Source organism: Ranitomeya imitator, chromosome 5 (assembly GCF_032444005.1).
Source record: "Ranitomeya imitator isolate aRanImi1 chromosome 5, aRanImi1.pri, whole genome shotgun sequence".
Classification (NCBI taxonomy): domain Eukaryota; kingdom Metazoa; phylum Chordata; class Amphibia; order Anura; family Dendrobatidae; genus Ranitomeya; species Ranitomeya imitator.
This window is the reverse complement of record NC_091286.1, coordinates 364,451,757-364,595,935: the sequence shown is the minus strand read 5'-3', so window position 1 is coordinate 364,595,935 and position 144,179 is coordinate 364,451,757. Positions and strand designations below refer to the sequence as shown.

General features: G+C 43.2%; 1 protein-coding gene across 1 annotated transcript; it reads left to right on the top strand.

Moving 5' to 3' along the window:
* Positions 1-37,182: 37,182 nt before the first annotated feature.
* On the top strand, positions 37,183-141,389 carry OGFRL1 (opioid growth factor receptor like 1). The gene is made up of 9 exons (XM_069726619.1): positions 37,183-37,643; positions 55,436-55,525; positions 61,239-61,320; positions 93,206-93,284; positions 98,441-98,507; positions 113,715-113,860; positions 132,356-133,057; positions 134,530-134,744; positions 135,146-141,389. The coding sequence occupies exons 1-9, from the start codon at positions 37,269-37,271 to the stop codon at positions 136,789-136,791; spliced, it is 3,402 nt and encodes a 1,133-aa protein (XP_069582720.1). The 5' UTR covers positions 37,183-37,268; the 3' UTR covers positions 136,792-141,389.
* Positions 141,390-144,179: the final 2,790 nt, after the last annotated feature.

Below are 144,179 nucleotides of genomic sequence, written 5' to 3'. Positions count from 1 at the left end.
GTAGCCTACTAAATTTTATACCACGTGAGTGTGACTCATCATAAAAGCAGATTGAGCTGTTGCACGTGATATCAGGGCTCCCAGCACAGCATGTCTACACCGATCCCTAACCCACCTCGTCTTACTTTGACGTTCAATTGAAAGCTGTAAATGCTGGCATAGACCACGATAACTCATGCATGGCTGATTGCTGCATAGCTATCCTACAATTTGCACTATGGGTGAATTGTGGCCACTTTCCTGGTGTCTGTAACTCATTTGATGTGTTTTGGCTGCTTTTGGGGCCATTAAAAGGTGTTGTGCATGCTTTTGCCTCTCATTGATTTGAATGGCGTTCGGATATATTCGGCGAATATTCGACGAATAAATTGGAGAATATTGCAAATTCGACAATCATAATCTGAACCAAACATTGAAATATTCGCTCATCTCTAATTTTCACCAATTCTGCCCCTTATCACTTGGTTTTAGGAGAGCTTTGATGTTTACTTAATTAATAATAATAATAATAATAATAATTTTTATTTATATAGCGCCAACATATTCCGCAGCACTTTACATTATAGAGGGGACTTGTAAACACAATAGACATTACAGCATAACAATAAACACAGATCAAAACAGATACCAAGAGGAATGAGGGCCCTGCTCGCAAGCTTACAAACTATGAGTAATAAGGGGAGACACAAGAGGTGGATGGTAACAATTGCTTTCGTTGTTTGGGCCAGCCATAGCGTAAGAATCGGGTATTCATGTAAAGCTGCATGAACCAGTTAACAGCCTAAATATGTAACAGTACAGACACAGAGGGCTATTAAATGCATAAAGCGTATGAGAACATGATGCGAGGAACCTGATTATGGTTTAAGTTTTTTGAATGGGCCACACAGGGATAGTTAGGTTAATGCGTTGAGGCGATAGGCCAGTCTTAACAAATGAGTTTTTAGTGCACGCTTAAAACTGTAGGGATTGGGGGTTAATCGTATCAACCTGGGTAGTGCATTCCAAAGAATTGGCGCAGCACATGAAAAGTCTTGGAGACGGGAGTGGGAGGTTCTGATTATTGAGGATGCTAACCTCAGGTCATTAGCAGAACGGAGAGCACTGGTAGGGTGGTAGACTGAGACCAGGGAGGAGATATAGGGAGGTGCTGAGCCATGGAGTGCTTTGTGGATGAGGGTAATAAGTTTGCTGGATTGTGGAGTGGATGGGTAACCAGTATAATGACTGGCACAAGGTAGAGGCATCGGTATAACAATTGATGAGGAATATGATCCTGGCTGCAGCATTCAGGACAGATTAGAGAGGGGAGAGTTTGGCAAGAGGGAGGCGGATTAGTAGAGAGTTACAATAGTCCAGACGAGAATGAATAAGAGAAACAGTAAGAATCGAAAGTAAGAAAAGGTCGAATTCCAGAAATGTTTTTGAGGTGCAGATAACAAGAGCGAGCCAGTAATCAGATGTTGGGGGTGAATGAAAGCTTGAAATCAAGTATGACCCCAAGGCAGCAGGCATGTTGCTTTTGAGTAATGGTGGAACCACATACAGAGATGGCAATGTCAGGCAAAGGTAGGTTAGTAGAGGGAGAAAACACGAGTTCAGTTTTTGACAGGTTCCGTTTCAGATAGAGGGAGGACATGATGTTAGAGACAGCAGTAACACAATCACTGGTGTTTTCTAAAAAGTCAGGCATGATATCAGGCGAAGACGTGTATAATTGGGTGTCATCAGCATAGAGATGGTACTAGAACCTAAATCTACTGATTGTTTATCCAATAGGGGCGGTATACAAACAGAAGAGGAGGGGGCCTAGGACTGATCCTTGAGGAACCCCAACAGAAAGGGGAAGATGAGAGGAGGAAGAACCAGCAAAAGATACAGAGAAAGAGTGGTCAGAGAGATAGGAGGAGAACCAGGAGAAAACTATGTCCTTGAGGCCGATGGAGTGTAGCATAGTGAGGAGGAGCTGATGATCCACAGTGTCGAATGCTGTGGAGAGATCCAAGAGAATTAGCATGGAGTAGTGACTATTAGGCTGCCGTCACACTAGCAGTATTTGGTCAGTATTTTACATCAGTATTTGTAAGCCAAAACCAGGAGTGGGTGATAAATGCAGAAGTGGTGTTTTTCAAGGACCTGTATACTTTTATATGCAGCGAGTCCTGTGCTTTCAGTTTTAGAGCAATGTTGCTGACCATAGTACAAACATTCACAGGACGCAGAGGAGCTACAACTATTCACATTTTGAGAGGACCTAGCTGGATTATATATCAGAACTTCCACTCTCTACATCTGTACAAACAACACAGCCAGGACTGCAGTTGGGCACATTTAATGTCCTATATCCATTATACTATGCTGACTGTACTAACAGCACAATAAATAAATATTGTTGCCAGTTTATTTAAGAGTCAATTTTCAATTTTGGGAAGTATAGGCTGATTTTTGGGCTTTACATATATAACCTATTTTATGTACCTTCATGCCTTTCTGCAGCTGCTACAGATGTGTTAATAACACCGATAGCTCCAATTTTTGTATATAACATCATTAGTGTTTCTTTAGAAGAAAAGCAGATTGGAATTTTCTGAAAAGTACACAACATATTTTCTGTCCTTGGTACTGCTATTTCCTTAGTTTCTGGTGATACTAGTCTGCATTTCCAAATATAGAAACTTCCCTTTTATTGTCTTTCTATTACGGTTTATCATAAGTGAGTATAACAAAGTGGAATTTCCATACAGTTTTCAGAATGCAAAGTCCATTTAATAATTCAATTTTCAGATAACGCTCTTTGTACTTCTATTTATTACAATATAACTAGCTGTGCTGGGTCCTCGTATGTTCGTTGGTTTTCTTTTTTATTTTGTGGCAAATACTCAACAGATTTTAAAAGGAATACATATTAGTCCATAAATCAATAAGGGGAACACATTTAAGATATCATAAACACACAAAAGCCTACCAGAAAATCAGACAGGCCACATTAATGTAAAGTTCAGAAATAATTAATTTTATTGGTATCAAAAAAGATTAAAAAATCTCAAACAATTATATACAGACCAATCAAATTGTTAAAAAGTACCTCCGATCAAAAATTAACATGTCACATGTGAGCACCACCTTATACCTAAAAATGTCAATTTTCGGCAAGCCACTAAGTGGTTAATTTCCGTAGCACAACGTAACGGTAGTGGAAAGAATGTATGGGGAGATCTAAGTAAAAACTACAATGCAGAATGCTATGTAGTGCGTACCTAATAATCACGCCAAAAGGTAAGTGGACTAAACATGGCTGAACGTATAGTACCAAGGAAGGCACCTAAACAGTGGTACCATGTGCCAAGCAAAACCTACCACTAAAAGCGCACCTTGAGTTGGCGGGTACTATGTGGCTATAAAAGAAAACCTCAAGACATAATTACCACGATGGTAGCGCACCGGACCTGCTGAATCCCCTACGCGCGTTTTAATTGAATTCTTCTTCCGGCTGCGCGTAGGGGATTCAGCAGGTCCGGTGCGCTACCATCGTGGTAATTATGTCTTGAGGTTTTCAACTCCTCCTGTCCTGTATATATACACTGCACAGTACCACTCCTCCTGTATAAATACACTGCACAGTACCACTCCTCCTGTCCTGTATATATACACTGCACAGCACCACTCCTCCTGTCCTGTATATCTACACTGCACAGCACCACTCCTCCTGTATATATACACTGCACAGTACCACTCCTCCTGTCCTGTATATATACACTGCACAGCACCACTCCTCCTGTCCTGTATATCTACACTGCACAGCACCACTCCTCCTGTATATATACACTGCACAGTACCACTCCTCCTGTCCTGTATATATACACTGCACAGTACCACTCCTCCAGTATATATACACTGCACAGTACCACTCCTCCTGTCCTGTATATATATACTGCACAGTACCACTCCTCCTGTCCTGTATATATACACTGCACAGTACCACTCCTCCTGTCCTGTATATATACACTGCACAGTACCACTCCTCCTGTATATATACACTGCACAGTACCACTCCTCCTGTCCTGTATATATACACTGCACAGCACCACTCCTCCTGTCCTGTATATCTACACTGCACAGCACCACTCCTCCTGTATATATACACTGCACAGTACCACTCCTCCTGTCCTGTATATATACACTGCACAGTACCACTCCTCCAGTATATATATACTGCACAGTACCACTCCTCCTGTCCTGTATATACTGCACAGTACCACTCCTCCTGTCCTGTATATATACACTGCACAGTACCACTCCTCCTGTATATATACACTGCACAGTACCACTTCTCCTGTCTTGTATCTATACACTGCACAGTACCACTCCTCCTGTCCTGTATATATACACTGCACAGTACCACTCCTCCTGTCCTGTATATATACACTGCACAGTACCACTCCTCCTGTCCTGCATACACTGCACAGTACCACTCCTCCTGTCTTGTATATATACACTGCACAGTACCACTCCTCCTGTCCTGTATATCTACACTGCACAGCACCACTCCTCCTGTATATATACACTGCACAGTACCACTCCTCCTGTCCTGTATATATAAACTGCACAGTACCAATCCTCCTGTATATATACACTGCACAGTACCACTCCTCCTGTCCTGTATATATATACTGCACAGTACCACTCCTCCTGTCCTGTATATATACACTGCACAGTACCACTCCTCCTGTTCTGTATATATACACTGCACAGTACCACTCCTCCTGTATATATACACTGCACAGTACCACTTCTCCTGTCCTGTATATATACACTGCACAGTACCACTCCTCCTGTCCTGTATATATACACTGTACAGTACCACTCCTCCTGTCCTGTATATATACACTGCACAGTACCACTCCTCCTGTCCTGTATATATATACACTGCACAGTACCACTTCTCCTGTCCTGTATATATACACTGCACAGTACCACTCTTCCTGTATATATACACTGCATATTACCACTCCTCCTGTATATACACTGCACAGTACCACTCCTCCTGTCCTGTATATATACACTGCACAGTACCACTCCTCCTGTCCTGTATATATACAATGCACAGTACCACTCCTCCTGTATATATACACTGCACAGTACCACTCCTCCTGTCCTGTATATATACACTGCACAGTACCACTTCTCCTGTCCTGTATATATACACTGCACAGTACCACTCCTCCTGTATATATACACTGCACAGTACCACTCCTCCTGTATATACACTGCACAGTACCACTCCTCCTGTATATATACACTGCACAGTACCACTCCTCCTGTCCTGTATATATACACTGCACAGCACCACTCCTCCTGTCTTGTATATATACACTGCACAGTACCACTCCTCCTGTCCTGTATATATACACTGCACAGCACCACTCCTCCTGTCCTGTATATATACACTGCACAGCACCACTCCTCCTGTCTTGTATATATACACTGCACAGTACCACTCCTCCTGTCCTGTATATATACACTGCACAGCACCACTCCTCCTGTCTTGTATATATACACTGCACAGTACCACTCCTCCTGTCCTGTATATATACACTGCACAGCACCACTCCTCCTGTCCTGTATATATACACTGCACAGCACCACTCCTCCTGTATATATACACTGCACAGTACCACTCCTCCTGTCCTGTATATATACACTGCACAGCACCACTCCTCCTGTCCTGTATATATACACTGCACAGCACCACTCCTCCTGTCTTGTATATATACACTGCACAGTACCACTCCTCCTGTCCTGTATATATATACACTGCACAGTACCACTCCTCCTGTCCTGTATATATATACACTGCACAGTACCACTTCTCCTGTCCTGTATATATACACTGCACAGTACCACTCTTCCTGTATATATATACACTGCATATTACCACTCCTCCTGTATATACACTGCACAGTACCACTCCTCCTGTCCTGTATATATACACTGCACAGTACCACTCCTCCTGTCCTGTATATATACAATGCACAGTACCACTCCTCCTGTATATATACACTGCACAGTACCACTCCTCCTGTCCTGTATATATACACTGCACAGTACCACTTCTCCTGTCCTGTATATATACACTGCACAGTACCACTCCTCCTGTATATATACACTGCACAGTACCACTCCTCCTGTATATACACTGCACAGTACCACTCCTCCTGTATATATACACTGCACAGTACCACTCCTCCTGTCCTGTATATATACACTGCACAGCACCACTCCTCCTGTCTTGTATATATACACTGCACAGTACCACTCCTCCTGTCCTGTATATATACACTGCACAGCACCACTCCTCCTGTCCTGTATATATACACTGCACAGCACCACTCCTCCTGTCTTGTATATATACACTGCACAGTACCACTCCTCCTGTCCTGTATATATACACTGCACAGCACCACTCCTCCTGTCTTGTATATATACACTGCACAGTACCACTCCTCCTGTCCTGTATATATACACTGCACAGCACCACTCCTCCTGTCCTGTATATATACACTGCACAGCACCACTCCTCCTGTATATATACACTGCACAGTACCACTCCTCCTGTCCTGTATATATACACTGCACAGCACCACTCCTCCTGTCCTGTATATATACACTGCACAGCACCACTCCTCCTGTCTTGTATATATACACTGCACAGTACCACTCCTCCTGTCCTGTATATATACACTGCACAGCACCACTCCTCCTGTCCTGTATATATACACTGCACAGCACCACTCCTCCTGTCCTGTATATATACACTGCACAGCATAACTCCTCCTGTCTTGTATATATACACTGCACAGCACCACTCCTCCTGTCCTGTATATATACACTGCACAGTACCACTACTCCTGTCCTGTATATATACACTGCACAGTACCACTCCTCCTGTCCTGTATATATACACTGCACAGCACCACTCCTCCTGTCCTGTATATATACACTGCACAGCACCACTTCTCCTGTCCTGTATATATACACTGCACAGCACCACTCCTCCTGTCTTGTATATATACACTGCACAGTACCACTCCTCCTGTCCTGTATATATACACTGCACAGTACCACTCCTCCTGTCCTGTATATATACACCGCACAGCACCACTCCTCCTGTCCTGTATATATACACTGCACAGCACCACTCCTCCTGTCTTGTATATATACACTGCACAGTACCACTCCTCCTGTCCTGTATATATACACTGCACAGCACCACTCCTCCTGTCCTGTATATCTACACTGCACAGCACCACTCCTCCTGTATATATACACTGCACAGTACCACTCCTCCTGTCCTGTATATATACACTGCACAGTACCACTCCTCCAGTATATATACACTGCACAGTACTACTCCTCCTGTATATATACACTGCACAGTACCACTTCTCCTGTCCTGTATCTATACACTGCACAGTACCTCTCCTCCTGTCCTGTATATATACACTGCACAGTACCACTCCTCCTGTCCTGTATATATACACTGCACAGTACCACTCCTCCTGTCCTGCATACACTGCACAGTACCACTCCTCCTGTCCTGTATATATACACTGCACAGTACCACTCCTCCTGTCCTGTATAGCTACACTGCACAGCACCACTCCTCCTGTATATATACACTGCACAGTACCACTCCTCCTGTCCTGTATATATACACTGCACAGTACCAATCCTCCTGTATATATACACTGCACAGTACCACTCCTCCTGTCCTGTATATATATACCGCACAGTACCACTCCTCCTGTCCTGTATATATACACTGCACAGTACCACTCCTCCTGTTCTTTATATATACACTGCACAGTACCACTCCTCCTGTATATATACACTGCACAGTACCACTTCTCCTGTCCTGTATATATACACTGCACAGTACCACTCCTCCTGTCCTGTATATATACACTGCACAGTACCACTTCTCCTGTCCTGTATATGTACACTGCACAGTACCACTTCTCCTGTCCTGTATATATACACTGCACAGTACCACTCCTCCTGTCTTGTATATATACACTGCACAGTACCACTCCTCCTGTCTTGTATATATACACTGCACAGTACCACTCCTCCTGTCCTGTATATATACACTGCACAGTACCACTCCTCCTGTATATATACACTGCACAGTACCACTCCTCCTGTCCTGTATATATACACTGCACAGTACCACTTCTCCTGTCCTGTATATATACACTGCACAGTACCACTCCTCCTGTATATATACACTGCACAGTACCACTCCTCCTGTATATACACTGCACAGTACCACTCCTCCTGTATATATACACTGCACAGTACCACTCCTCCTGTCCTGTATATATACACTGCACAGCACCACTCCTCCTGTCTTGTATATATACACTGCACAGTACCACTCCTCCTGTCCTGTATATATACACTGCACAGCACCACTCCTCCTGTCTTGTATATATACACTGCACAGTACCACTCCTCCTGTCCTGTATATATACACTGCACAGCATCACTCCTCCTGTCTTGTATATATACACTGCACAGTACCACTCCTCCTGTCCTGTATATATACACTGCACAGCACCACTCCTCCTGTCCTGTATATATACACTGCACAGCACCACTCCTCCTGTATATATACACTGCACAGTACCACTCCTCCTGTCCTGTATATATACACTGCACAGCACCACTCCTCCTGTCCAGTATATATACACTGCACAGCACCACTCCTCCTGTCTTGTATATATACACTGCACAGTACCACTCCTCCTGTCCTGTATATATACACTGCACAGCACCACTCCTCCTGTCTTGTATATATACACTGCACAGCACCACTCCTCCTGTCCTGTATATATACACTGCACAGCACCACTCCTCCTGTCTTGTATATATACACTGCACAGTACCACTCCTCCTGTCCTGTATATATACACTGCACAGTACCACTCCTCCTGTCCTGTATATACTGCACAGTACCACTCCTCCTGTCCTGTATATATACACTGCACAGTACCACTCCTCCTGTATATATACACTGCACAGTACCACTTCTCCTGTCTTGTATCTATACACTGCACAGTACCACTCCTCCTGTCCTGTATATATACACTGCACAGTACCACTCCTCCTGTCCTGTATATATACACTGCACAGTACCACTCCTCCTGTCCTGCATACACTGCACAGTACCACTCCTCCTGTCTTGTATATATACACTGCACAGTACCACTCCTCCTGTCCTGTATATCTACACTGCACAGCACCACTCCTCCTGTATATATACACTGCACAGTACCACTCCTCCTGTCCTGTATATATAAACTGCACAGTACCAATCCTCCTGTATATATACACTGCACAGTACCACTCCTCCTGTCCTGTATATATATACTGCACAGTACCACTCCTCCTGTCCTGTATATATACACTGCACAGTACCACTCCTCCTGTTCTGTATATATACACTGCACAGTACCACTCCTCCTGTATATATACACTGCACAGTACCACTTCTCCTGTCCTGTATATATACACTGCACAGTACCACTCCTCCTGTCCTGTATATATACACTGTACAGTACCACTCCTCCTGTCCTGTATATATACACTGCACAGTACCACTCCTCCTGTCCTGTATATATATACACTGCACAGTACCACTTCTCCTGTCCTGTATATATACACTGCACAGTACCACTCTTCCTGTATATATACACTGCATATTACCACTCCTCCTGTATATACACTGCACAGTACCACTCCTCCTGTCCTGTATATATACACTGCACAGTACCACTCCTCCTGTCCTGTATATATACAATGCACAGTACCACTCCTCCTGTATATATACACTGCACAGTACCACTCCTCCTGTCCTGTATATATACACTGCACAGTACCACTTCTCCTGTCCTGTATATATACACTGCACAGTACCACTCCTCCTGTATATATACACTGCACAGTACCACTCCTCCTGTATATACACTGCACAGTACCACTCCTCCTGTATATATACACTGCACAGTACCACTCCTCCTGTCCTGTATATATACACTGCACAGCACCACTCCTCCTGTCTTGTATATATACACTGCACAGTACCACTCCTCCTGTCCTGTATATATACACTGCACAGCACCACTCCTCCTGTCCTGTATATATACACTGCACAGCACCACTCCTCCTGTCTTGTATATATACACTGCACAGTACCACTCCTCCTGTCCTGTATATATACACTGCACAGCACCACTCCTCCTGTCTTGTATATATACACTGCACAGTACCACTCCTCCTGTCCTGTATATATACACTGCACAGCACCACTCCTCCTGTCCTGTATATATACACTGCACAGCACCACTCCTCCTGTATATATACACTGCACAGTACCACTCCTCCTGTCCTGTATATATACACTGCACAGCACCACTCCTCCTGTCCTGTATATATACACTGCACAGCACCACTCCTCCTGTCTTGTATATATACACTGCACAGTACCACTCCTCCTGTCCTGTATATATATACACTGCACAGTACCACTCCTCCTGTCCTGTATATATATACACTGCACAGTACCACTTCTCCTGTCCTGTATATATACACTGCACAGTACCACTCTTCCTGTATATATATACACTGCATATTACCACTCCTCCTGTATATACACTGCACAGTACCACTCCTCCTGTCCTGTATATATACACTGCACAGTACCACTCCTCCTGTCCTGTATATATACAATGCACAGTACCACTCCTCCTGTATATATACACTGCACAGTACCACTCCTCCTGTCCTGTATATATACACTGCACAGTACCACTTCTCCTGTCCTGTATATATACACTGCACAGTACCACTCCTCCTGTATATATACACTGCACAGTACCACTCCTCCTGTATATACACTGCACAGTACCACTCCTCCTGTATATATACACTGCACAGTACCACTCCTCCTGTCCTGTATATATACACTGCACAGCACCACTCCTCCTGTCTTGTATATATACACTGCACAGTACCACTCCTCCTGTCCTGTATATATACACTGCACAGCACCACTCCTCCTGTCCTGTATATATACACTGCACAGCACCACTCCTCCTGTCTTGTATATATACACTGCACAGTACCACTCCTCCTGTCCTGTATATATACACTGCACAGCACCACTCCTCCTGTCTTGTATATATACACTGCACAGTACCACTCCTCCTGTCCTGTATATATACACTGCACAGCACCACTCCTCCTGTCCTGTATATATACACTGCACAGCACCACTCCTCCTGTATATATACACTGCACAGTACCACTCCTCCTGTCCTGTATATATACACTGCACAGCACCACTCCTCCTGTCCTGTATATATACACTGCACAGCACCACTCCTCCTGTCTTGTATATATACACTGCACAGTACCACTCCTCCTGTCCTGTATATATACACTGCACAGCACCACTCCTCCTGTCCTGTATATATACACTGCACAGCACCACTCCTCCTGTCCTGTATATATACACTGCACAGCATAACTCCTCCTGTCTTGTATATATACACTGCACAGCACCACTCCTCCTGTCCTGTATATATACACTGCACAGTACCACTACTCCTGTCCTGTATATATACACTGCACAGTACCACTCCTCCTGTCCTGTATATATACACTGCACAGCACCACTCCTCCTGTCCTGTATATATACACTGCACAGCACCACTTCTCCTGTCCTGTATATATACACTGCACAGCACCACTCCTCCTGTCTTGTATATATACACTGCACAGTACCACTCCTCCTGTCCTGTATATATACACTGCACAGTACCACTCCTCCTGTCCTGTATATATACACCGCACAGCACCACTCCTCCTGTCCTGTATATATACACTGCACAGCACCACTCCTCCTGTCTTGTATATATACACTGCACAGTACCACTCCTCCTGTCCTGTATATATACACTGCACAGCACCACTCCTCCTGTCCTGTATATCTACACTGCACAGCACCACTCCTCCTGTATATATACACTGCACAGTACCACTCCTCCTGTCCTGTATATATACACTGCACAGTACCACTCCTCCAGTATATATACACTGCACAGTACTACTCCTCCTGTATATATACACTGCACAGTACCACTTCTCCTGTCCTGTATCTATACACTGCACAGTACCTCTCCTCCTGTCCTGTATATATACACTGCACAGTACCACTCCTCCTGTCCTGTATATATACACTGCACAGTACCACTCCTCCTGTCCTGCATACACTGCACAGTACCACTCCTCCTGTCCTGTATATATACACTGCACAGTACCACTCCTCCTGTCCTGTATAGCTACACTGCACAGCACCACTCCTCCTGTATATATACACTGCACAGTACCACTCCTCCTGTCCTGTATATATACACTGCACAGTACCAATCCTCCTGTATATATACACTGCACAGTACCACTCCTCCTGTCCTGTATATATATACCGCACAGTACCACTCCTCCTGTCCTGTATATATACACTGCACAGTACCACTCCTCCTGTTCTTTATATATACACTGCACAGTACCACTCCTCCTGTATATATACACTGCACAGTACCACTTCTCCTGTCCTGTATATATACACTGCACAGTACCACTCCTCCTGTCCTGTATATATACACTGCACAGTACCACTTCTCCTGTCCTGTATATGTACACTGCACAGTACCACTTCTCCTGTCCTGTATATATACACTGCACAGTACCACTCCTCCTGTCTTGTATATATACACTGCACAGTACCACTCCTCCTGTCTTGTATATATACACTGCACAGTACCACTCCTCCTGTCCTGTATATATACACTGCACAGTACCACTCCTCCTGTATATATACACTGCACAGTACCACTCCTCCTGTCCTGTATATATACACTGCACAGTACCACTTCTCCTGTCCTGTATATATACACTGCACAGTACCACTCCTCCTGTATATATACACTGCACAGTACCACTCCTCCTGTATATACACTGCACAGTACCACTCCTCCTGTATATATACACTGCACAGTACCACTCCTCCTGTCCTGTATATATACACTGCACAGCACCACTCCTCCTGTCTTGTATATATACACTGCACAGTACCACTCCTCCTGTCCTGTATATATACACTGCACAGCACCACTCCTCCTGTCTTGTATATATACACTGCACAGTACCACTCCTCCTGTCCTGTATATATACACTGCACAGCATCACTCCTCCTGTCTTGTATATATACACTGCACAGTACCACTCCTCCTGTCCTGTATATATACACTGCACAGCACCACTCCTCCTGTCCTGTATATATACACTGCACAGCACCACTCCTCCTGTATATATACACTGCACAGTACCACTCCTCCTGTCCTGTATATATACACTGCACAGCACCACTCCTCCTGTCCAGTATATATACACTGCACAGCACCACTCCTCCTGTCTTGTATATATACACTGCACAGTACCACTCCTCCTGTCCTGTATATATACACTGCACAGCACCACTCCTCCTGTCTTGTATATATACACTGCACAGCACCACTCCTCCTGTCCTGTATATATACACTGCACAGCACCACTCCTCCTGTCTTGTATATATACACTGCACAGTACCACTCCTCCTGTCCTGTATATATACACTGCACAGTACCACTCCTCCTGTCCTGTATATACACTACACAGCATCACTCCTCCTGTCCTGTATATATACACTGCACAGCACCACTCCTCCTGTCCTGTATATATACACTGCACAGCACCACTCCTCCTGTCCTGTATATATACACTGCACAGCACCACTCCTCCTGTCTTGTATATATACACTGCACAGCACCACTCCTCCTGTCTTGTATATATACACTGCACAGTACCACTCCTCCTGTCCTGTATATATACACTGCACAGTACCACTCCTCCTGTCCTGTATATACACACTGCACAGCACCACTCCTCCTGTCCTGTATATATACACTGCACAGCACCACTTCTCCTGTCCTGTATATATACACTGCACAGCACCACTCCTCCTGTCTTGTATATATACACTGCACAGTACCACTCCTCCTGTCCTGTATATATACACCGCACAGTACTACTCCTCCTGTCTTGTATATATACACCGCACAGTACCACTCCTCCTATCCTGTATATATACACTGCACAGCACCACTCCTCCTGTCATGTATATATACACTGCACAGTACCACTCCTCCTGTATATATACACTGCACAGCACCACTCCTCCTGTCTTGTATATATACACTGCACAGTACCACTTCTCCTGTATATATACACTGCACAGCACCACTCCTCCTGTCCTGTATATATACACTGCACAGTACTACTCCTCCTGTATATATACACTGCACAGCACCACTCCTCCTGTCTTGTATATATACACTGCACAGTACCACTCCTCCTGTCCTGTATTTATACACTACACAGTACCTCTCCTCCTGTCCTGTATATATACACTGCACAGTACCACTCCTCCTGTCCTGTATATATACACTGCACAGTACCACTCCTCGTGTCCTGTATACAGTGGGGCAAAAAAGTATTTAGTCAGTCAGCAATAGTGCAAGTTCCACCACTTAAAAAGATGTGAGGCGTCTGTAATTTACATTATAGGTAGACCTCAACTATGGGAGACAAACTGAGAAAAAAAAATCCAGAAAATCACATTGTCTGTTTTTTTAACCCTCCGTCACATACAACTGATCTGACAGGCGCTTCTCTTTTACTTTCATTTCTCCTTCCTCACCAGATTGTGAGGAAACCCCCTCCCTCCAGGTAGTCTCCTGTCTCTTGAAGGTCTGTGAAACCTGATATCACAGTTGGATTTCAGAGCTTCAGGGGAGAGGATATAGCTGCACAGATCTCTCAGGCTCATTGTATGTGAATACGTCACATTCAGTAAGGTTGGTATTTTATGTTTTTATTCATCACAATAGTTTATTTAGCTTGTTTTATGAATGTATAGCACAAAATGTGAGGATATTTCATAGAAATAAGGGAGATTTTATAAAAGAAAGTGTGCTGCTCAGGCATATACAGTAGTTCCCTAACATATTCCTTCTCTTGCTTCAGATTATCTGCTGAAATGGAGAGGAAAATGTACAATTTATCCAAACAACTTGATGTTGAGGAAGTAACAAACATGCTGTTAGATGATAGAGACCTCACACAGAAGGAGGATTTAGGAGAGGAAAGTGAGATTGATTCTCATGATGAGGTGGAAGAATGTGTCCTGGATTCTGAAACAGAGCAAGATGGTGACAGTGGTGAGGATGAAGAAGTTGGATCATATTATATTGGAAAAGATAAAAATACTAAATGGAACAAGAAGCCATTCCAGAAAAAACGTACTACTTCTATCAACACTTCATGATGATGCTGCCATCAATCCTGGGACTGGGGCAGAAAAAACCCCGGAGATAATTACATTTTACAATGCCACCAAAGGGGGTGTGGATACAGCAGATCAGATGTGCTCCACTTTCAACATCAGCAGAAACATCAAACGCTGGCCAATGGTCATATTTTTTGCTATGTTGAATTTGGGAGGTATAAATTCACAAGTAATTTATCTTGAAAACAAGCTTGAACCACTCCGTAGACGATTGTATCTGAAAAAATTGGCCCATGAACTAGTACTTGGAGAGCTACGCAGGAGAAGCGTGAAAACAATCGGTATCCCCTCTCGCCTTCAAGTTCAGCTCAAAAGGTTCCGCCCAGAAGATGATGGTGAAAAGTCACCATCTGCACCACCTCACAAAAGAAGGAGATGCACCACCTGTCAAACGGAAAGCGGAACCAGAAGGCTTTCAAATTATGAATGTCTCAAATGTCATAAAGCAATTTGCCTGACACATGCAAAAATGGTGTGTAATTCTTGCTATTTGCTCTGCAAGTGTGACTTTTCTGGGGAAACCTCAGCATCTACTTCTGATTGAATATGTTTTTAATAGTACTTAAGGTATCTTAAAATTAAGTTTGTGTTCAAAAATTTTCTTTGTACATTTTTTTGAGAGAGTCGAACTGGGGACTATTTGGCGGGAGTTTTGAAAAGTTTGTATTTCATAGTTATTAGTTTTATGTTAAGTAAATGTTTTTTTTTGCAACTGATTATGTGTAGTCTCTTTTATTACATCCCTATGAAGGTCACTGATCACTTTTAGAGCACTGAAATTGCAAACATTAGATATTATAGGTATTTTTCCAGCAGGCGCCTGACAGGCACATTGTATGTGAACTCGTTAGTCCGAATATTGTATGTGACGGAGGGTTAACATGTTATTTGCATATTATGGTGGAAAATAAGTATTTGGTCAGAAACAAAATTTCATCTCAATACTTTGTAATATATCCTTTGTTGGCAATGACAGAGGTCAAACGTTTTCTGTAAGTCTTCACAAGGTTGCCACACACTGTTGTTGGTATGTTGGCCCATTCCTCCATGCAGATCTCCTCTAGAGCAGTGATGTTTTTGGCTTTTCGCTTGGCAACACGGACTTTCAACTCCCTCCAAAGGTTTTCTATAGGGTTGAGATCTGGAAACTGGCTAGGCCACTCCAGGACCTTGAAATGCTTCTTACGAAGCCACTCCTTCGTTGCCCTGGCGGTGTGCTTTGGATCATTGTCATGTTGAAAGACCCAGCCACGTTTCATCTTCAATGCCCTTGCTGATGGAAGGAGGTTTGCACTAAAAATCTCACGATACATGGCCCCATTCATTCTTTCATGTACCCGGATCAGTCGTCCTGGCCCCTTTGCAGAGAAACAGCCCCAAAGCATGATGTTTCCACCACCATGCTTTACAGTAGGTATGGTGTTTGATGGATGCAACTCAGTATTCTTTTTCCTCCAAACACGACAAGTTGTGTTTCTACCAAACAGTTCCAGTTTGGTTTCATCAGACCATAGGACATTCTCCCAAAACTCCTCTGGATCATCCAAATGCTCTCTAGCAAACTTCAGACGGGCCCGGACATGTACTGGCTTAAGCAGTGGGACACGTCTGGCACTGCAGGATCTGAGTCCATGGTGGTGTAGTGTGTTACTTATGGTAGGCCTTGTTACATTGGTCCCAGCTCTCTGCAGTTCATTCACTAGGTCCCCCCGCGTGGTTCTGGGATTTTTGCTCACCGTTCTTGTGATCATTCTGACCCCACAGGGTGGGATTTTGCGTGGAGCCCCAGATCGAGGGAGATTATCAGTGGTCTTGTATGTCTTCCATTTTCTAATTATTGCTCCCACTGTTGATTTCTTCACTCCAAGCTGGTTGGCTATTGCAGATTCAGTCTTCCCAGCCTGGTGCAGGGCTACAATTTTGTTTCTGGTGTCCTTTGACAGCTCTTTGGTCTTCACCATAGTGGAGTTTGGAGTCAGACTGTTTGAGGGTGTGCACAGGTGTCTTTTTATACTGATAACAAGTTTAAACAGGTGCCATTACTACAGGTAATGAGTGGAGGAAAGAGGAGACTCTTAAAGAAGAAGTTACAGGTCTGTGAGAGCCAGAAATCTTGATTGTTTGTTTCTGACCAAATACTTATTTTCCACCATAATATGCAAATAAAATGTTAAAAAAACAGACAATGTGATTTTCTGGATTTTTTTTTCTCAGTTTGTCTCCCATAGTTGAGGTCTACCTATGATGTAAATTACAGACGCCTCTCATCTTTTTAAGTGGTGGAACTTGCACTATTGCTGACTGACTAAATACTTTTTTGCCCCACTGTATATACACTACACAGTACCACTCCTCCTGTCCTGTATATATACACTGCACAGCACCACTCCTACTGTCCTGTATATATACACTGCACAGTACCACTCCTCCTGTCCTGTATATATACACTGCACAGTACCACTCCTCCTGTATATATACACTGCACAGCACCACTCCTCCTGTCTTGTATATATACACTGCACAGTACCACTCCTCCTGTATATATACACTGCACAGCACCACTCCTCCTGTCCTGTATATATACACTGTACAGTACCACTCCTCGTGTCCTGTATATATACACTGCACAGTACCACTCCTCCTGTCCTGTATATATACACTGCACAGCACCACTCCTCCTGTCTTGTGTATATACACTGCACAGTACCACTCCTCCTGTCCTGTATATATACACTGCACAGCACCACTCCTCCTGTCTTGTATATATACACTGCACAGTACCACTCCTCCTGTCCTGTATATATACACTGTACAGTACCGCTCCTCCTGTCCTGTATATATATACTGCACAGCACCACTCCTCCTGTCTTGTATATATACACTGCACAGTACCACTCCTCATATCCTGTATATATACACTGCACAGCACCACTTCTCCTGTCTTGTATATATACACTGCACAGTACCACTCCTCCTGTCCTGTATATATACACTGCACAGTACCACTCCTCCTGTCCTGTATATATACACTGCACAGCACCACTCCTCCTGTCCTGTATATATACACTGCACCACTCCTCCTGTCCTGTATATATACACTGCACAGCACCACTCCTCCTGTCTTGTATATATACACTGCACAGCACCACTCCTCCTGTCCTGTATATATACACTGCACAGCACCACTCCTCCTGTCCTGTATATATACACTGCACAGTACCACTTCTCCTGTCCTGTATATACACACTGCACAGTACCTCTTCTCCTGTCCTGTATATATACACTGCACAGTACCACTCCTCATATCCTGTATATATACACTGCACAGCACCACTTCTCCTGTCTTGTATATATACACTGCACAGTACCACTCCTCCTGTCCTGTATATATACACTGCACAGTACCACTCCTCCTGTCCTGTATATATACACTGCACAGCACCACTCCTCCTGTCCTGTATATATACACTGCACCACTCCTCCTGTCCTGTATATATACACTGCACAGCACCACTCCTCCTGTCTTGTATATATACACTGCACAGCACCACTCCTCCTGTCCTGTATATATACACTGCACAGCACCACTCCTCCTGTCCTGTATATATACACTGCACAGTACCACTCCTCCTGTCCTGTATATATACACTGCACAGTACCACTTCTCCTGTCCTGTATATATACACCGCACAGTACCACTTCTCCTGTCCTGTATATTTACACCGCACAGTACCACTCCTCCTGTCCTGTATATATACACTGCACAGCACCACTCCTCCTGTCCTGTATATATACACTGCACAGCACCACTCCTCCTGTCCTGTATATATACACTGCACAGCACCACTCCTCCTGTCCTGTATATATACACTGCACAGCACCACTCCTCCTGTCCTGTATATATACACTGCACAGCACCACTCCTCCTGTCCTGTATATATACACTGCACAGTACCACTTCTCCTGTCCTGTATATATACACTGCACAGTACCACACCTCCTGTCCTGTACATATACACTGCACAGTACCACTCCTCCTGTATATATACACTGCACAGTACCACTCCTCCTGTCCTGTATATATACACTGCACAGTACCACTCCTCCTGTCCTGTATATATACACTGCACAGTACCACTCCTCCTGTCCTGTATATATACACTGCACAGTACCACTCCTCCTGTCCTGTATATATACACTGCACAGTACCACTCCTCCTGTCCTGTATATATATACACCGCACAGTACAACTTCTCCTGTCCTGTATATATACACTGCACAGCACCACTCCTCCTGTATATATACACTGCACAGTACCACTCCTCCTGTCCTGTATATATACACTGCACAGTACCACTCCTCCTGTCCTGTATATATACACCGCACAGTACCACTTCTCCTGTCCTGTATATATACACCGCACAGTACCACTTCTCCTGTCCTGTATATATACACTGCACAGTACCACTCCTCCTGTATATATACACTGCACAGTACCACTCCTCCTGTCCTGTATATATACACTGCACAGTACCACTCCTCCTGTCCTGTATATATACACTGCACAGTACCACTCCTCCTGTATATATACACTGCACAGTACCACTCCTCCTGTCCTGTATATATACACTGCACAGTACCACTCCTCCTGTCCTGTATATATACACCACACAGTACCACTTCTCCTGTCCTGTATATATACATTGCACAGCACCACTCCTCCTGTATATATACACTGCACAGTACTACTCCTCCTGTCCTGTATATATACACTGCACAGTACCACTCCTCCTGTCCTGTATATATACACCGCACAGTACTTCTCCTGTCCTGTATATATACACTGCACAGTACCACTCCTCCTGTCCTGTATATATACACCGCACAGTACCACTCCTCCTGTATATATACACTGCACAGTACCACTCCTCCTGTCCTGTATATATACACCGCACAGTACCACTCCACCTGTATATATACACTGCAGAGTACCACTCCTCCTGTATATATACACTGCACAGTACCACTCCTCCTGTATATATACACTGCACAGTACCACTCCTCCTGTATATATACACTGCACAGTACCACTCCTCCTGTCCTGTATATATACACTGCACAGTACCACTCCTCCTGTCCTGTATATATATACCGCACAGTACCACTTCTCCTGTCCTGTATATATACACTGCACAGCACCACTCCTCCTGTATATATACACTGCACAGTACCACTCCTCCTGTCCTGTATATATACACTGCACAGTACCACTCCTCCTGTCCTGTATATATACACCGCACAGTACCACTTCTCCTGTCCTGTATATATACACCGCACAGTACCACTTCTCCTGTCCTGTATACATACACTGCACAGTACCACTCCTCCTGTATATATACACTGCACAGTACCACTCCTCCTGTCCTGAATATATACACTGCACAGTACCACTCCTCCTGTCCTGTATATATACACTGCACAGTACCACTCCTCCTGTATATATACACTGCACAGTACCACTCCTCCTGTCCTGTATATATACACTGCACAGTACCACTCCTCCTGTCCTGTATATATACACCACACAGTACCACTTCTCCTGTCCTGTATATATACACTGCACAGCACCACTCCTCCTGTATATATACACTGCACAGTACTACTCCTCCTGTCCTGTATATATACACTGCACAGTACCACTCCTCCTGTCCTGTATATATACACCGCACAGTACTTCTCCTGTCCTGTATATATACACTGCACAGTACCACTCCTCCTGTATATATACACTGCACAGTACCACTCCTCCTGTCCTGTATATATACACTGCACAGTACCACTCCTCCTGTCCTGTATATATACACCGCACAGTACACTCCTCCTGTATATATACACTGCACAGTACCACTCCTCCTTTCCTGTATATATACAAAGCACAGTACCACTCCACCTGTATATATACACTGCACAGTACCACTCCTCCTGTATATATACACTGCACAGTACCACTCCTCCTGTCCTGTATATATACACTGCACGGCACCACTCCTCCTGTCCTGTATATATACACTGCACAGTACCACGTCTCCTGTCCTGTATATATACACTGCACAGCACCACTCCTCCTGTCCTGTATATATACACTGCACAGTACCACTCCTCCTGTCCTGTATATATACACTGCACAGTACCACTCCTCCTGTCCTGTATATATACACCGCACAGTACCACTTCTCCTGTCCTGTATATATACACTGCACAGTACCACTCCTCCTGTCCTGTATATATACACTGCACAGTACCACTCCTCCTGTCCTGTATATATACACTGCACAGTACCACTCCTCCTGTCCTGTATATATACACTGCACAGCACCACTCCTCCTGTCCTTTATATATACACTGCACAGTACCACGTCTCCTGTCCTGTATATATACACTGCACCACTCCTAGTGTCCTGTATATATATACTGCACAGTACCACTCCTCCTGTATATATACACTGCACAGTACCGCTCCTCCTATCCTGTATATATACAATGCACAGTACCACTCCTCCTGTCCTATATATATACACTGCACAGTACCACTCCTCCTGTATATATACAATGCACAGTACCACTCCTCCTGTCCTGTATATATACACTGCACCACTCCTAGTGTCCTGTATATATACACTGCACAGTACCACTCCTCCTGTCCTGTATATATACACTGCACCACTCCTAGTGTCCTGTATATATACACTGCACAGTACCACTCCTCCTATCCTGTATATATACACTGCACAGTACCACTCCTCCTGTATATATACACTGCACAGTACCGCTCCTCCTATCCTGTATATATACAATGCACAGTACCACTCCTCCTGTCCTGTATATATACACTGCACAGCACCACTCCTCCTGTATATATACACTGCACAGTACCACTCCTCCTGTCTTGTATATATACACTGCACAGCACCACTCCTCCTGTACTGTATATATACAATGCACAGTACCACTCCTCCTGTCCTGTATATATACACTGCACAGTACCACTCCTCCTGTATATATACAATGCACAGTACCACTCCTCCTGTCCTGTATATATACACTGCACAGCACCACTCCTCCTGTATATATACACTGCACAGTACCACTCCTCCTGTCCTGTATATATACACTGCACAGTACCACTCCTCCTGTATATATACACTGCACAGTACCACTCCTCCTGTCCTGTATATGTACACTGCACAGTACCACTTCTCCTGTCCTGTATATATACACTGCACAGTACCACTCCTCCTGTCCTGTATATATACACTGCACAGTACCACTCCTCCTATCCTGTATATATACACTGCACAGTACCACTCCTCCTATCCTGTATATATACACTGCACAGTACCACTCCTCCTATCCTGTATATACACTGCACAGTACCGCTCCTCCTGTCCTGTATATATACAATGCACACCACTCCTCCTGTATATATACACTGCACAGTACCACTCCTCCTGTATATATACACTGCACAGTACCACTCCTCCTGTCCTGTATATATACACTGCACAGTACCGCTCCTCCTATCCTGTATATATACAATGCACAGTACCACTCCTCCTGTCCTGTATATATACACTGCACAGTACCACTCCTCCTGTATATATACACTGCACAGTACCGCTCCTCCTATCCTGTATATATACAATGCACAGTACCACTCCTCCTGTCCTGTATATATACACTGCACAGCACCACTCCTCCTGTATATATACACTGCACAGTACCACTCCTCCTGTCTTGTATATATACACTGCACAGCACCACTCCTCCTGTCCTGTATATATACAATGCACAGTACCACTCCTCCTGTCCTTTATATATACACTGCACAGTACCACTCCTCCTGTATATATACACTGCACAGTACCACTCCTCCTGTCCTGTATATATACACTGCACAGCACCACTCCTCCTGTCTTGTATATATACACTGCACAGCACCACTCCTCCTGTCCTGTATATATACAATGCACAGTACCACTCCTCCTGTCTTGTATATATACACTGCACAGTACCGCTCCTCCTGTCCTGTATATATACACCACACAGTACCACTTCTCCTGTCCTGTATATATACACTGCACAGCACCACTCCTCCTGTATATATACACTGCACAGTACTACTCCTCCTGTCCTGTATATATACACTGCACAGTACCACTCCTCCTGTCCTGTATATATACACCGCACAGTACTTCTCCTGTCCTGTATATATACACTGCACAGTACCACTCCTCCTGTATATATACACTGCACAGTACCACTCATCCTGTCCTGTATATATACACTGCACAGTACCACTCCTCCTGTCCTGTATATATACACCGCACAGTACACTCCTCCTGTATATATACACTGCACAGTACCACTCCTCCTTTCCTGTATATATACAAAGCACAGTACCACTCCACCTGTATATATACACTGCACAGTACCACTCCTCCTGTATATATACACTGCACAGTACCACTCCTCCTGTCCTGTATATATACACTGCACGGCACCACTCCTCCTGTCCTGTATATATACACTGCACAGTACCACGTCTCCTGTCCTGTATATATACACTGCACAGCACCACTCCTCCTGTCCTGTATATATACACTGCACAGTACCACTCCTCCTGTCCTGTATATATACACTGCACAGTACCACTCCTCCTGTCCTGTATATATACACCGCACAGTACCACTTCTCCTGTCCTGTATATATACACTGCACAGTACCACTCCTCCTGTCCTGTATATATACACTGCACAGTACCACTCCTCCTGTCCTGTATATATACACTGCACAGTACCACTCCTCCTGTCCTGTATATATACACTGCACAGCACCACTCCTCCTGTCCTTTATATATACACTGCACAGTACCACGTCTCCTGTCCTGTATATATACACTGCACCACTCCTAGTGTCCTGTATATATATACTGCACAGTACCACTCCTCCTGTATATATACACTGCACAGTACCGCTCCTCCTATCCTGTATATATACAATGCACAGTACCACTCCTCCTGTCCTATATATATACACTGCACAGTACCACTCCTCCTGTATATATACAATGCACAGTACCACTCCTCCTGTCCTGTATATATACACTGCACCACTCCTAGTGTCCTGTATATATACACTGCACAGTACCACTCCTCCTGTCCTGTATATATACACTGCACCACTCCTAGTGTCCTGTATATATACACTGCACAGTACCACTCCTCCTATCCTGTATATATACACTGCACAGTACCACTCCTCCTGTATATATACACTGCACAGTACCGCTCCTCCTATCCTGTATATATACAATGCACAGTACCACTCCTCCTGTCCTGTATATATACACTGCACAGCACCACTCCTCCTGTATATATACACTGCACAGTACCACTCCTCCTGTCTTGTATATATACACTGCACAGCACCACTCCTCCTGTACTGTATATATACAATGCACAGTACCACTCCTCCTGTCCTGTATATATACACTGCACAGTACCACTCCTCCTGTATATATACAATGCACAGTACCACTCCTCCTGTCCTGTATATATACACTGCACAGCACCACTCCTCCTGTATATATACACTGCACAGTACCACTCCTCCTGTCCTGTATATATACACTGCACAGTACCACTCCTCCTGTATATATACACTGCACAGTACCACTCCTCCTGTCCTGTATATGTACACTGCACAGTACCACTTCTCCTGTCCTGTATATATACACTGCACAGTACCACTCCTCCTGTCCTGTATATATACACTGCACAGTACCACTCCTCCTATCCTGTATATATACACTGCACAGTACCACTCCTCCTATCCTGTATATATACACTGCACAGTACCACTCCTCCTATCCTGTATATACACTGCACAGTACCGCTCCTCCTGTCCTGTATATATACAATGCACACCACTCCTCCTGTATATATACACTGCACAGTACCACTCCTCCTGTATATATACACTGCACAGTACCACTCCTCCTGTCCTGTATATATACACTGCACAGTACCGCTCCTCCTATCCTGTATATATACAATGCACAGTACCACTCCTCCTGTCCTGTATATATACACTGCACAGTACCACTCCTCCTGTATATATACACTGCACAGTACCGCTCCTCCTATCCTGTATATATACAATGCACAGTACCACTCCTCCTGTCCTGTATATATACACTGCACAGCACCACTCCTCCTGTATATATACACTGCACAGTACCACTCCTCCTGTCTTGTATATATACACTGCACAGCACCACTCCTCCTGTCCTGTATATATACAATGCACAGTACCACTCCTCCTGTCCTTTATATATACACTGCACAGTACCACTCCTCCTGTATATATACACTGCACAGTACCACTCCTCCTGTCCTGTATATATACACTGCACAGCACCACTCCTCCTGTCTTGTATATATACACTGCACAGCACCACTCCTCCTGTCCTGTATATATACAATGCACAGTACCACTCCTCCTGTCTTGTATATATACACTGCACAGCACCACTCCTCCTGTCCTGTATATATACAATGCACAGTACCACTCCTCCTGTCTTGTATATATACACTGCACAGTACCGCTCCTCCTGTCCTGTATATATACACTGCACAGCACCACTTCTCCTGTCTTGTATATATACACTGCACAGTACCACTCCTCCTGTCCTGTATATATACACTGCAGAGCACCACTCCTCCTGTCCTGTATATATACACAGCACAGTACCACTCCTCCTGTATACATACACTGCACAGTACCACTCCTCCTGTATATATACACTGCACAGTACCACTCCTCCTGTCCTGTATATATACACTGCACAGTACCGCTCCTCCTGTCCTGTATATATACACTGCACAGTAACGCTCCTCCTGTCCTGTATATATACACTGCACAGTACCACTCCTCCTGTATACATACACTGCACAGTACCACTCCTCCTGTATATATACACTGCACAGTACCACTCCTCCTGTCCTGTATATATACACTGCACAGTACCACTCCTCCTGTCCTGTATATATACACTGCACAGTACCACTCCTCCTGTCCTGTATATATACACTGCACAGTACCACTCCTCCTGTCCTGTATATATACACTGCACAGTACCACTCCTCCTGTCCTGTATATATACACTGCACAGTACCACTCCTCCTGTCCTGTATATATACACTGCACAGCACCACTCCTCCTGTATATATACACTGCACAGTACCACTCCTCCTGTATATATACACTGCACAGCACCACTCCTCCTGTATACATACACTGCACAGTACCACTCCTCCTGTATATATACACCGCACAGTACCACTCCTCCTGTCCTGTATATATACACTGCACCACTCCTCCTGTCCTGTATATATACACTGCACAGTACCACTCCTCCTGTCCTGTATATATACACTGCACAGTACCACTCCTCCTGTCCTGTATATATACACTGCACAGTACCACTCCTCCTGTCCTGTATATATACAGGCACAGTACCACTCCTCCTGTATACATACACTGCACAGTACCACTCCTCCTGTCCTGTATATATACACTGCATAGCACCACTCCTCCTGTCCTGTATATCTACACTGCACAGCACCACTCCTACTGTCCTGTATATATACACTGCACAGTACCACTCCTCCTGTCCTGTATATATACACTGCACAGCACCACTCCTACTGTCCTGTATATATACACTGCACAGTACCACTCCTCCTGTCCTGTATAAACACTGCACAGTACCACTCCTCCTGTCCTGTATATATACACTGCACAGTACCACTCCTCCTGTTCTGTATATTTACACTGCACAGTACCACTCCTCCTGTCCTGTATATTTACACTGCACAGTACCACTCCTCCTGTCCTGTATATATACACTGCACAGTACCACTCCTCCTATCCTGTATATATACACTGCACAGTACCACTCCTCCTATCCTGTATATATACACTGCACAGTACCACTCCTCCTATCCTGTATATACACTGCACAGTACCGCTCCTCCTGTCCTGTATATATACAATGCACAGCACCACTCCTCCTGTCCTGTATATATACACTGCACAGTACCACTCCTCCTATCCTGTATATATACACTGCACAGTACCACTCCTCCTGTCCTGTATATATACACCGCACAGTACCACTCCTCCTGTATATATACACTGCACAGTACCACTCCTCCTGTCCTGTATATATACACCGCACAGTACCACTCCACCTGTATATATACACTGCACAGTACCACTCCTCCTGTATATATACACTGCACAGTACCACTCCTCCTGTATATATACACTGCACAGTACCACAAATATCTCGCTGAGGATCTGTTTATACCAAGGAAGGTGACGGGCACAAGGGGGCATTCTTTGCGTCTGGAGGAGAGAAGGTTTTTCCACCAACATAGAAGAGGATTCTTTACTGTTAGGGCAGTGAGAATCTGGAATTGCTTGCCTGAGGAGGTGGTGATGGCGAACTCAGTCGAGGGGTTCAAGAGAGGCCTGGATGTCTTCCTGGAGCAGAACAATATTGTATCATACAATTATTAGGTTCTGTAGAAGGACGTAGATCTGGATATTTATTATGATGGAATATAGGCTGAACTGGATGGACAAATGTCTTTTTTCGGCCTTACTAACTATGTTACTATGTTACTCCTCCTGTGTATATATACACTGCACAGTACCACTCCTCCTGTCCTGTATATATACACTGCACAGTACCACTCCTCCTGTCCTGTATATATACACCGCACAGTACCACTTCTCCTGTCCTGTATATATACACTGCACAGCACCACTCCTCCTGTATATATACACTGCACAGTACCACTCCTCCTGTCCTGTATGTCCTGTATATATACACACTGCACAGTACCACTCCTCCTGTCCTGTATATATACACCGCACAGTACCACTTCTCCTGTCCTGTATATATACACCGCACAGTACCACTTCTCCTGTCCTGTATATATACACTGCACAGTACCACTCCTCCTGTATATATACACTGCACAGTACCACTCCTCCTGTCCTGAATATATACACTGCACAGTACCACTCCTCCTGTCCTGTATATATACACTGCACAGTACCACTCCTCCTGTGTATATACACTGCACAGTACCACTCCTCCTGTCCTGTATATATACACTGCACAGTACCACTCCTCCTGTCCTGTATATATACACCACACAGTACCACTTCTCCTGTCCTGTATATATACACTGCACAGCACCACTCCTCCTGTATATATACACTGCACAGTACTACTCCTCCTGTCCTGTATATATACACTGCACAGTACCACTCCTCCTGTCCTGTATATATACACCGCACAGTACTTCTCCTGTCCTGTATATATACACTGCACAGTACCACTCCTCCTGTATATATACACTGCACAGTACCACTCCTCCTGTCCTGTATATATACACTGCACAGTACCACTCCTCCTGTCCTGTATATATACACCGCACAGTACCACTCCTCCTGTATATATACACTGCACAGTACCACTCCACCTGTATATATACACTGCACAGTACCACTCCTCCTGTATATATACACTGCACAGTACCACTCCTCCTGTCCTGTATATATACACTGCACAGCACCACTCCTCCTGTCCTGTATATATACACTGCACAGTACCACGTCTCCTGTCCTGTATATATACACTGCACAGCACCACTTCTCCTGTATATATACACTGCACAGCACCACTTCTCCTGTATATATACACTGCACAGTACCACGTCTCCTGTCCTGTATATATACACTGCACAGCACCACTCCTCCTGTCCTGTATATATACACTGCACAGTACCACTCCTCCTGTCCTGTATATATACACTGCACAGTACCACTCTGTTGTGAATTCTGTGGCTGAATTCACTCCTGTGGTCACAAGTGGTACTGCAGCTTCTGAGCTTCCTCCCTCAGGTGTTCTGGTGAGCTCGTTAACTGCTTCATTCATAGGTTCTGTAGAAGGACGTAGATCTGGGGATTTATTATGATGGAATATAGGCTGAACTGGATGGACAAATGTCTTTTTTCGGCCTTACTAACTATGTTACTATGTTACTATTACTTAACTCCGCCTGATGCTGCTATCCTTGCTCCTTGTCAATGTTTCAGTGTTGGATCTGAGCTTCTCCTGATTGTTCCTGTGACCTGCTGCTCTGTATAGCTAAGTGCTTTTTGCTTTTTTGTTGCTTTTTTTCTGTCCAGCTTGTCTTTTGTTTTGCTGGAAGCTCTGAGACGCAAAGGGTGTACCGCCGTGCCGTTAGTTCGGCACGGTGGTTTTTTTTTGCCCCCTTTGCGTGGTTTTGCTTTAGGGTTTTTTGTAGACTGCAAAGTTCGCTTTACTGTCCTCGCTCTGTCCTAGAATATCGGGCCCCACTTTGCTGAATCTATTTCATCCCTACGTTTTGTCTTTTCATCTTACTCACAGTCATTATATGTGGGGGGCTGCCCTTTCCTTTGGGGAATTTCTCTGGGGCAAGTCAGGCCTATTTTTCTATCTTCAGGCTAGCTAGTTTCTTAGGCTGTGCCGAGTTGCCTAGGTAGTTGTTAGGCGCAATCCACAGCCGCTTTTAGTTGTGTTTAGGATAGGATCAAGTGTGCAGGCTACAGAGTTTCCACGTCTCAGAGCTCGTTCTTGTATTTTTGGGTATTTGTCAGATCACTGTGTGCGCTCTGATCGCTAAGCACACTGTGTTTCTGGATTGCCTTCATTACACCTGTCATTAGCAAACATAACACCACTCCTCCTGTCCTGTATATATACACCGCACAGTACCACTTCTCCTGTCCTGTATATATACACTGCACAGCACCACTCCTCCTGTATATATACACTGCACAGTACCACTCCTCCTATCCTGTATATATACACTGCACAGTACCACTCCTCCTGTATATATACACTGCACAGTACCACTCCTCCTGTATATATACACTGCACAGTACCACTCCTCCTGTCCTGTATATATACACCGCACAGTACCACTTCTCCTGTCCTGTATATATACACTGCACAGCACCACTCCTCCTGTCCTGTATATATACACTGCACAGTACCACTCCTCCTATCCTGTATATATACACTGCACAGTACCACTCCTCCTGTCCTGTATATATACACTGCACCACTCCTAGTGTCCTGTATATATACACTGCACAGTACCACTCCTCCTATCCTGTATATATACACTGCACAGTACCACTCCTCCTATCCTGTATATATACACTGCACAGTACCACTCCTCCTGTATATATACACTGCACAGTACCACTCCTCCTGTCCTGTATATATACACTGCACAGTACCACTCCTCCTGTATATATACACTGCACAGTACCACTCCTCCTGTCCTGTATATGTACACTGCACAGTACCACTTCTCCTGTCCTGTATATATACACTGCACAGTACCACTCCTCCTGTCCTGTATATATACACTGCACAGTACCACTCCTCCTATCCTGTATATATACACTGCACAGTACCACTCCTCCTATCCTGTATATATACACTGCACAGTACCACTCCTCCTATCCTGTATATACACTGCACAGTACCGCTCCTCCTGTCCTGTATATATACAATGCACAGCACCACTCCTCCTGTATATATACACTGCACGGTACCACTCCTCCTGTATATATACACTGCACAGTACCACTCCTCCTGTCCTGTATATATACACTGCACAGTACCGCTCCTCCTATCCTGTATATATACAATGCACAGTACCACTCCTCCTGTCCTGTATATATACACTGCACAGTACCACTCCTCCTGTATATATACACTGCACAGTACCGCTCCTCCTGTCCTGTATATATACACTGCACAGTACCACTCCTCCTGTATATATACACTGCACAGCACCGCTCCTCCTGTATATATACACTGCATGTGTGTATGGGTCGAAATTCATGGAGGGAAAAATGGTAACAAAATTCTCATTGGGGTCTGTTACAAACCCCCAAATATAACAGAAACCATGGAAAGTCTACTTCTAAAGCAGATAGATGAAGCTGCAACCCATAATGAGGTCCTGGTTATGGGGGACTTTAACTACCCGGATATTAACTGGGAAACAGAAACCTGTGAAACCCATAAAGGCAACAGGTTTCTGCTAATAACCAAGAAAAATTATCTTTCACAATTGGTGCAGAATCCAACCAGAGGAGCAGCACTTTTAGACCTAATACTATCTAATAGACCTGACAGATTAACAAATCTGCAGGTGGTCGGGCATCTAGGAAATAGCGACCACAATATTGTGCAGTTTCACCTGTCTTTCACTAGGGGGACTTGTCAGGGAGTCACAAAAACACTGAACTTTAGGAAGGCAAAGTTTGACCAGCTTAGAGATGCCCTTAATCTGGTAGACTGGGACAATATCCTCAGAAATAAGAATACAGATAATAAATGGGAAATGTTTAAGAACATCCTAAATAGGCAGTGTAAGCGGTTTATACCTTGTGGGAATAAAAGGACTAGAAATAGGAAAAACCCAATGTGGCTAAACAAAGAAGTAAGACAGGCAATTAACAGTAAAAAGAAAGCATTTGCACTACTAAAGCAGGATGGCACCATTGAAGCTCTAAAAAACTATAAGGAGAAAAATACTTTATCTAAAAAACTGATTAAAGCTGCCAAAAAGGAAACAGAGAAGCACATTGCTAAGGAGAGTAAAACTAATCCCAAACTGTTCTTCAACTATATCAATAGTAAAAGAATAAAAACTGAAAATGTAGGCCCCTTAAAAAATAGTGAGGAAAGAATGGTTGTAGATGACGAGGAAAAAGCTAACATATTAAACACCTTCTTCTCCACGGTATTCACGGTGGAAAATGAAATGCTAGGTGAAATCCCAAGAAACAATGAAAACCCTATATTAAGGGTCACCAATCTAACCCAAGAAGAGGTGCGAAACCGGCTAAATAAGATTAAAATAGATAAATCTCCGGGTCCGGATGGCATACACCCACGAGTACTAAGAGAACTATGTAATGTAATAGATAAACCATTATTTCTTATTTTTAGGGACTCTATAGCGACAGGGTCTGTTCCGCAGGATTGGCGCATAGCAAATGTGGTGCCAATATTCAAAAAGGGCTCCAAAAGTGAACCTGGAAATTATAGGCCAGTAAGTCTAACCTCTATTGTTGGTAAAATATTTGAAGGGTTTCTGAGGGATGTTATTCTGGATTATCTCAATGAGAATAACTGTTTAACTCCATATCAGCATGGGTTTATGAGAAATCGCTCCTGTCAAACCAATCTAATCAGTTTTTATGAAGAGGTAAGCTATAGGCTGGACCACGGTGAGATATTGGACGTGGTATATCTCGATTTTTCCAAAGCGTTTGATACCGTGCCGCACAAGAGGTTGGTACACAAAATGAGAATGCTTGGTCTGGGGGAAAATGTGTGTAAATGGGTTAGTAACTGGCTTAGTGATAGAAAGCAGAGGGTGGTTATAAATGGTATAGTCTCTAACTGGGTCGCTGTGAGCAGTGGGGTACCGCAGGGGTCAGTATTGGGACCTGTTCTCTTCAACATATTCATTAATGATCTGGTAGAAGGTTTACACAGTAAAATATCGATATTTGCAGATGATACAAAACTATGTAAAGCAGTTAATACAAGAGAAGATAGTATTCTGCTACAGATGGATCTGGATAAGTTGGAAACTTGGGCTGAAAGGTGGCAGATGAGGTTTAACAATGATAAATGTAAGGTTATACACATGGGAAGAAGGAATCAATATCACCATTACACACTGAATGGGAAACCACTGGGTAAATCTGACAGGGAGAAGGACTTGGGGATCCTAGTTAATGATAAACTTACCTGGAGCAGCCAGTGCCAGGCAGCAGCTGCCAAGGCAAACAGGATTATGGGGTGCATTAAAAGAGGTCTGGATACACATGATGAGAGCATTATACTACCATACTACTATACTACATACTACTATACTACCCGGATATTAACTGGGAAACAGAAACCTGTGAAACCCATAAAGGCAACAGGTTTCTGCTAATAACCAAGAAAAATTATCTTTCACAATTGGTGCAGAATCCAACCAGAGGAGCAGCACTTTTAGACCTAATACTATCTAATAGACCTGACAGAATAACAAATCTGCAGGTGGTTGGGCATTTAGGAAATAGCGACCACAATATTGTGCAGTTTCACCTGTCTTTCACTAGGGGGACTTGTCAGGGAGTCACAAAAACATTGAACTTTAGGAAGGCAAAGTTTGAACAGCTTAGAGATGCCCTTAATCTGGTAGACTGGGACAATATCCTCAGAAATGAGAATACAGATAATAAATGGGAAATGTTTAAGAACATCCTAAATAGGCAGTGTAAGCGGTTTATACCTTGTGGGAATAAAAGGACTAGAAATAGGAAAAACCCAATGTGGCTAAACAAAGAAGTAAGACAGGCAATTAACAGTAAAAAGAAAGCATTTGCACTACTAAAGCAGGATGGCACCATTGAAGCTCTAAAAAACTATAGGGAGAAAAATACTTTATCTAAAAAACTAATTAAAGCTGCCAAAAAGGAAACAGAGAAGCACATTGCTAAGGAGAGTAAAACTAATCCCAAACTGTTCTTCAACTATATCAATAGTAAAAGAATAAAAACTGAAAATGTAGGCCCCTTAAAAAATAGTGAGGAAAGAATGGTTGTAGATGACGAGGAAAAAGCTAACATATTAAACACCTTCTTCTCCACGGTATTCACGGTGGAAAATGAAATGCTAGGTGAAATCCCAAGAAACAATGAAAACCCTATATTAAGAGTCACCAATCTAACCCAAGAAGAGGTGCGAAACCGGCTAAATAAGATTAAAATAGATAAATCTCCGGGTCCGGATGGCATACACCCACGAGTACTAAGAGAACTAAGTAATGTAATAGATAAACCATTATTTCTTATTTTTAGTGACTCTATAGCGACAGGGTCTGTTCCGCAGGACTGGCGCATAGCAAATGTGGTGCCAATATTCAAAAAGGGCTCTAAAAGTGAACCTGGAAATTATAGGCCAGTAAGTCTAACCTCTATTGTTGGTAAAATATTTGAAGGGTTTCTGAGGGATGTTATTCTGGATTATCTCAATGAGAATAACTGTTTAACTCCATATCAGCATGGGTTTATGAGAAATCGCTCCTGTCAAACCAATCTAATCAGTTTTTATGAAGAGGTAAGCTATAGACTGGACCACGGTGAGTCATTGGACGTGGTATATCTCGATTTTTCCAAAGCGTTTGATACCGTGCCGCACAAGAGGTTGGTACACAAAATGAGAATGCTTGGTCTGGGGGAAAATGTGTGTAAATGGGTTAGTAACTGGCTTAGTGATAGAAAGCAGAGGGTGGTTATAAATGGTATAGTCTCTAACTGGGTCGCTGTGACCAGTGGGGTACCGCAGGGGTCAGTATTGGGACCTGTTCTCTTCAACATATTCATTAATGATCTGGTAGAAGGTTTACACAGTAAAATATCGATATTTGCAGATGATACAAAACTATGTAAAGCAGTTAATACAAGAGAAGATAGTATTCTGCTACAGATGGATCTGGATAAGTTGGAAACTTGGGCTGAAAGGTGGCAGATGAGGTTTAACAATGATAAATGTAAGGTTATACACATGGGAAGAGGGAATCAATATCACCATTACACACTGAACGGGAAACCACTGGGTAAATCTGACAGGGAGAAGGACTTGGGGATCCTAGTTAATGATAAACTTACCTGGAGCAGCCAGTGCCAGGCAGCAGCTGCCAAGGCAAACAGGATCATGGGGTGCATTAAAAGAGGTCTGGATACACATGATGAGAGCATTATACTGCCTCTGTACAAATCCCTAGTTAGACCGCACATGGAGTACTGTGTCCAGTTTTGGGCACCGGTGCTCAGGAAGGATATAATGGAACTAGAGAGAGTACAAAGGAGGGCAACAAAATTAATAAAGGGGATGGGAGAACTACAATACCCAGATAGATTAGCGAAATTAGGATTATTTAGTCTAGAAAAAAGACGACTGAGGGGCGATCTAATAACCATGTATAAGTATATAAGGGGACAATACAAATATCTCGCTGAGGATCTGTTTATACCAAGGAAGGTGACGGGCACAAGGGGGCATTCTTTGCGTCTGGAGGAGAGAAGGTTTTTCCACCAACATAGAAGAGGATTCTTTACTGTTAGGGCAGTGAGAATCTGGAATTGCTTGCCTGAGGAGGTGGTGATGGCGAACTCAGTCGAGGGGTTCAAGAGAGGCCTGGATGTCTTCCTGGAGCAGAACAATATTGTATCATACAATTATTAGGTTCTGTAGAAGGACGTAGATCTGGGGATTTATTATGATGGAATATAGGCTGAACTGGATGGACAAATGTCTTTTTTCGGCCTTACTAACTATGTTACTATGTTACTGCCTCTGTACAAATCCCTAGTTAGACCGCACATGGAGTACTGTGTCCAGTTTTGGGCACCGGTGCTCAGGAAGGATATAATGGAACTAGAGAGAGTACAAAGGAGGGCAACAAAATTAATAAAGGGGATGGGAGAACTACAATACCCAGATAGATTAGCGAAATTAGGATTATTTAGTCTAGAAAAAAGACGACTGAGGGGCGATCTAATAACCATGTATAAGTATATAAGGGGACAATACAAATATCTCGCTGAGGATCTGTTTATACCAAGGAAGGTGACGGGCACAAGGGGGCATTCTTTGCGTCTGGAGGAGAGAAGGTTTTTCCACCAACATAGAAGAGGATTCTTTACTGTTAGGGCAGTGAGAATCTGGAATTGCTTGCCTGAGGAGGTGGTGATGGCGAACTCAGTCGAGGGGTTCAAGAGAGGCCTGGATGTCTTCCTGGAGCAGAACAATATTGTATCATACAATTATTAGGTTCTGTAGAAGGACGTAGATCTGGGGATTTATTATGATGGAATATAGGCTGAACTGGATGGACAAATGTCTTTTTTCGGCCTTACTATGTTACAGTACCATTCCTAGTGTCCTAAGTTGCCAGCATTGGAGATTGGTGACAGAGGCCAAAGCCTTATTTTTATAAAGTTTAGGCTTTATTTCCGCCACTTATATACGTAACTTGGTATCGCTGTGCTCGTACGGACCTGGAGAATCGCATGACCAGCTGATTATTGCTGCATAAATTATGAACACTGAAAAAACCCACAAACCCAACAAGTAATGGTGGAATTTGGGTTATTACCGCACTTGGAATCGTTTCCCTGGTTTTCAGGACATTATATGGTAAATGAATGGCGCCATCGGAAATTACAACTCACCTACCCCCCCCCCCCCCAAAAAAAAAAAAATGAGAAAACCAAGTGCTCCTCCAACAACGTCAACAGAAAACAAACTTCTGACCATTGAAAGAAGCGGAAGTAAAAACTAAAATGTAAAACTGAAAACAATGTACCCAGCAGGAAGGGGCTAAGCTCATGCCATGACCACATGCCCCCTCCGTGCCCATCGCTGAGCCCCCGTTCCTTCCCGCCATCCTCCACTCCACAGAGACCGCTCCTCACAACTGGGGTCCGTGCTACCCCTCGGGAAGAAGCAGCACCACGTGACTGTAGAAGTGCTGGGTCACATGACGTGATGACGTCGGGTGTGCCTCACGGGGAAGGGGAACTAGCCGCTACCCCGGCAATAAAGGAGGGGTCACCTGTCTCCTCCGCTGTCCGAGCGCAGCAGCAGAGAGAGCGGCGCTCCGAGCTCATCCTCCCGGGACATGCCAGCCTCCGCTGCTGGGCGCTGCTAGCACCCGCCGGGCCGATGGGCAATCTCCTGACTGGGGTCAGCTTCAGAGAGCCCACCACTGTAGAGGAGTGCGATTCCACCTGGGACACCGACTCCGGAGGAGAAGACGAGGGCGACGATGAAGAAGGAGCGGAGGAGAAGAAGCAGTGTGGCATGGAGGACGAGCCTGGCACTGATGTGATGGCAGGCGGCAGAGAGGACACCAGCAGCCAGGTACATGTGCCACTTCTGCCATTGTCAGCACGGGCAGCTCGTCGGGTCCTGGCTATGGCAAACACTGCCAACTTTATGGGACTACTATACCGAAACCGGGAACATGGGCACAGATGTGCAGAGTGGGCATGGCTGCTGTTCCACAACTCTCTAGCTGCTATTAATCAGCAGTATGGGCTCACTGGGTGCTATGTGGGCATGCTGATGTAGGTACAGTGGGATTGGCATGGCTGGGAATCCTTACTGTACTATGATGCCTACTGTACCCTAACAATCACTGCAGCAGTATTGGCTCTCATTGGGTGCTATGTTGGCATGCTTATATAGGTACAGCAGGGTTGGCATGGCTGGGAATCCTTACTGTACTATGATTATTGGGGTACAGTAGGCATCGCTGTGCAGCAGTATGGGCTCTCATTGGGTGCTATGTGGGCATGCTTATATAGGTACAGCGGGGTTGGCATGGCTGGGAATCCTTACTGTACTATGATGCCTACTGTACCCTAACAATCACTGTGCAGCAGTATGGGCTCTCACTGGGTGCTATGTGGGCATGCTGATCTACAGCGGGGTTGGCATGCCTGGGAATCCTTACTGTACTATGATGCCTGCTGTGCCCCAACAATCACTGTGCAGCAGTATGGGCTCTCATTGGGTGTATGTGGGCATGCTGATCTACAGCGGGGTTGGCATGCCTGGGAATCCTTACTGTACTATGATTGTTGGGGTACAGTAGGCATCGCTGTGCAGCAGTATGGGCTCTCACTGGGTGCTATGTGGGCATGCTGCTATAGGTACAGCGGAGTTGGCATGGCTTGGGAATCCTTACTGTACTATGATGCCTACTGTACCCTAACAATCACTGTGCAGCAGTATGGGCTCTCACTGGGTGCTATGTGGGCATGCTGCTATAGGTACAGTGGGGTTGGCATGGCTGGGAATCCTTACTGTACTATGATTATTGGGGTACAGTAGGCATCGCTGTGCAGCAGTATGGGCTCTCACTGGGTGCTATGTGGGCATGCTGATGTAGGTACAGTGGGATTGGCATGGCTGGGAATCCTTACTGTACTATGATGCCTACTGTACCCTAACAATCACTGCAGCAGTATTGGCTCTCATTGGGTGCTATGTGGGCATGCTTATATAGGTACAGCGGGGTTGGCATGGCTGGGAATCCTTACTGTACTATGATTATTGGGGTACAGTAGGCATCGCTGTGCAGCAGTATGGGCTCTCATTGGGTGCTATGTGGGCATGCTTATATAGGTACAGCGGGGTTGGCATGGCTGGGAATCCTTACTGTACTATGATGCCTACTGTACCCTAACAATCACTGTGCAGCAGTATGGGCTCTCACTGGGTGCTATGTGGGCATGCTGATCTACAGCGGGGTTGGCATGCCTGGGAATCCTTACTGTACTATGATTGTTGGGGTACAGTAGGCATCGCTGTGCAGCAGTATGGGCTCTCACTGGGTGCTATGTGGGCATGCTGCTATAGGTACAGCGGAGTTGGCATGGCTTGGGAATCCTTACTGTACTATGATGCCTACTGTACCCTAACAATCACTGTGCAGCAGTATGGGCTTTCACTGGGTGTATTTGGGCATGCTGATGTAGGTACAGTGGGGTTGGCATGGCTGGGAATCCTTACTGTACTATGATTATTGGGGTACAGTAGGCATCGCTGTGCAGCAGTATGGGCTCTCACTGGATGCTATGTGGGCATGCTGATTTAGGTACAGTGGGATTGGCATGGCTGGGAATCCTTACTGTACTATGATGCCTGCTGTGCCCCAACAATCACTGTGCAGCAGTATGGGCTCTCACTGGGTGCTATGTGGGCATGCTGCTATAGGTACAGTGGGGTTGGCATGGCTGGGAATCCTTACTGTACTATGATGCCTGCTGTACCCCCCCAACAGTCACTGTACAGCAGTATGGGCTCTCACTGGGTGTATGTGGGCATGCTGATATAGGTACAGCGGGGTTGGCATGGCTTACTGTACTGTGATGCCCTAACAATCGCTGTGTAGACACATGGGTAGTGTGGACATATCTGGGTAAGATACTGATGGAGCAATCCGTTCAGGACCACCTTATATTCGGAGTCTTGTATCTGCCATTATTTGCTTTGTATATAGAGGATGTGGTTTATTTGATCTCGTCTTCACATTCTGGAGGATTGTATCTAATAGCTATAGATAAGTGGTCCTCACTTCTTCCCCCTTCCTGCAAGTGTCTATCTGTGTCTTCTTACCTTAGCTACAGTGAGGGAGATTTCTCCATCCAATCTCTGAAAATAGCACAAAAGTGGATCAAATACAATAAAAGTGTCTGCATATGAGCTCTCCATGCCCTCCGCTCTCGTGTGCCAGAACTCTAGGGCATATTGCTTTCTGCTGCCAGGAATCATTACTAATGACAGGTGCCTGATACCACTTCCTGGCCAGTATCTGCTGATGCATCATCATGCCATACGTTCACCACCGAAACATAAGTGAGCCATAACGGAGACCTCTTTTATAAACTATACAGCAATTATACATTGTAGCCAGATATTGATGAATCACAATGCACAGAATACCCGAGATTCATAGGGAATAGCAGGACCAATTTATTGGTAACTATATTAGAAAGTTTTTATTGGCTATAACTCCCTAATCTCTATCATTTAATTTAGTAGTCACCCTCTGGCTATAGGATGACTTAATTTATAGTGATGAGTGAATATACTCGTTACTTGAGATTTCCCGAGCACGCTCGTGGGTCCTCAGAGCATTTTTTTTAGTGCTCGGAGATTTAGTTTTCATCGCCGCAGCTGAATGATTTACATCTGTTAGCCAGCTTGATTACATGTGGGGATTCCCTAGCAACCAGGCAACCCCCACATGTACTTATGCTGGCTAGTAGCTGTAAATCATTCAGCTGCAGCGATAAAAACGAAATCTCCTAGCACTAAAAAATACTCAGAGGACCACCGAGCATGCTCGGGAAGTCTCGAGTAATGAGTATATTCGCTCATCACTACTTAATTACCTTGTAAACTGGTCACACTGCATAGTAGCACGTGATGAATTATGAAGCGAGCACCAATTCTAATTGTGGGTTGTCCCAGCTCCTGTCTTCTGCTTTAGTTACTTAGCATGAAAATTAGCAGCTTTGCAGTTTAATCGCTTTTTTTTTTTTATATATCTGCTGTCAGTTTTTATGTTGCATAGTGTAAATATGGTTTCCCAGACCCTGGCAACCTGGTGGCTAAGTAATTACATTCCAGAACAGGAGTTAACTCTTAACATACTAGTCAGCTCTTTCCAGCCCATTGATTTCTATACAGCAGTTAGCTACTCATCTCACTCACCCTCCCTCTCAGCTCCTGGCAGTTCTTCTATCAATCCTGTATAATCACAATCCCCCAGCACCCAACATTGATAGTCTGTACTGCAGTTCTCTGAATCAAAGCTCTCACTTTCCTGAGTTGTGTGCTTGTTCAAAGTCTCTGTTATCTTGATATGTAAATATAAAGATAATAGTGTAGACTCTAAATAAGCGCTCACAGATTGTTAATATGTATTAGATGATTGAAACTGCTCAGCAGAACTGTCACTCAAAGAGGAGCACTCACCACACAGCAAGTAGAAAGTAAGGAATACCCCTTTTAGGAGCTCCCAATATTTGTTCTAGTGATTGGACACAACTAATTGTTAAGTTATGGCACATCATAGCTAAGCGAAGTTCAGAAATAAGTGCGATACGATTGATTATTTTGATATAAACTACCCTTTTTTAATACATTGTAACGTTAAAATCAAATCTAGGTAGCTGGTAACCACACTGCTATGATTCTATCTCCTTACTTAAAAAGTACCTATCACCAATATGGGTCTGCCTTTTTTATTTACCGTATTTGTTAATATTCTAAATATTATCCAGTATCAAAATCGTTTATTAATGTCCCCCAACGCTGTGAGACCCTCACGTGTAGATCAGGACCCCACAAGCCACCGCATCTTCTTTTAGTGAAAAATTGTGATTTGTGCTCTTTGCATTAGCCTGTTCGGTAACTGCTTAGTAGCGTACATGGCAGCGCTTATTTAGTACAAAGAGTGAGATCTCACTTTTATACATTGCTGGAGCAGCCGTGAAGGGTCTTGGGATCACACTTTGCTTGTATGGATCCCACAACTGTGTCACAGCTGTTACTCGCATGTGTGCCGCTGCTGTGCTACTCACTGCAGCACAGGAATCCTACAGGAATTTAACCCTGATGTGCCCTGCAGGGTTAGGGTTCCCCCAGCCAAACACCAGCCAGCAGGAGTTGTATCAGGCATCGCTGCCCTCCACAACTTGCCTGAGGTTAGGTTCCAATTGCTGTTAGCAGTGAATTCCGGTCAGTGTGTTTTATTGTTTATCCCTCCTGTTACTGACCCGGCTTGTCTTCTGATCCTGTCTGTTCTCTCTGCTCCTGAACATGTGCTGCCTAACCCGACCCCCAAACCATCTGACTACACTTCTGTTTCGCCTCTTCTGGACCTTTCACACTGGTTATGACCCATGGGTTTGCTGTTGCAGTTCTGTATACTGCCCTGGAATTGCACCTGGTGGCTATTCTGCTTCCGAAACCTATCCATCATAGGCTCCAGTGTAGATCAGGCAGCCACTTACAGTGGCTTGCGAAAGTACTTACCACGGTGGCATTTTTCGTGTTTTACTACCTCCCAACCTGTACTGTACACAAATCAGTACTTTGTAGAACCTCCTTTTGCAGCAACTGCAGCTTCAAGTCGATTTGGCAAAGTCTCTATGAGCTTTCCACATCTTGCCACTGGGATTTTTGCCCAATTTTCCAGTCAAAACTGCCCTAGCTACTTCAAGTTAGATGTTCCTCTGGTGAACAGCAATCTTCAAGTGTGACAGATTCTCAATTGTATTAATTTCTGTGCTTTGACTAGGCCAAAACATTTACACATATCCCCTTAAACCAGTTCAGAGTTGCTTTGGGTCATTGTCTTTTTTGAAGGTGAACCTACATCCCAGTCTCAAATCACTGACAGACTGAAATAGGTTTTGCTCAAGAATATCCCTGTATTTCACATCATCCATCTTCTCCCTGACTCGGACCATTGTCCCTGTTGCTGCTGCCGAAAAACCATCGCCTCAGTGAGACATTATAGTGGCAGCATCATGCTGTGGGGATGTGTTTATTGTGCTGTGTTGGTTTGGCGCCTGACATAGTGTTTGCCCTGATGGCGAAAAAGTTCAATTTTGATCTCCTCTGACCACAGCACCTTCCTCTATACATTTGGGTAGTCTCTCATGTCTATTGGCAAATTCAAAACGAGCCCTACACACAAAGTGTAAGTAAAGACTTTTCCATAAAGGCCACCTCCGTGGAGTGTATGGAGTATCTGTCCATAAGACCATAATAAGCCAGTCTCTGCTTGGGAACTCTGCAGCTCCTTCAGGTCTCTGTGCTGCCTCTCTGATTAAATAGCCCTCCTTACCTGGGCTGAGAGTTTTGGTGGCCGGCCCTCTCTTGGCAGGTTTGTTGTGGTATGATGTTCTTTCCATTTGATGATAATGGATTTGATGGTGCTCCAGGGGATCAGCAGAGATTGGGATATTGTTTTATAACCCAACCCTGACTTGTACTTATCAACAACTTTGTCCCTGACTTATTTGAGATCTCCTTGGTCTTCATGGTTTTGTTTGGCTAGTGGTGCCTCTTGCTTAATGGTGTTGCAGCCTCTGTGGCCTCTCGGAAAATGTAGTATATACTGAGAGACCATGTGACACTTAAATTTGACACAGGTGGACTTCCTTTCACTAAGCATGTGACTTGTAAGGCTATGTGCACACGTTCAGGATTTCTCGCAGAAAATTCTGAGGAAAAACCTGAAATTTTCTGCAAGAAATCTGCATGCATTTTTTATGCGTTTTTCTTTTTCCGGACATTTCCCAATGCATTTTGTAGTGGGAAATCCACAAAAAAACTGCAAAATTAATGAACATGCTGCGTTTTTTACCGAGATGCGTTTTTTTTCTGCAAAAAAAACGCATCATGTGCACAAAACATGCGAAATTCATTCGAAATGATGGGATGCTTATTGTATGCTGTTTTTTTGCGATTTTATCGGGAAAAAACGCAAAAAAATGCAAAAAAACAGCAACGTGTGCACACAGCCTAAAGGTAATTGCTTGCACCAGAAATTTTTGTGGTCTTCATCGCAGAAGGGATGAATACGTATGCACATACCAATTTCTAGTTATTTGATCACATGAATTTAATTTGTCTATATTTATCTCATTTCAATTCACCAACTTAGACAATTATTTAGTGCTGTTGTATCAAACCCAAATCGGATTACAAAAGTAGGTTGTCACGTAATAAAGTGATTAAAAAGCCAAGAGAGTTTATTATTATTATTATTATTATTTATTGTTATAGCGCCATTTATTCCATGGCGCTTTACATGTGAGGAGGGGTATACATAATAAAAACAAGTACAATAATCTTGAACAATACAAGTCATAACTGTTACAGGAGGAGAGAGGACCCTGCCCGCGAGGGCTCACAATCTACAAGGGATGGGTGAGGATACAGTAGGTAGGGTAGAGCTGGCCATGCAGCGGTTTGGTCGATCGGTGGTTACTACAGGTTGTAGGCTTGCCGGAAGAGGTGGGTCTTCAGGTTCTTTTTGAAGGTTTTGATGGCAGGTGAGAGTCTGATATGTTGTGGTAGAGGGTTCCAGAGTAGGGGGGAAGCACGGGAGAAATCTTGTATGCGATTGTGGGAAGAGGAGATAAGAGGGGAGTAGAGAAGGAGATCTTGTGAGGATCGGAGGTTGCGTGTAGGTAAGTGAATACTTTCGCAAGCCACTGTAAGTTATGGCCCTCCAGGATAATTCTGGCATTGGCACAATGGATCCACATCTATTAGCATTGCACTCGGAAGTTTGGGTCTGACTTCTGCTAGGGATTAAGGATGCTTATAAACGGGTTTTCTTGTATATATGTTGAAAAATCACCAATCTTGGGCTGCCCACTCTTATTAAATAATAATGGCAGCCCCAGATTGATAGTCTTTTGAGCTCACTTTAAAAAAAAATCTTTAAAGATTACCGTGCTTAACACCTGGATTAAAGCAGATCTGTCACCAGTTTCACAGTACCAACTGCATATATTATAAATTGATCTTTTAGACCTGATAGGGCTGCTGTATTAACTTTGAAAATTAAGTGTTTATTTTGTTTTTTTTAACAACTTTAGATTTGTAAAATAGACTAATTACCAGAAACTGCTAATGCAGACAGAATAAAAGACCTCATCAACATAGTCTTGCGTCCTGAGAATTCATGTAAAGGTACCTTCACACATAACGATATTGTTAACGATATCGTTGCTATTTGTGACGTAGCAACGATATCGTTAATGAAATAGTTATGTGTGACAGCGACCAACGATCAGGCCCCTGCTGGGAGATCGTTGGTCGCTGAATAAAGTCCAGAACTTTATTTCGTCGCTGGACTCCCTGAAGACATCGCTGGATCGGCGTGTGTGACACCGATCCAGCGATGTCTTCACTGGTAACCAGGGTAAACATCGGGTAACTAAGCGCAGGGCCGCGCTTAGTAACCCGATGTTTACCCTGGTTACCATGCTAAAAGTAAAAAAAAACAAACACTAGATACTTACCTACAGCTGTCTGTCCTCCAGCGCTGTGCTCTGCACTCCTCCTGTACTGTCTGTGAGCCGGAAAGCAGAGCGGTGACGTCACCGCTCTGCTTTCCGGCTCACAGACAGTACAGGAGGAGTGCAGAGAAGCAGAGCGCAGCGCTGGAGGACAGACGGCTGTAGGTAAGTATCTAGTGTGTTTTTTTTTTTTTTTTTTTTTTTTTTTTTTTTTTTTTTTTTACTTTTAGCATGGTAACCAGGGTAAACATCGGGTTACTAAGCGCGGCCCTGCGCTTAGTTACCCGATGTTTACCCTGGTTACCGGCATCGTTGGTCGCTGGAGAGCGGTCTGTGTGACAGCTCTCCAGCGACCAAACAGCGACGCTGCAGCGATCCGGATCGTTGTCGGTATCGCTGCAGCGTCGCTTAATGTGAAGGGGCCTTAACAATCTGCTTGATCCTATAGATTAGGTAAGGGAATATGTGAATCACTTACCCTATTAAACACAAAATTACTTGTACAGTGCAAAGGAATCCAAATCCCTTTGTCATATATTATGCTTAAAACCCAGGACTATGATTCCAAATTAATGTTTCATACAGTTTTCATTCTTTTTTTATGCCAACAATAAATGTTTAGACATGGGCATCATGGCAACATTTGGACACCAATACACAGTAAAGTTGCAGCATCACAGCAACCTTGTTATCAGAAGATGAGCTATTGTTTAAATAATCATGTTAAATGTGTATATGTGTGTGTATATGTGTGTATATATATATATATATATATATATATATATATATATATATATATATATATATATATATATATACACACAGACCAAAAGTTTGGACACACCTATGAAAATTGTAAATTCACACTGAAGGCATCAAAACTATGAATTAACACATGTGGAGTTATATACTTATTTCAGTTGTTTCACACTATTTTGTTATGTCTTATATTGTAGGTTCTTCAAAGTAGCCACTTTTTGCTTTGATTACTGCTTTGCACACTTTTGGCATTCTCTTGATGAGCTTCAAGAGGTACTCACCGGGAACAATCTTCCAACAATCTTGAAGGAGTTCCCAGAGATGCTTAGCGCTTGTTGGCCCTTTTGCCTTCACTCTCCGGTCCAGCTCACCCCAAACCATCTCGATTGGGTTCAGGTCTGGTGGTCATCTGGCGTAGCACCCTATCACTCTCCTTCTTGGTCAAATAGCCCTTACTCAGCCTGGAGGTGTGTTTGGGGTCATTGTCCTGTTGAAAAATAAATGATGGTCCAACTAAATGCAAACCGGATGGAATAGCATGCCGCTGCAAGATGCTGTGGTAGCCATGCTGGTTCAGTATGCCTTCAATTTTGATTAAATCCCCAACAGTGTCACCAGCAAAGCACCCCCACACCATCACACCTCCTCCTCCATGTTTCATGGTGGGAACCAGGCATGTAGAGTCCATCTGTTCACCTTTTCTGCGTCCCACAAAGACACGGTGGTTGGAAGCATAGATCTCAAATTTGGACTCATCAGACCAAAGCACAGATTTCCACTGGTCTAATGTCCATTCCTTGTGTTCGTTAGCCCAAACAAGTCTCTTCTGCTTGTTGCCTGTCTTTAGCAGTGGTTTCCTAGCAGCTACTTTACCATAAAGGCCTGCTGCAGAAAGTCTCCTCTTAACAGTTGTTGTAGAGATGTGTCTGCTGCTAGAACTCTGTGTGGCATTGACATGGTCTTTAATCTGAGCTGCTGTTAACCTGCGGTTTCTGAGGCTGGTGACTCGGATAAACTTATCCTCAGAAGCAGAGGTGACTCTTGGTCTTCCTTTCCTGGGGCAGTCCTCATGTGAGCCAGTTTCTTTGTAGCGCTTGATGGTGTTTGCCACTGCACTTGGGGACACTTTCAAAGTTTGCCCAATTTTTCGGACTGACTGTACTTCATTTCTTAAAGTAATGATGGACACTCGTTTTTCTTTACTTAGCTGCTTTTTTCTTGCCATAATACAAATTCTAACAGTCTATCCAGTAGGACTATCATCTTTGTATCCACCAGACTTCTGCACAACACAACTGATGGTCCCAACCCCATTTATAAGGCAAGAAATCCCACTTATTAAACCTGACAGGGCACACCTGTGAATTGAAAACCATTCCCAGGGACTACCACTTGAACTTCATCAAGAGCATGACAAGAGTTTGTAAAGCAGTCATCAAAGCAAAAGGTGGCTACTCTGAAGAACCTAGAATATGACATAATTTCAGTTGTTTCACAATTTTGTGTTAAGTATAGAATTCCACATGTGTTAATTCATAGTTTTGATGCCTTCAGTGTGAATGTACAATTTTCATAGTCATGAAAATACAGAAGAATCTTTAAATGAGATGTGTCCAAACTTTTGGTCTGTACTGTGTATGTATATGTATATGTGTGTGTGTGTGTATATATATATATTATATATATATATATATATTCACAATGTTTATTAACCCCTCTGTGACCTTAGACGTACTATCCCGTCGAGGTGCCCTGGGCTTATCTGACCCTGGACGGGATAGTACGTCATAGCCGATCGGCCGCGCTCACGCGGGGAGCGCGGCCGATCGCGGCCGGGTGTCAGCTGCTTATCGCAGCTGACATCCGGCACTATGTGCCAGGAGCGGTCACGGACCGCCCCCGGCACATTAACCCCTGGCACACCGCGATCAAAGATGATCGCGATGTGCCGGCGGTGCAGGGAAGCACCGCGCAGGGAGGGGGCTCCCTGCGGGCTTCCCTGAGCCCCCCGCAGCAACGCGATGTGATCGCGTTGCTGCGAGGGTCTCCTCACCTCCCTCCCTGCTCGAGCCCCGGATCCAAGATGGCCGCGGATCTGGGTCCTGCAGGGAGGGAGGTGGCTTCACAGAGCCTGCTTAGAGCAGGCACTGTGAAGGCTGCAGCGCTGCATGTCAGATCAGTGATCTGACAGAGTGCTGTGCAAACTGTCAGATCACTGATCTGTGATGTCCCCCCCTGGGACAAAGTAAAAAAGTAAAAAAAAAATTTTCCAAATGTGTAAAAAAAAAATAAAAAAAAATATTCCAAAATAATGAAGAAAAAAAAAAAATATTATTCCCATAAATACATTTCTTCATCTAAATAAAAAAAAAAAAACAATAAAAGTACACATATTTAGTATCGCCGCGTCCGTAACGACCCGACCTATAAAACTGTCCCACTAGTTAACCCCTTCAGTAAACACCGTAAGAAAAAAAAAAAAAAAAACGAGGCAAAAAACAACGCTTTATTATCATACCGCCGAACAAAAAGTGGAATAACACGCGATCAAAAGGACAGATATAAATAACCATGGTACCGCTGAAAGCGTCATATTGTCCCGCAAAAAAAGAGCCGCCATACAGCATCATCAGCAAAAAAATAAAAAAGTTATAGTCCTGAGAATAAAGCGATGCAAAAATAATTATTTTTTCTGTAAAATAGTTTTTATCGTATAAAAGCACCAAACCATAAAAAAATGATATAAATGAGGTATCGCTGTAATCGTACTGACCCGAAGAATAAAACTGATTTATCAATTTTTTTTTACGGTATAAACGCCTCCCCCAATAGAAATTCATGAATAGCTGGCTTTTGGTCATTCTTCCTCACAAAAATCGGAATAAAAAGCGATAAAAAAATGTCACGTGCCCAAAAATGTTTTCAATAAAAACGTCAACTCGTCCCGCAAAAAACAAGACCTCACATGACTCTGTGGACCAAAATATGGAAAAATTATAGCTCTCAAAATGTGGTATTGCAAAAAATATTTTTTGCAATAAAAAGGGTCTTTCAGTGTGTGACGGCTGCCAATCATAAAAATCCGCTAAAAAACTCGCTATAAAAGTAAATCAAACCCCCCTTCATCACCCCCTTAGTTAGGGAAAAATAAAAAAAAATGTATTTATTTCCATTTTCCCATTAGGGCTAGGGTTAGGGCTAGGGCTAGGGTTAGGGCTAGGGTTAGGGCTAGGGTTAGGGCTAGGGTTAGGGCTAGGGTTAGGGTTAGGGCTAGGGTTAGGGCTAGGGTTAGGGTTAGGGCTAGGGTTAGGGTTAGGGCTAGGGTTAGGGCTAGGGTTAGGGTTAGGGTTGGGGCTACAGTTAGGGTTGGGGCTAAAGTTAGGGTTAGGGTTTAGATTACATTTACAGTTGGGAATAGGGTTGGGATTAGGGTTAGGGGTGTGTCAGGGTTAGAGGTGTGGTTAGGGTTACCGTTGGAATTAGGGTTAGGGGTGTGTTTAGATTAGGGTTTCAGTTATAATTGGGGGGTTTCCACTGTTTCGGCACATCAGGGGCTCTCCAAACACGACATGGCGTCCGATCTCAATTCCAGCCAATTCTGCGTTGAAAAAGTAAAACAGTGCTCCTTCCCTTCCGAGCTCTCCTGTGTGCCCAAACAGGGGTTTACCCCAACATATGGGGTATCAGCGTACTCAGGACAAATTGGACAACAACTTTTGTGGACCAATTTCTCCTGTTACCCTTGGGAAAATACAAAACTGGGGGCTAAAAAATAATTTTTGTGGGAAAACAAAAAGATATTTTATTTTCACGGCTCTGCGTTATAAACTGTAGTGAAATACTTGGGGGTTCAAAGCTCTCACAACACATCAAGATGAGTTCCTTAGGGGGTCTACTTTCCAAAATGGTGTCACTTGTGGGGGGTTTCTACTGTTTAGGTACATTAGGGGCTCTGCAAACGCAATGTGACGCCTGCAGACCATTCCATCTAAGTCTGCATTCCAAATGGCGCTCCTTCCCTTCCGAACCCTCCCATGCGCCCAAACGGTGGTTCCCCCCCACATATGGGGTATCAGCGTACTCAGGACAAATTGGACAACAACTTTTGGGGTCCAATTTCTCCTGTTACCCTAGGGAAAATACAAAACTGGGGGCTAAAAAATAATTTTTGTGGGAAAAAAATTTTGTTTTATTTTTATGGCTCTGCATTATAAACTTCTGTGAAGCCCTTGGTGGGTCAAAGTGCTCACCACACATCCAGATAAGTTCCTTAGGGGGTCTACTTTCCAAAATGGTGTCACTTGTGGGGGGTTTCAATGTTTAGGCACATCAGTGGCTCTCCAAACGCAACATGGCGTCCCATCTCAATTCCTGTCAATTTTGCATTGAAAAGTCAAACTGCGCTCCTTCCCTTCCGAGCTCTCCCATGCGCCCAAACAGTGGTTTACTGCCACATATGAGGTATCAGCGTACTCAGGACAAATTGGACAACAACTTTTGAGGTCCAATTTCTTCTCTTACCCTTGGAAAAATAAAAAATTGGGGGCAAAAATATAATTTTTGTGAAAAAATATGATTTTTTATTTTTACGGTTCTGCATTATAAACTTCTGTGAAGCACTTGGTGGGTCAAAGTGCTCACCACACATCCAGATAAGTTCCTTAGGGGGTCTACTTTCCAAAATGGTGTCACTTGTGGGGGGTTTCAATGTTTAGGCACATCAGTGGCTCTCCAAACGCAACATGGCGTCCCATCTCAATTCCTGTCAATTTTGCATTGAAAAGTCAAATAGCGCTCCTTCCCTTCCGAGCTCTCCCATGCGCCCAAACAGTGGTTTACTGCCACATATGGGGTATCAGCGTACTCAGGACAAATTGGACAACAACTTTTTGGGTCCAATTTCTCCTGTTACCCTTGGTAAAATAAAACAAATTGGAGCTGAAGTAAATTTTTTGTGTAAAAAAGTTAAATGTTCATTTTTATTTAAACATTCCAAAAATTCCTATTAAACACCTGAAGGGTTAATAAACTTCTTGAATGTGGTTTTGAGCACCTTGAGGCGTGCAGTTTTTAGAATGGTGTCACACTTGGGAATTTTCTATCATATAGACCCCTCAAAATGACTTCAAATGAGACGTGGTCCCTAAAAAAAAAATGGTGTTGTAAAAATGAGAAATTGCTGGTCAACTTTTAACCCTTATAACTCCCTAACAAAAAAAAAATTGGTTCCAAAATTATGCTGATGTAAAGGAGACATGTGGGAAATGTTACTTATTAAGTATTTTGTGTGACATATCTCTGTGATTTAATTGCATAAAAATTCAAAGTTTGAAAATTGCGAAATTTTCAAAATTTTCGCCAAAATTCCGTTTTTTTTACAAATAAACGCAGGTACTATCAAAGAAATTTTACCACTATCATGAAGTACAATATGTCACGAGAAAACAGTGTCAGAATCACCAGGATCCGTTGAAGCGTTTCGGAGTTATAACCTCATAAAGGGACAGTGGTCAGAATTGTAAAAATTGGCCTGGTCATTAACGTGCAAACCACCCTTGGGGGTAAAGGGGTTAAAGATAAAATTAAAAACATTGAAATTCCACGGTGGCGACTAGGGCTTTTTTAGACTTGAACTTCCTGTTTTGGGAAATCTGCTTGTACATTACCAGCAATGAAAAGGCTCTGGCCCTATGTTTCTTTTGTTATTGAACCATCTAATGAGCATGTGCAAAGATAACAAGGTTGGTGTAGCTGGTGTGACATCTCCTATTGGGATTGGTGTAACCTGTGTTGTTAGCTGTGTACAGAATTGTTTCAGAGCTGTTATGTCTCACTGTAATCTTGACTCCGATGATAAAAGTCAGCTGAAACTCTTCCTGAAATAACATGAAGTATGAAGTCTAAAATCGCAAGATTTCTGATTTGGTTTTTTACTACTTCAAGACTCCCTGTAGAATTTAACCATCTGGCAGTCCACTCTTATCTTTGCACTGATGTTGTAAAAACGTTAATGCAGTCTAAGCAGCTTTCTCAAGATCATGAAGCTGTGGGAGATGGAGTTTCGCTGTCAAATACAGCCAAATTTCCCATAGAGAAGATAAGCATGAGTTATTACCATGTTTACCTTCTTGATCTCTGTATACATAGTGCTGAACTAGCTTCTGTGTATATAAATGAGGTAGCACTTACCCTACTTTCTCCTCCGAACCCAGTGAACATGTGATTACTAGTAGGCATGAGTGCATATGTTTGTCTCCCTTCTTATTCAGCAACCTATAGCGCTTACCGAAGAAGCTGCAGTGGGGAATCCAGATGCCTGGAGCGCTCTGAACACATGCATGGAGAGCCTGTATGTTGTGACTGTCACACAGCCACGACCCAAGATGCCTGGAGCGCTCTGATCATCAAGTGTTCAGAGCCGCAACTTCTTGGGTCGTGGCTGTGTGACAGTCACAACATACAGGCTCTCCATGCATGTGTTGTCAGTCACACATCCGCAACACATGCAGCTGATCAGCAGGAGTGCTCCAGGTATCCGGGTTCCTGCTGCGGCTTCTTCGGTAAGCGCTATAACTTGCTGAATAAAGAGGGAGATAATAATAATAATAATAATTTTTATTTATATAGCGCCAACATATTCCGCAGCACTTTACAAATTATAGAGGGGACTTGTACAGACAATAGACATTACAGCATAACAGAAATACAGTTCAAAACAGATACCAGGAGGAATGAGGGCCCTGCTCGCAAGCTTACAGACTATGAGGAAAAGGGGAGACACGAGAGGTGGATGGTAACAATTGCTTTAGTTATTCGGACCGGCCATAGTGTAAGGCTCAGGTGTTCATGTAAAGCTGCATGAACCAGTTAACTGCCTAAGTATGTAGCAGTACAGACACAGAGGGCTATTAACTGCATAAAGTGAATGAGAACATGATGCGAGGAACCTGATTTTTTTTTTTTTTTTTTTTTTTTTTTTTTTTTTTATAAATAGGCCACACAGGGATCGTTAGGTTAATGCATTGAGGCGGTAGGCCAGTCTGAACAAATGAGTTTTTAGGGTACACTTAAAACTGTGGGGATTGGGGATTAATCGTATTAACCTAGGTAGTGCATTCCAAAGAATCGGCGCAGCACGTGTAAAGTCTTGGAGACGGGAGTGGGAGGTTCTGATTATTGAGGATGCTAACCTGAGGTCATTAGCGGAGCGGAGGGCACGGGTAGGGTGGTAGACTGATACCAGGGAGGAGATGTAGGGTGGTGCTGAGCCATGGAGTGCTTTGTGGATGAGGGTAATAGTTTTGTACTGGATTCTGGAGTGGATGGGTAGCCAGTGTAATGACTGGCACAGGGTAGAGGCATCGGTGTAACGGTTGGTGAGGAATATGATCCTGGCAGCAGCATTCAGGACAGATTGGAGCGGGGAAAGTTTGGTAAGAGGGAGGCCGATTAGTAGAGAGTTACAATAGTCCAGACGAGAATGAATAAGTGAAACAGTAAGAGTTTTTGCAGAGTCGAAAGTAAGAAAAGGGCGAATTCTAGAAATGTTTTTGAGATGCAGGTAAGAAGAGCGAGCCAGTGATCGGATGTGGGGGGTGAATGAAAGGTCAGAATCAAGGATGACCCCAAGGCAGCGGGCATGTTGCTTTGGAGTAATGGTGGAACCGCACACTGAGATGGCAATGTCAGGCAAAGGTAGGTTAGTAGAGGGAGAGAACACGAGGAGTTCAGTTTTTGACAGGTTAAGTTTCAGATAGAGGGAGGACATGATGTTAGAGACAGCGGTAAGACAATCACTGGCGTTTTCTAAAAAGGTCGGTGTGATATCAGGAGAAGAAGTGTATAATTGGGTGTCGTCAGCATAGAGATGGTACTGGAAACCAAATCTACTGATTGTTTGTCCAATAGGGGCAGTATACAACGAGAAGAGGAGGGGGCCTAGGACTGATCCTTGAGGAACCCCAACAGTAAGGGGAAGGTGGGAGGAGGAACCAGCAAAACATACAGTGAAGGATCGGTCAGAGAGATAGGAGGAGAACCAGGAGAGAACGGTGTCCTTGAGGCCGATGGAGCGGAGCATAGTGAGGAGGAGCTGATGATCCACAGTATCGAATGCTGCGGAGAGATCCAAGAGAATTATCATGGAGTACTATGCGCTCATCATTAATTACTAGGTGTGGTAGTGAGAGAAGAGGAGCTGCTGGGTCCTAGGAAACAGACAGCTCTGCTATGCAGTCAGGAGGCTGATATTTTTCTGTAGCTAATCTGTCCCCACCCCTAGTACAAGGGAAATTGGTGAATTAAGAATACATTGAAGTGTTTAAGTGACACCCCCCCCCCTCCAAAGGTATTTTAAGATACTCTTAGCAGTGTATAAAATAAGAGAGGGTAAAAAAAATACCTAAAATAAAAAGTGAAAATTATACACATCCACTATATCTCTTTAGATTTTCCCCTCATGTCGGCACAAAGGTAAAATTAAGCCCGGTGTGTTGCAAAAAAGAGGTAAAATTAATTTGCATATCTGAATGAGAGAATTTTTTTAAGGTGCATGTACAAAAAAAGTTGACAATGTTCGAGGGGTAGTGGCCTGGTCATGAACTGGTTAATAAAGAAAAGGTGGGGGGATCACAATCTATTTTAATTTAAATTTTTTACAGAAATACATATCACAGTAAACTGATTTAAATCCGGTGGAAAGGGTTGCCAGGTCTTTGCGTTCAAATCTGCAGTTGTGTAAGTTTGTGGTTTGTATACTTCGAGCCACATTCCAACTAGACATGTTGAGCGAAGCTGTGCTTGTCTAGTCTGCATGAGGCCACATGTATGCAAATTGCACAGTTGTGCTCACCGCTCTTGGCACCAGAGAATCCTTGCTGTGCACAAAGTCCGCCGTCACATAAGGGACTTGGATCATCAATATCCTAAACCTAGACAAGCCTTTTAATATTTATCTGTGGGACTAGAGATTCTTGGTGATCCCAATTATTTTTGTTTCTGTCCTTCACCTTTTATACCGCTGTCACCAGACAAAACTGAGGACATTTTTTTTTTGTTTGTTTTTTTTCACATACCACACAGACCATGAAGAGTTGATTTCTTGTTTTTGCTATACCTCTCAGTGTATTATGGCTGTTACCACATATAAAGTGGATGAAAATTATGAAATTATTATCATCTTTTCAGTTAGCCATTAAAAGGTATCAACCACTGAGGACTCTCAGTTCTAAATATTTTTCTATCTACTGGCTAACACGGTACCAAGATATATATCTTTCCTGTATCAATAATTTCATGTAAATTTCACAAGAAAACCTACAATGTGCCTGTGTTTTACAGCATGACTGCAGCACAGCCGAACTGAACATCAAGCCAAAGAGAAGCTTTTATGCAGCAAGAGATTTGTACAAGTATCGCCACCAATATCCAGTAAGACATTTCTTGACATACTTGCATACGTCTAAAAGTAATGTACCTTTTTATGTGTCAAACATACCTGGATGGAGCAGTTTCCTCCTTACATGACATATAATCTGCAGTTATCGTAGCTGTAATAAAACTGAATGTAGCAAGCCAAATGGAATCCGTAGACTTACCTTTTAATAATATTTTGGCCACTTCTGGGGGTGTTGGTATTGTAAAACCCAATCACTTTGGATATCTTTCCCAATTGCTGTGTGACAAATGCATGTAGATGACTCCCAAGACATGGCTACCTAAGCTATTACTGTTTTGCTTTCTGCGTTCTTAGACCTAGCGTAAAAGAGGTTTATGTCTAAATATATGTCGTAATTTTTTTTTTTTTTGTTATTGAGTCACTATCACTCTGCATTAATAGTTTGAATCCATAGGGCTCCAAGGTTGTCAGAAGCTTTTGTTAGCCGAGAATAACCTCATTTTCCCATTTTCATAATCTACGTAGTTCTGCATACTGATTTTTGTAGTTTAATTCCATTTATGTGATGTGTCCCTTACTGGGCTGCTTGTTGTCATTTTTATGAAATCCCTTAGCTCATATTTCTTCATAGTCTATGAGGAGGGAGGGAGCATGTTTGTGCTGAATCATATTGCAGAACACGCATATCTAATATATATATATATATATATAATTTTAATCTATAATATAACGCTGGGAGCGTCACTCTGTCCGAAGCCTTTATAGAGTGCGCAGTCTGGCCACCACAGAGTGACGCTCCCAGGAAATCGCGGTATGCGTAAACACTGAACGCACACCGCGATCTCCAACAGAGAAGCAGGGCCCGCCAGGAGGGTAAGTATCGGCTATATTCACCTGTCCCCGTTCCAGCGCTGCGTGCGGCTCCGTCTCCGTGTCCCGGTCCTCGGCCTCTGACGTTCAGTTCAGAGGGTGCGACGACGCGCTTAATGCGCGCCGGCGCCGCCCTCTGACTGAACAGTCACAGCCAGAGGACCCGGAAGATGGCGGTGCGCAGTGGTGGAACGGGGCCAGGTGAATATAGCAAGTGCTGGGGGGCCTGAGCTGGTGGCGATACCGGCACCTGACCCCCACAGCGCACCGGTGTCCCCGCCTGCTCAGGCCCCCCAGCACTCGGCGCCCAGCGACAATAGGTGAGTATGTGTTTTTTTTGTTTTGTTTTTTATATATTGCAGCAGCATACGGGGCATATATTATGGAGCATCTTATGGGGCCATAAACCATAATGGAGCAGTGTACGGGGGCATATACAATGGAGCATCTTATGGGGCCCATAAACCTTTATGGAGCAGTATACAGGGGCATATACCATGGAGCATCTTATGGGGGCCATAAACCTTTATGGAGCAGCGTATGGGGCATATGGATGGGAGCAGCAAATTAAAGAACGGGGGCGCAGGATGGGAGCGGCACATGACAGGATGGGGGCGCAGGATGGGAGCAGCACATGACAGGATGGGGGCGCAGGATGGGAGCAGCACATGACAGGACGGGGGCGCAGGATGGAAGCAGCACATGACAGAACGGGGGCACAGGATGAGAGCAGCACATGACAGAACGGGGGCACAGGATGAGAGCAGCACATGACAGGATGGGGGCGCAGGATGAGAGCAGCAAATGTCAGAATGGGGGCGCAGGATGGGAGCAGCACATGTCAGGATGGGAGCAGCACATGACAGGATGGGGACGCAGGTTGAAGCAGCACATATCAGGATGGAGACCATATACCAATACAAATGCTCGCCACCCGGGCGTAGAACGGGTTCAATAGTGTGTATATATATATATATATATATATATATGTATATATATATATATATATATATATATATATATATATATATATATATATAGTACAGACCAAAATTTTGGACACACCTTCTCATTTTAAAGTTTTTTTTTTTTTTTTTCTTCCCCGTATTTTCATGACTATGAAAATTGTACATTCACACTGAAGGCATCAAAACCATGAATTAACACATGTGGAATTATATACTTAATTTCAGTTGTTTCACATTTTTTTGTTATGTCTTATATTCTAGGTTCTTCAAAGTAGCCACCTTTTGCTTTGATGACTGCTTTGCACACTCTTGGCATTCTCTTGATGAGCTTCAAGAGGTAGTCACCGGGAATGGTTTTCAATTCACAGGTGTGCCCTGTCAGGTTTAATAAGTGGGATTTCTTGCCTTATAAATGGGGTTGGGATCATCAGTTGTGTTGTGCAGAAGTCTGGTGGATACACAGCTGATAGTCCTTCTGAAAAGACTGTTAGCTGTTTTTTTTTTTTCTTGCCATAATAGAAATTCTAAGTAAAGAAAAATGAGTGGCCATCATTACTTTAAGAAATGAAGGTGTCAGTCCAAAAAATTGGGCAAACTTTGAAAGTGTCCCCAAGTGCAGTGGCAAAAACAATCAAGCGCCACAAAGAAACTGGCTCACATGAGGACTGCCCGAGAAAGTTTATCCGAGTCACCAGCCTCAGAAATTGCAGGTTAACAGCAGCTCAGATTAGAGACCAGGTCAATGCCACACAGAGTTCTAGCAGCAGACACATCTCTACAACAACTGTTAAGAGGAGACTTTGTGCATCAGGCTTTCATGGTAAGATAGCTGCTAGGAAACCACTGCTAAGGACAGGCAACAAGCAGAAGAGACTTTTTTTGGGTGAATGGACAATAGACCAGTGGAAATCTGTGCTTTGGTCTGAGTCCAAATTTGAGATCTTTGGTTCCACCCACCGTGTCTTTGTGCGACGCAGAAAAGGTGAATGGATGGACTCTACATGCCTGGTTTCCACCGTGAGGCATGGAGGAGGAGGTGTGATGGTGTGGGGGTGTTTTGCTGGTGAGACTGTTGGGGATTTATTCAAAATTGAAGGCATACTGATCCAGCATGGCTACCACAGCATCTTGCAGTGACATGCTATTCCATCCGGTTTGTGTTTAGTTGGACCATCATTTATTTTTCAACAGGACAATGACCCCAAACACACCTCTAGGCTGTGTAAGGGCTTTTTGACCAAGAAGGAGAGTGATGGGGTGCTACGCCAGATGACCTGGCATCCACAGTCACCAGACTTTAACCCATCCACAGTCACCAGACCTTAACCCAATCGAGATGGTTTGGGGTGAGCTGGACCGCAGAGTGAAGGCAAAAGGGCCAACAAGTGCTAAGCATCTCTCGGAACTCCTTCAAGATTGTTGGAAGACAATTCCCGGTGATTACCTCTTAAAGCTCATCAAGAGAATGCCAAGAGTGTGCAAAGCAGTCATCAAAGCAAAAGGTGGTTACTTTGAAGAACCTAGAATATAAGACATATTTTCAGTTGTTTCACACTTTTTTGTTAAGTATATAATTCAACATATGTTAATTAATAGTTTTGATACCTTCAGTGTGAATGAACAATTTTCATAGTCATGAAAATACAGAAAAATCTTTAAATGAGAAGGTGTGTCCAAACTTTTGGACCGATTAGCAAAGCGTTTACCAATGCTCCTCGCGACGCTCTGGTCCCACGAGTGCATTGCGGTCTCGCGAGATGATGACATAGTGGTCTCACGAGACCGAAATGCATGGACCTGTCACCGGAGCGTCGCGAGGAGCGGGAAAGGCCTGGGCTGGATCCGGAAAGTCAGTATATAATGATTTTTTATTATTTTTAACATTAGATCCCGCGGCAATGTCGTTGATTGGTCGCGCCCAGCCGATTAGCAAAGCGGGATTTAAATCCCGCGCTGATTGCTTGCGCGAAGCCGGCGCGACCAATCAGCGAAGCAGTGGGAGCGGAGCATTGCGAGCTGCAGGAAAAGCTGCTGCGGAGGCGACGGAAGGTGAGAATATCACAATTTTTTAAAATTATTTTAAACATATCTTTTTACTATTGATGCTGCATAGGCAGCATCAATAGTAAAAAGTTTGTCACATAGGGTTAATAGCAGCGTTAACAGACTGCGTTACACCGTGTTATGCCGCGGTGTAACACAGTCGGTTTAACGGACTTCTACAAAGCTATGTGGGTGGCGGGCGCTGACTGGGGGGTAGTATAGAGGGGACACTGACTGCAGAGGAGTAGGGAGTGGCTGGATTGTGCCTGTCGCTACCAAGAGTGCATTGCGGTCTCGCGAGATGTTAACATGCGGTCTCGCGAGACCGCTACGTCATCATCTCGCGAGACCGAAATGCATGGACCGGTCACCGGAGCGTCGCGAGAAGCGGGAAAGGCCTGGGCTGAATCCGGAAGGTGAGTATATAATGATTTTTTTATTATTTTTAACATTAGATCTTGTTACTACTGATGCTGCATAGGCAGCATCAATAGTAAAAAGTTGGTCACACAGGGTTAATAGCAGCGTTAACGGAGTGCGTTACACCGCGGCATAACGCGGTCCGTTAACGCTGCCATTAACCCTGTGTGAGCGCTGACTGGAGGGGAGTATGGAGCGGGCACCGACTGGGGAGTAAGGAGCAGCCATTTTGCCGCCGGACTGTGCCCGTCGCTGATTGGTCGCACCGCGACCAATCAGCGACTTGGGACTTCCGTTACAGAAAGACGGAAGAGACCCTTAGACAATTATATAGTAGATTTCATAAGTTTCCCAAATTCTTACAATAAAAAAAATTCCCCACAAACTGCATTGAACTACTCTACCCAATTTATTATCTATTTTCAGAGTCGGTCCATTTTATTCCGACTCCACCAAAATGGGCTCAAACTCCACGACTCCGACTCCACAGCTCTGATATTATCAAGTGCAAAGTGCATTAATCAAAGCACATAATGTGCACAAAGCCTTGTCTTAAAACGTGTATCCATATTATCAGAACGTCTATTACAGTGGTCCCCAACTCCAGGCCTCGAGGGCCGCCAACAGTGCAGGTTTTCAGGATTTCCTTCGTATTGCACAGGGGTTGGAATCATCACTTGTGCAGATGATCACATTACCACCGATGCAATACTAAAGAAATCCTGAAAACCTGCACTGTTGGCGGCCCTCGAGGCCTGGAGTTGGGGGACCCCTGGTCTATTATATTGTATTACTCATAGATTGTAAGCTTGCGAGCAGGGCCCTCACTCATTTTGGTATCTGTATTGAACTGTGATTATTGTTATGCTGTAATGTCTATTGTCTGTACAAATCCCCTCTATTTGTAAAGCGCTGTGGAATATGTTGGCGCTATGTTGGCGCTATATAAATATTATTATTATTGTTATTGATGTAGGTGTATGTTTCCACGTTCCGGAATCTCTGTGCTTTGGACACAGCGGATACACCGGTCTGCCCAAAGCGCTGCCTCCTATTGTACGCGTGATGATTCCGCATGTGTCCATTGAACACATGTGGAATCACTGCATCGTATTCATAGACTGGGCTATTTATCTTGCGGAGACGGAGCGTCTCCGCAAGATAAATAGACATGCTGCGGTCGGTAAAGAAGCGCCTCATGTACGGATGCGGCCCTACACGCATAGTGGAGATGGGATTTCATAAAATACACAGCGTCCAATCTGCAGCAAATCTTGATGTAATCTGGCACGTGTAAACATACTCTAAGGAAATTGGTAGTTTGGCTGTAGTGAAGGGGGGAAAAAAAAATGTCAACCTCTTGTGTCTCAAAAATACATGTTATAAATCATTTTATGTAAAATTTCATAAGCTTATCGTTGTTTTTTTTTCTTTTTTTTCCCAGCAGAATTTTAAGGATCTTCGCTGTCAAAATGACTTGTGCAACCTCAGATTTTACATGAACAAGATCCCATTTAAGCCTGATGGTATGATTCATTTACAGTCATTTTATACATGATATTCGGTTTCAGCTTTATGTGCCACAAACCCATTTTGAAAATAAGAATAAAACATAAATGAATATATACTGTTGCGTGAAAGTGTTTGCCTCCTTCCTGATTTCCTATTCATTGGTATGTTTGTCACACTGAAATGTTTCAGATCACCAAAATATTTCGAATTGAGTCTTCAAAGATGCGGTACATTCTAGTATCCTCCATTTTGATACAGGAAAGATATATATCTTGGTACCGTGTTAGCCAGTGGATAGCTATCCACTGGCTAACACGGTACCAAGATATATATCATTCCTGTATCAGATCACCAAACAAATTTAAGTATTAGGCCGGCGTCACACTCGGCGTAAGACAATACGGTCCATATATTACGGCCGTAATACGCTGAAAAGTCCCCAAAATAGTGGTCCGTAGCTCCTCCGTAGGCAGGGTGTGTCAGCATATTTTGCGCATGGCATCCTCCGTGTGTAATCCGTATGGCATCCGTACTGCGTGTTTTTCTCGCAGGCTTGCAAAACCAACATACGGATATACAAGGGATCCATGTGTAAAAAAACAAAAACAAAAAAAAATATATATATATATATATATATATATATATATATATATATATATATATATATATATATATAATCTATATCTCTATATCAGTGGACACATATATGTATGTATATTAATATTTCATACAGCGCGAGAAAGCTTTAAAGCCGGTAATTCAATTGCCAGCTTTTTGCTATCTTCTTCCTAAACCCGACATGATATGAGACATGGTTTACATACAGTAAACCATCTCATATCCCTATTTTTTTTGCATATTCCACACTACTGTTAGTAGTGTGTGTGTATATGCAAAATTTGGCCGTTCTAGCTATTAAATTAAAGGGTTAAATGGCAGAAAAAATTTGGCGTGGGCTCCCGCGCAATTTTCTCCGCCAGAGTAGTAAAGCCAGTGACTGAGGGCAGATATTAATAGCCTGGAGAGGGTCCACGGTTATTGGCCCCCCCTGGCTAAAAACATCTGCCACCAGCCACCCCAGAAAAGGCACATCTGGAAGATGCGCCTATTCTGGCACTTGGCCACTCTCTTCCCATTCCCGTGTAGCGGTGGGATATGGGGTAATGAAGGGTTAATGCCACCTTGCTATTGTAAGGTGACATTAAGCCAAATTAATAATGGAGAGGCGTCAGTTATGACACCTAGCCATTATTAATCCAATAGTAGTAAAGGGTTAAAAAAAACACAAACACATTATTAAAAGTATTTTAATGAAATAAAAACAAAGGTTGTTGTAATATTTTATTTTACGCTCAATCCATCTGAAGACCCTCGCTTTGTAACAAAGAAAAAATAATAAACCAACAATATACATACCTTCCGAAGATCTGTAACGTCCCACGATGTAAATCCATCTGAAGGGGTTAAAATATTTTACAGCCAGGAGCTCTGCTAATGCAGCAGTGCTCGTGGCTGCAAAACCCTGGGGAATGAAGGTAAAGTAGGTCAATGACCTATATTTACCTTCATTCGCGGTGAGGCGCCCTCTGCTGGTTGTTCCTCGAGCGTAGGAAATTTCTTAGAAAGCTCCCAGGCTCGAGTTCATATGAGGACAACCAGCAGAGGGCGCCTCACCGCGAATGAAGGTAAATATAGGTCATTGACCTACTTTACCTTCATTCCCCGGGGTTTTGCAGCCACGTGCACCGCTGCATTAGCAGAGCTCCTGGCTGTAAAATATTTTAACCCCTTCAGATGGATTTACATCGTGGGACGTTACAGATCTTCGAAAGTTATGTATATTGTTGGTTTATTTTTTCTTTGTTACAGAGCGAGGGTCTTCAGATGGATTGAGCGTAGAATAAAATATTACAACAACCTTTGTTTCCAGGTCACCACCTGACAGCACCATGGAGGACGTCCTTCTTATCCACAGTGGGACAGGAAACCACGAGAGTCTAAAAGGACCCTCCCCCCTTCCACCCTTCAGTGTTTTTCCTGTCCCACTGTGGATGGGAACGACGAGAGATTCGCTGTCCCTGCAGAGCGTGTGGATCGGGGGGGCTCGGCCTCTTCCTTCCCACGGGATATTCTCTGTATTGCTGACACCCAAGTAATCGGGTCTCTCAGCGGCACCAGGGCAGCGCTGCTCCTGGTGAGGAAGGTCGCTTCCCCCTGGGGGGGGCTCTCGACCTTAGATGACAACCCAGCGTACCTGCAGTTGGTCTCTGCAAGGGTGATCCCTTCGCAGACGTTCCGGTGCCAGGAGGAGGCAGGTACTGCAGAACGCTGTCAGAGAACGCCGGACATCAGGTGTTCTTCGGCAGCAAGCATGGGCGCAATGAACTTCCGGTTCATCGCTGCCGCGTCACTTCCGGGTCACGGTCGGCAGCAAGGGGGCGGTCATCCTCGTCGCTCCTATGGGAGTGCTGAGACACAAGCAAAAGGATATAAGGTATGTGGGGGCTAGGTAGCGTGCACTAGGCACCGCAGCAGCTGAGTTATGGAACCAAGTACTATACCTGCAGTCAGCACGGAGGTCCCGGGGAAGCAGGATTCCCTGGCACATGTGAGTCCCCACTAAATGGTGCGCTCCCTATAGCCTTATTAAAGGTACTATTAGTGGTCCTTTTGTCTATTCCAGGGGCATCCTTCATCTGGGGATAAGAAGACGGGCAGGACTAAAAGGTGTCCTATCTGTGCCACAAAGCTTAATGTCTCATGGCAAAAGCCTCTTTGCGAGTCCTGCACCGCTCGTATTGTAGGAGAGGAACAGGCCTCCCTAATAACAAGCATGAGAGCTATGGTTAGAGAAGAAGTGCAGGCTTCAATATCTAACTTATCTGCCTCCCAGTCGATCCAGTCTGAGTTCCAGGATCCTCCCAGGTCTAGGAAAAGGCAGAGGGAGTCAGATCTGTCATCTGAAGACATTTCATCCGAATTTGATACGGAGGAAGATGAGGAAGTGTGTAGAGACCCTCCTCATAAGGGGAAAAAGTATTTATTTACTCGGACTCCCATGACAGCACGACGAGAGAGGGGATCCGCCCATTAGGAACAGGAAACCTACAGATACAAAAGGGCGGTACCTCTCCCTTGCCTCAGTTGGTTTCCTGTTCCTGAGGGGACGGGTGCCTACAGACAGAAGGCCCAGGCCGGCCGGCCGATTACGGTAGCGGGGGGGTCTCCTACCTCGGCCGGTGCAGAGATCCCTGGAGACGCCACGGTGGTCCTTGCTGGACTTCACGGCAGTGGCGTTCGCAGCAGGGAGCGGAGTCCGGAGGATTTCCTGCCTCCATCAGCGTCAGCGCAGGTAAGTATTCCCATTGGTGGTGCAGCGGTATGGTGGGGCTGCGGGTGCCGGGCTCAGGCGTGTGGGTGAGCTCCCGGAGCGCTGCGCTCCATTCCCCGGCGTCCTGCACAGCTCTCAGCGCGTGCTGGAGCATTTCCGGATCCACTAGTACTCTAAGAGTACAGGTCTCGGCCCTAGGGGCTCTATTTTCATGTAACATCGCCAATAATTATTGGATCTCAAGGTTCATTAAAGCTTCTATTAGATCTAGACCCATACATAAAGATAGATCTATGCCTTGGGATCTCAACCTAGTCCTGTCAGCATTGACTAGAGAGCCGTTTGAACCATTACATTCAGCTTCAATTAAGGCCCTATCTCTTAAGACAGCCTTTCTTGTGGCAATTACATCTGCTCGTAGAGTTGGAGACATACAAGCGCTCTCCAGGGTATCCCCTTATACAGAGTTTCTACCAGACAGAGTAATCCTCAGACCGGACCCAGCCTATTTACCGAAAGTGTCATCACGGTTTCACAGGACACAGGAGATAGTTTTACCATCCTTCCTTCCCAATCTCTCCAACCCTAAAGAAGAACTACTCCATACATTAGATGTTAGGAGATGCCTGCTAGAATACATCTCTATTACTGACACTTGGAAGAAAGATAATGCGTTGTTTTTATCTTTCCAAAACCCTAGAAAGGGACTTAGGGTATCAAAGTACACACTAGCAAAGTGGATTAGGGAGGCTATCTCTTTGGCTTACACTGCAGGTGGGGGTCCGGCTCCGCAGAATCTGAGGGCGCATTCCACTAGGGCCATGGCTACATCCTGGGCGGAAAAGTCTGGAGTATCAATCGACCAGATATGTAAGGCGGCCACATGGTCATCCCCGTCCACCTTCTTTAAGCACTATAGGTTGGATTTGGGGGCTTCCTCTGATCTCACATTCGGGTTAAGGGTGCTACAGGCCATAGTCCCTCCCTAAGGAAGCTTACATCTCTGTAATTCTCTCGTCGTGCTGTCATGGGAGTCCGAGTAAAGCATTAAGCTACTTACTGGTAGCGGCATTTCTCGGAGGCCCATGACAGCACCCTTAGTTCCCTCCCTATTCACGTGGGGGTTGCACTCCATATAAATGTATATATTTCACAATATGATACCAGTCCCAATAGATGTCTGCTATTTTTGTATATAATCTGTATATAGTGTATATTTTTGTGTACCACTAACCGCGGTAGTCCTCTCAAGACTCTGAAATACAACTGAGGCAAGGGAGAGGTACCGCCCTTTTGTATCTGTAGGTTTCCTGTTCCTAATGGGCGGATCCCCTCTCTCGTCGTGCTGTCATGGGCCTCCGAGAAATGCCGCTACCAGTAAGTAGCTTAATGCTTTTCTTCCAACGATATCGACGAGCTGCTGGGTGCGGTCAGACAAACTATGCAAATTGAAAAACCTTTGACCTCTCAGTCTATCCAAGATGAGATGTTTGGGGGGCTGCGTTCGCAGACTTCAGAAGTCTTTCCGGTTAATGCCCACATTCGGTGAGTCCGAGTTCAGTCTCGGTTTTGCTCATAGTTTGCAGCCGTTAACCCCTTCTTCACCTCTTCTCGCAGCTCAACGATTTTGGAAGAGTGGGAGGAGGCAGAGAAAAGGATATCGATTCCGAGAGACTTTAGGCTCCGTCTTCCCTTTGACCATGAGGAGGTTAAAGACTGGGAAGATATACCGAAAATTAACATCCCACTAGCGAAGGTGTCTAAAAGAACGGCCATACCGTTTGAGGACTCCTCGAATTTAAAGGAGCCTATGGACAAAGGCAGATGGTCTCCTAAAGAAAGCTTGGGAAAGCTCAGCCGCAGTGATCCGCACAAATATAGCGGCGACATCTGTGGCGAGAGCGATGCATTTATGGGTTGACGACTTAAAAGATCAATTGTCAGCCAAAACTTCTAGGGAGACTATTATCAATGCTATCCCTTTACTAAAACTAGCTACGGGTTTTCTTGCAGATGCTACTGCTGAATCTGTCAGGTTCACAGCTAGAGGTCAATCACTATCAAATGCAGCCCCTAGGGCCATATGGTTAAAAAGCTGGTCGGGAGATGTTCCTTCTAAGAACAAATTATGTTCCATTCCCTTTTCAGGAGGCAGAGTTTTTGGGCCCGTATTAGATGATATTCTGGTGAAAGCTTCTGATGAAAAGAAGGGGTTTCCAGAAGAGAAAAAGAAAAAATTCCAGCCCTTTCGTAGACCCTATTACAGTCAGAGATCAGACTATAGGGGTAAGGGTAAACAAGGGAGATGGAGTTATCAGAAAGGGGGTGAAAATAGGAACCGAAATAGAGATCCAGGTCCCTCAAACCCTAGGTCTGAGTTCCGGAGGAAATGACGCCACCAGGATAGGGGGCCGGTTGTTGAATTACCTGGGGGAGTGGAGGAAAATTACTTCAAGTCCATGGGTCCTTCAGATTATATCTCAGGGGTACAGGATAGAGTTCGACTCCCTTCCCCCAGAAAGATATGTCATTTCCAACGCCCGTCTCTCTTCGATCTCACCTATGTGGTCAGACATTCAGGATCTCCTCCGGATGGGGGCAATATCTCCCATACCTCCTCAACAACTGTAAAGCGCTGCGGAATATGTTAGCGCTATATAAAAATAAAGATTATTATTATTATAACAAATAGGTACAGGTCACTATTCGGTCTCTTTTCTATAATAAAACCGTCAGGAGAATCCCGATCCATCATAAATCTCAAGCCGCTAAACAGATGGCTGTTGTACAAAAAGTTCAAGATGGAGTCCATTCGCTCCACGATTCCCCTGTTAGGAAAAGACGTGGTAATGTGCACTTTGGACTTAAAAAGTGCATATTATCACGTGCCAATTTTTTCACACCATCAAAGATACCTAAGATTTGCAATAGAAAAGGAGGGTTCAATCTTCCACTATCAATTTCGTTGCCTTCCATTCGGATTGGCGTCGGCTCCAAGAGTTTTTACAAAACTCATTACGGAGATTGTATCTTATCTAAGGAAGCGAGATATCCTTATAATACCCTATCTGGACGATTTCCTGTTAGTGGCAGACTCGGTGGGACAACTCAGGATCGATTCTCCGTTGGTGATCTCCACACTGCAGAAATTAGGATGGGTGTTGAACTGGGAAAAATCACACCTAACTCCAAGAAATCGCTCCTGAGAAATCGCTCCTGTCAAACCAATCTAATCAGTTTTTATGAAGAGGTAAGCTATAGGCTGGACCACGGTGAGTCATTGGACGTGGTATATCTCGATTTTTCCAAAGCGTTTGATACCGTGCCGCACAAGAGGTTGGTACACAAAATGAGAATGCTTGGTCTAGGGGAAAATGTGTGTAAATGGGTTAGTAACTGGCTTAGTGATAGAAAGCAGAGGGTGGTTATAAATGGTATAGTCTCTAACTGGGTCGCTGTGACCAGTGGGTTACCGCAGGGGTCAGTATTGGGACCTGTTCTCTTCAACATATTCATTAATGATCTGGTAGAAGGTTTACACAGTAAAATATCGATATTTGCAGATGATACAAAACTATGTAAAGCAGTTAATACAAGAGAAGATAGTATACTGCTACAGATGGATCTGGATAAGTTGGAAACTTGGGCTGAAAGGTGGCAGATGAGGTTTAACAATGATAAGTGTAAGGTTATACACATGGGAAGAAGGAATCAATATCACCATTACACACTGAATGGGAAACCACTGGGTAAATCTGACAGGGAGAAGGACTTGGGGATCCTAGTTAATGATAAACTTACCTGGAGCAGCCAGTGCCAGGCAGCAGCTGCCAAGGCAAACAGGATCATGGGGTGCATTAAAAGAGGTCTGGATACACATGATGAGAGCATTATACTGCCTCTGTACAAATCCCTAGTTAGACCGCACATGGAGTACTGTGTCTAGTTTTGGGCACCGGTGCTCAGGAAGGATATAATGGAACTAGAGAAAGTACAAAGGAGGGCAACAAAATTAATAAAGGGGATGGGAGAACTACAATACCCAGATAGATTAGCGAAATTAGGATTATTTAGTCTAGAAAAAAGACGACTGAGGGGCGATCTAATAACCATGTATAAGTATATAAGGGGACAATACAAATATCTCGCTGAGGATCTGTTTATACCAAGGAAGGTGACGGGCACAAGGGGGCATTCTTTGCATTTGGAGGAGAGAAGGTTTTTCCACCAACATAGAAGAGGATTCTTTACTGTTAGGGCAGTGAGAATCTGGAATTGCTTGCCTGAGGAGGTGGTGATGGCGAACTCAGTCGAGGGGTTCAAGAGAGGCCTGGATGTCTTCCTGGAGCAGAACAATATTGTATCATACAATTAGGTTCTGTAGAAGGACGTAGATCTGGGGATTTATTATGATGGAATATAGGCTGAACTGGATGGACAAATGTCTTTTTTCGGCCTTACTAACTATGTTACTATGTTACTAAGATCAAAGAGACAGTTTCTAGGTGTAATACTAGACTCGAAGATCAGGAAATCTTTTCTTCCGGACAAAAGGCGGTCAGACCTGATAAAGAGGGTTCGACAGTTTGCAAGAACTCGGGTAACGATAAGAGATGCAATGAAGGTCCTAGGCCTAATGACAGCCTGTATCCCATGCGTAGCTGGAGCCAATTCCATTCTCGTCAATTACAGAGAGCGGTTCTAACAACATGGGACAGAAGACAGTTTTCGTTGGACAGACAGTTTGTCCTATCCTATCCAGTCAGGAAATCCCTGCAATGGTGGACGGTGTCAGAGAACCTTCAGGTGGGGGTCCCATGGATCCAGACCCCAGCAGTCACGGTAACCACGGATGCAAGTCAACAAGGTTGGGGCGGCCAGGTACTCGGAAGATACTACCAGGGACAATGGAATTCGGAAGAGAGCAACAATTCCTCAAACCACAGAGAGCTACAGGCGGTTTGGAAAGTTTTGTGTTCAGCCCGGACCCTATTAAAGAACAAACATCTAAAGATCTTATCGGACAACACGACGGCGGTAGCTTTCCTTCGCCATCAGGGGGCCCAAGGCATCCGAAGCTACAACATCTGGCGGATCAGATTTTCGCATGGGCAGAAAGATCGGTACTTTCGATTTTCGGCTGTTTACTTAGAAGGCTCAAGAAACCAGGTTGCGGATTTTCTGAGCAGAGAAAAACTATCACCCATAGAGTGGGAACTGAACAGCAAAATTTTCGATACCCTGTGTCAGCGCTGGGGAACCCCGACTGTGGACCTATTCGCATCCAGAAGAAATGCAAAAATAAGAACCTTTTTCTCACTAAATCCTCAGGAGAATCCGGCAGGGGTAGATGCCCTCTCTGTCATGGAGCACGGGTCTGCTATATGCTTTTCCCCCTCTGGCATTAGTACCAAGGGTACTCAGAAAGATTTGCGAGGACAGAGCTCGGGTGATCTTGGTGGTTCCTTTCTCGGCCGGAAGGAGCTGGTTACCCCTTCTAAGGAAGCTGGCTGTGTGCAGTCCTTACCATCTTCCAGTCAGGAGGGACTTACTTTCTCAAGGTCAGATCCTTCATCAGAACCCAGAGAAGCTGCGATTAGTAGCGTGGATCCTGAACGGCAGATCCTAAGGGCAAGAGGCCTATCAGAAGGAGTGATTTCCATCCTACAAGTAAGTAGAAAGCCGGTGACTTCGACAATATACCTCAAAATCTGGAAGAAATTCTGCAGTTTTTGTGGAGACACAACAATCGATGTTGATCACCCTAACATACTTAGGATTCTTGATTTCTTACAGCAGGGGTTCAAGAAGGGGCTCAGACCGAGTACTTTGAGGGTTCAGATAGCAGCCCTCAGCGTATTTTATGACTCTTTCCTTGCTGCTCACCCTTGGATCGCTCGATTTTTCTAGAGCAGTTATGAGGCTGAGACCTCTAATCAGGAAGACTGTCCCTCCTTGACCTTCATTTAGTCCTTAATGAATTGTGTAAGGAGCCCTTTGATATAGAGAAGGAGATAAATATTGCTAATCTTTCCCTAAAAGCAGTTTTTTTTTAGTGGCCATTACATCAGCCAAGAGATTGGGGGAACTTCAGGCCCTATCCATCCAGAACCCTTATCTACAGATATTTGATGATAGGTTGGTTTTAAGGCTTGACCCAGGGTTTCTTCCCAAGGTAGCTTCAGTCTCAAATATTAACCAAGAAGTTGTTCTTCCGTCTTTTTGCCAGTTCCCTAAAAATCAAAAAGAATCTTTCTTCCATAACTTAGATGTCAGGGAGACGGTACTTAAATACTTGGACATGACTAGGGCCTGGAGACAGGATAATAATCTTTGTCTTGTACGGGGGTCCTAATAGAGGGAAGAAAGCATCAAAATCCACTATTGCCAGATGGATTAGATCCACTATTACCATAGCCTATCAGGCACAGGGAAAAGATCCTCCAGATAGCCTCAAAGCTCACTCATCTAGGGCTATGGCCGCGTCTTGGGCAGAAAAAAGGGGAGCCTCGATAGATCAAATTTGCAAGGCAGCATCTTGGTCTAACATTAGCACCTTTTCAAAACACTACAAATTAGATGTAGTCTCTTCCCAATTAGCTTTTGGCAGGAAGGTGTTTCAAGCGGTAGTCCCACCCTAAACCAGGAAGTCTCCTTTGGTACTTCTCCATGGTGCTGTCAGGTGGTGACCTGGAAAATGGTAATTAATCTTACCGATAATTGTATTTCCAGGAATCCATCCTGACAGCACGGATAGTTCCCTCCCTAATGTAAATATGCATTATACTTATGTGAAGTAACATTTGTGTTAATCTTGTTATGTTCAAAATAAATTTTCTGTTTGCATCCATCCAGATGTGTTACTTTGGAAAATCACTGAAGGATGGAAGGGGGAGGGTCCTTCTAAACTCTCATGGTTTCCTGTCCCACTGTGGATAAGAAGGACGTCCTCCATGGTGCTGTCAGGATAGATTCCTGGAAATACAATTATCGGTAAGATTAATTACCGTTTTTTATTTCATTAAAATACTTTTAAATGTGTTTGTGGGGTTTTTTTTTTAACCCTTTACTACTATTGGATTAACCCCTTTCTGACCTCGGACGGGATAGCATGTCCGAGGTCAGATCCCCTGCTTTGATGCAGGGCTCCGCGGCGAGCCCGCATCAAAGCCGGGACATGTCAGTTGTTTTGAACAGCTGAGATGTGCCCGTAATAGGCGCGGGCAGAATCACGATCTGCACGCACCTATTAACTAGTTAAATGCCGCTGTCAAACGCAGACAGCGGCATTTAAAGGGAACCTTTCACCTGAATTTGGCGGGACTGGTTTTGGGTCATATGGGCGGAGTTTTCGGGTGTTTGATTCACCCTTTCCTTACCCGCTGGCTGCATGCTGGCTGCAATATTGGATTGAAGTTCATTCTCTGTCCTCCATAGTATACGCCTGCACAAGGCAAGATTGCTTTGCGCAGGCGTGTACTATGGAGGACAGAGAATGAACTTCAATCCAATATTGCAGCCAGCATGCAAGGAAAGGGTGAATCAAACACCCGAAAACTCCGCCCATATGACCCAAAACCAGTCCCGCCAAATTCAGGTGACAGAGTCCCTTTAACTACCGCTTCCGGCCGGGCGGCCGGAAATGACGTCATCGCCGACCCCGTCACATGATCGAGGGTCGGCGATGCGTCAGGATGGTAACCATAGAGGTCCTAGAGACCTCTATGGTTACTGATCACCGGTGGCTGTGAGCGCCACCCTGTGGTCAGCGCTCACAGCACACCTCCATTTCTGCTACATAGCAGCGATCAGCAGATCGCTGCTATGTAGCAGAGGCGATAGAGTTGTGCCTGCTTCTAGCCTCCCATGGAGGCTATTGAAGCATGGCAAAACTAAAAAAAAAAAGTTAAAAATGTGAAAAAAATAATAAAAAATATAAAAGTTTAAATCACCCCCGTTTCGCCCCAATCAAAATAAATCAATAAAAAAAAATCTAATCTACACATATTTGGTATCGCCACGCTCAGAATCGCCCGATCTATCAATTAAAAAAAAGCATTAACCTGATCGCTAAACGGCGTAGCGAGAAAAAAATTTGAAACGCCAGAATTACGTTTTTTTGGTCGCCGCGACATTGCATTAAAATGCAATAACGGGCGATCAAAAGAACATATCTGCACCAAAATGCTATCATTAAAAACATCATCTCGGCATGCAAAAAATAAGCCCTCAACCGACCACAGATCACGAAAAATGGAGACGCTACGAGTATCGGAAAATGGCGCAATTTTTTTTTTTTTAGCAAGGTTTGGAATTTTTTTTCACCACTTAGATAAAAAATAACCTAGTCATGTTAGGTGTCTATGAACTCGTACTGACCTGGAGAATCATAATGTCAGGTCAGTTTTAGCATTTAGTGAACCTAGCTAAAAAGCCAAACAAACAAGTGTGGGATTGCACTTTTTTTGCAATTTCACCGCACTTGGAATTTTTTTCCCGTTTTCTAGTACACGACATGCTAAAACCAATGATGTCGTTCAAAAGTACAACTCGTCCCGCAGAAAATAAGCCCTCACATGGCCAAATTGACGGAAAAATTAAAAAGTTATGGCTCTGGGAAGGAGGGGAGTGAAAAACGAACACGGAAAAATGAAAAATCCCAAGTTAATGAAGGGGTTAATAATGGATAGGTGTCGTAATTGACGCCTCTCCATTATTAATTTGGATTAATGTCACCTTACAATAGCAAGGTGGCATTAACCCTTCATTACCCCATATCCCCATATATTTAAATTGTGAGCCCCATCGGGGACAGCGATGTTATGTGTGTAAAGCGCTGCGGAATATGTTAGCGCTATATAAAAATAAAGTTTATTATTTTTATTATTATATCCCACCGCTACACGGGAATGGGAAGAGCGTGGCCAAGTGCCAGAATAGGCGCATCTTAACCCCTTTACCCCCAAGGGTGGTTTGCACGTTAATGACCGGGCCAATTTTTACAATTCTGACCACTGTCCCTTTATGAGGTTATAACTCTGGAACGCTTCAATGGATCTTGGTGATTCTGACATTGTTTTCTCGTGACATATTATACTTCATGACAATGGTAAAAATTCTTTGATAGTACCTGCATTTATTTGTGAAAAAAACGGAAATTTGGCGAAAATTATGAAAATTTCGCAATTTTCCAACTTTGAATTTTTATGCAATTAAATCACAGAGATATGTCACACAAAATACTTAATAAGTAACATTTCCACCATGTCTAGTTTACATCAGCACAATTTTGGAACCAAAATTTTTTTTTGTTCGGGAGTTATAAGGGTTAAAAGTTGACCAGCAATTTCTCATTTCTACAACACCATTTTATTTTAGGGACCACATCTCATTTGAAGTCATTTTGAGGGGTCTATATGATAGAAAATACCCAAGTGTGACACCATTCTAAAAACTACACCCCTCAAGGTGCTCAAAACCATATTCAAGAAGTTTATTAACCCTTCTGGTGCTTCACAGGAATTTTTTGAATGTTTAAATAAAAATGAACATTTAACTTTTTTTCACAAAAAATTTAATTCAGCTCCTATTTGTTTTATTTTACCAAGGGTAACAGGAGAAAATGGACCCCAAACATTGTTGTACAATTTGTCCTGAGTATGCCAATACCCCACATGTGGGGGTAAACCACTGTTTGGGCGCATGGCAGAGCTCGGAAGCGAAGGAGTGCCATTTGACTTTTCAATGCAAAATTGACTGGAATTGAGATGGGATGCCATGTTTCGTTTGGAGAGCCCCTGATGTGGCTAAACATTGAAACCCCCCACAAGTGACACCATTTTGGAAAGTAGACCCCCTAAGGAACTTATCTAGAGGTGTGGTGAGCACTTTGACCCACCAAGTGCTTCACAGAAGTTTATAATGTAGAACCGTAAAAATAAAAAATCATATTTTTTTCACAAAAATTATCTTTTCGCCCCCAATTTTTTATTTTCCCAAGGGTAAGAGAAGAAATTGGACCCCAAAAGATGTTGTACAATTTGTCCTGAGTACGCTGATACCCCATATGTGGAGGTAAACCACTGTTTGGGCGGATGGGAGAGCTCGGAAGGGAAGAAGCACTGTTTTACTTTTTCAACGCAGAATTGGCTGGAATTGAGATCGGATGCCATGTCGCGTTTGGAGAGCCCCTGATGTGCCTAAACAGTGGAAACCCCACAATTATAACTGAAACCCTAATCCAAACACATCCCTAACCCTAATCCCAACAGTAACCCTAACCACACCTCTAACCCAGACACACCCCTAACCCTAATCCCAACCCTATTCCCAACCGTAAATGTAATCTAAACCCTAACTGTAACTTTAGCCCTAGCCCTAACCCTAGCCCTAACCTTAGCCCTAACCTTAGCCCTAACCTTAGCCCTAACCCTAGCCCTAACCCTAGCCCTAACTCTAACCCTAGCCCTAATGGGAAAATGGAAATAAATACATTTTTTTAATTTTTCCCTAACTAAGGGGGTGATGAAGGGGGGTTTGATTTACTTTTATAGCGGGTTTTTTAGCGGATTTTTATGATTGGCAGCCGTCACACACTGAAAGACGCTTTTTATTGCAAAAAATATTTTTTGCGTTACCACATTTTGAGAGCTATAATTTTTCTATATTTTGGTCCACAGTCATGTGAGGTCTTGTTTTTTGCGGGACGAGTTGACGTTTTTATTGGTAACATTTTCGGGCACGTGACATTTTTTGATCGCTTTTTATTCCGATTTTTGTGAGGCAGAATGACCAAAAACCAGCTATTCATGAATTTCTTTTTGGGGAGGCGTTTATACCGTTCCGCGTTTGGTAAAATTGATAAAGCAGTTTTATTCTTCGGGTCAGTACGATTACAGCGACACCTCATTTATATCATTTTTTTATGTTTTGGCGCCTTTATACGATAAAAACTATTTTATAGAAAAAATAATTATTTTGGCATCGCTTTATTCTCAGGACTATAACTTTTTTATTTTTTTTGCTGATGATGCTCTATGGCGGCTCGTTTTTTGCGGGACAAGATGACGTTTTCAGCGGTACCATGGTTATTTAGATCTGTCTTTTTGATCGCGTGTTATTCCACTTTTTGTTCGGCGGTATGATAATAAAGCGTTGTTTTTTTGCCTCGTGTTTTTTTTTTTTTTTTTTTTTTTTTTTTTTTCTTACGGTGTTTACTGAAGGGGTTAACTAGTGGGCCAGTTTTATAGGTCGGGCCGTTACGGACGCGGCGATACTAAATATGTGTACTTTTATTGTTTTGTTTTTTTTATTTAGATAAAGAAATGTATTTATGGGAATAATAATTTTTTTTTTTTTTCATTATTTTGGAATATTTTTTTTATTTTTTTTACACATTTGAAAATTTTTTTTTTTACTTTGTCCCAGGGGGGGACATCACAGATCAGTGATCTGACAGTGTGCACAGCACTCTGTCAGATCACTGATCTGACATGCAGCGCTGCAGCCTTCACAGTGAGTGCTCTGAGCAGGCTCTGTGAAGCCACCTCCCTCCCTGCAGGACCCGGATCCGCGGCCATCTTGGATCCGGGGCTCGAGCAGGGAGGGAGGGAGGTAAGACCCTCGCAGCAACGCGATCACATCGTGTTGCTGCGGGGGGCTCAGGGAAGCCCGCAGGGAGCCCCCTCCCTGCGCGGTGCTTCCCTGCACCGCCGGCACATCGCGATCATCTTTGATCGCGGTGTGCCAGGGGTTAATGTGCCGGGGGCGGTCCGTGACCGCTCCTGGCACATAGTGCCGGATGTCAGCTGCGATAGGCAGCTGACACCCGGCCGCGATCGGCGGCGCTCCCCCCGTGAGCGCCGCCGATCGCGCTGGACGCACTATCCCGTCCATGGTCATAGGGGCCCACCCCACATGGACGGGATAGTACGTCCGATGTCAGAAAGGGGTTAAAGATGTGCCTTTTCTGGGGTGGCTGGGGGCAGATGTTTTTAGCCAGGGAGGGGGGGGGGCAATAACCATGGACCCTCTCCAGGCTATTAATATCTGCCCTCGGTCACTGGCTTTACTACTCTGGCGGAGAAAATTGCGCGGGAGCCCACGCTATTTTTTTCTGCCATTTAACCCTTTAATAGCTAGAACGGCCAAATTTTGCATATACACTACTTACATTAGTAGTGTGGAATCTGCAAAAAAAATGGGGATATGAGATGGTTTACTGTATGTAAACCATGTCTCATATCATGCCGGGTTTAGGAAGGAGATAGCTTTAAAGCCGGCAATTCAATTGCCGGCTTTTGCCATCTCGCGCTGTATGAAATAATAGTATATATATACATACATGTGATTATTTATATATATATATATATATATATATACAGTGGGGCAAAAAAGTATTTAGTCAGTCAGCAATAGTGCAAGTTCCACCACTTAAAAAGATGAGAGGCGTCTGTAATTTACATCATAGGTAGACCTCAACTATGGGAGACAAACTGAGAAAAAAAAATCCAGAAAATCACATTGTCTGTTTTTTTAACATTTTATTTGCATATTATGGTGGAAAATAAGTATTTGGTCAGAAACAAAATTTCATCTCAATACTTTGTAATATATCCTTTGTTTGCAATGACAGAGGTCAAACGTTTTCTGTAAGTCTTCACAAGGTTGGTACACACTGTTGGTGGTATGTTGGCCCATTCCTCCATGCAGATCTCCTCTAGAGCAGTGATGTTTTTGGCTTTTCGCTTGGCAACACGGACTTTCAACTCCCTCCAAAGGTTTTCTATAGGGTTGAGATCTGGAGACTGGCTAGGCCACTCCAGGACCTTGGAATGCTTCTTACGAAGCCACTCCTTCGTTGCCCTGGCGGTGTGCTTTGTTTCATTGTCATGTTGAAAGACCCAGCCACGTTTCATCTTCAATGCCTTGCTGATGGAAGAAGGTTTGCACTCAAAATCTCACGATACATGGCCCCATTCATTCTTTCATGTACCCGGATCAGTCGTCCTGGTCGCTTTGCAGAGAAACAGCCCCAAAGCATGATGTTTCCACCACCATGCTTTACAGTAGGTATGGTGTTTGATGGATGCAACTCAGTATTCTTTTTCCTCCAAACACGACAAGTTGTGTTTCTACCAAACAGTTCCAGTTTGGTTTCATCAGACCATAGGACATTCTCCCAAAACTCCTCTGGATTATCCAAATGCTCTCTAGCAAACTTCAGACGGGCCCGGACATGTACTGGCTTAAGCAGTGGGACACTTCTGGCACTGCGGGATCTGAGTCCATGGTGGCATAGTGTGTTACTTATGGTAGGCCTTGTTACATTGGTCCCAGCTCTCTGCAGTTCATTCACTAGGTCCCCCCGCATGGTTCTGGGATTTTTGCTCACCGTTCTTGGAATCAATCTGACCCCACGGGGTGGGATTTTGCGTGGAGCCCCAGAACGAGGGAGATTATCAGTGGTCTTGTATGTCTTCCATTTTCTAATTATTGCTCCCACTGTTGATTTCTTCACTCCAAGCTGGTTGGCTATTGCAGATTCAGTCTTCCCAGCCTGGTGCAGGGCTACAATTTTGTTTCTGGTGTCCTTTGACAGCTCTTTGGTCTTCACCATAGTGGAGTTTGGAGTCAGACTGTTTGAGGGTGTGCACAGGTGTCTTTTTATACTGATAACAAGTTTAAACAGGTGCCATTACTACAGGTAATAAGTGGAGGAAAGAGGAGACTCTTAAAGAAGAAGTTACAGGTCTGTGAGAGCCAGAAATCTTGATTGTTTGTTTCTGACCAAATACTTATTTTCCACCATAATATGCAAATAAAATGTTAAAAAAACAGACAATGTGATTTTCTGGATTTTTTTTTCTCAGTTTGTCTCCCATAGTTGAGGTCTACCTATGATGTAAATTACAGACGCCTCTCATCTTTTTAAGTGGTGGAACTTGCACTATTGCTAACTGACTAAATACTTTTTTGCCCCACTGTATATATATATATATATATATATATATATATATATATATATATATATATATATATATATATATATATATATATATATATCACATACATACATACATACATACATACATACATACATACATACATACATACATACATACAGTTAGGGCCAGAAATATTTGGACAGTGACACAATTTTTGCGAGTTGGGCTCTGCATGCCACCACATTGGATTTGAAATGAAACCTCTACAACAGAATTCAAGTGCAGATTGTAACGTTTAATTTGAAGGGTTGAACAAAAATATCTGATAGAAAATGTAGGAATTGTACACATTTCTTTACAAACACTCCACATTTTAGGAGGTCAAAAGTAATTGGACAAATAAACATAACCCAAACAAAATATTTTTATTTTCAATATTTTGTTGCAAATCCTTTGGAGGCAATCACTGCCTTAAGTCTGGAACCCATGGACATCACCAAACGCTGGGTTTCCTCCTTCTTAATGCTTTGCCAGGCCTTTACAGCCGCAGCCTTCAGGTCTTGCTTGTTTGTGGGTCTTTCCGTCTTAAGTCTGGATTTGAGCAAGTGAAATGCATGCTCAATTGGGTTTAGATCTGGAGATTGACTTGGCCATTGCAGAATGTTCCACTTTTTGGCACTCATGAACTCCTGGGTAGCTTTGGCTGTATGCTTGGGGTCATTGTCCATCTGTACTATGAAGCGCCGTCCAATCAACTTTGCAGCATTTGGCTGAATGTATATCCCGGTACACTTCAGAATTCATCCGGCTACTCTTGTCTGCTCTTATGTCATCAATAAACACAAGTGACCCAGTGCCATTGAAAGCCATGCATGCCCATGCCATCACGTTGCCTCCACCATGTTTTACAGAGGATGTGGTGTGCCTTGGATCATGTGCCGTTCCCTTTCTTCTCCAAACTTTTTTCTTCCCATCATTCTGGTACAGGTTGATCTTTGTTTCATCTGTCCATAGAATACTTTTCCAGAACTGAGCTGGCTTCTTGAGGTGTTTTTCTGCAAATTTAACTCTGGCCTGTCTATTTTTGGTATTGATGAATGGTTTGCATCTAGATGTGAACCCTTTGTATTTACTGTCATGGAGTCTTCTCTTTACTGTTGACTTAGAGACAGATACACCTACTTCACTGAGAGTGTTCTGGACTTCAGTTGATGTTGTGAACGGGTTCTTCTTCACCAAATTAAGTATGCGGCTATCATCCACCACTGTTGTCATCCGTGGACGCCCAGGCCTTTTTGAGTTCCCAAGCTCACCAGTCAATTCCTTTTTTCTCAGAATGTACCCAACTGTTGATTTTGCTACTCCAAGCATGTCTGCTATCTCTCTGATGGATTTTTTCTTTTTTTTTCAGCCTCAGGATGTTCTGCTTCACCTCAATTGAGAGTTCCTTTGACCGCATGTTGTCTGCTCACAGCAACAGCTTCCAAATGCAAAACCACACACCTGGAATCCACCCCTGACCTTTTAACTACTTCATTGATTATAGGTTAACGAGGGAGACGCCTTCAGAGTTAATTGCAGCCCTTAGAGTCCATTGTCCAATTACTTTTGGTCCCTTGAAAAAGAGGACGCTATGCATTACAGAGCTATGATTCCTAAACCCTTTCTCCGATTTTGGATGTGGAAACTATCATATTGCAGCTGGGAGTGTGCACTTTCAGCCCATATTATATATATATATAATTGTATTTCTGAACATGTTTTTGTAAACAGCTAAAATAACAAAACTTGTGTCACTGTCCAAATATTTCTGGCCCTAACTGTACACACACACACACACACACACACACACACACACACACACACACACACACACACACACACACACACACACACACACATATATACCTATTCTATGTGTACACATTTATTCTACTGTAAACTGTCAGTGTGATTTTACTGTACACCGCACTGAATTACCGTCTTTTCTCTCTAACACCGCTGTGTATTTCTCGCAAGTCACACTGCTGGTCCGTGTGTAATCCGTATTTTACTGGCTTCCATAGACTTTCATTGGCGCTTTTTTGCGCAATACGGTGACAAACGCAGCATGCTGCGATTTTCTTCGGCCGTACAAAGCCGTAAAATACGGCAGATAGGAACAGGGGCATAGAGAATAATTGGGCCGTGTGTAATGCATGTTTTACGGACGTATTTTATGCGCTCATACGTCCGTAAAACTCTCTAGTGTGACGCCGGCCTTAGACAAATATAACACAAGTAAACACACAATTCAGTTTTTAAATGAAGGTCTTTATTATTAAGAGAAAAATAAATCAAACCTACAAGGCCCTGTGCCAAAAAAGTTATTGCCCCCTACACCTAATAACTGGGTGGCCACACTTGGCAGCAACAATTGCAATCAAGCGGTTGCGATAACTGGCAATGAGTAGTGATGAGCGAGTTTACTTGTTTTTCGGGTTTTCCCAAGCATGCTCAGGTGATCTCTGAGTAGTAGTTGGATGTGCTCTGAGATTTAGTTTCTGTTGCCGTAGCTGCTGGCTGCTAGCCAACCTGAGTACATGTGGGGGTTGCCTGTTTGTTACGGAATCTCTACATGTATTCAGGCTGTCTGTCAGCTGCAAATCATGCAGCTACAGAGACAAACTAAATCTCCGAGCACATCTAAATACTCGGAGATCACCCGAGCATGCTCTGGAAGATCACCCGAGCAACGAGTATACTCGCTCATCACTAGCAATGAGTCTTTTACAACGCTCTGGAGGAATTTTGGCCCACTCATCTCTGCAGAAATGTTGTAATTCAGACAAATTGGAGGGTTTATGAGCATGAACTGCCTTTTTAAGGTCATTCCACAGCATCTCAATTGGATTAATGTCAGGAATTTGACTAGGCCGCTCCAAACTCTATAATTTGCTTTTCTTAAGCCATTCAGAGGTGGACTTGCTGGTGTGTTTTAGATCAATGTCCTGCTGCATAAATCAAGTGCGCTTCAGCTTGAAGTCACTAACAGATGGCCGGACATTCTCCTTCAGAATTTTTTGGTAGATCGCAAAATTCATGGTTCCATTCACCACAGCAAGTCTTTTGAGTCCTAAAGGGGTAAAACAGCCCCAAACTATCACATCACCACCATATTTTACTGTAGGTATGATCTTTTTCTAAAATGCTGTGTCACTTCTACACCAGATGTAATGGGACATATACCTTCCAAAAAGTTGAACTTTTGTCTCATCAGTCCAGAGTATTCTTCCAAATGTTTTGTGGATCATCAAGTTTGTTGTTTTCTGGCAAAATGGAGATGAGCCTTTATGTTGTTATTGCTCAGCTGTGGTTTTCGTCTTGGAACTCTGGCATGCACGCCATTTTTGCCCAGTCTTTCTTATGTTGGAGTCATAAATATTGACCTTAACCGAGGCAATTGAGGTCTGCAGTTCTTTGGATATTGCTGTGTGGTCTTTTGTGAACTTTTGGATGAGTTGTTGATGCGCTAATGGGGTAATTTTGGGCAGCCGGCCACTCCTGGGAAGGATCGCCACTGTTGCATGTTTTTCCATTTGTGAATAATGGCTCTCGCTGTAGTTTGCTGGAATTCCAAAGCTTTAGAAATGGCTTTTTAACCTTTTGCAGACTGATGGATCTCAATCACTTTTTATCATTTGTTCCAGAATTTCTTTTGGATGGCGGCATGTTGCCAAACTTTTGAGGATCTTTTGGTCTACTTTACTTTGTCATACAAATAATTTATATAGGGGGGGCAGGCAATCACTTTTTCACACAGAACCCTGTAGGTTTGGATTTTTTTTCCCTTAATAATAAAGACCTTCATTGAAAAACTGCATTTTGTGTTCATTTGTCATCTATTTTCTAATATTTAAATTTTGTTTGGAGATCTGAAACATTTAAGTGTGAGAAACTTGCTAACACAACCATATGTGTCCCCTGTGATGTATACCCTCAGCCACTCCAGTGATGTGTGTGTATAGATAGATAGATAGATAGATAAAAAACTGGAACAGCATCAAACACTTCCTTAGGCCAGTCTCGCACGTCCAGATAATTCCGGTACCGGAGAAAACTGTACCTGAGTTATCCGTGTCCATGTGCTCACGTAGGTCATCCGTGTGATGTCCGTGAGTACGTTTTTAGGGTCCGTGTGCTGTACGTGTGTCCATGTATTGCAACAATTTTTACAATTTTAACCCTATGACAGGAAAAACGCACACGGACAGCATCCGTGTGCGGTACGTGTTTACGCGGACCCATTGACTTTAATTGGTCCGTGCGCTCCCACGAACACTGACATGTCTCTGTGTTTTGCAAACGGACACACGGTCCGTGAAAACACGCTGACATGTGCAGAGACACATTTATTTTAATGTGTCTACGTGAGTCAGTGTCTCCGGTACGTGAGGATACTGTCACCACACGTACCAGAGCCACTGACGTGTGAAACAGGCATTATAGTATGCAAAGCTCTCCCAACCAGCAATCCAATGGTCCTCAGTGGTAGATTCAAAAAAGGGAAAGCCGCACAAAAAAACTAAAGAAAATAAGTGGACTTTAATGCCTGAATGGCATGGGAACGTTTCGGATGTAATATCCTTTTTCAAGGCCTGAAAAAGGATATTACATCCGAAACGTTCCCACTCCATTCAGGCATTAACCCCTTTCTGACATATGACGTACTATCCCGTCGAGGTGGGTTGGGCCCGTATGCCCACTGACAGGATAGTACGTCATACGCGATCGGCCGCGCTTACGGGGGGAGCGCGGCCGATCGCGGCCGGGTGTCAGCTGCCTATCGCAGCTGACATCCGGCACTATGTGCCAGGAGCGGTCACGAACCGCCCCCGGCACATTAACCCCCGACACACCGCGATCAAACATGATCGCGATGTGCCGGTGGTATAGGGAAGCATCGCGCAGGGAGGGGGCTCCCTGCGGGCTTCCCTGAGACCCCCGCAGCAACGCGATGTGATTGCGTTGCTGCGAGGGTCTCCCTACCTCCCTGCTCCAGGCCCGGATCCAAGATGGCCGCGGCATCCGGGTCCTGCAGGGAGGGAGGTGGCTTACCAAGTGCCTGCTCAGAGCAGGCGCTTGGTAAGCCTGCAGTGTTGTAAGTAAGATCGGTGATCTGACAGTGCTGTGCAAACTGTCAGATCTCCGATCTGTGATGTCCCCCCTGGGACAAAGTAAAAAAGTTAAAAAAAAAAAAAAAAATTTCCAAGTGTGTGTGTGTGTGTGTGTGTGTGTGTGTGTGTGTGTGTAAAAAAAAAAAAAAAAAAAAAAAAAAAAATATTCCCATAAACACATTTTCTTTAATAAAAAAAAAAAAAACCAATTAAAGTACACATATTTCGTATCGCCGCGTCCGTAACGACCCAACCTATAAAACTGGCCCACTAGTTAACCCATTCAGTAAACACCGTAAGAAAAAAAAAAAAAGAGGCAAAAAACACCGCTTTATTATCATACCGCCGAACAAAAAGTGGAATAACATGCGATCAAAAAGACGGATATAAATAACCATGGTACCGCTGAAAACATCATCTTGTCCCGCAAAAAACGAGCCGCCATACAGCATCATCAGAAAAAAAATAAAAAAGTTATAGTCCTGAGAATAAAGCGATGCCAAAATAATTATTTTTTCTATAAAATTGTTTTTATCGTATAAAAGCGCCAAAACATAAAAAAAATATAATTGAGGTATCACTGTAATCGTACTGACCTGAAGAATAAAACTGCTTTATCAATTTTACCAAACGCGGAACGGTATAAACGCCTCCCCCAAAAGAAATTCATGAATAGCTGGTTTTTGGTCATTCTGCCTCACAAAAATCGGAATAAAAAGCGATCAAAAATTGTCACGTGCCCGAAAATGTTACCAATAAAAAACTTCAACTCGTCCCGCAAAAAACAAGACCTCACATGACTCTGTGGACCAAAATATGGAAAAATTATAGCTCTCAAAATGTGGTAACGCAAAAAATATTTTTTGCAATAAAAAGCGTCTTTCAGTGTGACTGCTGCCAATCATAAAAATCCGCTAAAAAACCCGCTATAAAAGTAAATCAAACCCCCCTTCATCACCCCCTTAGTTAGGGGAAAAATTAAAAAATGTATTTATTTCCATTTTCCCGCTAGGGTTAGGGTTGGGGCTAGGGTTAAGGCTACAGTTAGGGTTGGGGCTAAAGTTAGGGTTAGGGTTTAGATTACATTTACGGTTGGGAATAGGGTTGGAATAAAGGTTAGGGTGTGTCTGGGTTAGAGGTGTGGTTAGGGTTACTGTTGGGATTAGGGTTAGGGGTGGGTTTTGATTAGGGTTTCAGTTATAATTTGGGGGGTTTCCACTGTTTAGGCACATCAGGGGCTCTCCAAAAGCGACATGGCGTCAGATCTCAATTCCAGCCAATTCTGCGTTGAAAAAGTAAAACTGTGCTCCTTCCCTTCCGAGCTCTCCCCTGTGCCCAAACAGGGGTTTACCCCAACATATGGGGTATCGGCGTACTCAGGACAAATAGGACAACAACTTTTGGGGTCCAATTTCTCCTGTTACCCTTGGGAAAATACAAAACTGGGGGCTAAAAAATAATTTTTGTGGGAAAAAAAATGATTTTTTATTTTCACGGCTCTGCGTTATAAACTGTAGTGAAACACTTGGGGGTTCAAAGCTCTCACAACACATCTAGATGAGTTCCTTAGGGGGTCTAATTTCCAAAATGGTGTCACTTGTGGGGGGTTTCGACTGTTTAGGTACATTAGGGGCTCTGCAAACGCAATGTGACGCCTGCAGACCATTCCATCTAAGTCTGCATTCCAAATGGCACTCCTTCCCTTCTGAGCCCTCCCATGCGTCCAAACGGTGGTTGCCCCCCACATATGGGGTATCAGCGCACTCAGAACAAATTGGACCACAACTTTTGGGGTCCAATTTCTCCTGTTAACCTCGGGAAAATGCAAAACTGGGGGCTAAAAAAGAATTTGTGGGAAAAATTTTTTGTTTTATTTTTACGGCTCTGCATTATAAACTTCTGTGAAGCTCTTGGTGGGTCAAAGTGCTCACCTCACCTCTAGATAAGTTCCTTAGGGGGTCTACTTTCCAAAATGGTGTCACTTGTCGGGGGTTTCAATGTTTAGGCACATCAGGGGCTCTCCAAACGCAACATGGTGTCCCATCTCAATTCCAGTCAATTTTGCATTGAAAAGTCAAATGGCGCTCCTTCGATTTCGAGCTCTGTCATGCGCCCAAACAGTGGTTTACCCCCACATATGGGGTATCTGTGTACTCAGGACAAATTGTGCAACAACTTTTGGGGTTCATTTTCTCTGGTTACCCTTGGTAAAATAAAACAAATTGGAGCTGAAGTACATTTTTTGTGAAAAAAAGTTAAATGTTCATTTTTTTATTTAAACATTCCAAAAATTTCTGTGAAGCACCAGAAGGGTTAATAAACTTCTTGAATATGGTTTGGAACACCTTGAGGGGTGCAGTTTTTAGAATGGTGTCACACTTGGGTATTTTCTATCATATACACCCCTCAAATTGATTTCCAATGAGATGTGGTCCCTTAAAAAAAAAAAAAATGGTGTTGTAAAAATGAGAAATTGCTGGTCACCTTTTAACCCTTATAACTCCCTAACAAAAAAAAAATGTGGGTTCCAAAATTGTGCTGATGTAAAGTAGACATGTGGGAAATGTTACTTATGAAGTATTTTGTGTGACATATCTCTGTGATTTAATTGCATAAAAATTTAAAGTTGGAAAATTGCGAAATTTTCAAAATTTTCGCCAAATTTCCGTTTTGTTTTTTTTTACAAATAAAGGTAGGTAATATCAAAGAAATTTTACCACTATCATGAAGTACAATATGTCACGAGAAAACCATGTCAGAATCACTGGGATCCGTTGAAGCGTTCCAGAGTTTTAACCTCATAAAGGGACAGTGGTCAGAATTGTAAAAATTGGCCCGGTCATTAACGTGCAAACCACCCTTGGGGGTAAAGGGGTTAAAGTCCACTTACTTTCTTTATTATATATATATATATATATATATATATATATATATATATATATATATATATATATATATATATATATATATATATATATATATATATATATATATATATATATATAATGTCAGTTGACACATATATCTCACACACACTGTACATACATACACACATATGTGTGTGTGTGTGTGTGTATATATATATACACACACACACACACACACACACACACACACACACACACACACACACACACATACATACACTACATATCTATATATATAATTGCCTAGAATACTACTTCCTGCTAATGTCCGGAGATAAGTGACGTCAACAGTGTCCAGTGTCTGATTGGTCGCTCGCAGCAGGCGGCAACCAATCAGAAACGTGCCGTACTGTGACACACTCCGCCCGCCATTTTGGTGTGATTTTTGAATTTTTACCTCACAGCAAGTTTCTACTGCGTGGAGGCGGGCCCAGTGACGTTGCTCTTCAAGCTCCTGCCGAATTTCGTCAAAAAAATGATAATACCATTTACCAAAACTATATATATTTAGTTGTGAAGTGGTTCAGTGACATTTTCACACCAATTTTGAACTTTTGTTTGGTGTTTTCTCCATATACTGCCTATTATTCACTGACTGTTATACTGAGAGACTGCCGTTTATTAACCTCTTCTTTGCCACATTGGGTATATTGCTCTATTATTTGCCACATAAGGACATTGTCCATTATTGCCCAGCAATTTCTCTGCAATATAAACTGCCTATTTATTAATATCTGCATTCCTGCAAAGAACTATTGCCTATTATTAACTGGCTATTTTCCTACTACCTGACACTGCCTCTTATTAACCTGTTGTTTGCCACCACCACGCTTAAAGCTGTTTAGCTTAGCCAACATGAGCTCTAATAGTAAGGATACTAATGACACAGAGCCCAAAGCTGCTGATGGCGCACGTAAGATTAGGTCTGATAGAAAGTATACTAATAATGCAGAGCAAAAAGACGCCGATGCCGCACGTAAGCGCAAACAGCGTGCTAACAAGAGTACAGAGGATAGATGCAAGCGCATGGACACTGTTAAGTATACTAATGACACAGAGTCCAAAGCTTATGATGGCGCACGTAAGATCAGGTCTGATATAAAGTATGGTAATGATGCAGAGCGAAAAGCTGCCGATGCCGCACGTAAGCGCAAACAGCGTGCTAAGTCTGATGTCTTTCATCCCTCCCCTCATAAGCATGTTCATGGATCCTGTGTAACTGTACCTTAAATAACAAGAATTGTCAAGAGCTGGTGAGTGCAGCCATTTTTTGTTCTTTCTTACTATTATTTATTAATTGTATTATTCTTACATTTGAATAAAGTATATATGGATTCTAGACTCCCGATTCTTTAGAATCGGGCTGCCATCTAGTATATAATATATGTTTGGGCACCCCTATTAATCTTAAGCTTAATGTTTTATAAAAATTGTTTTTTTTGTTGTTTTTTTTGCAACAGCTATTTCACTTTCATATATCTAATTACTGTTGGACTCAGTAATGTTTCTGCCTTGAAATGAGGTTTATTGTACTAACAGAAAATGTGCAATCTGGATTCAAACAAAATTTGACAGGTGCATAAGTATGGGCACCCCACCAGAAAAGTGACATTAATATTTAGTAGATCCTCCTTTTGCAAAAATAACAGCCTCTAGTCGCTTCCTGTAGCTTTTAATGAGTACCTGGATGAAGGTATTTTTGACCATTCCTCTTTACAAAACAATTCCAGTTCAGTTAAGTTTGATGGTTGTCCCGCTTCTGGTTTTTGCTTACAAATGCTTATGTAAAATACTGACCAAATACTGAAAGTGTGAACGTGGCTTTTCTAGTGTGGATTTACAGCCGCATCGGTACGGGTCCGTCACTAAGCGTCGGCCCGACGCACGTTGTGAAGATTATGCACAATGTGGGCAGTAGATGCAGTTTTTCAACGCATCCGCTGCCCATTCTAAAGTCTGGGGAGGAGGGGGCGGAGTTCCGGCCGCGCATGCTCCGTAGAAAATGGCGGGCGCAACGTACAACAAAACGTTCCCTTGAACGTTTTTTCGTGCCGACAGTCTGCCAAAACACGACGGATCCAGTGCACGTCGGCAATTCAAGTCTATGGGCAAAAAACGCATCCTGCGGGCACACTTGCAGGATCCGTTTTTTTGCCCAAAACGACAGATTGCGACGGATTAAAAAAAGTGTGAAAGTAGCCTTATATGTGGAACATAGTAGTTAGATTCCACCCACCAGTTCAGAGAGAATTAAATATTAGAAATCGTACATGCTGGGGGAATTGGTAAAAAGTATGTTACACATGTCAAATAATGGTAAGAAATAGTGTTATTCCTCATGTACACACGGCTGCTTATTGAGAAGTCACCTGTTATGACCGGAACACCAGTCATAGTATGAAAAGTTTCAACATAACCATTTAAAAGTTATTCTGGCTACAGACATTGATGGCATATTCAAAGATTTTGTCATCTGTGTCCAATATATACCTTTAATCTACTTTATATTAATCACAACTGTATGGATTGGGCTGGGTTCACATTTGCGTCTCTGTGCGCAGCGTATGATCCGCATCAATCAGCATGTGTCATGCGTACATATCTTTAACATTAAGTACGCAGTGACATGTTTTTGCATGCGTTCACTTGCGGAAGCGTACGCAAGCGTCGTTTTACAGGGTCCAGCGAATGCAGCATGTTGCATTTTTTTTGACGTGTCAAATTTTTCACAATCGTCCGCATGCGGATGATTGCGTCCAAAAAACGCATTACTGTCTATGGGAACGTATTGGTACGCAAGGACATGAAAAAGCATGCATACTTTAGACTCCGCATGTCCAGAAAATGATGTCAACGTCCCCACCATGCGCATAAAAATGTATGCCAAAACGCATGCATACGCAGCGTTTTGGTTTGCGTCATGCGCAAGACGATAGGCAGGCGTAGGCATGCTTTTGCGCATGCAGACAATGCGCTGTGGACACATAAGCAAATGGGAACATGGCCTTAGAATTTTTTTAAATGTTTGATTTCTGTGGTTATCTGTTACAGTAACTTGAGTTTTTTGTTTGTTCAGGATGTAGAACAATTCAGACCATGTCTCAAAAAAAGTAAAGTAAAAACAAAAAAACAAAAAAAAAATTGTTTCAGGTTTAAAGCTTAGAGGTTGTCCACTACTATTTATTTGAATAGGAGGCGGATGTGCAGTACTCTGCTGTGGCCACTAGAAGGCGGCCAGTTCCGCAGGGGAGTACTTCCAGCCGGTGGCCGCCAACCCCAGCAGGGTACTGGTTGTCGGACCCCAACCGATCAGACTGATGATCTATCTTGAGAGGTCATCAATGAAAAAGTAGTGGACAACCTCTTTGGAGGTCATACCTGGTGTACTATTTCTTGTCATTTTGATTAATCTTGCCACAGTAAGGCCGGCTTCACACTTGCGAGTTTTACGGACGTAAGAGCGCAGAAACTACGTCCGTAAAACTCGCAAAAAATACGGCACAATTATTCTCTATGCCCCTGCTCCTATCTGCCGTATTTTACTGATCAGTATTATACGGCTTTCTACGGCCGTACAAAATCGCAGCATGCTGCGTTTGTCACCGTACTGCGCAAGAAATATGCCAATGAAAGTCTATGGAAGCGTGAAAAATACGGATTACACACGGACAAGCAGTGTGACTTGCGAGAAATACGCAGCGCTGTTAGAGAGAAAAGCCGGTAATTCAGTGCGGTGTACAGTAAAATCACACTGACAGCTTACAGTAGAATAGGTAGAATAAATGTGTACACATAGAATAGGTATATATATATATATATATATATATATGTCAGTGAGACACATATATGTATATATATTAATATTTATTCCAGCGCTATACAGCTTGAAAGCCGGTAATTCAATTACCGGCTTTTTCTTTCTCCTTCCTAAAACCCGACATGATTTGAGACATGGTTTACATACAGTAAACCATGTCTTCTCTCCATTTTTTTTGCAGATTTCACAGTACTAATGTCAGTAGAGTGTATCTGCAAAATTTGGCCGTTCTAGCTCTTAAAATAAAGGGTTAAATGGCGGAAAAAATTGGCGTGGGCTCCCGCGCAATTTTCTCCGCCAGAGTAGTAAAGCCAGTGACTGAGGGCAGATATTAATAGCCTGGAGAGGGTCCATGGTTATTGGCCCCCCCCTGGCTACAAATATCTGCCCCCAGCCACCCCAGAAAAGGCACATCTGGAAGATGCGCCTATTCTTGCACTTGGCCACTCTCTTCCCATTCCCGTGTAGCGGTGGGATATGGGGTAATGAAGGGTTAATGCCACCTTGCTATTGTAAGGTGACATTAAGCCTAACTAATAATGGAGAGGCGTCAATTATGACACCTATCCATTATTAATCCAATTGTAGTAAAGGGTTAAATAAAACTCAAACACATTATTTAAAATTATTTTAATGAAATAAAAACAATGGTTGTTGGAGTATTTTATTCTACGCCCAATCCAGTCACTGAAGACCCTCGTTTCTTTCTAGGAAAGTTCCCACGATCTATGAACAGCCAGCAGAGGGCGCCTCACCGCAAATGAAGCTAAATATAGCTCATTGATCTATATTTAGACTCATTCCCCGGGGTTTTGCAGCGAGGAGTAGCATTGCATTAGCAAAGCTCCTTGCTGCAAAATGTTTTAACCCCTTCAGAAGGATTTACATCGTTGGACGTTACAGATCTGCGGAGGGTAAGTATATTGTTGGTTTATTATGTTTTTTCTTTCACAGAACGAGGGTCTTCAGTGACTGGATTGGGCGTAGAATAAAATACTCCAACAACCATTGTTTTTATTTCATTAAAATAATTTTAAATAATGTGTTTGAGTTTTATTTAACCCTTTACTACAATTGGATTAATAATGGATAGGTGTCATAATTGACGCCTCTCCATTATTAATTAGGCTTAATGTCACCTTACAATAGCAAGGTGGCATTAACCCTTCATTACCCCATATCCCACCGCTACACGGGAATGGGAAGAGAGTGGCCAAGTGCAAGAATAGGCGCATCTTCCAGATGTGCCTTTTCTGGGGTGGCTGGGGGCAGATATTTGTAGCCAGGGGGGGCCAATAACCATGGACCCTCTCCAGGCTATTAATATCTGCCCTCAGTCACTGGCTTTACTACTCTGGCGGAGAAAATTGCGCGGGAGCCCACGCCAATTTTTTCCGCCATTTAACCCTTTATTTTAAGAGCTAGAACGGCCAAATTTTGCAGATACACTCTACTGACATTAGTAGTGTGAAATCTGCAAAAAAAATGGAGAGAAGACATGGTTTACTGTATGTAAACCATGTCTCAAATCATGTCGGGTTTTAGGAAGGAGAAAGAAAAAGCCGGTAATTGAATTACCGGCTTTCAAGCTGTATAGCGCTGGAAAAAATATTAATATATATACATATATGTGTCTAATGACATTATATATATATATATATATATATATATATATATATATATATATATATATATATATATATATATATATAATTTTTTTTTTTTTTTTTTTTTTTTTTTTTCTTTTTGGGACACATGGATCATTTCTATAGCGGTATGTTGGTTTTGCAAGCCTGCGAGAAAACCACGCAGTACGGATGCCATACGGATTACATACGGAGGATGCCATGCGCTAAAAACGCGGACACACCCTGCCTACGGAGGAGCTACGGACCACTATTTTCGGGACATTTCAGCGTATTACAGCCGTAATATACGGACCGTATTTTCATACGCTGAGTGTGAAGCCGGCCTAAGGCAAAGCAGATTTCCCGCTCTGACCACCTCCATTACTAGCTCTTTTTCTTAATGTTAGTTTATAGTTGCCTGCAAATGTAGTTTCTAATCAGTATACCTTTATTAACTTTGCGTCTGCACAGATCAGAAGCTTGAGCTAAGAATGGAGGTGGATTTCAGACTTCTTTAGACCATACACTCTATAATGCAAGGTAACATTACTCCCCATTCCTTTGCTGCGGCTGTTTGGGTGCCCTGCTGCATGTTTACATGCTTGCACAATGGGGCATCATCCATATGGACATCACTTTATTTCACGAGCCAGTCACAACCCGCAGTAGCATTACATGAATGACGTTGCTGCAGCATGATGCCCATGATGATCAAACAGGCAAATTAAAAAAAAAATGTGGTGGGGGACCCAAATAATGGCTGCAGTGGAATGGAGGAAGATTCTAAAAGTAGGTATTCCAAGAGGTTTGTTTATTCATTTTGACCACAATAAGATTTATAATAGACTAAAATCTTATTGTACTAGATCTAGGTGTTCCCATTTGTTAGCATAAACCTTTATTAGCCCATTATTTGCTTGAGGAAGGACCTTTGTATGATCTTGCTCTCCTATGCTGACTTTTCACAAGTTTGATGTACAGTATGTGCATTTTACAATCATTTATTTTAATTTTTTTTGTAATTCAAGTCGCTATATTCATTGGTATTGTATTTGTATACGTCATTATTTTACGCTTTCTCTAAATATTTTTAGGTGTTTATATCGAAGACATTTTAAATAAATGGAAAGGCGACTATGACAAGTTGGAACATAATCACACTTATATACAGTGGTAAGTGTTAAATGTACTAGAGAAGACCCTGAAATGAAGTAAAAGTGTGCTATCAATTTTCCATTAAAAGGGTTGTCCTGTCTAAAGTTACAGGTGACTGCAGACTTGTGAGTCCTGACAGTGCGCAGATGCTACGGTGTTAGCGCCTCGAACGGCAGTCATGTACTGCAAGCATGCCATATCCATACTCCCGGTAACAGTCCAAGTAGGCTGTTTTCGGCCTCATTCAGTACATTTGCACTGAGCGTGGCCATGCCCATCTACTCAGAATGTGGAGTATGCATATCGCATAGTTGTGGTCACATGATCGCGGTGCTTGATTCTGACACCAGAGACTCTTTACAGTGTGCAGTGTACGTGATGTGAGAATTCACAAGTCTGCATTCACATAGTTTTGGACCAGACAACCCCTTTAAAACCAAGAAATGTATTCTCAAGTTTAACTTTTATTAGTTAAGATGAGAATACTCAAACTAATCAACGTGGAAGTTCTCTTTAAGTATTTGTATGACTAGAAGGGTGCCCCACCTGCTTAACCAGATTGAGGACATATACTGTACATATAGGACTCATTGTTTGGTGTTCTCTCATAGCTTCTGCCAAAAATGACCTTTGAGCTTAGCAAATTACATATTGTCTACAAACAAAGGTAGAAGCCATGATTCCATTAATGTGATAAACAAAGCAACCCTTTAGGCTATGTGCACACGTTGCGGACTCTCTGCGGATCCGCAGCGTTTTTTGCAGTGCAGAAACGCTGCAGATCCGCAATTGATTTACAGTACAATGTAAATCAATGAGAAAAAAAAATGCTGTGCACACTTTGCGAAAAATCCGCTGCGGAAACTCGGTTTAAAAGAAGTAGCATGTCACTTCTTTTTTGTGAATCTGCAGCGTTTTTGTACCCATTCCATTATAGAAAACCGCAGGAGTAAAAAACGCAGCAAATCCGCAAGAAAACCGCAGCAAAAACACACGAAAAACGCTGCGGAACCACACAAAAAACGCGACAAATCCGCAGGTGCGTTTTCTGCCAGGAGAGGCAGAATCCGCACCAGAAATTCCTAAGGCTAATCCGCAACGTGTGCACATAGCCTTAAGATGTTAGCTACAGCTCCATCTCTGTTTTTAACCAGCATTCAGTCTCTGACTCTTGTGCAGCCGCTTCTTTCTAGTGGTAAGGTAGACAATCTGAAAGTAACTACAGTATTTGCTTTTATAGCAATTGGAGTACCATGGAACTTTCTAATACCAGTTGACAGGAAAGAGCAGCACTGGTTGCATTTGTCCTCAATTTGCAAAAATGTAATTTGCAAAAAATTTGGATTCAAGAGAATAATGTTATAAATGTGATAAAATGAATTTTAATCCTGAACAGATTTGCTTATTTCTCACTTCTGACAGTCCTGAGGGCCAGACAAATGGTCCTGGGCCAGTAGTACGATTTCAGTACTCAATACACAGTCATGCCCGAAAGTGTTGGCACCCTTGAAATTGTTCAAGAAAATGAAGTATTTCTCCCAGAAAATTATCACAATTACACATGTTTTGTTATACACATGTTTATTTGCTTTGTTTATGTTGGAAAAACACAAAAAAACTGAGCAATAAAGGCAAAATTGACATCTCACACAAAACCACCAAAATGAGCTGGCCAAAATTGTTGGCATCTTTCCAAAATTGAGGGTAAACAACTTTGTTTCATGTTATGTTCGTTCATACTCACCAAGTGGCAAGTAACAGGTGTGGGTAATATTAAAATCACACCCAAAACCAGATAAAAAGGGGGAGAAGTTGACTCAATCTTTGCTTTGTATATCTGTGTGTACCACGTTGGGCACAGAGAACAGAAAGAGAAGAGAACTGTCTGAGGACTTGAGAACCAAAATTGTTGAAAAATATCAACAATCTCAAGGTTAAGGCTATGTGCCCACGTTCAAGATTGTTCTCAGAATTTTCCTGATCAAAACCAGACTCCTTTAGCATGAAATCCGCTCGCGTTTTTCCGCGCTTCTTTCTCGCGGTTTTTTTTTTTTTTTTTTTTGCTTGGAGCTTCGAGATACAATAATATAGCGGCAAATCTGCAGATTTTCCACAAAATTAATGAACATGCTGCCTTGCGTTTTTTTCTGCAAAAACATGGGCACAGATTGCGGAATACATTAAAATAATGGGATGCTTAATATAAGCGTTTTTTTGCAGTGGAAAACCGCCAAAAAAGCAAAAATCCTGAATGTGGGCACATAGCCTAAAAGTCTGACTCCAAATATCTTGATGTTCATTTGTCCACAGTGCGCAACATAATCAAGTAGTTTACAACCCATGGCACTGTAGCTAATCTCCCTGGATGTGGACAGCAGAGAAAAATTGATGTAAGCATGCAACACAAGACATCCGGATGGTGGATAAGCAGCCCCAATCAAATTCTAAAGAAATTCAAGCTGTCCTGCAGGCTCAGGGTGCATCAGTGTCTGCGCAACCTATCCGTTGACATTTGGATGAAATGAAACGCTATGGCAGGAAACCAAAGAGGACCCCACTGCTGACAAAGACATAAAAAGCTACCCTGTAGTTTCCAAAATATATGTGAGTAAGCCAAAATCTTTGTGTTTTGTGGATAGATGACACCAAGAAAGAGCTTTTTGGTAAAGCACATCATTCTACTGTTTACCAAAAATAGAATTAGGCCTACAAAGAGCACATTACCTACAGTCAAATGTTTTCCATAAAAACGGAAGAGAAACATTTCTATCGTACTCACATTTTAGGAAATGCCTGTCTTTATTTTCCAGAGTACCATTTCAATGCTGCTGACCGACCTGATATATTTCAGTCCAAATAAAGAGGTGGACAGGCACATCCAATAATAAAAAAAATCTTCAAGCACAATGACTAAGGGTGCAGTAGGCACAAGAAACGTGTCAGAGCGGTTCCTGCACACATCATCCTTGTATGGATTTTTAAAGCTATGTATTTGGAATAAAACTTAAAGATTATTTGTTTATTGAATGTGCCAGTTCCCCTCTTTTTTTTTTTTCTCTTTTTTTTTTTGCATTACAGTCAAACTGTGGAGGTTCAAAGATGTTTTGGGGCTGATTTCTGCCACTGGGTGCCTTGACTTTGTGCAAGACATCATGAAATCTGAAGATTTTCATAGGATTTTGGGTAAATGTAGTAGTGCCCAATGTTAGAAAGCTGGGTTTGTAGCCTAGGTAATGGACAATCACCCAAAATATACTTCAAGAAGCACCCAGAAGTGGATGGAAACAAAGCGCTGGAGAGTTCTGAAGCTGAAGTAGCCAGCAATTAGTGCAGATTGAAATCCCACTGAACCTATGTGGAAAGATCTTTAAATTGTTGTTTGAAGAAGTCACCCTTCAAATATGAGACCTGGAGAAGTTTGAAAAAGAAAAGTGGTCTAAAATTCCAGTTGAGAGGTGTAAGAAACTTGCTGATTGTTATAGGAAGCGATTGATTGCAGTTATTTATTCCAAAAGTTGTGCAACCAAATATTAAGTTGAGGGTGCCAACACTTTCGTCCATGACTGTGTAGGAAGTTTAAAGTATTTTATATTAAAAAAAAATCTCCATCACTTCCATGTTTTCTATTTCAGATTATGGATTGAGGTTTCAGGATTTAACTACATTTCTGATTTTATTATCCAAATAGGAGAGCTAGTTAATCTATCACTCACTCACTCACTCACTCACTCACACTCTCGAACTTTCCCTGTCTGAGCCTCTTAGCTCCCCTCTTACTCAGAGAAGGTAATTAGAATAGTATTTCACTGGGAGAAATGCAAGATTCTACATCTGGGCAAGAAAAATTAAAACTACATCTGCAGAATAGTACTAAGCAACAGCATGTGTGAAAAAGACTTGGTGATACTAATAGATCAAAGGCTGCACATGAGTCAACACACTGATGCAGCAGAAAAAAAGACACACAGTTCAGGGATGTACTAAGAGAAGCATAGAGTCCAGATCACTTGCAGTAATTATCCCCTTTTACTTTTCCTTGGTCAGACCTCATCTGGAATACGGTGTCCAGTTCTGGGCATCACATTTTAAAAAAGACCTTTGAACTTGCTCCAGATTTTCGAGAAGAGATATCAGGATGGTGAGGGGAGTGCATACTATGTCCTATGAGGAATGGTTAAAGGATCTGGGAATATTTAGCTTCCAAAATAGAAGGTAGAGACTTAATAAGTGTCTACAAATATCTGAAGTGATGTCATTGTGTAGAGGGATCATCCTTCTCCTCATTTGCTCATGGGAACACGAGAAGTAATGGAATGAAACTGAAATGGAGAAGATACAGATTAGATGAGAAAAAAAAAAAACCTTTTGACAGTGAAGGTGATCAATGAGTGGAACAGGCTGCCATGAGAGGTTGAGAGTTCTCATTCAGTGGAAGTCTTCAAACAGAGTCTGGACAGACATCCGTCTGAGATGGTTTAGTGAATCCTGCATTGAGCAGGGGGTTGGACATGGTGGGTGTCCCATCCAACTTTAACGTTCTATGAATTACAGTACTGTTTGAATATAGCATATGGGTCTTTCCCAGTATCTTGCAAAGGAGCATGAACTGGGCATTGAAACAGCAATGCATCGAAATGATTGGTAGAGAAGGAGGCAAAATAAAGTGAAGTATATTCTACAAATTCATAATGGAATTCCTGGTAGATAAGTAAACAAGAAAAGTTTACTTTGGTTTTTTTTAAGCTACAATTTCCATGTTGTGTCAATTAGCTGATGACTTTGACATCTTGAATTTGATAAGAGAGTGTCTATTTAGGTGAACCCCATCTATGTTTTAGGGTAATTTTTGGCTTGCCCAAGAAAAAGCCAAAATGTATTGCATGTGGTTAAACTTGTATAATATTACATTTTTAGGGGTGTAGTTAGAGTTCAGACTTTTTTTTTTTTTTTAAATTACTTGCTGACATTTGTGCTTTCTTTTACATTATGAAAGTCTGTAGCAATTTTTTTTTGTACCTTAAATATTCCTGGGGTAGACTGAGTTTAGAGCTATGTTTACCAGCATAATAAAGTAAATTATTTGTGAAAAATCAATTCCCTTTGTTACCTGATACCAGTCTGCCTTGTTTGCTCTTCAGAATGCAGATTTATTACTAAATTTCTCTTTTTTGCAGGCTTTTCCCTCTTCGAGAGCAAGGCTTAAATTTTTATGCTAAGGAACTGACCTCATATGAAATTGAGGTAAAGCCAGCACCCACACTGTTAATATCAAAAATAATTGTAAATATTGGCTGCTAATTATTTTTTTTTTTTACAGAATAAAGCAATATACATGCTGTGTCTTTCACCAGTATTCTTTCATGAAGACAGCTTTTCTAATGACAATTACTTTTCCTTTTTCAAGTAGAGGATGAATTGTTGAGCGCATGAATTCATCGTTACTTGACTGCTGAGACCTGTCTGCTGTTTTAATGGATTCCTCTGAAACGGAGAAGGAGACATCTTTGATGTTCTTACACGTTCCCATTTGATATCTAATAATACATCATGCAGCACGCAAATATTAGAGGAACAGATGACAAAAGCCTGAAATTTATTGTCACCCCTGTGCTAACTGTAATAAGATGTCTTTTTTTATGAGCGCTTAGTGTCTCCCCTTAGCACAAGATACTGAGGTTTGCAAGTCAAAGTCTCAATCTGACACTAAAGCATTACGTTTAATGCAAAAACAAAAAACCATATCTAATATATAATTGCCTAGAATACTACTTCCTGCAATTTGTGCCAACTTCCGTGGCAATGTCCGGAGCTAATGTCCGGAGCTAATGTCCGGAGCTAATGTCCGGAGCTAATGTCCGGAGCTAATGTCCGGAGCTAATGTCCGGAGCTAATGTCCGGAGCTAATGTCCGGAGATTAATTGCCTAGAATACTACTTCCTGCAATTTGTGCCAACTTCCGTGGCTTTGTCCGGAGCTAATGTCCGGAGCTAATATCCGGAGATAAGTGACGTCAACAGTGTCCAGTGTCTGATTGGTCGCTCGCAGCAGGCGGCAACCAATCAGAAACGTGCCGTACTGTGACACACTCCGCCCGCCATTTTGGTGTGATTTTTGAATTTTTACCTCACAGCAAGTTTCTACTGCGTGGAGGCGGGCCCAGTGACGTTGCTCTTCAAGCTCCTGCCGAATTTCGTCAAAAAAATGATAATACCATTTACCAAAACTATATATATTTAGTTGTGAAGTGGTTCAGTGACATTTTCACACCAATTTTGAACTTTTGTTTGGTGTTTTCTCCATATACTGCCTATTATTTTTGTTCTTTCTTACTATTATTTATTAATTGTATTATTCTTACATTTGAATAAATAAAGTATATATGGATTCTAGACTCCCGATTCTTTAGAATCGGGCTGCCATCTAGTGTAAGCATAATTATGTGTTGATTTGGTTTCCCATGGAGGAGATTTAAAATGTTTAAAGCAAATGTATTATTGGGATCGTTACCAAATTTCGCCTACCATCACACTGTGGTAAATTAATTGTATTATCGGGGTTGTTCATATTTTTGGGCAATTGTTTTTTTTTTTCTTACCTAAATTCTTCCATTTTGGGCTAAAAATATTTTTTGCACCTGGGTTTCTTTAAAAATCTTGGACAGTTTGTCTCCTATAGCCGCTGCTAGCTGCAGAATGAGCTAACTGGGTTGGCCACATTGTCTTTATTTTATCACATGTATTGGGGACATGATTTTGTGGCACTTACTATTGTACTGGTAGGACAGGTTCTCCTCCTGCTCTTGTTAGTGGAGCGTTCCTCAGACTGCACAGCTCTCCAGTCCATGCAATGGCTGCTGGCGGAGGAACATATGACCAGACCTGTCCATCAGTCTCCTCCAATAGAAAAGCAGTATTCTCATAGGTGGTTTCAATTGGACAAAATGCCACATATGACCAGACCGGACCACACATCTTGCCCAATTGAATTTATATGGACTGGAGAGCGGTGTAGTCTGCAAGGAAAGGGGGGCAGAAAAAGCGCTATAAGGACTGCCTTAAGGCATCTCCCAAAAATCTGGAGGTTAACATCAATAAATGGGAAGAGCTTGCCCTGGATCGTCCAGGTACAGGATCACCTCAGGAGCAAATGCAGCTGAAGATAGGAAAAGCGTGCTGTCCGCAAGGCACAAGCAGAATCCAGTGTACTGACAACATCTACTTGCTTATGTCAAGTATGTGGGCGAATCTTCAGGGCCCAGATTGGCCTCATCAGCCACCTCCGGACCCATAACTAATTCTTTTAATCCTAAAGTCATGGTCCTATTCGACCACGAAGGACGAACATCATCAAGTGCCACAGATTAATGTCCCCAATACATGTGATAAAATAATGATAATGTGACCCATTATGTCATTTTGCAACCAGCAATAGACAATGTAATACAGAGGCTAAAGGAGGAAAACATTTAAAATTTTGCAGAAGTCCCATTGAAGACATGATTTTAAGCTCCAATTGCATGCATTTGGCTAAGAAAAAAAATTGTCCCAAAAGGTGGACAAAACCTTTTATGACCTTGCTGAATTTACCTAATATAAAAACTTTAGTAGTATTAAACAGCTGACAAGTAACTGTGAAATAAAACCATGTTCGATATGAAGGGCTATACGAAGAGTAGATGATGTAGACCTCTACACATAGCCATACCTAACGGAGTGAAGTAAATCTATCACCTTTGTTCCATTCAGCATTCAGTTTTGGTTGGAACAAGTCTAAGAGTAAGCAGCATGGAAAGTTTGCTGCTTCAGAAACCTGCCTCCCAGCTAAAGACACAGCATTCTTCCTTCTACCTAAATATTTTATGTTAAATGACTTGGCGTTGAGAAATAGTGAAAATAAATTGGATGCCATTTCCAACGTAGAATACCTAAAGCTCTGGCAAATATTAGGAGACCATTGCAAAATGTTCATTTTGTCTGATTTTTCTCTTCATAGGTGTATTTTTGAGTAAAATGTTTTGAACAGCTGACATGTGCGCGCAATAGTGGCGAGTGGAATCGCGATCCACCCGCCGTTATTAACTAATTAAATGCCGCTGTGAAACGCTGACAGTGGCATTTAACTACCGCTTCCGGCCGCGCAGCTGGAAATGCGCGCATCGCCGACCCCCGTCACATGATCGGGGTTCATGGATGCGTCAGGATAGTAACCATAGAGGTCCTTGAGACCTCTATGGTTACTGATGCCGGTGTGCTGTGAGCGCCACCCTGTGGTCGGCGCTAATGGTAAGCCTGTAATTAAGCTACATAGGAGCGATCTGATAATCGCTGCTATGTAGCAGAGCCGATCCACTTGTGCCAGCTTCAAGCCTCCCTTGAATGCTATTGAAGCATGGCAAAAGTAAAAAAAAAAAAAAAGTTTAAAAAAAAAAATGAAATAAATAAAAAAAAAAAAGTTTTAAATCACCCTCCTTTCGCCCCATTCAAAATAAAACAATAAAAATAAAATCAAATATGCACATATTTGGTTTTGCCGCGTTCAGAATCGACCGATCTATCAATAAAAAAAAAGTATTAACCTGATCGCTAAACGGCGTAGCAAGGAAAAAAATTTGAAACGCCAAAATTAAGGTTTTTTCTCTTCGCCACGACAGCACCCACTTGAGAGAGGGGATCCGCCCCTAGGAACAGGAAACCCTATGGAGAGAATAAAAGGGGCGGTCCCCCTCGCTCCCACAGTTGGTTTCCTGTTCCTACGGGAGACACCTGGAGAGAAGAGGATTCCCAGCCTGGATGCCGCTTGCGCAGTTTACCTTATAGGGACGGCAAGGGCTCCAGAGCTGGAAGCGGCGTCGGGGGTTCTATGGCAGCTTCCCCCCTCTGCCGGCAGGTACCGTGAGGCCAGGATCGGGGAGTCGCCTGGCTCACGGAGAATCATCCATCGCACCTGCAGGGACCGGACCGCTGGGTAATACCCTGTGTCGCCGTCTTCGGGAGGCGCACAGGCAGCATGTGGCCCAGTGTTTTCTCCCCCGGAAGTATTGCCATAACTACCGGGGTGACGTAGGAGGAGGACGGCGCCTGCGCGATTGCTGGGTGGAGGCGCAGGCGCGCACAGCAGAGCCGCAACCCGGATGTAGTAGTCACTTCCGGGTGCGGCAGGAAGAAGATGGCGGCCCCCATTTACAAAAAGACGCCGGCGCTGATACCCGGCGTCCATCATGGCATCTCCTAAGGACACAGTGTTACCTTCACCCGAAGTCACCGCTGTTACACCTGGAAGCCGGACTAGCAGCAGCCACAGATCATCCTCCAAGAGCGCCAGAGAAAAGAGATCGGACCGGTCAGCTCCTACATCTGTGCCTCCGTCTCCTCCTCTCCAGCCGGTATTATGACTACAGCTTCAGGGGTGAGTGTTTGTCTACCCTATTTAAGCTGATTACACTCCCCTCTTTATCTAATTCCCTAGGTTAAAAGAACAGGGAAATCCAAACATAAGCAATGTGCCTTATGCTCTCAGCCGCTCCCGGACACCTATTTAAAAAAGTTGTGCCATTCATGCATCGAATCCACCTTACGTGAGGAGTCTTCTGTAAGGTCGGAAGATATACGTAGCATGATTAGAGCGGAATTACGAGCCTTTCGAAGCTCGGATAAAGTTCCTGAGAGTAGGAAAAAATATAGTTCTGCTAGATCTGAACAGTCATCTGAGGTGGAGGATAAGGATTCGGACGATTCCCAAGAGGTTATATCCTCGGAGGGTGAACAGGATACATGTTTCCCTACAGACAGTATTGACAATCTAGTCAAATCAATACGTAATACCATGGGTATGGAGGATACTAAAACCCTTAAGACACCACAGGACGTGATGTTTGCCGGCCTGTCTGAGAAAAAGAGACCTTCTTTTCCTGTTATTCCAGCGATAAAGGACTTGGTCAAAAAGGAGTGGGAAAGCCAGGGGCAAAAAGGGTTGCAGTCTTCCTTAAAACGTCGCTATCCCTTTAATGACGATGATTTCTCCAAATGGTCAAAAGCCCCAAAAGTAGATGCAGCGGTGGCATCCACTTCTAGGAAATCTCTACTACCTGTAGAAGATTCTGGATCTTTGCAAGACCCGCTTGATCGGAAAGCTGATTCCCTTTTAAAAAGAGCTTGGGAATCTTGTACAGGAGCTTTAAAACCGGCTATTTCGGCCACATGCACTGCTAGGTCCATGTTGGTCTGGTTGAATTACCTTGAAGAAAGCTTGAAAGGTGGCCTTTCCCGCAATAAAATCATATCATCTATTCCGTTAATTAGAGGAGCTACTGCCTTTCTAGCTGATGCTTCAGCCGATTCCATCCGATTAGCAGCCAAATCAGCAGGTCTGACCAACGCGGCTCGCCGCGCCTTGTGGTTAAAAGGGTGGAAAGGAGATCCACAAACGAAATCTAAGTTATGTGGTCTACCATGCCAAGGTGAGTACCTATTTGGTACTCAGTTAGATGAAATCATTACCAAAGCGGGTGAGAGGAAGAAAGGGTTCCCCAATAACACTTACCTTCCATCCTATAGGAGAGCGTTCCGAAAGCCCATGTTCAACAGAAGACGGGACTATAAAAATCAGGACCGTTGGGCTAATAAAGACTTTAAACAAAAAGGAGCCTTCTTCGGAAAACGCCATTTCAAACCTGAGGATAAACCCTGTTAGGACAGATCTACCCGTTGGTGGTAGGTTGTCCTTCTTCTCTACACAGTGGCTGGCAATAACCTCTAATCCATGGGCAACTAGCCTCATAACTACGGGCCTAAAATTAAATTTTTTCCAAGTCCCCCCGGACTCATTTTGTCTGACTTCCTTAAAGCCTTGGAACAGGAAATAATAACTCTCCTGTCCAAAGGAGTATTAGTGGAAGTCCCTTGTCATCAAAAAGGAAGGGGATTTTATTCCCCTTTATTTTTGATTTCGAAACCTGACGGGTCATATAGAACAATAATTAACCTTAAGAGACTAAACGTCTTCTTAGAGAATCAAACTTTTAAGATGGAATCTATTCGGTCAACTATTAAGCTTCTGTTTCCCCATTGCTTCATGGCAGTTCTTGACCTTAAAGATGCATATTATCATCTTCCAATCTTCAGTGAGCATCAAAAATATCTACGGGTGGCAGTTATGATCAAAGGTCAGATTCGGCATTATCAATACACAGCAATGCCCTTTGGTCTATCAATAGCCCCTAGAGTTTTCACAAAACTAATGTCAGAGGTAATGTCATATTTGAGGTTAAAAGACACCCTCATAATACCATATTTAGATGACCTATTGATAGTCGGGAACTCTCTTTCTCAATGTCATCAACGTTTAGCTGATTCAATTTCGTCCCTACAGGGGTTAGGGTGGTTAGTAAATTGGGAAAAATCTAGATTGTCCCCCACAACTAAGCAAACATTTTTAGGAATTATTCTAGATTCTGCAGATCAAATGTGCTTTCTTCCCGAGTCAAAACAAAGAACAATCATAAACAAAGTACAATCAGTAATTAACCACCCTCTAATTTCCCTAAGAGAAGGTATGTCCCTTCTGGGTTCTTTCACTTCCTGTATTCCAGCTGTTCCTTGGGCCCAATTCCATAGCAGGAAATTACAGTATACAATTCTTCGTGAGGAAGAAAGATTACATGGCCGATTGGATAGTCGTATTCCCTTACCAACAGATGTAATACAATCTCTCACTTGGTGGTTAAATCCGGATCATTTTACCAGTGGGGTTCCCTGGGTGGTTAAACCATCAAAAGCTATCTTCACTGATGCCAGTCCTAGTGGTTGGGGAGCACACTTAGAAGATCAAATAGTGCAAGGTCTGTGGTCTCCTAGAGAATCGGATGATTCTTCTAATAAGAAAGAACTAAAGGCTATCTATCATGCCATATCTGAATTTCTTCCGCAGCTACACGGAACACATGCAAGAGTCTTTTCAGACAACATGACAGCGGTAGCATACATAAACCACCAGGGAGGAACAAGATCAGAAGCACTCATGTCTATAGCCAACGACATTCTAGCCATAGCAGAGGAGCACCTTCTGTCCTTGTCAGCGCTACATGTGAGAGGAATCGACAATTCGAGAGCAGATTTCCTCAGTCGCCACACTCTCCACCAAGGAGAATGGGTTCTAAGTCGTCGTATCTTTTACATGATAATAAAAAAATGGGGCACTCCCGAGAGAGATCTCTTTGCGACAAGACAAAACGGGCAAGTCAAAAAATTCGCATCATTGTTCCGATCCGACAATCCAGATATCTTCGACGCCCTTCAAGTGCCATGGGTATTCAAGAAGGCATATGCCTTTCCCCCGCTGATATTACTTCCGACAGTGATCAGGAAGATAAGAGAGGACAGAGCAAACGTGATCTTAATAGCTCCGTTCTGGCCCAAGAGGCCATGGTTTTCCTGGCTGAGAGCCATGTCAACCTCAGACCCATGGATCCTCCCGGAGGATCAGGATCTTCTTTTCCAGGGCCCCTTCAACCACCCTCAGGTGAAGGGTCTTCGATTAACAGCCTGGAATTTGAGAGGCAGCTGCTAAAGATGAGAGGGTTCTCAAACAAGGTGATTGACACTCTGCTATTAAGTAGAAAAAAATCCACTACCGCCATCTACGCAAGAGTGTGGAGAAAATTTCTAAACCTCTACCCAACGGCCCTATCAAACGAAATTCATATCCCCATGATTCTAGAATTTCTTCAAAAAGGGCGCGATTTAGGTCTGGCGGTCAGTAACTTAAAAGTACACATTTCTGCGCTAGGGGCTTTATATGGTCACGATATCGCAGGTAATAAATGGGTAGCCAGATTTGTTGCAGCATGCCAGAGGTCAGAGACAGTTCACATTCCCCATGTACCACCTTGGGATGTTAATTTAGTTCTGGAAGCTCTTACAGACCACCCTTTTGAGCCACTACATTCAGCTCACATAAAACATGTCTCCATCAAGACTGCTCTTCTCGTCGCCTTAGTATCAGCAAGAAGAGTAAGTGACATACAGGCACTATCGATAGATCCTCCCTTTATGTCAGTCTTCCCAGATATAGTTGTCCTAAAAACAGACCCTTCATACTTACCCAAAGTATGCACTAAATTTCACAGATCGTAAGAAATTTTTCTTCCCTCCTTCTATGATAACCCTACAAGTCAGGAAGAACAAAAATACCACACATTAGATGTGAGGTGAGCCATATTAGCCTATTTGGATAGGACTAGTGCTTGGAGGAAGAGCAGGGCTCTCTTTGTTTCCTTCCAGGGTCATAGAAAAGGAGCTGGAGTTACGAAGGGTACTTTATCTCGGTGGATTCGAGATGCAATATGTCTGGCCTATTCATCCAAAGGGGAGACTCCGCCTGAGACCGTAAGAGCACATTCCACCCGGGCGATTGCATCATCCTGGGCTGAACGAGCGGAGGTTCTGTTAGAACAGATATGTAAGGCCGCAACCTGGTCTTCACCTACTACCTTCTATAATCACTATAGATTAGACTTGTCTTCCTCATCTGACTTGTCCTTCGGTAGATCAGTCCGTAACACGGTGATCCCTCCCAAATGACTATCTCTGAAAGTCTCTCAAGTGGGTGCTGTCGTGGCGAAGAGAAAACACCGGATTACGTACCGGTAATGCTCTTTTATAGAGCCACGACAGCACCCCTTCACTTCCCACCCTTATAGGTTTTTATTTAGAAGCACGGTTAAGGGTGTTTGGTTCTTGTAGTTAGCCATACTTCAGTTAACTAGTTATAAACGATAATATTGAATGACCTACTAAAATCTGGTGGGCGGTTCCTCGCAATCTCTGTAAACCCAACTGTGGGAGCGAGGGGGACCGCCCCTTTTATTCTCTCCATAGGGTTTCCTGTTCCTAGGGGCGGATCCCCGCTCTCAAGTGGGTGCTGTCGTGGCTCTATAAAAGAGCATTACCGGTACGTAATCCGGTGTTTTTTGGTTGCTGCGACATTGCATTAAATGCAATAACGGGCGATCAAAAGAACGTATTTGCACCAAAATGGTATCACTGAAAAAATCAGCTCGGCACGCAAAAAATAAGCTCTCACTTGACCCCAGATCACGAAAAATGGAGATGCCTACGGGTATCGGAAAATGGCGCAATTTTTTAAATTTATTTATTTTTAGCAACGTTTTGAATTTTTTTCACCACTTAGATAAAAAATAACCTAGACATGTTTGGTGTCTATGAACTCGTAATGACCTGGAGAATCTTGATGGCAGGTCAGTTTTGGCATTTAGTGAAGCTAGCAAAAAAGCCAAACAAAAACCACGCATGGGATTTCACTTTGTTTGCAATTTCACCGCACTTGGAATTTTTTTTCCCATTTTTCTAGTACACGTCATGGTAAAACCAATGATGTCGTTCAAAGTACAACTCCTCCTGCAAAAAATAAGCCCTCACATGGCTATATTGACAGAAAAAAAAAGTTATGGCTCTGGGAAGGAGGGGAGTGAAAAACGAACACAGAAAAAACAGAAAATGCCAAGGTCATGAAGGGATTAATCCTGCTCACAAATCGAAAAAAAAAATAGCCTATAAATATTTTTTTTTTTTTTGTAGCCAGAACAGGAACATACTGAAATAAAAGGGCGGTACCTCTCCCCCGCTTCAGTTGGATTCCTGCCCCTGATGGGATACCCGTACTGAAATGGATGGTCACCTATATTGGGTGAAAGGAAACGTCTCAGGCCCATCCTGGCGTCGGAATAACAGGTCTCGTACCTGTGGCACTGGCCTTCAGGTGCTGCAAGTGACGTCCACAGGTCCCCCTGGGGCTCTGTATGAGCGGGCGTGGGCTGCACAGTTGGCTCTTTGCTGACACGTTCCACTGTGTCACCCTCCCCCTGTTGCGCTCCATGGGCCGGCTCCAAGCTGGTCTCAGCATGGTTGAGCAGCTGGAGCTTCTTCCGGGTATTGCCGACGTCACTGGCAAGATGGCTGCGCCGCAAAGCATCCTGGTAGACGCACCCAAGTGGCGTCAGTAAGGTATGCCAGAAGCAAGATGGCGGTGTCATATGCGACGCTAACTGGAAGGAAGGCCCCACAAGTTGGTGCTGGCTACCTCATAAGGGCAAGCAGCAGAGCAGGTAGCTGCTGAGACTAGATCATTGCATCAAATGAGCATGGACGAAAGCGATTTGCAGTAGCCAGCACAGCTGACTGCTCACCATCAGCGTGGACACAAGGGAGGTAGCCGTTCAAGTGGCTGAAGCAGCGACCGACCCAGCCAGAGGAGCAGGGCATCCCAGGGCTGCTCTGTGTCCAGAGAGGATACATCATTTGTCCCACTGCAGTCTCCGAATCTGGTACCCTTGATTTACAACGGGTGGTGAGTGATCTCCATGAATGTCATGTTGTTAATGAGCCCCTATTGTTTGTTTAAATGGGAAAGAAGAGGAACAGGGAATGCGTGCTATGCAAAGGCCCCGTAGCAGTGGATTGGCAGAAAGACCTCTGCTCTGATTACATCCACAGGACAATTAGTGAGGAGTTCCCTGATTTCACAGCAAGCCTTAGATCCATGATTAGGTCCGAAGTGGAGGGCTCCCTTAAAACCCTGTTAAAAAAAGGGAAGAGAGGTTCCCTCTAGCTCTGACTCTTCTTCGGACTCGTCACAGGGTCAGAACTATGCTGAATCCTCATCTTCCTCCTCCTCTGACAGTAACAAGGGAGGTAGACTGTGTTTTCCTGTGGAGGACACGGATAGACTACTTAAGGCCATTATGACTACTATGGGCCTAAAGTAGGAGAAAGTGGCTAAGTCCCTTGAGGACGTCATGTTTGGACAATTGGAGGTGAAGAAAAAATGAACCTTCCCAGTCAACGCTAAAGTCCAGGCCCTCGTTAATAGAGAGTAGAGGAGGCCTGAGAGATCTGGGGCCCTGCCCTCATCTTCACAAAGGAGATGTCCCACACATCTGCATCCTTCAGAGGGATAAGTTCCCTAGGATGTAGCTGTATCCAGGATTTCTAAGAGGTCAGCGCTTCCCTTAGAAGATTCAGGGGTACTCTGGGACCCTTTAGATAAAAAGTCAGATGCTTATTTGAGACACACATGGGAAGCAGTAGCAGGAGGAGGGCTGAAACGGGCGATCGCGGGTTCTTGTACCACACGATTGCTTAAGGTTTGGCTACAGCAGCTGGAGGAGCAGCTTAAGTCTAAAGTGTAAAGAGATAAAATCCTGTCAGACATGTCTTTATTACACGGAGCCGCAGCATTCCTGGGGGATACATCCGCTGACTCTGAGGCTGGCAGCCAGGTCTGCTGGTCTATCGAACATGGCAAGGCTCAAGGGCTGTCCAGGAGATCTGTCAAAGCACAATCTATGTTCCTTACTGTGTGATGGCCAGTTCTTATTTGGGGAAAAAGCTGGATGAAATCCTGGAGAAAGCAGGTGACAGGAAGAAGGGCTTTCCCAGGTTCTCGGGGGAGCAGAGATCGTCCTTTATGGAGGAAGAAATTCAATACAGGATGTCCTCCGGGGGGAGAGAGAAGGAAGTGGGAAGATACAGGGAAAAGGGAGTCCGGATTCATGTTCGGTGGTCCTCCTTCCACTTCCAAGAAGTTCTCACAATGATGCCAGAACAGCAGTAGGTGGAAGGCTTTCACTCTTTGTTTGGGTCTGGGAGAACATCTCCAAAGCCTGGGTCCTGAATATAGTGAAGGAAGGCCTGAGGATAGAGGTTTATCATCCACCGCGTCAAGCATTTGTAGTTACCCCCGTCAGAAGATCGACAGAAGAACAGCTTGCCCTAGAGACGGAGATTCTGGGCCTAGTGAACAAACGGGTCTTACGTGAGGTTCCGGGCAAACCGAAAGGGAGAGGGTTTTATTCCCCTCTCGTTTTGATAAAAAATAAAAATAAAAAAAGGTTGGCTCATTCAGAACCATCATAAATCTCGGAGGTCTCAATTGCTGGGTGAATAATCATACCTTCAAGATGGAGTTAGTGAGTACAGCCCTAAAACTTCTCCATCACAACTGTTTTATGGTGGTAGTCAACTTGAAGGATGCATACTATCACATCCCGATTCATCCGGGTACCTGAGGGTAGCCCTACATATTCAACAAGAGGTCAAACCTTTTCAGTTACGAGCGCTTCCCTTTGAACTGTCCGAAGCTCCGAGAGTATTCACCAAAGTGGTAGCAGAGGTGACTGCCTTCCTCCGTATCCAGAACACCGTTATTGTTCCTTATTTGGATTACTCTGATAGTGGGAAGATCAGAGTAGCAATGTGCAGCGCAGTTGAAGTGTCAGCGACCTTACAAGAACTTGTCTGGATGGTGAATACGCAAAAGTCAAGACTATAACCCCTAAGGGTAAAGACCTTCTTGGGCCTTGTCCTGAACTCAGAACTGCAGTCTTGCTTCTTGCCCAAAGGCAAGGTAGAGAAGGTGGTGAACCTAGCCTCAGCAGCCATAGAACTCCCACAGATTACCCTGAGAAAAACAATGTCCCTGTTGGGAACCTTAACTTCCTGTATCCCAGCAGTCAAATGGGCCCAATTCCATACCAGACAGCGGCAGAGGGAGATACTGTCCGCACAAAGATCACTAAAAGGGTGTTTAGAAGGGAGATTAGGTCTTTTTTCAGAGGTCAGAGACTCCCTCAGATGGTGGACGCACAGGGAGAATTTGACATCAGGAGTTCCATGGAAAATGCCGATAAGCAACATAATCACGACAGACGCGAGCATCTCGGGGCACACCTATGAGGACAGGCATTTCAGGCGTCGTGGGCGCCTCCAGAGCTGGAGACCTCATCAAATCTAAAAGAACTGTGGGCGGTAGAAAGGGCTCTAGAAAGCCTTCTCCCTCTCCTCCTGGATCACCATGTCCGCATTATGTCAGACAACCAAGCCACGGTGGCATACATCAATAACCAGGGAGGAACAAGGTTCACCTCCCTAATGGTAACAGCCAACAGCATTCTCCAGGTGGCAGAACAACATCTCTTGTCCCTTACGGCACTACACATAAGGAGGGCAGAGAACATTGAGGCAGACTTCCTGAGCCGCAACAGACTGAAGCAGGGGGAATGGGCCCTAAACCCCAGAGTGTTCCAGCAGACAGTCCATCTGTGGGGAGTGCCGGAAATAGATCTGTTTGCCAACAAAACAGGCAGGTAAAAAGGTTCTGTTCTCTAAACCCAAGGGAAAGCCCATTTGCAGTAGACTCCCTCTAGATTCCCTGGAACTTCAAGATTGCTTACGCTTTTCCTCCAGTAGCCATGATTCCAGCGGTACTGAGGAAAATCAGAGGGGATCAGGTGAAAGTGATTATGATTTGCCCCCTTCTGGCCAAAAAGACCTTGGTTTTCCCTGTGAAGGACATTGTCTTTATTAGACCCATGGATCCTACCCGAAATTCTGGACCTTCTCAGTAAGGGGCCAATATTCCGCACCCAAGTAAATAGCTTCCATCTAGCAGCATGGAATTTGAAAGGGCACTACTGAGTAGCAGGGAGTTTTCACCAGGTCTAGCTTCCACCTTGCTGAAAAGTAGGAAACCAAAAACAACAAAGATCTACGGCAGGACATGGAGAAAATTCCTGGAATTTTTAGGAAAACCAATAGGCCAAAAGCCTCCAATTGGTCCCATCCTAGAGTTTCTGCAGTCGGGTGTAGGGCTGGGGTTGGCTAAGAGTATCCTTAAGGTCCAGGTGTCTGCCTTGGGTGCATTGCAAAGTTGTAACCTTGCTGCTAATACATGGGTGGCAAGGTTCATAAAATCCTGTGATCGGTCCATTCCAATCCCGAAGGTTTTCCCATGGGATCTGAACATGGTATTAGATGCTCTGAGCAAGGAGCCGTTTGAACTCGTACATGAGTTTTCAGTAAAATATCTTGCCCTAAGGACAATCATATTGGTGGCTCTAACATCAGGCCATAGGGTGAGTGTCTTACAGGCCCTTTACATAAATCCTCTTTCTACTCAAATATGAGGATAGAGTTGTGTTTAAAACCGGATTCAGCATATCTTCCCAAGGTGGGATAAAAGTTTCATCGAAGTCAGGATATTTTTACCCTCCCTCTGTGATAACCCTAAAACTCAGGGGGAGAGAAAGTTTCATAATCTTGATGTTAAAACGGCACTGTTGGAATATGTCAATGAATATCTAGTGGAGGAAAGGCCAGTCCCTATTCGCAGCTTTCCAGGGTAGTAGGCAGGGTTACTCGGTGTCAAAGGGTACCATTGCCAGGTGGATTAGGGAGACCATTAGTGTAGCTTAGTCTGCTAGTGGTATTAAGATCCCTGATGGCATCAAGGCTCACTCCACCAGAGCCATAGCGACCTCCTTTGGCAGAGAAAGCAGAGGTATCGATTAACCAAATCTGTAAGGCCGCTACCTGGTCATCCACCTCTTTTAGGCACTATAGATTAGATCTAGTCTCCTCTGCTGACTTGATCTATGGTAGGAGGGTGCTGCCAGCGGTGATCCCTCCCTAAGGTGTTTCAGATTGTACAAAAGTCTCTCAGGTGTGCTGTCATGGGTGAAGGGAAAACACCAAGGTTACTTACCGGTAGCTAGTTTTTCCAGAACCCATGACAGCACCCATATATTTCCCCCTTCCTTGTCACCTTTGAGTGTGCACTATAGTTTGGGTGTTTTTATGATGTGGTGTTGGTTATATGTGTAATTAACCGGGAGGTCCTCTTATGCTTTGTAACCAAGTGAAGCGGGGAGAGAGGTACCGCCCTTTTATTTCAGTAGGTTCCTGTGCTGGCTGGGCGGATCCTTCTCTGAGGTGTGCTGTAATGGGTTCTGGAAAAACCTGCTACTGGTAAGTAACCTTGATGTTTCTTAGGTCTTTGTTTTAGGAAAAGTAAAATGTTGAGACTTTTTTTGGTAAAAATTTCCCCTTTAATCTTGCAATATATTTGGGGGAAAAAATTCAGCAGTTTAATGCTAAATATCGGGAGTATGGAAATAATTCTGCGCTCTCTATCGAGTCATGACAATCCAATAATAAAGTAATATGTATCTTTATTGTCAACATGTTGTCACACCAACGCCTTCTTCAGAACAACGATGCATAAGAACCCTTGTGTATGGTTGTCTTGAAGGAGTCTGTGCGACTCTAAAACGCGTTCACAATAAAGCTACATATTACTTTATTATTGGATTGTCATGACTCCAGAGAGTGCACAATTGCTGCCATTCTCCCGACCTTTTATTGTAACCTATTTACTGGATAAGACCCTATTGCGCTTTTGCATCTTTTGTATAGTTCCGGGCTAACACACATTACAACTGCAGGAGCTTTATTCACACAAGGACACCTCTGTTGTGAAATGTGTTGCGTTATGAGACATACGTGTAGAGTATTGGGCATAATTGTGATTATGTGTAGTCATTGATGATCGTAACTTGCAAAATTAAACTTTTTTTTTTTTTTTTTTTCCCCTCAGGAATTTAAAAAAACAAAAGAAGCTATTAAGAGATTTATCTCGGCGTACAAAATGATGCTGGATTTCTTTGGCCTAAAACTTGTGGACAAAAATGGTACTGTTTCACGGGCTACAAACTGGCAAGATAGATTCCAGCATTTGAATGAGTATGTATATTTTAGAATCATTGTCATCAGCATAATGCACTTATAATTATAGGGCAGCACGGTGGCGCAGTTGTTAGCACAGCAGCCTTGCAGCGCTGGAGTCCTGGGTTCAAACCCCACCAAGGACAACATCTGCAAAGAGTTTGTATGTTCTCTCCGTGTTTGCGCGGGTTTCCTCCCACATTCCAAAGACCTACTGATAGGGAATTTAGATTGTGAGCCCCATTGGGGACAGTGATGATAATGTGTGCAAACTGTAAAGCGCTGCGGAATATGTTAGCGCTATATAAAAATAAAATATTGTTATTATAATTGACCAAGGATCATTCATAAAAATATTTATAAGGTAGAAAGCAATAGTGTAAGTTTATTCTGGTAAAAGAAAGTATGCTCTACAGTGTTTATAGGAGTATTCCCATCTCCAAAATTCTACACAAGATGTAGTGGGTGTAATAATAATGTTAGCAAATACATCCAATTACAAATTTAGTATAGTTCTTATGATTCGCTACGTCTCTTACCCCAAGTGCAGGGCATTGCAGTAGTTTAGATTTCCATGGTTCCAACCAGTCATATAGTAAGTTAGTTGCTAGTAGTTGTAATCATGGATACCTAAGCTACTGTAATGCCCTGCACATGGGGTAAGTGACATAGCTCATCAGGAGAACTATACTACATTTCTAGCTGGAGATATTTGCTAATATTTTTATTACACCTACTACATTTTGGCATTGGACCTTGGAGGTGGGAATACCCCTTTAATGTAGAGACATATTTTACAAGACCTCTTTAAGGCTGTATGGAGCTAAGATAAAAGAGATCTGATCCTGTGGCAGTGATTTAGCTCCAATCCTGCTTTTGGTAATAAATATTTGGCTCTTACTTTGAGCTGCAAGATAACAATGTCAATACAACTTTTAAAATTAAGGATATGTGTTGCAGTCAGTGTATTTTCCAGGAGCGTACTCAAACCAAATACCAGATATATTGCCAAAACTCCATGTTAATACAGTCTTGAGAACATATTAAAAGGGGCACACCAAATCTTTAGTTAACCCCTTGTGACATGCGCCGTACTAGTATGTCGCATCCCCCCTGTTTAGTACAGCTGACATGTGCCCGCAATAGCGGCGGGTGGAATCGCGATTCACCAGCCTTCTCTTGACCCATCCTCTGTATCTAGCTATCGCCCTATATCACTTCTCCCCTATGCCTCCAAACTACTGGAACAACATGTCTACCTTGAACTGTCCTCCCATCTCTCTTCTTGCTCCCTCTTTGACTGCTTACGATCTGGCTTCCGGTCACACCATTCCACTGAAACTGCCCTAACTAAGGTCACCAATGACCTCTTAACCGCCAAGAGCAAGCGACAGTACTCTGTCCTCCTCCTCCTCGACCTGTCGGCTGCCTTTGACACAGTGCACCATTCCCTATTATTACAGACCCTCTCATCCCTTGGCATCACAGACTATCAATTCTACGATCAGCTCTAACTGAAATTTTGCTTGGTCTTCCAGACCTTATCTTGACCTCCACTGTTCCTGGTAACTGCTATTTCTTAATTAGATTTTGAATTGAGTAAAAGGCAGCATAAAAATGCTTTGCTATCTTTTTATAGTCTTCTCCTGCCATCATTGGCAGTGCTAAACAGCTGCTTAGAACTTGTTGAACATAAGTATTTTTTCAAACATACTATGCAAAAACAATGTTACTTCTTAAACTATATGATAAGAAAAAATAACCCTAATGCCAGTTTTTTTTTAGTTATAGGAAAAACTGAGATTAATTGAAATATAAAACTCATGTAGATATATATACAAGAAATAGCAGTTACCAGGAACAGTGGAGGTCAAGATAAGGTCTGGAAGACCAAGCAAAATTTCAGTTAGAGCTGATCGTAGAATTGATAGTCTGTGATGCCAAGGGATGAGAGGGTCTGTAATAATAGGGAATGGTGCACTGTGTCAAAGGCAGCCGAGTATACACTCGAGTATAAGCCAGGATTTTCACACGTGAGAGAGGGATCTGCCCCGCCAGTACAGGATACCTCCTGAAAATAAAAGGGCGGTACCTCTCCCTCGCTTCAGTTGGGTTTCCTGTCTGGACGGGAACCCTAGTGCTAAGATCACAGATTTTTTTTTGATTTTTTTTCTGAAGACATCCAGTCACCCGCTCCTGTCCTGGCACTGGAAGAGCAGGCAGAGCGCCTGTATGCCGGCCTTCAGGCTGTGGAAGCACTGTTTGCAGGTCCTGTGGGGGCTTTGTGCAGGCGTTGGTTCAGCGCATTCAGGGGTCCCAGGACTCTTCTGAGGCTGCCGCACCGCTCTCCCTCCACTGCTGGCTGCCATCGGCTCCATAGCTGACTTCCAGGTGTGTGGCTGGCGTCGTGTGCAAGGCATGCTGGGAATGGGCGTGCCCGCGTGACGTCGGTACTGCGCGCCGGATTCAAGATTGGGGTACCCATAGCGGGAAAGCTGCCCGGGATGCAGGGCCTTTCGGCGGGTCCCGGTGGGGTGCGGAGGAGGGAGGAGCATGGAATGGGCCCCGGAGGAGGCGGAGAGCGCAGTGGATCCCTCCTTAAATGGAGGGATGACCACAGAGGAAACGCTCATGTCCAAAAGCTCCCCACTATCGCATAGAGCAGCAGCAGCCCTTACAGCAGCAGGAGCCTATACCAGGTGTTATGCCTGGTCACCAGCACACAAAGAAGAGTAGCCGCTCAAGTGGAAGGAGCGGCAGTTGCCCTAACCGGAGGATGCAGGACTCCTCAGCATCTAGGAGAGACGTTGTCTGTACTCCTGATCAGCCTCAAAATCTGGTGCCGAGGAAGGCTAGTGCCAAGTTAAAGAACAAAGAATGTGCCCTCTGTAAAATCCCGCTATCAGTCCAGTGGCAGAAAAATCTCTGCGCGAACTGTATTCAAAAGACTATTCAGGAAGAAACTCCTGTCTTTGCCTCTAGCCTTAGGGCCATTATTAGGGCAGTGGTGAAAGGTTTTTTATAATCAGTCCTTAAAAAGGGAAGCAAGATAAGCCTTGAGCTTGTTACAGATCCTGAAGCCTTACAATCCGGCGGGGAATATCATGGGGATCCTCTGTCTCCCTCCTCCTCCTCTTCCATGTCCTCCGGCTCCTCTTCAGATAGCGATTTAGGGGGCCGACCATGCACGGATAGACTGGTAAAAGCAGTCAGGACTACAATGGGCCTAAAAGACGAAAAAGCGACCAAGTCCTTAGAGGATGTTATGTTCGGGGGTCTGGAGGAAAGAAGGAAGCGCACATTACCCGTTAACATTAGGGTAAAGACTCTTATAGAGAAGGTGTGGAAAAAGTCTGAAAAATCTGGTAGCCTCCCCTCATCTTCTAAAAGAAGGTATCCCTTCGAAGGAAAAAGACTCAGAAGGGTGGGATAAAATCCCTAAAATTGATGGAGCTGTAACCAGGTTATCTAAAAAGTTGTCCCTGCCCTTAGAGGACTCGGGCATGTTAAGAGACCCATTGGACAAAAAGGCGGATGAGTTCTTGAGACACACCTGGGAGGCGGCCGCAGGGGGTCTAAAACCAGCAATAGCCGAGACATGTACTGCCTGCTCCCTTATTGTCTGGCTGCAACAGATAGAGGAGCAACTAAAAACTAAGGTACCAAGAGAAGTGTTCCTAGCCAATTTGGCATTGGTACAAGGAGCAGCAGCCTTCCTAGCGGATTCCTCAGCAAATTCCGCAAGACTGGCAGCTAGAGCAGCAGGCTTGTCTAATGCAGCTAGGCACGCCTTATGGTTAAAGGGGTGCCCCGGTGACCTACCTTCAAATAATAGACTTTGTTCCATCCCATCAATTCCTCTTTGGTCAAAAACTGGAGGACATTTTAGAGAAAGCGGGATAGAAAGAGGGGATTCCCTAGCTTTCCGGTGGATATTAGAAAACCTTCCTTTCGGAGAGCAAAATTTAAGAGGCCGCCCCCCCGGGAGATAGAAGGAACTGGGACTTCAGAGATGGGAAAGGATCTGGGTACATGTTTAAAGGACCCTCTACATCAGTGTTCCCTAACTCCGGTCCTCAAGAGCCACCAACAGGTCATGTTTTCAGAATTTCCTTAGTATTGCACAGGTGATGCAATTATCACCTGTGCAATAGTAAGGAAATCCTGAAAACATGACCTCTTGGTGGCTCTTGAGGGCCGGAGTTGGGGAACACTGCTCTACATCATCAAAAAAGCCCTCCCAATGACGTCAGGCCAGAGGTAGGTGAAAGTCTTTCTTTCTTTTTCCCTGCCTGGGTAAATATCTCCCCCAGTCGTTGGGTATTGAGTGTCATCAAAGGCTGCCTAAAAATAGACTTTATTCGTCCACCCCGACAGACTTTTTTTTGACACCCCACAGAAAATCCCCAGGAGAACAATTAGCCTTGGAAGCGGAAGTGTCGAGACAGGTGCTAAAACAGGTTCTAGTAGAAGGTCCGAGGGAAGAGGAAGACAGAGGGTTTTATTCCCCTCTCTTTTTGATACAAAAACCAGGTGGTTCGCTAAGGACTATTGTCAACTTGAGGAAACTCAATCGGTCAGTAGTGAATTGCTCCTTCAAAATGGAGTCGGTTAATATGACAATAAAAATGTTGTTCTAGGACTGCTTCATGGCAGTTTATAGAGTTGAAAGACGCTTATCATGTCCCAATCCATCGGAACTATCAAAAATTCCTGAGGGTAGCACTGTGTGTCCAAGGACGGGTCAGGGGCACTACCAGTATGCAGCCCTCCCATTCGGGTTGTCTATAGCACCAAGGATATTTACCAAGCTAATGTTAGAAGTCATGTCCTTTCTCCGTTCTCGAGATGTAGTTATCGTCCCATACCTGGACGACTTCCTTATAATAGGAAGTCGGTGGATCACTGTTAAAAAGAAATAGAAGTGACTGCGACCCTAACAGTACTGGGTTGGAAGATAAATATCAAGTCTAGGTTCGCACCAGAGAAAGTGCAGTCCTTCCTCGGGTTGGTTCTAGACTCCAGGAGCCAGCTCTGTCTCCTACCAGAAAACAAGATAATCAAAATACAGAGTCTTGTGTCAACGGCAATACAGCAGCCTGTAATGACACTAAGAAAGGCGATGTCCTTGCTGGGATCACTAACAGCCTGTATACCCACTGTGAGTTGAGCACAATTTTCACCTACAGTGGGAGGTCCTGTCAGCACAAAAATTGTTGAACGGACATTTAGAGGGAAAAGTACACCTTTCAGTGGGCTTGAGATTCTCTAATCTGATGGACTGTAAGGGATCATTTGGTGTCAGGGGTTCAGTGGTTAACACCGGTAGAAGAAGTGATCACAACTGACGCAAGCGGTACGGGATGGGTTGCACATCTAGGGGCCCTCTCGATACAGGGGTTCTGGTCCCCGCTAGAAAGAGATCAGACATCGAATGTAAGAGAGTTGTGGGCGGTAGAAAGAGCCTTAAAACATTTCCTCCCTATCCTTCAGGGTCATCATACCAGAATCATGTCAGACAATTATGCAGTGATGACTTCTATCAACCACCAAGGGGGAACAAGGTCCCTTTCCCTTATGGGGCAACATCTGTCCTTCTCCTGTTAGGAGGACATCACCTACTATCCCTCACAGCTCTTCACATAAAGGATGTCGAAAACACAAAAGCTGACTACCTAAGTCGCAAAAGGCTAAAGCAGGGAGAATGGTCATTGAATCCCTGGGTATTCCAACAGATAGGTCTATCACTGAAGTGCCCCAAGCCTGCACTATTTGCCTCTCTTCACAACAGAAAGGTGGAGAGCTTCTGCTCGTTAGATCCAAGAGAGAAGCTATATGCGGTAGATGCCCTTCAAATACCATGCAAGTTCAGCCCCGCATACGTGTTTCCCCCGATGGCAATGATTCCGGTAGTACTAAGAAAGATCAGTGGAGCAAGCTAGGGTAATTCTCATTGCTCCATTTTGGCCAAAAAGACCATGGTTCTTCCTCCTAAGACGGATGTCGGTGACCGATCCATGGATTCTACCAGAGGTTCCGGACCTGTTTACTCAGGGACCAGTATGCCACTCTCAGGTGTAGGGCTTCCATCTGGCAGCCTGGAATTTGAGAGGGTGTTACTGAGTTGGCAGGGATTCTCACCAGGGTTAGTCTCCACCCTGCTGAAGAGTAGAAAACCGATCACATCAAAAATCTATGGTAGGACATGGAAGAGGTTCCTGGAGTTTCTGGGGCAACCTTTTAGGAGGACGAGGCTCCAGTAGGAGCTATTTTAGAGTTCCTACAAGCAGGTTTATAACTAGGGTTGGCAACCAATACATTCAAAGTACAAGTGTCGGCATTAGGGGGCCCTGTATAATTACAATTTAGTATCCAGTAGGTGGATGTCCCGCTTTATTAAATCATGTAGTAGATCTAGACCGGTGGTAATTCAGAAAGTTCCCCCTTGGGATTTAAATCTGGTTTTGGAAGCTCTAACTGGGAGTCCATTTGAGCGCTTACAGGAGTTGTCAGCCAAACTTCTCACTCTTAAAACAGTGCTATTAGTAGCCATAACATCAGCCCGTAGGGTGAGTGACTTGCAAGCCCTGTCTATATATCCCCCATACACACAGATATTCGAGGACAGGGTAATTCTAAGACCAGATCCGGCCTATCTACCTAAAGTAGTTCTTAAATTTCATAGGAGTCAGGAGATCGTATTGCCCTCATTTTGTGATAATCCTAGGAATCCAGGGGAAGAAAAATTTCATGTTAGATGTAAGAAGGTCCATGTTACAATACATGTCTATGACCAGTTGATGGAGGATCAGTCCCTAATTAGTAGCTTCCCAGGGTAGTAGAAAGGGATATAAGGTATCCAAAAGCACGATTGCCAGGTGGATTAGGGAGGCCATTAGCTTGTCCTATGCTGCATGTAGCGCTCCAGTTCCGGAAGGCATAAAAGCTCATTCCACCAGAGCTGTGGCTACTTCCTGGGCAGAAAAAGCAGAGGTATCGATTGATCAGATATGTAAGGCCGCTTCCTGGTCCTCACCATCTACCTTCATTAAACACTACCTACTGAATCTGTCCTCCTCGACTGATCTTACCTTTTGGTAGAAGGGTGCTGCAAGTGGTGGATCCTCCCTAAGGTGTTTCAGTCTCCAAAAATCTCTCAGGTCCACTGGCTGTGACATTGAGGTCAGAGGGCGCGATGACTTGTTTAGTGTGCGTGCCGACCTCTGCCTGAACAGTCACTGCAGAGAGCCGGAAGACAGAGCGGCGCGCAGCGGTGGAACGGTGACAGGTGAATATCGCAAGTGCCGGTGTCCCCGCCTGCTCAGGACAAGAGGCATGTCATATTTTTTTTTTTTTTTTTTTTTTTATTACAGCAGCAGCATATGGGGCAAATGTTTCTATGAAGCATCTTATGGGGCCATAATCAACCTTTGCATTATATGTGGCATATTTTTGTATGAAGCGTCTTTATGGGGCCCATCATAAACTTTATGGAGCATTATATGGGGCATATTTCATTATGGAGCATCTTATGGGGCCCATCATGAACTCTATGAATCATTATATGGGGCTCCTGATTCAGTATGGATATTCAAAAACGCTTAACCTTCTCAATTACTTTTACTTTTATTGATATCTTTTTATTTTTTAAATGTACCAGTAGGTGCTGCATTTCCCACTTTAGGCTTATACTCGAGTCATTAAGCTTTCCCAGTTTTTTGTGGCAAAATTGGGGATCTCTGCTTATACTCGGGTCGGCTTAAATCAATAAATGAAACTGAGAGAATAGTAGTTATATTTTTCACAACAGATCACAGACACTGGGTATTATGTCTCTCCAGCCATACTGGTTTTGTTTTATCTCCCCTAATCTCCCATATGAAATTTTGCCAAAATCAAAAGCAACAGATAAGAAAATGTTAAAAGATGTTTGAAAAATAGAATATATAAATATGACACTTTATTATTTTAGTTGAAAAAGAACATATGAGGTTGTTTTTGTTTACAGCATAAAAAGGTTAAGTGCGATAATGAAACTTTCTAAAAAAACGAAAAAAAAGAACGATGTTCTCCTAAGTCTAAACTATTGTATGTGTGTGTAAATCAGTAGGGTTCTGTACGTTTTCTATTTCCAAAGCCTGTGCAAACCACTTTGAAACTGTTAGCCCTCTACCATCCACTGCTTTCACTAACCTATGTATGTTAGAAATGGCAGACAATGTATAGGTTTAACTTATTGGGACATGTTCAGTACAAGCATTTTTTTTAACCCCTTTCTGACATTACGTACTATCCCGTCGAGGTGGGGTGGGCCCGTATGATCACCGACGGGATAGTACGTCATAGCAATTGGCCGCGCTCACGAGGGGAGTGCGGCCGGGTGTCAGCTGACTATCGCGGAGCGGTCACAGACCGCCCCTGGCACATTAACCCCTGGCACACCACGATCAAACATGATCGCAGTGTGCTGGCAGTATAGGGAAGCATTGCGCAGGGAGGGGGCTCCCTGCGGGCTTCCCTGAGACCCCCGGAGCAACGCGATGTGATCACGTTGCTGCAAGGGTCTCTTACCTCCTCCTCCTTGCAGGCCCGGATTCAAGATGGCCGCGGCATCCGGGTCCTGCAGGGAGGTGGCTTCACTGCGCCTGCTCAGAGCAGGTGCCGGGAAGCATAAGAAAAGTGCACGTCAGATCGCTGATCTGACACAGTGCACAGCAAAGTGCGATCTTACACTATAACATGATGCCCCCCCACCCCCCGGGGCAATGTTATAGTGTAAAAAAAAAAAATGTTCCAATGTGCAAAAAAAAAAAAAATTCTCCCCCCCCCCCAAAAGAAAATATATTGTTCCTATACATTTCTTTATCTACATTAAAAAAACAATAAAAGTGCACATATTTAGTACCGCCGCGTCCGTAACGACCCCACCTATAAAACTATATCACTAGTTAACCCCTTCAGTGAACACCGTAAAAAAAAAAAAGAGGCAAAAAACAACGCTTTATTCTCATACCGCCAAACAAAAAGTGGAATAACATGCGATCAAAAAGACTGATATAAATAACCATGGTACCGCTGTAAACGTCATCTTGTCCCGCAAAAAACAAGCCGCCATACAGCATCATCAGCGAAAAAATAAAAAAGTTATAGTCCTCAGAATAAAGCGATGCAATAATAATTTTTACTATAAAATAGTTTTTATCGTATAAAAGCGCCAAAACATAAAAAAATGATATAAATGAGGTATCGCTGTAATCGTACTGACCCGAAGAATAAAACTGCTTTATCAATTTTACCAAATGCGGAACGGTATAAACGCCTCCCCCAAAAGAAATTCATGAATAGCTGGTTTTTGGTCATTCCGCCTCACAAAAATCGGAATAAAAAGCGATCAAAAAATGTCACGTGCCCGAAAATGTTACCAATAACAACTCGTCCCGCAAAAAACAAGACCTCACATGAGTCTGTTGACCCAAATATGGAAAAATTATAGCTCTCAAAATGTGGTAACAGAAAAAATATTTTTTGCAATAAAAAGCGTCTTTCAGTGTGTGACTGCTGCCAATCATAAAAATCCGCTAAAAACCCCGCTATAAATAGTAATTCAAACCCCCCTTCATCACCCACTTAGTTAGGGAAAAATTAAAAAAATTAAAAAGTATTTTTTTCCATTTTCCCGCTAGGGTTAGGGCTAGGGTTAAGGCTTACAGTTAGGGTTGGGGCTAAAGTTAGGGTTAGGGATGGGGCTACATTTATGGTTGGGATTAGGGTTAAGGGTATGTCGGGGTTAGAGGTGTGGTTAGGGTTACCGTTGGGATTAGGGTTAGGGGTGTGATTGGATTAGGGTTTCAGTTATAATTGGGGGGTTTCCACTGTTTAGGCACATCAGGGGCTCTCCAAACTCGACATGGCGTCCGATCTCAATTCCAGCCAATTCTGCGTTGAAAAAGTAAAACAGTGCTCCTTCCCTTCCAAGCTCTCCCGTGTGCCCAAACTGCGGTTTACCCCAACATATGGGGCATCAGCGTACTCAGGACAAATTGGACAACAACTTTTGGGGTCCAATTTCTCCTGTTACCCTGGGGGCTAAAAAAATTATTTTTTGAGGGAAAATTTTTATTTTTACGGCTCTGCATTATAAACTTCTGTGAAGCCCTAGGTGGGTCATAGTGCTCACCACACATCTAGATAAGTTCCTTAGGTGGTCTACTTTCCAAAATAGTGTCACTTGGGGGTTTCAATGTTTAGGCACATCAGTGGCTCACTAAACGCAACATGGCGTCCCATCTCAATTCCAGTAAATTTTGCATTGAAAAGTCAAATGGCGCTCCTTTGCTTCCAAGCTCTGCCATGCACCCAAACAGTGGTTTACCCCCAAATATGGGGTATCGGTGTACTCAGGACAAATTTTTCAACAACTTTTGGGGTCCATTTTCTCCTTGGTAAAATAAAACAAATTGGAGCTGAAGTAAATTTTTTGTGAAAAAAAAGTTAAATGTTCATTTTTATTTATTTAAACATTCAAAAAATTCCTGTGAAACACCTGAAGGGTTAATAAACTTCTTGAATGTGGTTTTGAGCACCTTGAGGGGTACAGTTTTTAGAATGATGTTACACTTGCGTATTTTCTATCATATAGACCCCTCAAAATGACTTCAAATGAGATGTGGTCCCTAAAAAAAAAATGGTGTTGTAAAAATGAGAAATTGCTGGTCAAATTTTAACCCTTATAACTCCCTAAAAAAAAAAGTTAGGTTCCAAAATTGTGCTGATGTAAAGTAGACATGTGGGAAATGTTACTTATTAAGTATTTTGTGCGACACATCTCTGTGATTTAATTGCATAAAAATTAAAAGTTGGAAAATTACAAAATTTTCAAACTTTTCGCCAAATTTCCATTTTTTTTCACAAATAACGCAGGTAATATCAAAGAAATTTTACCACTATCATGAAGTACAATATGTCTCGAGAAAACCTTGTCAGAATCGCCAAGATCTGTTAAAGCGTTCCAGAGTTATAACCTCATAAAGGGACAGTGGTCAGAATTGTAAAAAATGGCCTGGTCATTAACGTGCAAACCACCCTTGGGGGCAAAGGGGTTAAACATTGCTGGCTTCACCTATTAAAAATGTAACCCTTCTTTAGAAGTGCTTATGATTAGAGATTGGCGAACGTGTTCCAAACAAGTTCACTCATCTAAAATTCGGCATAAAAATAGCATATTTGGATTCGTGTTCAGTTTCCTGAAGTGTTTTTCCTCAGTCGGCAAAAGTCAAACACAAATGAGTAAATGATCTTGTTTCCAGTAATTCTTTTGTTTTGACTTTGTCTAGGATAGTGGTGCTGTATGATGAATGGGAGGATGTGTTTTGAGGGGAGCGGGTGTGTCTAGGTCAGAGTAGCTGCGGAGTGTAATTTTTTTTTTTTTTTTATAACTTAATGTGTGTACATTCCAGCACCCAATCAGGGCGCTGAAACCATTCGCAACATCTTAACACAAGGTCTTCTGTGATTGGCTGCTGAAGCCATGTCCCTGTCTAAATAAAAAGTGGACATATTGTTTTGCTGTTGCCATTTTCTCGGTGTCACAGTGCAGAGGCCACTCCTGCTGCTGAAAGTGAACTTGTCAGTTAGCTAGATAGGATCTTGTCCTGTGTGAAATTGATCTTCCAGCATCTAACTAGATTGTGCTAAAACTGTGTTGCAGTCTTCAGAAGGCCTCATTTGCTAATCAAAATTGTTTGGGCAAAACTGTGTTGCAGTGAGAAATTAGGAGACCCCATTTCCTCTTAAAAATCGTTAGGCCTAATCTAATATTGGGGTTCAGCCAGGAGGCCGTATTTGCTAATCCAAATTGTTTGGGATAAAACTGGGTTGCAGTGAGGAATCAGGAGGCATCTCCTAACTGCAAGCATGGGTTCCTCCACCCTCTCCCATATGGGTTCACAGCTAGACTGATTCCCTGATAAATTGGAAATACCCTGAAAGAAGTTTCAGAGAAGGGTGTTTTACTCGCCTATCACAAGGGCATCTGTCAACACGTATAGGAGCCCTCATGGAATCAGGGTTTTCATATACCACCAAAGCATCTTTCAACCTTTCAGTGAGACCCTGAAGAAAATTGGCTACTGAGAGCTGGGTCATTCCACTTAGTAGCAGTTGCCCACCTGTGGAATTCGGAGCTACATGTCTCTACTGACCGATTCCCCTGCTGAAGTTGATGCAACCTGGACTCGGCCAAGGTGACTCAGTCAGGGTCATCATAAATAAGGGCTAAAGCCCGAAAAAATCCCTCCACAGACAGGAGACAAACTGAATCCTGCGGCAAAGACAAAGACCAGGACTGCGTATCTCCCTGTAGTAAAGAGATCACCATACCGACAAGTTGCTCTTAATTCCAGAGGAGTGAGGCCGAAATTTAAAATAGTTTCCAAGCTTCCTTAAACACCAAAAGCTTGTCTCTTCCTCCAGAAAACATGCTTGGGAGGGCAATCTTGGGTTCAGGTTGGACTGGCCTACTTGCAGAGACTCCAACAACCGCAACCTGCTGTCGCTGCTGCTGAACCTCATATCTGAGGTCAGTCACCACAGACATCGTAGCTGCTCTGTCAGCCCTGCAACTGGATCCATACCAAGGGAGAAAATGAAGGGGGGGGAGGAAAAACACCCCAAAAAACCCCACAATCACGTGTCAGGTTTTTTTTCCTTAAATATGCACAGCCGGTGATGATGTCATGCACAGTGAAGGAAAGACTAAGTGGTACATGAAGGGAGCCCATCACAAGGGAAGGGGGAAGTGGGGACCCTTAGGCAGGTCTAAAGTCACCTGTCTGCCCTAAATGTCCCCATATGGGTTCTGCACCTATTGCCAAGCAGGAACCTAATCCCTGTCTGACCCTGGCAACAAACCCTGCTTCGGGAAGGACTGGGTGAGCACTAGTCAATTCCACTACAACTTAAAGGGAAGGTGCCGCAATTTTGTTTTTGTATTAAAAATGATTGTTTATATAAACAATTATTTTTAATACAAAATTATTTTTTTTAACTTTAATATCTTTTTTATTATTAATTATTTTTGCAGCCACTGGGTGCCGCCATTTTGCTTTGCAGAAGTGTAAGAGTCCCAGCACGACACTTACACTCTGCAAATACGGCAGCCCTGGGCATAGGAGGCTACGGTCGGGAGCCGACCCCATAGCTATTATTATAAGCTGCTCTCTGCTCTGATGTGGCCACGCCCACTGGGCTGTCTCCACATCACAGCAGAGGCAGGAGACCGGCGCCATCTTGCTTCAGCCTACAGTGGAGTGTACCTGTGAGCTCCACTGTGGCTGAGAGCTGCGCTGTTGGAGGGGCAGCTCCATCTGTCTCCCCTCACACTGTCAGCGGCCGTTCCCTGTCCTCTGCTGCCTGGTGTGTGGCTGTAATCTCGAGAATCGCTAGAGAGGGTGAAGGAGTGCTGCGGTCTGATGTCCTCTATCAGGAGCTGCAGAGAGGTAACAGAGGGGGGATGGGGGAGGCTCTGTGATGCTCTGACCCTGCCTCTCACTGTAGCTCCTCACAGGACATCAGACCGTGCATCTATCACTATATTGTGCTGGGCCATGTATCTAATCCTCTCCTGTGTAATACTGTCTGCTGGCCCCTGTATCTAATCCTCTCATGTGTGATACTATGCTGAGCCATGCATCTAGTCCTATACTGTGTGATATTCTGCTGAGCCGTGTATCTAATCCTATCCTGTGTGATACTGTCTGCTGAGCCGTGTATCTAATCCTCTCCTATGCACTCCTCTCCCCCCTGCATATCTTTCCCCATTGCACACACAACTCAATGCGTGCAATAACAGGAGCTGCGGGCGTCATGCTGTATTATGGCATTATGTGAGATCTATATGACGGTATTATGTGATCTGTATGGTGGTATTATGCTTGATCAGTATTGTGAGAATTATATGGTGGTATTGTGTGTGATCTATATGGTGGTATTATATGAGAACACTGGCAGCATTATGTGTGATCTATATGACGGTATGTGAGAACACTGGCGGTATTATGTGTGATCTATATGACGGTATTATGTGAGAACACTATGGCAGTATTATATGTGATCTATATGGTGGTATTATGTGAGAACTGTATGACAGTATTGTGTGATCTATTTGATAGTATTGTGTGTGATCTATATGGCGGTATTATGTGAGAACACTATGGCAGTATTATCTTCAGAAAGCGAACGCATTCTATGGTGGTTCTGGCTGAGCACCTGCACGCGGGTCTGGGGTAATAGAGGGGGCAGCATGACCTCCAGTTAGGTGTAGTCAGGAGAAGGCTGGTGAGGTAGCTGAAGAGAGGGGTCTCATTTTTATCGTTACTATATGGCTACATTTCCTTCCCAGCGTCACCCCGGACTGCGCCTGTCGCCTCGCTTTCACACATCGCCAGGACAGGATGGGAAAGACAGGATCTGAGGAGTGGAATGGGGTCTGCATGCAAAGTCTGGATCAGAACAGGCCATCAGTCCGCAGAAATGTTTCCTGGATTTCTGTGGAGCAGACGGTCCATCCATGTGTATAAAAGACAGCGCTCTATGTACAATCCCTGGCTGCTCCGCACACCGAACAGGGGGCCCCTATAGACCAGCACACTGCTCTCCTGAAATGCTCTGTGCTGTTGTCACCCTGCTCCCTCCACCACATATCTCCCAGAATCCTTGCTGCCTGCCATCCTCGGTGACTGTCTACTCGTCAGTATAAGGCTGCTTTCACACTAGCGTCGGTACGGGCCCGTCGCAGTGCGTCGGGCCGATGTACCGACGCATGCTGTGAAAGAAATGTCCGACGTGGGCAGCGGAAGCAGTCTTACAACGCTTCCGCTGCCCCATTGTTAGGTCTGGGGAGGATGGGGCGGAGTTTCGGCTGTGCATGCACGGTTGAAAATGGCGGACTCGACACACAAACAAACGTTACATGTAACATTTTTTGTGGAGGCGGTCCACCAAAACATGACGCAACCGTTGCACGACAGTTGCGACGCATGGCAATGCATCGGTAATGTTAGTCTATGGGGAAAAAAACGCATCCTGCAGACAACTTTGCAGGATGTGTTTTTTCTCCTGAACGACACATTGCAACGTACAGCCAACAACGCTAGTGTGAAAGTAGCCTACGGCTGCCATCCACTAGCAGTATTTGGTCAGTATTTTACCTCAGTATTTGTAAGCCAAAACCAGGAGTGGGTGATAAATGCAGAAGTGTATATGTTTCTATCATACTTTTCCTCTATTTGTTCCACTCCTGGTTTTGGCTTACAAATACTGAGGTAAAATACTGACCAAATACTGATAGTGTGACGGCAGCCATACTCTGCAGTCACCAACAAAATGGCTGCTCACTGGGTTCCTGAATATCATCCTCTCTAATCCCTTAGCAAACACCCAGAAGGGGAGGAGACATCACACACGTCAGCAGACTCCGCCCATAATTACTGCAGTGCAGTAATGTGAGCTATTTGTACACTAGGTTTTTCTGAAATTTCAGCAGCTGCTCCCCCTAGTGTTTAAAAGTGGAAATTCCAAAACTTTTCAAATTATTTTTCATATTTTACTAAATTATAAACAAATGATAATATTTTTTAAGAAAATGTAATCATTAATTCTTTACATTTTTACAATTTCTGAAATTTTTTTTTTTTTTATGGCACCTTCCCTTTAAGACAGCTGGGATAGACAAACAAAGGGAACACTTATTTTGAGTAGACTCCTGTGTTCCCTCTTGATGTCCTTCAGCTGCACCAAAGAAGAAGATAGTCGACTGCTAAAGCTCCAAGCCTAACAAGGGAAAATGTAAATATCAGCGGTGAAGGAGTGGGCACAGATGAAGTACCTCTACACCCTTCTGCACAGTTTCGAAATGGCTACTAAGATGGGTAGCTCTGATGATTCTGTCTTTTCTACATGCTGGAGCACACTTTGAATAGTCTGCGTGAGGAGGTTGTGGTCTCAGAGGAAGAGGTGGAAGCGGTGGAGGATGCGGAAGGGATTACAATATCTCTAAGTTCGGGACTGTCTTTGCACAGGTGGGTGTCATGTGACCGTGGATTACAGCGATCAAGGGGGCTCATGGTACCAGACAAACTGTTAGTGAAGGTGCAGAAGCAGAGGAACAAATTGAGGAGGAAGAGATGATGGTTGCGCAACAGTCAGGAGATGAAGAGGATAATGATCCCCTCTCTGCTGTCCGTGGTTGGCAGGAGATGACAGAGGAAGCAATCTTGGGGTTAGAAATCGTGCTGACTACTGGGTTACCACTCTGCTAGATCCACGGTACAAGAGTAAATTTTGCCAGATGCTTCCCCCCATTGGAAAGGGATGCACTCATGCTGGAGTATCGAAACGCGCTTGTAGGCAATCGAGAGTGGTTTTCCCCAAGACAGCAGTGAGGCACAGTGTGCATCGCAGTTCTAGTCTGCCAACCCCAGGTGCATCAGGGCGTCTTCGCAAAAACATTAGCAGTGTAAGTGGCATTAGCAATTTCACACGTTTTTTTTTAGACCAGTCCATGCACCAGCATAACAAAGTACATGTCTGTCACCTTGTGAACGACTGGAGAGGATAGTCCAGGAGCATCTTGAGTTCAGCATCAATGCTATAGGGGGATTTTGGACCATTTTGCATTTTGGTCTTTAAAATGCTCACCTGTCATGCCTTGGAGGTTTTGTCATGCACGGCAGCCAACGTTTCTCTCAGAACGTGTCTACAGTGCTGCTGATGGTGTCCTGACGCATAAGCGCGTCCAATTGTCCCCAGAAAGTGTATGTCACCTTACTTTCATCAAATTGAACAAGTCATGGATCTCCAAAAACTTTTGCACCCCAATCGCAGACTGGACAGACTAGGCGATGGTGTAATTTTTAGTGTCATGCAGTGACCTCACGTTATTTCAGTCTGTGCCACCTTTGCCATGGATTGTGTGTCTGCTGCTGATGTTACAAACGACTTTTTGAAATGTGAAGACTCGAAGTTGGGTCTCCATCTAGTTAGTTGCCTGTAGTGGAAGGGGGGTCAGAGGCCTATTTCACTGTTTATACTCTGTGGAAGTTGATGCCACTTTAGTGGTGTATGACAATAATTTTTTGAAATGTGGAGACTCCAAGTTGGGTCTCCTTCATGTGTGTTTCCCGTAGAAGTAGGGCTCCCAGACAGGCAGGTCTGCACTTACTTTCACTCAACTACCTGTTGCTATTCTTACATTTTTCTACCAATTGTACTCTATGAAACTGATGTTTTTGCCGTCTGAATCTGGTTGAGAAAAAAAATAAAAAATTGGAACTGTTCATGAAGTGTCAGAGCTCTCAGCAAAGAAGGCTTACACCACTCCCTTAACCACAAGGTCTTAATTGAAACTTCAATTCAAAGCTGTAAATGCTGGGCCAGACCCTGATACATCATGCATGGCCCATGGCTGACTGCTGCTGTGCCATTAGCAAATTTCTTCTGTTGGCCATTTTTTATGGTGTCTGCCCCTAATTTTAACTCTATGGGAAGCTATTTGTCACCTCTTAAGGTATTGTGTATATGTTTGCTTTGGCCTCCCATTGAATTTTATGGGGTTCGGGAACGTTCATCGAGCTGTTCGGCAAATCGAACCTTGAAAACTTCTCTCATCTCTACTTTTGATGTAGTTAATTTCATCGTGCATTCGTTCATTCTCTGTTTAGTTTTCTGTACCAACTAGTGTGTGTTCCATGTGTTTGTTCTTTATCCATAGGTTCTTAAAGGGAATCTGTCACCCAGGAGTTTTCTACCCCATCTGGTAGACCCTGATTCCAGCATTGTAACACTTACTTTGCTGAGTGCTTCAGTTTTGATTAAAAACTGATTTATCTGCTGCAGATCTACCAGTTCTCTGAATGCTGGGCTATGGACCCACCCACACCACTCATTGACAGCTTTCTGTGAACACTGTGCCAAAGTAGAAAACTGCCTATCATTGTTGAGGGCATGGTTGGACTACACAGCACCAGGTTTACTAGTCCTCAATTGATAATATCTTGCTGATTAAAATATTGATTTAAAAAAAAAAAACTACACTAAGCAACCCAATAAGTGACGGATCTCTTGAATCAGGGTTTTTCTCTACATTATGCTTCTCTCAGATTAGGTAGTAAAAACCTGCTGATAAATTCTCTTTAATTTATGTAATGTAAATGAAGACATTGAGAAGAGCGGTTGAGAATCTCCCATTTATAAAGGTAAATTCTTTGTTGCATACATCAGAAATTGCACAATGATATGAGCATTGTCCTAAAGTTAGAAAGTGATATAACATAGGCCATATTTATTCATTGTGAAAGCAAGTTCCAGTGACAGGACCCTGCTTGCATTGTAGATTTTTCCAAATGTACACTTTACTATGCTTGACTTATTTCTGAAAATATTAGATTTTAATAAATTTGAAGCACATTAAATATTATTGAGAATATTGTTCAACTGTCATGTTTTGTATCATTCTAGATCTCAGCACAATTACTTGAGAATTACCCGCATTTTAAAAAGTCTTGGGGAACTTGGATATGAGAATTTTAAGTCTCCTTTGGTGAAGGCTTTTCTTGAAGAGTCTATTGTTGAGAACACAATCCCGAACATGAAACAAAGTGCATTAGAGTATTTTGTGTATACCGTCAAAGAGAAAAGGCAAAGGAGGGAACTCTTACGCTTTGCTTCTCTTCATTACCAACCCCATGGGCACTTTATTTGGGGGCCACAGAAGAAGCCAAAGTCTGGCCAAAACAAAACTATAAAAAAGACCTCTTTAAATCGATCTTTGAATAAAAATCCACAAAAATCTAAGGATACCAAGATAGGAAATAGCCTAGAAAGTCCACAAAGTGTTTCAGTGGAAAACAAAAGGGTGGAACTAGAACAGGTTGATGTGAACAGCAAGCTAGAAGATGCAGATGATGGGAATGAGCAGAGGTCTAAAACTGAATCTGAAAAGGATGATTCCAGCTCAGAACATTCTCCACAAGCACTGTTGCATCCAATTGTTGACTCTACCATTAAATCGGCAACGGAAGAAGATGATGAACTCTGTAAAGAAAATAATATAGGCAGTATAATAATAGTTGATACAACTGATGAGGGCAATACAGATTGTTTGTGTAATCTGTCACCTAGTACAAATGTTCATGTAACTGAACCCTCAGGTACAAAAATGTAAGTATATCTTGAATGGGAATTTTTGAGTAAATCAATATGAATTTTCATAAATGTAGCACAGGTGCCTGTGTAATCTAAGGTATAAAGCAATTTAACACTAGAACTACTGATGGAGTCATTTTGACTCCTTTCGTTTTTTATTTCTCTTCTGTGACTACATTTTTCAGAATTCCGGCTTGAAACTCGGTGACTTTTCCTCAAATATGATGTGAAAAAAGATTTTGTGAGAATAAATAATTTTGGTAAAAAATTTGCGTGTTTTTTTCAAAATTTACCAAGAACTACTGAAGGGAGTCATTTTGACTCCCTACTATATTTTGAGGTCCTTTTGTCACTAAATGTTGCTATAAAGTTTTGTGCATAATTTTTTCACTCTGTCTTATTTACCCTGATGTTCATATAGATGTAGTTCAATTTACATGTCAACTTTTCACATTTTCCTTGTGTTTTACCTGCTTGTATTAAGGTACCTTCACACATAACGATATCGATAACGGTATCGTTGCTATTTGTGACGTAGCAACGATATCGTTAATAAAATCGTTATGTGTGACAGCGACCAACGATCAGGCCCCTGCTGGGAGATCGTTGGTCGCTGAATAAAGTCCAGAACTTTATTTCGTCGCTGGATCTCCCGTGGACATCGCTGGATCGGCGTGTGTGACACCGATCCAGCGATGTCTTCACTGGTAACCAGGGTAAACATCGGGTAACTAAGCCCAGGGCCGCGCTTAGTAACCCGATGTTTACCCTGGTTACCATGCTAAAAGTAAAAAAAAACAAACACTACATACTTACCTACCGCTGTCTGTGCTCCAGCGCTGCGCTCTGCACTCCTCCTGTACTGGCTGTGAGCCGGAAAGCAGAGCGGTGACGTCACCGCTCTGCTTTCCGGCTCCCAGACAGTACAGGAGGAGAGCAGAGAAGCAGAGCACAGCGCTGGAGGACAGACAGCTGTAGGTAAGTATGTACTGTTTGTTTTTTTTTACTTTTAGCATGGTAACCAGGGTAAACATCGGGTTACTAAGCGCGGCCCTGCGCTTAGTTACCCGATGTTTACCCTGGTTACCGGCATCGTTGGTCGCTGGAGAGCGGTCTGTGTGACAGCTCTCCAGCGACCAAACAGCGACGCTGCAGCGATCCGGATCGTCGGTATCGCTGCAGCGTCGCTTAATGTGAAGGGGCCTTTACTGTGTAATGCTGAACAAAATAGCTTGTTTACTCTAGGCTCTTATCTTATGCTAATGAAGGGCCTAGCAGGAGACAGTATTCTGGATAGTAACTTTACTTTCAGTTCAGCTGAAGAGACAAAGAGAACAGACGCAGACATACGAGCTCTGAAGACTCGTACAGGTATGAATTGTTATGAAATAGTTTAGCTGTCTGTCAACTGATTCAGCCCACCTACTTTTGAAGGTGGCAGAACAGTTATTATTTCTTTTAGTTTTCATTTCATTTCTATTTTTCAGCAGGGAACTATATAGAATTATGGAATTTGTGAGGAATATGGAGAGAAGACGTTTGATAAAGCCTCAAGATATTCTGGCTACTTTGCAATCCATTCCAGAGGATGAATCGGAATCCGAATTGCAGGAACATGTATTTGATTCTGACAGTGATGAAGATTTCATTCCTCAGAACATATCAAGTGAATCTGAAGACTCAGAAGGAACAAATCCAGAAGGTAAGTAGTTATGTGTATTTATTTGTTCTTCCACACACTGAGTTAGGGCCTGTGCACACTAGCAGAATTCTGGCTGAATAGCCATCTGGATATTCTTGCCGCAATACAGGCCGTACCTGCCCGCTCATGCCTGAAGCTCCGCTCCGAACCCCGGGCTGGAGCCGCTGTCAGGGACAGAGCAGCGCTTGCTTACGCGCGAGCACGGCTCCGTCCCAGACAGCGGCTCCAGCCCGGGGTTCGGAGCGGAGCTTCAGGTATGAAACTCCGCTCTGTACCTGAGCGGGCAGGTACGGGCCGGATTGTGGTGAGAATATCCGGTCGGATATTCCGCCGCTAATCCAGCCAGTGTGCACGGACCCTTACAAAACAAAAATTCTAAATATTCATCAACTTTTTTCCAGATATTCCAAGCACATCAACTGGGGATCGGGCTCATGCAGTTATGTTGCCTCGTGACCATCCTCCTGGTCGTGGACAGAAAAAATCAGCAAAACGTCCCAGAAATGAAAGAACAAGAGATAACGATGGCGGCGAAGGTAATGCAACAACAAACACCAGAGAAGGCGAATTTGAAGGAATACTAGTTTCAGCGGATGGTATTCAATGGAAACCTGTTGAAATTGGACAACACTTGCCTGGTAGGCGTGACAGCCAAAATATTCTTCGAGAAGCACCTGGCCCTACAGGATACGCCAGAAGAAATATCATTATCGATAGTCCTTTGAGCGCATGGCGTTTATTTTTTGATTCATATATATTGACACATATAAAGAACTGTACGCTTGCAGAAGCATGCAGGAACAATAATTTACAGTTTACTCTATCTGATGAGGAGCTAGATGCATTCATTGCGATATTCTATGCTCGTGGAATATCTGGCACGAACCGTCACTCGATTAGCAGTATTTGGTGTAATGACTGGGGAATACCGTTTTGCAAAGCGGCAATGTCTAGGGACCGCTTTGTTGAAATTATGAGGTTTCTCAGATTTGATGAGAAATCTACTCGATCGGAGAGACTGCAAACGGACAAGTTTGCTCTATTTTCTACTGTGTGGGACAGGTTTATTGAAAATTGTATTGCGTGTTACAAACCTGGCCCATACATAACGGTGGATGAGCAACTTTTCCCAAGCAAAACTAGATGTCCATTCACGCAGTACATGCCTTCCAAACCAGATAAATATGGCCACAAATATTGGCTAGCTGTTGATAAGGAGTGCAAATATCTGGCAAATGGCTTCCCTTATCTAGGCAAAGATGACACACGCCGTGCTGAGGACCGTTTAGCTGACCATGTGGTAATGAAGTTATTGGACCCGTTTTTGAAAAAAGGTCGCAATGTTACAACCGATAATTATTTTACTTCATTAAAATTAGCTAAACAGCTAAAAAGCAAAGGAACAACCATCGTGGGAACACTGAATAAGATAAGGCGAGAAGTGCCTAAAGAAATAAAATCCATGAAAGAGGAATTGTACAACACTAAAGTATTTAGAAATGAAGACAATTTTACACTTACAGTATATCAAGGAAAGCCCAACAAAAATGTCATTTTGAGTTCCGTCCATGCAGATGTTGTTGTTGCGTCTGATTCCGCTAAAAAAACTCCAGAAACGGTAAAGTTTTACAATGAAACAAAATATGGAGTAGATGTAGTGGATCAGATGGCACGAAAATATACCACACGAACATCCACAAGGAGATGGCCTGTTCATGCATTTGAAAATGCCTTAGACTTTGCGGGTATAAATGCATGTATAATATTCAAGGAGATTACCCACCAAAAAATGTCACGCAAGGCATTTTTGCAAACGCTTGTGAGAGAGTTGAGTGGTCCTTATGTCACAGATAGGGAAAAGGGTTCCACGTCCCAAGTTTCTACATGTTCAGAAGTGATGGTTCAAACAAAATTTTGCCAGATCAAAGAAAAGTGCAAGAAAAATAGATCTGTCGGCAATTGTAAGACTTGTGGTAAGTCTTTGTGTGGGCAATGTACTGCCATAAATCAAAGGCAATGCCTAAAATGCGAAACACCAAATGTTTAGAAGGTGAATTCTGCGCCATATTTTCATTTTTATGCTCCTCCACCTACATTTTCTCTGCTTTTTGTTCTTCAGTTGTTGTTTATATGTGTGCACTTGAATAAAAAAAAATGTTTGAAAAACGTCTATTATAATTATTGTTATTTTCTGTAGAAAAATAAGAAAAGCAGAAAAAAAACAATCAAAAGCATTACTGTTGGATCTCACAATAATAATACATTACAAAAAATATAATTATTAATAAATAACCACAAATGAAACTCTAAAAATAAACGAAAACAAGCAAGGAGTCAAAATGACTCCTTTCAGTAGTTCTAGGCGGGGTCACGAGTCCAGTAGTCCTAGTGTTAAGGTCTTGGCTCACTAAGAGAAATGTGACTTAGTCCACAGAATAAGAGGACTCCCTCCTTAGGCGACTGGTGCACTTTAACAGGTATGAATAGTGTTTAAAGATAGGTCTAGATTTTTTTACTTTATTTTTACTGCGGTTATCTAATTTGTTTAGTGGTGATTTATCATACTCTATAATGTGTGATCACCGTTAACAAAAGTAAAGCCATACTGAACTGTTTGATGTAGTACAATTTTTAATGATCAAGCAGTTTGACATTCTGTCATTAAAACATTTTGTGATAGTTAATATGTAAAACTATCATTTTCACATTGCCTTCTGACCCAGTGATACAAAAATAATTAGCAGCTTGAAATCCTGGTACTTGCTAATTATCTTTCATTGTCATCAAGTGCCACATCCACATGATGACAAGTTATTGCAAGTGCATTTAGGTAGTGATGATCTTTGAATGGTTTGTTTAGAACATTGTCCTTCTGTGGAACTACTCCAGCTCCTAAATAAAAAGAACAATGCAATATTTTTTTTTCTTAGAAAAAGACAATAGAAAAGACTTAGAAAAGACAATAAAAATGTCTAAATTGATGGTTTAGTGTACAGGATTGTCTGCTTTCATTCTGGTCTCGTGGATTTTCTTGCTAAAAAGTACCGTTTCTGACAAAAAATACACCAAATGCATTTTTTACACTCTAAATCTGTTATTATCCTGTAATCACTTTTTGTCATAGGCAGTAATACAGGGAGTCAAGGCTTTGTTTCACACCGCAACTGTGGTGCGTGGTCAGCATATGTGTACGCTGGCAAAATGTGCAGACGTTGCCCATAAACACTGCTATCCTTTTGACGTATGTTTGGCCCGAATATGTCAAGATCCTGGAGTGTTGTATTGTGTGTGTTATCTTTGAGTAGAACTACATAAAAAAAAAAAAAAGTACAATGTAATCTATACAGGTTTTTTATAATGGTAAACATATGTAATTATATAAACATGTGTCTGGCCATATATTTCGCAGGATCATTTGAACTGCTCTCTGAAAATGAGCATAGTGTGAATTTAGCTTATTAAACACTGACGTTTTCTCCACAAAATGTGAAATTACCCTCCAAATATATTGTATTCAAATATAGTACTGTCACCCTGTATATTTATATTCCTTATCTCAAATGTATATTTCTGTTATCCTACATTTCATATGCACACTTTGACACTTACGTAGTAAGTGAGATAGTAAAATGTTATTTTCTTCCTACTAATAACTGTTAAATAACTTATCATGATTTCCCTATGCAAAAGAATGTAACATTATAGCACAGAAACTTGACTAATACTAGTACAAATGAAAATGTGTAATCCTGTTGAAATATGTAAAGTTGATTTTATTTGTTAAAAAGTAAGGTTACAAATTTCTTCTAATTCTGTATAATATGCCATATGGACAAAAGTATTAAGAAACCTAGATGACATCACATTCTAAATCCACAGCTATTAACATGGAGTTTGTTCCCCCTTTCCAGCTATGAAAGCTTCCACTCTTCTTGGAAAGCTTTCTAAACACAGTGTGTTTCTGGGATTTCTTTTTGTATTCATGCAGAAGAACATTTATAAAGTCCGACACTGATGTTGAACGAGAGTCTGGCTCACAATCTTCAATCCAATTCATCCCAAAGTTGTTTAATGGGGTTGAATACATGGCACAATGAGGGCCCGTCAAGATGTTCAACACCACACTCGCCCAACCATATTTTTAAGGACCTTATTTTGCGCACTGGGGCACAGTTGTGGTCGAACAGAAAAGGATCTTTCCACAATCTTGGAAATGTACAGTTTTTCAAAAAAAAAAACAATCCCAAGCGTTATCCCTCCTCCACCATACTTTACAGAGTTTATTCAGCGCAGTTAAGTAGGTGATGTTATCCTGTCGTTCTCCAAACCCAGTCTCGCCCATTAGACTGCCTGAGAAGCATGATTGTTCACTCCAAAGTACACATTTTCCCTACTCCAAAGTGCAGCATGGGTATACTTTATAACCACTCCATCTAATCCTTGTCATTGTTTGGTGATGGAACGCTTGCAAGGTTCTCCTCAACCAAGGAAACTCATGCTATAAAGCTTTCAACACAGTTTTTGTTGTTAATGCTAGAGGCGATTTGGTACTAGTTACGGAGTTTGGAGATCATTGGTGACTTTTCTGCAATATGGGCCCATCTATCAAAGCTTTTACGTTAGAATTCTGATGTAAAAGCTTTGAAAAAGTCTCAAAATTTAGTCGCAACTCAAGTTGTACCAAAAAGGGGAGAGCTAGGGTGGGACACCACAGCTCTTCTAATTTAATGATGAGCGGTGGCATTTTCTTCTCCAGAAATCTCACTCCAGTACCTGACTAGTTTGAAATTTCTGGCATCGTGCACGGAGGCACACGCCACTCATCAGACAATCCAAATTCATGAAGGAGCGTGCACCCTTCATGAACCAAAAGCATTTGACCCCAGCACGCCACCTTATCAAGACTGGTGTGAACTGTCTGTCATGATGAATCAAGTCCTCTCGGCATCAACATTCAGCGACCTCGTTCAGTAACATCCATTTTCTGATGTCCACTTGTAGGCTAAGTTGCTGCAGCTCCTAAATGCTTCCCCTTCTGAAAAATACCACGCACAGTGGATCATGGAATATTTAAGAAATGAGACATTTCACAAACTAACTTATAAGGATGGCATTTTAACACCGTATCACACTCCATTTTAGTAATCTCTTTAGAATGATCCATACTTTCACAAATGTTTTATAAATGTTGCATGGCTGGGTGCTTAATGTTATATACTTGAGACCGAAGGAAAAAAGCAAAATAGAATGGTAAAGAGGTGTGCCGTAATACTTTTGTCCATATAGAGGATTTGTTTTGTGTGTAATAATTTATATTGTTAAAGCATATTTTACTTAATATGAAATATGGAAATTGTTCCACACACGTCTAGGTGCAGGTTTTATCATGAGTAGATATCTGTGACGTAATCTGTTTATATTAGCTGTTGATTGACAAATGTCCAATTCATTTGCTGTTGGTTATGAGACTTGTTATCCGTAATCCCAAATCAAGAATGTTTCTGTAATATTTTTATTTTTACAATATTATTTACCGGTAGTATATTTTTAGTGTTATTTTTACAGAATAGTATGTAAATCACACCATAAAACATGTATTTAGCTATGGCTATAGAATATATACAAGTTCTAATGAAAAGTCTGTGCCTGTTGAAAACATTTGAGTCGTTAATGAAAAACACATGCCTAAGTATTGTCTCTAATATATATTCTGAATTATGTCCAAGAATTATATGTCAGATCCAATATTCTGAAAATGCATTGTCCATACTATACATTAAAAATACATTATACTTTGCAATTTGTTTGCTAGTGCCTATAAAATAGGATTTTTCAGGCATTAACGTTGTAAAATAAGATGTGAAATTATAACGTTTGTATAGAAATGTAGCACAGGTATGTATCAGGGTACAGTTTATAGCTTTGAGTGCACATAATTTCTAAATCTATTTTTGTAGTGTTGAATAAATTTGCCTATAACAGTAAAAGAACTCTTTCAAAAAGTAATATTTAATCAACCCTTTTACAAATTACAGCCCCCCTTATAGTTAAGGTGAATGCATGGGGTCCCATTTAATTTTTTTGTCCTTGATCAGCTGATCTTTCATAAGAAACTGTAATTAAATACCTGAGTCCAGTGCGGACATACCATTGGTGGCCATCTTCCACCTCCAAAGCTACAGGCAGCTTCTATGACAGACACACAAAGTGGTGCATTCTAATGAGTTTTTGGACTTCAAAGAGCCCATAGTTCTAGCACATGGAGCCTTTTCTGTCTGTATCTGCTCCGCCATTCTTTCTTAAATAGCGCATTATACACAACCCTTTGAAATCTATGTCCTGTATTGATTTCAATTAGTCCTACAAAGATGATAGGAGTTCTTGACATGGATTTTAGCTTTTACTAGCAAAATTTAAATCACCCACCCCTTATCTTCTCCGTATGTTTTAACACTTTGCCTAACAAAGATAATCTGTAGAATTTTCATCAAAGAAATGTTATGTATTGTCTACTAATCTATATTAAGAAACACGACACTTCTGTTGAAAACTGGGAATTATTTGTATATGTCTTTGCTTTTTTTTTTTTTTGAAAGATAAATGTTGGGACCCATATCCCTAAATAAAGTGTTTGGCTCAATGCTGCCCTAAGAGTTCTCGATCATTGCTCTAGTCTGCTGCATAAGTTTGAACATTTTCTGAAGACAATGCACTGGAAAAGCCAGATGTGCCTCTGGACAAAAGTGATGTATGGGTAATTGAGTACAATTGACAGGATTTTCTCTAGTATCAAATTAATAATGGGTGTAATGATCTGGGTGGTGGAACCACTCTGCCAAAGCCCAAGGAAGGCCTGGGGGGGCGTGACTAGGATACCCAGCAGCTAACAACACTGAGATCTGAGGAGAGATAAGGGAGGTGGTCCAGATGCTACTCCAGGACTGACCTTGGGTAGATGGCAGCTGACCCCTAGCAATGGGTAGCTGGGATTGCTGAGGTAATGTCCAACAGGCAGAGAAGATTACAGGAACCGCAGGTACAAACAGGACAGGCTGACGGAGAGATGAGCACTGACTGCCATTGACGTGAGCACTGGTGGGTGCAATTGGCACAGCTGCCAATGAGGCATGCACTCGTGGGTGCAGCTGGCTCGGCTGCCATTGAGGTGAGCACTAGCGGGTACAGCAGACTAGATACAAGCACTGGGACCCGATAACTGACAAGTGTTGGGAACAAACTCACAACATTGCACAGGCACCACCATGTTGGAGGAGGGGCTTTAAATGGTAAGTGACCTCTAGCTATTGGTTGGGGGGACACTTTAGAGGAACGCACATAGCCCCTTTTAAGAAAGAGGAAGTGTGCGTGGCAAGCACAGTGCCTGGAGACCTGCTAGGAGTGCACGCACCTCGGGCAGCATCAGACCCGGAAGGAGCAGGACGGGAGCCGCGGTGGTATGCTGGTGTCTCTGCAGGGAGAAAGGGACTGCAGGCAGAGATGCGGGCGCTACAATGGGGTATGATTTTGCCTATGTAAAGCCCTTGGGGAAATGAACAGAATCGCTGTATGCCAAGTCTTTAGCGATAGCCACAGATCAGATTTGGTGCAGAATAGTCTATGAATGAGGTTTGTTCAACTCTTGCCCACTTTACTGCTCTTGTATTCCATCGCAGATTTTTCAAATGAAAATGTGGTTAGAATATCTACAGCATTTATAATGCAGTAGTGTTCAAACAAATAGCAGTCCAGTATGACTAACCAGATTAATCCCTGTTTTTAGTACAAATTATATTATCAAATGTCAAACATCTTGCCCGTTGGTGCAGTAGATTCTCTGAAAATCAGCAGAGGTTTTTGAGTCTGTGTATTAGAATAATTAATTGAAAGGAGGTGTGTTCAAAATAATAGCGGAGTTAATTAGTGGAGTTCAATTAGTGTGTTCAATCATTCTGTGAAGAAACGGGTGTGAATCAGGTGGCCCTAATTTAAGGGTGAAGCCAAGACATGTTGTACAGGTGCTTCTCACAAAATTAGAATAACTTTTTGATAACTTATTTCAGTTCTTCAATATAAAAAGTGAAACTCATATCATATAGTCATTACAGAGTGATCTATTTCAGGTGTTTATTTCTGTTAATGGTGATGATTATGGCTTACAGCCAATGAAAACCCCAAAGTCATTATCTCAGTAAATTAGAATAGTTAACAAAAAACACCAGCAAAGGCTACCTAAGCATTTAAAAAGGTTCCTTAGTCTGTTTCAGTAGGCTCCACAATCATGGGGAAGACTGCTTACTTGACAGATGTCCAGAAGGCAGTCATTGACACACTCCACAAGGAGGGTAAGCCACAAATGGTCATTGCAAAAGAAGGCTGAACTGTGCCCACTCGGCTGCCTGCCAGAGTGTCAACCATGCCCTTCTATACATCACCCGTGCCCGACAGTACTTGCCTGTCTATACATTTTCTGAGGCAGTATCTACAGTGCTTGCTTTCATCTGTCATTAAACTGTCCTGTCCCCTTTTGGGTCAGCAGCTACGTCACATCCAAACACAGACTAAGTGTGAACAGGTGCTGAACCTAGATTCACCAACTCAAATACAGTCAAATAAGGCAGCAGACTGCGGCGCTAAAACATGCAAACAAGAAACATGGAAATTAAACTGCATTACTGCACTAGAAATATGAAAAAATGAGAGCGTTTAGCGCATAAATTGGCCAATTCATGTGTACCTGGTCGCCACATTAGGGCATCTCTCGTATACCAGGTCCTACACATTCCTTTCCTCGCTGAGAATAAACATCTTCATCTGAATGGGTACCTGTTTATTGTAAAGCCCATAGAAGTATTACATAGCTGTGGAATCAGTGTTACTTATTTTTCCCTTAATGAAAATCCACCTATTGAAGGCTGGATGAATGATAATCAAGCTCACACACCTGTACAAAACTCAGGTTCATTACCAAAACATATCCTTCAGTGATATTAGAGCTGAAGAAGCCCACATACTTACATTTGTCATCTAAACAGTCTTTTGTCCAACAGACTTTTCAGATGAAGGCAAAAAAAATACTTTCCGAGGCTAATGCTATTTGCCCCATAATAGGGGAGGAATTCCTGTTTTCAAATATGACAGAATAAATCCCTGGATTAATATCCCATATTTATAATCTGATACCCATAACTTGTTTGTTTTACATGGAGATTTGGCAACTTTAAAGATGGTCTCTTTTGACAGTTTTTGCTCTGGCCATTCCACTTAACAAGTGCCAGGGAAAACTTCAGCTTTCTCCTTTTGTCCCCTGTGCTGGGATCTAGACTTTTTAAACAGTGATGAGTCCACGGCATACTACTGCGCACTCGCTGTGAATCAAGTTGGCAGTAATAGAGCCAGGAAATCAGGTCAAAGGAGTACAGATATTAACATAATTGG

Bases quoted from the DNA above. Each gene is read 5' to 3' on its own strand.
- OGFRL1 (XM_069726619.1), top strand. From the start codon at position 37,269: ATGACGTCGGGTGTGCCTCACGGGGAAGGGGAACTAGCCGCTACCCCG. The intron at 55,526-61,238 runs GTAAGACATTTC...TTTTTTTCCCAG, and splicing joins AGTATCGCCACCAATATCCA to CAGAATTTTAAGGATCTTCG. The intron at 134,745-135,145 runs GTAAGTAGTTAT...ACTTTTTTCCAG, and splicing joins AGAAGGAACAAATCCAGAAG to ATATTCCAAGCACATCAACT.